This window comes from Tachysurus vachellii, chromosome 1 (assembly GCF_030014155.1).
Source record: "Tachysurus vachellii isolate PV-2020 chromosome 1, HZAU_Pvac_v1, whole genome shotgun sequence".
Taxonomy (NCBI): Eukaryota; Metazoa; Chordata; class Actinopteri; order Siluriformes; family Bagridae; genus Tachysurus; species Tachysurus vachellii.
The window spans coordinates 36,319,533-36,446,310 of NC_083460.1; the positions used below are offsets into that span (position 1 = coordinate 36,319,533).

General features: G+C 38.2%; 9 protein-coding genes and 1 non-coding gene across 23 annotated transcripts in view; 4 read left to right on the top strand and 6 right to left on the bottom strand.

The window, feature by feature from the left end:
• Positions 1–1,584, top strand: part of shroom2b (shroom family member 2b) — a 21,468-nt gene extending 19,884 nt beyond the window's left edge. For all 4 annotated transcript variants that reach the window (XM_060885484.1, XM_060885493.1, XM_060885501.1 and 1 more), the window contains one exon: positions 1–1,584. This exon is cut by the window's left edge and continues 495 nt beyond it. The gene's annotated coding sequence lies outside the window, so the exon portion shown is untranslated.
• Positions 1,585–1,842: 258 nt separating this feature from the next.
• On the top strand, positions 1,843–5,548 carry LOC132856100 (claudin-34-like). 2 transcript variants are annotated; one of them, XM_060885532.1, is made up of 2 exons: positions 1,843–1,926; positions 3,113–5,548. In XM_060885532.1, exon 2 carries the CDS (start codon positions 3,254–3,256, stop codon positions 4,034–4,036), a length of 783 nt encoding a protein of 260 aa, XP_060741515.1. In that variant the 5' UTR covers positions 1,843–1,926; positions 3,113–3,253; the 3' UTR covers positions 4,037–5,548. The 2 variants fall into 2 exon arrangements, with proteins under 2 accessions (XP_060741515.1, XP_060741506.1); XM_060885523.1 differs by having other exon boundaries at positions 1,850–1,926; positions 3,088–5,548.
• A 4,297-nt stretch (positions 5,549–9,845) lies between these two features.
• Positions 9,846–10,514, bottom strand: LOC132842488 (putative claudin-24). The gene has a single exon (XM_060865219.1). The coding sequence runs from the start codon at positions 10,512–10,514 to the stop codon at positions 9,846–9,848; it is 669 nt and encodes a 222-aa protein (XP_060721202.1).
• Positions 10,515–13,015: 2,501 nt separating this feature from the next.
• clcn4 (chloride channel, voltage-sensitive 4) lies at positions 13,016–23,269 on the top strand. Its single transcript, XM_060885545.1, has 12 exons — positions 13,016–13,228; positions 14,128–14,282; positions 14,989–15,088; positions 15,170–15,357; positions 16,757–16,879; positions 17,750–17,956; positions 18,627–18,707; positions 18,952–19,497; positions 19,617–19,803; positions 20,411–20,806; positions 21,825–22,041; positions 22,196–23,269. Exons 1-12 carry the CDS (start codon positions 13,213–13,215, stop codon positions 22,284–22,286), a joined length of 2,307 nt encoding a protein of 768 aa, XP_060741528.1. The 5' UTR covers positions 13,016–13,212; the 3' UTR covers positions 22,287–23,269.
• On the bottom strand, positions 23,225–29,589 carry traf3ip2b (TRAF3 interacting protein 2b). The gene is made up of 9 exons (XM_060885559.1): positions 29,502–29,589; positions 27,353–28,011; positions 27,181–27,223; positions 26,865–26,929; positions 25,492–25,589; positions 25,336–25,404; positions 24,341–24,457; positions 24,178–24,252; positions 23,225–23,659 (listed from the first exon to the last, which is right to left on the bottom strand). Exons 2-9 carry the CDS (start codon positions 27,996–27,998, stop codon positions 23,513–23,515), a joined length of 1,260 nt encoding a protein of 419 aa, XP_060741542.1. The 5' UTR covers positions 27,999–28,011; positions 29,502–29,589; the 3' UTR covers positions 23,225–23,512.
• A 1,645-nt stretch (positions 29,590–31,234) lies between these two features.
• On the bottom strand, positions 31,235–32,179 carry LOC132842498 (hydroxycarboxylic acid receptor 2-like). Its single transcript, XM_060865230.1, has one exon. The coding sequence runs from the start codon at positions 32,177–32,179 to the stop codon at positions 31,235–31,237; it is 945 nt and encodes a 314-aa protein (XP_060721213.1).
• Positions 32,180–37,133: 4,954 nt separating this feature from the next.
• On the bottom strand, positions 37,134–38,105 carry LOC132854856 (hydroxycarboxylic acid receptor 2-like). Its single transcript, XM_060883538.1, has one exon. The coding sequence runs from the start codon at positions 38,103–38,105 to the stop codon at positions 37,134–37,136; it is 972 nt and encodes a 323-aa protein (XP_060739521.1).
• Positions 38,106–44,180: 6,075 nt separating this feature from the next.
• On the bottom strand, positions 44,181–45,175 carry LOC132842508 (hydroxycarboxylic acid receptor 2-like). The gene has a single exon (XM_060865238.1). The coding sequence runs from the start codon at positions 45,173–45,175 to the stop codon at positions 44,204–44,206; it is 972 nt and encodes a 323-aa protein (XP_060721221.1). The 3' UTR covers positions 44,181–44,203.
• A 3,059-nt stretch (positions 45,176–48,234) lies between these two features.
• LOC132856155 (CLIP-associating protein 1-B-like) lies at positions 48,235–120,285 on the top strand. 10 transcript variants are annotated; one of them, XM_060885681.1, is made up of 41 exons: positions 48,235–48,424; positions 50,609–51,097; positions 67,608–67,686; positions 67,872–67,975; positions 68,227–68,318; positions 68,421–68,496; positions 71,915–72,012; positions 72,228–72,292; positions 88,301–88,429; positions 88,531–88,607; positions 89,071–89,163; positions 89,764–89,909; positions 90,255–90,390; positions 91,652–91,722; positions 91,805–91,864; positions 92,152–92,229; positions 92,317–92,484; positions 92,624–92,670; positions 92,763–92,933; positions 95,509–95,616; positions 96,712–96,855; positions 98,684–98,791; positions 99,731–99,790; positions 101,117–101,220; positions 101,387–101,410; positions 102,208–102,452; positions 103,810–103,873; positions 104,138–104,301; positions 104,460–104,538; positions 105,556–105,699; positions 109,962–110,108; positions 110,786–110,892; positions 111,532–111,648; positions 112,923–113,070; positions 113,410–113,644; positions 113,737–113,793; positions 113,890–114,080; positions 114,726–114,854; positions 115,413–115,619; positions 115,884–116,000; positions 116,826–120,285. In XM_060885681.1, exons 2-41 carry the CDS (start codon positions 50,903–50,905, stop codon positions 116,910–116,912), a joined length of 4,671 nt encoding a protein of 1,556 aa, XP_060741664.1. In that variant the 5' UTR covers positions 48,235–48,424; positions 50,609–50,902; the 3' UTR covers positions 116,913–120,285. The 10 variants fall into 10 exon arrangements, with proteins under 10 accessions (XP_060741664.1, XP_060741596.1, XP_060741605.1 ...); XM_060885613.1 differs by lacking the exon at positions 111,532–111,648 and adding an exon at positions 108,888–108,983 and having other exon boundaries at positions 48,236–48,424; XM_060885622.1 differs by lacking the exons at positions 101,387–101,410; positions 111,532–111,648 and adding an exon at positions 108,888–108,983 and having other exon boundaries at positions 48,236–48,424.
• LOC132857243 (U4atac minor spliceosomal RNA) lies at positions 67,044–67,175 on the bottom strand. The gene has a single exon (XR_009649515.1). It is a non-coding gene; the product is annotated as a U4atac minor spliceosomal RNA (small nuclear RNA).
• Positions 120,286–126,778: the final 6,493 nt, after the last annotated feature.

Genomic DNA, 126,778 nt, shown 5'->3' on the forward strand with positions numbered 1-126,778 from the left:
AAATTATAGAGATTTTTTTACTGCATTTATTGAATTTATTTACTGCATTTATTGAATTTATTTACTGCATTTATTGAATTTCCCTGTTAGAAAAGAAAGGACAAGAAGTCAAGAGGTTAATGCTGAGGTCTGAGCTAAGAAGCTGAATTCTGTCAAATATTATGAATTCAAAACTACAGCTGTAACACTCTCATAATTCAATTCTTAGGATTGGAGGGGTTTGAGAGAAAGAAAGCTTGAGTTTTATCCAACATTAGAGCAGTGAAATGCTTTAGGTTTTCGCATATCCCAGGTTATTATGAGCCTGGGGTCAGAGCGCAGGGTCAGCCATAGTGCGGCACCCCTGGAGCAGGTGAGGTTAAGGGCCTTGCTCAAAACCATCACGTCCTCAAACAGCACGTCCTCAACATACCTCAGAAATGTTTTTGCGCCTGTAACTACAATAACTTTATGTAAATGTCCACTGTAAGTTAGTTTAAAAGGGTTTTTTCTTGCTTTCTTACCACAGAGAAATTTGGTGAAACTGTCCATAGAAATTGACACATACTGTACAATACAGATGTAGTAGATAGAAACAAAAATGAAACCTCATGACTGAGGGTGTGCATGATTTGTTATTTAGCCTCTTCCTTCTTGATATATCCTTGACATACTTTAGCTGGTACATTTATAAGCTCTGAGATTTTTATTTTTTATTTAATTTAATTTAATTTTTTTTTTTTTTTTTTTTTTTTTTTGAGAATGACCTGAATGAAGTGGATAAACTTCATTTTAACAATATTGCTATATATTGTGAATTAATAAAATAATAACAATGTTTATAAATTAGTAAGTATTATATTACAGAATCTAAACCATTGAAGGTGTATAACTGCATATTTATGTAGCTATATTAATTTTTGCACTGGACTGCTGCCAGATAATTGGCTTATTGCAAGCTGTAAATTCTATGAATGAGCAGAGGTGCTGGCCACTATTAAATTGGCCAGTAGAATATGTAGAATATTTTAAGTATGAAGTAGGTCATGGCCTATTTTAAGTATGATGCAACCTTGTTTCTTCCTTACAGTTGACTCCAAAATTTTCTAAAAACTTCCCGGAGCTCTGCATATGACAGAGTCTTAAAGGGACAAGCTTCAGTCAAGTTACTGTGCAACCACAACAGACATAGCACTTTATTTAAGATCCTAACGCACAGATGATGTACTCCACCATCAACATAAAACTCTGAACACGCCAAGCATGAACTCGTGTATTTCAAATTTCAGCATTAAATGGGTGATTAAGTATTTTGGTATTTTTTAATTAGCACTTACAAAAAAGGTCTTGTCTGTTTGCTGTTCTTACTAAATTACCACCGCGAAAGAGTTTTCGGATTGACAGTATTACAGTATTCTTAGTCTGTGATCTAGTAAACTAGTAGCAGAAGGTATTTATTGACAGAGACTTTGAAGTACTTTTGTAAGTCACTCAAACTATAAATGAATTTTGTGTACATTTACGTTATGTAGACTTCCTAAAAATGCCACACCTTTGAAACAAATAAACTTTGTGTGACTTATCTCATATGATTTGTCAGAATTACTGGCCTCTTGCCCCATTTCATGTTTGTTACACCACAATGTTTTATTGCCTTGATGGTAGAAGTTTGATAATGTTTGCATCATCTGCCAAGATTTTATTATAGCATTTCACAAAGCTTTACGATGTTTGACCTTTACAATATCTGTGGCGTAGGTGTTGTGATGGTTTTATTGAGGACATCATGCCCCAGCATCTGGGAGGACTGTGTATGTTAAGTTAATAATTCACAAATGCAGTTATTTCTGTTTACTGAATGGAGGAGGAAGTGAGGCATTCACTTTGTTTTAGGTGTGCCATCATGCTTTTCATCACGATTTAAACACTGACATTAGTCTGTTTAAGGTGAGGAGTATGTTTCCCATCATCTATAATTTCTGAATGTTTTTTTTTTTTTGGTTAGATGTTTTGTTGTTGTTTTATATTTAAGGCATAAAGGCAGATGTCTGATTTTACCATTATGTTGGATGACCGCAGATTTGTAGATTAGCTTGTTAAATTAGCTAGCTAGCTAAGTTATAATTTCTGTGCTAATGTGATCTAGCATTCTAATTCTAGCTAACTCTAATATTTTCCTTATGACTGATTGCTAGCTGGCTAGTCTTGTGGTCAACTATTTTCATCAATTAAAAATTTAAATCTTGAATACTTGAATTTCAATTTTTTAAAATGTTTTAATATTATTTATTTATTTAATTTATTTTTGCTGTGACACATGTCGATTTTAGATGCAGATGTAGATTTTCTTATTCTTATGATTTACTTAGTGAAACATGTCCATCTGACAGACTTTCTTTTATATCTCAACATTTAACCCTTAAATAAAATGTAGGCATATTCTAAATTTAAAAGCATTTTAAGGTTTACATGCCTACAAAGCTTCTTGGTTTTTGTCATGACAGTAGTGATGATTTGTTTTTCCTAGTATAAGAAATTGATAATAAAATCTGTTGTTGTGATGTTTAATCAGCAGTTTGACTTGCTATAAGGTTGATTTTACTAAAAGGAACAGTTCTGTTTTTTACTGGCTTGTCTGGAGATGGCTGATATGATGTGCTGTAAATTTAGAATTTAGAAAAAGCAGGTTTAACTTAAAGAAATAGATTTTGAGTGAATGTCTTTGTCATCAATTATTGCTTTATAGCATCACTAAAGTGAGGTATAAATATACTACAGATCCCTATTGCTTGGCACAATATTCAATTCAATTTAAATTTATTTGTATAGCAAATTTAACAATGGACATTGTCTCAAAGCAGCTTTACAGAACATATGAAATATTGCAAAAAGTACAAAAAGATTAACATTATACAAAGATTTATACAAAGATTCTAAATTAATATTAGTCTTATATTTAAATGTGTGGAAAATATTTTTGTTGATGTATTTCTTTTTACCTGTGTTTGCTTCCCTAAACAACCCAGTTTGTTCCTGCTAATTTAACCGCCTACATACCCCTCCCTTCTCTCTATCTCTAGCTCATTCTCTTCCTCTGTCTCTCCTAAGGGACGCTTCTGGTGTGTTTTGTCAGGTATCTTGGAGACAGGATGAGAGGGATCTGCAAAAAAGATGACTATTAGATAGTTGCCAGACAGCTAGGACGATTAAACACTTGACCTGACAATGAAGGAAAATAAAAAGGCATACACTGGACAGTAGAAGCTAGTGTATCATGCCATACCTGGTACACACTGCCCATGCCCAGTTTGTGGGGTTATGGGTTGGTGCGGTTGGTTGGATCCTCACCATCGTAGCCGTCGGCCTGGTGGAATGGAGGGTGTGGGAGGTATCCGACCTGTCTGTCATCACCTCTGGTATGGCTTGGGTGGGTATCTGGAAGGTGTGCTTTTACACCAGTGTGATTGTCACACCTGAATACAAGGTCATGTACTGCCAGCGGATGCATCTGACAGACCCTTACATGCCTAATGAGATTGCTGCTGCCCAGGCGCTCATGCTGCTTGCCTTTATCTTGGGATTTTTTGGTAATTCAATCATCATTTATGGACTCAGGAACATCTACTTTGGACTGAACGAGGCTAGATCTATCACACTGCCTTTTTCCTTTGGTGGAGGACTTATGTTACTTGCTGGTGTGAGCTCATTAATTCCTCTTTACTGGAACATAAACTCTGTGGTGACTAACCAGACCATCAACTTTCCACCTAACTTCAACATGCCCCCAGCTCCTGATAAGCAGTATGTTGGTTCGGGTATCGCTGTTGGAATTTTTGCATCCATATTGGTGGTATTAAGTGGAATAGTGTTCCTGTGCTACAAGCTGCCAGAAGGACTGAACTCCAAAATCAAACCTTCAAGGAAAAAGGAGAACAACGATGGACTGTGTGAAACTGAAATGGCAGTGCATGTAAAATCCAGACAAAAGCCTGAGCAAGACAGAATAAACAGCCTCGGTATTGATAACCTGGCTTTCCAGTCCCCAAAAGACGGGTAAATGTGAATGTGGGTTTTCAATCATAAACTCTTTCTGTGAAGGCTTCGTAATATGAGTGTGCATTGAAATGTAAGTGTTTTTGAAGGGAGGTTGGGTCAGATTGTTTACAAGGCAAACAATTTTTGCACAATTAAAGTGTGTCCTTTGGGGTAGGATAGTAACTGGGAAGTTATTCATAAACATCCTTAACTCTAGGGATTTGACACCATTGCAACATGCTCACAATGATGCACAACCAAAGCTAATAAATGTTTAATGTGAACTATATTCTTAATGTATTCTTGCACATTGCACCTGTTAAATGTGCCATGGGAATTATATATTTTTAAGTTTTGTAGGTTTATATGGATATAAATTGTTTTTGACTCATTTAAAAATTTACACAAGTGTCAAAGGAGCAAATGTAAACAATGAAAGAAACCTTGACTTAAATGCATGTTGATGCATTTACCATAACAGCATGCATCTTTGGAAGGGGCCTCATTTGACAGAACTCTACAAAAATCATTTGTAAACCTGTACCTTTAGGCTTTCTGATTAGAGAAAGGTTTCAGGATAGAGGACTTTGTTCTTTGTGGAATCTTTGTAACATGACAACTATAATAAACTGGTGTGGTAACGACTGCTTATAGCTGCTACAGTGTACATGATAACTTGTTTCATGAATGTTCTACAATGTTAAGTCCAACAATTAATGAATAAGTATGACATCTTTAATTCATAAAAAAAGATAAAAGTCATATAAAAGGAATGAACACTCAAGGGTTCCTTAGTCTTCATACTATTTGTAGATCATTTTACAATGTTGCTTTGGGACCAGAGTAAAATATATTCTTTTTAGAATACCATTTAAATAGTCCTAAAATAGTCTTTTCTGAACCACTTTCAGAGACAATGCCCTGGAGTTGATGTAACTGATATAACAGCGGTAATGAGACCTTGGATTGGGATTCACAAAAGTATTTTCAGATTAAAAAAGATCCAAAAAAGTTGCCAGAGATATGATTTGTGCCATTAGATTCTTATGAATCATGTTTCAAGCCTGATGGTTGATTATTTTCTTGATCTTCTTTTAATGATCTCTCACTTTGTTTCATTGTAGTTACTACAAAATCAATAAACTTTTGGAAATCTTTCTGGATGATGAAAAATATTGCAGTTTCACCAGTAGTAAGATGAATGAAGAATCAGAAGCCAGGGTACGGTCAAAGAGATTTTATTGAGTGCACAAAGTTGGACTTTTATGCTGATGTGTGCATGCAAATGAAAGACTAGATAATATAGATAATCCCCAAGGCTAAGATATGGAAAAAAGCATAAAAAGCAAAAGCAAGGGTAAGGGTAAAAAACATTGTGACCCAGTATAACTGATATGAATGAACAAAGTACAGCCATGTATACACTTCCAGATCATGAATAAGCAAAATTCACTCTGAAAAAAGCATGAAAAAAATAAATGATCCCACAGATTTACTAAATATTATGCTTTTTGAATAAAATGGCAAAATATTATATGGGTTCAAAGTTATTGAATAATTGTCTCTTTCTTTTTTACATGTTATCTGCTTAGTGGGATTTTTGACAAATGGTCAATTTATTTATTTATGGTTCTTTGATGTGCATCTAAGTGGCATCACTAAAGAACCTGGCTTTCAGTATGGCACCAGCAAATAAAAGTGGAGAGAAAGTGTCATATTGACAGGTTAATGAGAAAATAAGTAGGGAATTAAACACAACAGTGCTTACTGTTTTAGGAAATTAATAAATGATGGCGAAGAGTGATTTACACTGAAGTGATTTATTTATTTATTTTTTCATAGATTTTTGAGTACTAATAAATTATTTACTAAAAATGACCAATCAAGTTAATTCCTGTTATCATTTATATTATAGCAGCTAGAAAAATCTTTTCTTCACCAGCCTTTTTTTTTAATTAAAGTTAGGATAGATAAGAATAGGGACAAAAATGTAGATTGTCATGTTACAGCAATCCCTCTATCCTTAAGACTTTCCCATCTTGAAAACACATAAAGTTGACACTTTACCGGCTTTACCTCTGACTGTTAAAGCACTGATGCTGGAAACTCCTTCCAAAAATAATAAATAAATGTCATTTCGCAAATATATTTGCAGTGTCCACTATACTCGTCCATGGGTAATGTGTGATTATAGAAATATTAACATATTAGAATAAGTGCATGAGCTCAGAAATGTGAGGTTTGTAGCCTCACACAGAAAATAGATCAACATCTTGTGGCCAATCAGAATTCAGCAGGATTTGGAACACACAAACATCCATTGCTGGGTTGGATGAGGGATACAGAGAACTATTTTTTTTTAAGGCTGGTCTATATTTTGGAGATCCTTATCCATGTAATAAAGTTTCCAGCCCCTGACTCACATGTTGTGGGCTCTGGAGTCCATGACCCCTCTGGTTTCCCTGCTCATGTAAACCAGAGCGGGACACGTGAGAACATCTTCAGCCTTCTCATAGCAGCATTAATTGTTAGTCTGGAAGTGCAGCATGTGCCAACCCGGCTGTGTGTGTGCTCAGCACAGCGAATGGGCTGATGCTGGCAGAACAAAAGGACTTTCTCAGCAGCCTGACTGGCTCCAATGCAGGGGCAGGAGTCAGAACCTGTGATTTCTGCACAGCACAGGGCAACTCATGATGAGAATAATGACAAGTGTAATGGTACGTGCTCGGATTATACACTATAAAAACACCACTCTGATACATAAAAGTTACAGGTTACAGGAGGATAAATATTACCTTTATAGGACTGAAAAAGTGTCTGCTGGAAAATGCTTCCCAGTGAAATTTGAGATTTTTTTTTTATGTGTGTGTACTTTTAGTATGAACCATGAACACACCGGGTTAGCTTAACATGAATAAGTACCTCTGGTAACTGAGGCATTTGTCTGAGCAGTCAATAATTTACATTAACATTTGCAGTTATTTGCAGATGTGCTTTGTAGTCTCTATCAAAAACACATCCTCATGCTAGTTCACTAGGTCAGGAACAAAAACTACCATTCATTAATCTAAAAACCCCACCAGGGAGAACAATACAGTATTAAAAAAGGCCCAAAGGAATTAAAGTGGTAATGTAAGTGTTTGATCATGTGGTATCAGGCAGCAGCAGTGTAATGCAATAAATGAATCAGACAGGTTGTGTTTAACCATGTTGTGTGACATGGTTACTCACATCACACAGTAAAATGAACAGGCTACAAACAGCAGACAACGACAACAGAATCCACTCCTGACAACCGAAAACAAAGAATCTAAAGCTGAGAGTTAAAAAAAACACCAGGCTACATTTATTTAATCTTCAGCTGTACGGTTTTGCTGAGTCTGTGCCCACTGCAGCCTCAAATTCCAGTTCTTGGCCCACAGACTACACTTGGAACCCAGTGTAGTCCTCCTCTGTTGTAAAGTAGTCTTCTGTAGTCTGTAGTCTGCTGTTCTGTGTAAACTCTAGAGACTGTTGCTTGTAAAAATCCCAGATCAGTGTTTTTTTTCTGAAATCAACACTGTGCCACGGTCAAAGTAACTCAGATCAGATTTTTTCCCATACTGATTACTGAAAATGACACGAAACTCTTGAACTTAATGCATGATTTTATTCATTGCACTGCTTCCACATGATTGGCTGAATGGGTAACTACACATGAGCGAGTGTACAGGTGTACGAGACACAAACCCTAATAAAAATAAAACATTACGATTTCCACAGTGCAAGTGACATAGAGAGATATCTTCTCATTATCCATTTGGAGAACAGAACCTGAAACAGAATTTTAAAATCCATGTGGTTCATTTGCACAAAGGAAGTGGGAAGGAAATGGGCAGCTAGTGAGAGGACCATGTGCTTGTTGTGGTAAAGAAGAAACCTTTGTATGTCTAAAGATGGTGAGATTAGCATACAAAGATAAATAAGTCCATTGTGGAAGGCCAACAAAGAGAGCTTTACACACACACACACACACACACACACACACACACACACACACACACACACACACACACACACACACACACATCAAAGGAAGATGGTAAAAAATGGAACAGTTCTGAAAACTGCTGAGAAAATTTTAAATAATGTCTTGAGCCAGCTTGTGTAACTGTATCATCATTAAAGCAGTCATTAAATGTAGCTTAGTGTAGCAGTGCAGACAGAAGGATCAGGGAAGATTACACTCCTCTGCTGCTTCCAAAAATCCTGCTTTGTCAGGTTTCTTTGTCACAAAGCTTGGTGTACAGAAAATGAACACATTAAACATCCAATAATTTGTGTGCAAAAGAGGCAGTTTTTAACATTTCTTTTTGTCTTTATTCCTTAATATTTATATTATTGGTTCAATTTAGTCTTCAGCACAGATATCATCCACAAGTACCATCTGTAGTAGAACAAAGCTAATTAATAGAACCTGTCCTGCTTTTATTTTTACTTAATAAACAAAATTAAAAGCCATAGAAATAATAGGTAAATATCACCTCACACGATATATACACCTAGTTTTTTTTAAAGATATATAAATCTGAATAAACAGAAAAAACTTCCAAATAATGTTTGCACCTCAAAAGAATCACAACAAAAATCAGACCCATGTGATATGTACAGTTACAAGGTGAAAGCGATAACTGTTAAAACAGATAACATTATTTTCTCTGATGAATAGATTTAAGCCATTACCCATTTCCTTTACACTAAATGATATATTGCTATATATTTGTTCTTGTAAAAATGCTACATTTTTTTGGCATATTAGCATTCTGTCTTTTATTCCACACTTTTCATTACCAGGTTTTGACATGACTATATGATAATATAATACGATAGATACATCATCTGATGGTAGAAAGCAGGAAAACAACACAACGCCATTGCATTTAAAATGTCATCGCATCCAAAAGTATCTGGATCACATACTGTATATATAACAGTAATTATTAATTACTGACATGCACATGTTACAGTAGCGGTGTAACAACTTTCTCAGAAAGTTTATGCTTCAAAATACAATATTTGATTATATACTTGGGGATTAATGCTGAATTCCAAACATTCAAATAAAAAAAGTAACAGTACTCAACTGTACACTGACTACTCTGTATTAGAATCAGGAACGTACAGATGTGACACTGTTGAGAACAATCTAACTAAAGTTTGATGCAAAGCAGTCATATAACTCACCCGCAAGCACAACCACACAGTTCCGATATGATTACACATACAGACAAACAATACCGATGCTCGAATAATATGTTTTATGTTAAATGCAAGGACAGAACACCAAAGCTCATAGCTGAAACACTGACTTTGTGTTGATTGTGTAAACACATTGTGCTACTTTAATTTAAGTCTCTAATAAGACTATTAACTAGAAAACTAGCTATATTATCATATACTATACTTTAATGTCTTTAGGTTACTAATCCATGGCACTAAGCACTGAGCTTTCTCTTGTGTTCTAGGAAAGCTAATCATTTTTTTGATGTGTCTAACCCTGCATACTGTATATACCAACACTGTCTTGCCATAACCTATATTTTCCAAGCATGTAACAGTCTTTGTAACAGATTTGTAACAGTCTTCTGTGTGCAGTATGAAATTTAAACACTGAAATATATAAATGAAATTACCTTTGTTAAAAAGAAAATGGTGAAAGAGCAGCATCCTGTAATTTTGCACATCATGCCCAGCACGGTTCCATTACACCAAAACACTATCTCTGTGGTGTAGTGGTTTGTGGCTAATGGAAGCAGAACATTTAAAAGACCCATCTCCTAACACATACAGTATCACACATATTCTGTCCTCCTTCCTGGAGAAATTTCAGGACTGGCTTGTCTTCCTCGCAGTGGTACAGACTCTGGCAGTGGACATGGTATATCTTGCAGGCAGACACAGGAGGTAATAAGCAATGATCCAGCGACAATGTGCAGAAATGCTGCAGTCCAGCCCCAGAACAGTGCCTGACCAAACTCCCAGCGTGGAACCACATCAGGAATGGACTCATCGAAGAATCTCAGAACGGTCAGATGGGCTATGTATGACACAGGAATCAGGGCCATAATTCCTGCAGCGAAACACAGCACTCCCCCCATCATCTTCAGAGTCCTCTTCTCTCTGAGGGTCTCAGCACCTTTACAACTGTTGACCAGGTAGATGCCTGGGATTGCAAAAGATATTCCCAATAAACCAGTTGCCAAGGCGGCACACATAAGGATCCGAGCCAAACGGATATCCGGAGGGAGTCCAAGGAGGCTGTCATATTGTCGGCACTCCAGAATCCCCAGCTCCTGCACCACACACGTGCCCCACAGTCCCAGTTCGTAGCTCTCAGCAGGAAGAAGATCGGTGGACAGAGTGAGCCACTGCGACATCAGAGTGGTGGTCAATGAGAAGAGCCAGGCGCTCAGAGAGAGGAATACACCAAGAAGCTCCAGAACACATACTTCCGAATCCATAATGGTACTCCAGAGAAATACTCGTGGAGAAGTCTTTATGGCAGCGACGCCACTCTAATGTCTGCTTACTAAAGCATTAACAGGATTCCTCCTCCTCTAGTGAGTTTCCTTTGAAGGAGAGCATTTAACATATACAGCCAGGAGGATGGCATCGTTCTGACATGTTGCCCTCCTCTTGCTGATGGCACGTCTGAGCTGCACTGATCAGCACCAGGGGAAATGTCCAGGAAAACAACAGCATTATTCACACATGCATTTCCAAACAGTCCCACAGTCCCTTCCAAACAGTGTGGGAAGAATACAGAAAGGCCGGCTCAGAAATGTAGATTCTGCTAGTAGATTGGTGTGAATGTTCACATGCTTCACAAAGGTACTACTGCTTCCTGTTCTTTTCTTCATAGCAGAAAGAAATACAGTAAGAAAATAAGACAATCTTTATGTTCTGGTCTAAACCATAATGTCAAATCTACTTTGCCTTTAGTTACTTTCACTCGTGTGAAATCAGTGTCCATTTCATGCACATTTTTGGATCTCACAAATGTTTCAAATGTACAGAGACTTGATTTTTTAAAGTAAACAACTGTTTCAGGCGTTATCTTTTTTAGCAAATTATAATTTTACATCCTTCTTAATGGCAATTAATTAATTGAGAAACTACATAAAAAAAACCTAGTAGAAGGATTCTCGGAAAATCCAAAACAAGAAGCAGGAAAAAACTTTTATTGCTTTGCTTTTATAGCTATTGTTCTGCTGTATGCCTCATCAAAGTAGAGGTAAAGGATACGCCTCACTGAAAAATACATTTTGGTTAAAATTGTCTAAATAAGAATCATGTTTAATATACTCTGATAAATATTGGAAAAGTGAGATTATATCTATCAGTGATTGAGAGCACCATGTGTATTTCCCTTGTCCTTAAAATACCTATTCAAATAAAAATAAAAAAAAAAGCTGAGAGCAAACAGAATCAAACAAAAGGCTTTTCTTGCAGGCCATGTCAGGGGACAAAGTGTTATGCAGACGGTGACGTCCGCTGGTAGGAGTCTGAACATGGAAGGCACAGAGTGACAAAGAGAAGACACACGAAACACACACACACACACGTACATACTGTACACACACACACACACACATACATACACACTTACTGTACATACTGTACACACACACACACACACACACACACACACACACACTAAACTCAACTTAGACACATCCCTAAGACAGAATATGTAAAATAAAGGCACAAAAGTTAGTGTTTTAGCTTTTATTCAGAGAATTCTTAAAAGTATTATGTCTGTTTACAATAAAACGTATTATAATGTTAATAAGTATGATCTACAAGTGCATTGCGAGATGTTAACACAGAGGGGAGCCAGTACACAATATTCAACATTCTTTTTCACTATTCCCATCATACTGGCAGAAAGACGAATAAAAAGCAAATGTTGATGTGTCTCTCAGAGAATCTCTGGATATTTTTTGTACATATTTCCTAGATAATCTAGTGTCAGTTTTATTATATCTGTAGCCTAGTCTAGGACAAATGTTTTAACTCAACATGGCTTTATGAATATATTATTTATGTATTTATAGATGTATGTATCTTATATGTATGCCCACCTATTTTTGTCAATATTGTAAGAGAAAAAGGGTTTAATCTGAAGTCGCTCATATACAGTATAGATCCAGTTATAAATGTTTTTCCACCAGCAATTTACAGCAGCATATGCTTACATATGACCTGTAGTTACATAAACAATATAGTGCATGCTCAATTGATCTTATTGCAAAAGCATTTAAATCTTATTATTACAAACCCATTTGCTGAATTTTTTCAATGTTAAAACTTATGCTTGATCACACTGCATCACAAAAAAAAAAAGTGTGTGTTCTAAAGTTTGGGGTGTATCAAAATTAGTGACATTTTTAATAGGTTTAACATTATGCCCTAAGGAATCTGTAATAAAATGCTCATACTTGGAAACATGGGTCTAAAACTGAAGATGCTGTTCCAGCATGAGCAAGAATGCCAAGATTGGAAAAAGTGGAAAAATTGGAGTGACCAATTACAGAGCCCTGGGCTCAACCTTACTGAACATCTTTGACTCATCACCTGACCATATTAATACTCTCTTGTGACTGAATAGACAAATCCCCTCAACAATGCTAATCCCACAGCATGGGAAAGTTTTTTTTAAAGAAAAAAAGCTCGAACATTTATTGATTTTTTTAGTCAAGCAGTAAGAAAAATGCTGTTTTGGCTGCTGGTAGCTTAGCACCCCAAGCTGGATTTTGTCGATTTGTGACGCACCCAGATCCCTGCTGGGCAAGCGACGGATATTTTATTTACAGCATTTTTTTTTTATACAAATGAGCGTCAAGGGGCCTTGCTCAGGGGCCCAACAATGGCAGCCTCGCAGTGGACCTGGGATCGAACTCACAACCTTCCGATTGGTAGCCCGACACCTTAACCACTAGGCTACCAAGCTGTATTTTTTGTCGATTTGAGACGCACCCAGATGCATGCTGGGAAAGTGACGGCTGTTTTATTTACCAGCTTCTAGCTAGCTTATATTATTATATGGCAGTCATAAAGTGACGTTTAAAAGAATTATTGCTTTTTTAAAAAATAATGTTTACACTACAAAAACGGATCTAAGTAAACGGATAAACAAGGATTGTTTAATGATAAAGAATGGCGGAGGCAGAAGGTACTGTAAGAATGACGCTAATATACATGCAGGAGATTGTACATTTCCGCTGCGGGGAATTAAATTGCACCTGTTTCATGTCATAATTCATATATAAACGCTATAAATGACAGTAATCCTGTTATTCTGAATGTAACCGTGTTTTATATTGTTACTGATGGTGTCTAATTCTGTCTCGCGCACGCGTGGGGCTTTTGTTGACGTTTCTCTGTCTTTGGTGAAATGTTATTTTAAGCTTGCAGATCATTTTTATTTTAAGATATATGTATTTAAAAGACACGTGAATCATGATGACACTGGATATCTGCTGTAATATATCGATTTTTTGAGACGTATGTTTTAGCTTTTTTTCTTAGCACTTTGTCAGGGACACAGATTTAATGCAAACAAATGGTAGTTAATAGTTTATAACACATAGTTAGTTTATTAATCGTCTATATATATATACCTTATACCCTGAGTCAATATTTAACTGAGTGTAGTATTCATGATGATGGAATATAATGTAAGAAATAATAACCTTTCTGCTGCATTCTTGCTAATTCTTCATAGATTACATGTCCTAAGGATATGATGGTCTCTGATGTGCTCATAAGTGTAAAATATTACATAGAATAATAATAATAAAAAAAGTACATCTCTTCTTCTTCTTCTTCTTCTTCTTCTTCTTCTTCTTCTCTTTCTTTTTTCTTTTTTTTTTCAAACATTTTTTCAATAATTTGTATTTATTTATTTATTTATTTATTGTTTGTTTGTTTGTTTGTTTGTTTGTAGGATATTTATGCTGCAGTCCATTCTTGATTTACTTTTACATGTAACCATTACTAGTCTTGTCAGTCTTGACCTGTGGACCATGTTGTTAGGTTTGTTTTTTGCTGACAGTTTGATCTTTTCCTAAGTGATCAGCAATGCCACCAGCACGGAGGAGATGAACGGGGCTGGGAACCTGATGGACTTCCTTGATGAACCTATTCCTGATGTTGGCACATATGAAGATTTCCACACCATCGACTGGCTCAGGGAGAAATCCAGAGACACTGACCGCCACAGGAAGGTACTGTATGAGATCCACACATGTTTAACAGTTATATCATAATCAGCATTGCAGAAATGTGCAGTAAGAGCTGATGAATTCCTTTGAATGAGTGGACAATATATCTTGAATAATATATGAATTCCTGTTATGGCTTAGGGCCTCCCTTTGCCTCCAGATCAGGTTTTACTGTCTCTGAAGTGTTTTAGTGTCCACAAGTGTTTGTGGGCACCTGATCATCACACCTGTATGTTCTTGTTAATCATCACATTCCAGATTTAGTCCCAGATTTGAACCCTTTTGCTGTTATAATAAACTTTACTCTTTTGGTAAGGACATCCACTAGACTTTGGAGTATATCTGTTGGGTTTCGTGATCATTCAGCAATAAGTGCGATCAGTGAGATCGGGCACTGATGTTAAGTGAGGAGGTCTGGTGTGCAGTCAGTGTTCCAGTTCATCCCAAATGTGTTGAAGGGGTTGAGCCCAGGTCTGTGTGCAGGACACTCAAGTTCTTGGCAAATTATGTCTTCATAGTGCTCGATTTGTGCACAGGGTCATTGTCATGCTGGGACAGGTTTGGTCCTCTTAGTTCCAGTGAAAGGAAAACTTGCTACGGTATACGGCATCAGTTTGGGGAAGAAAGAACATATGGGTTTGATGATCAGGAGTCCACATACTTTTGGTCATGTAGCGTGACTCTGACTGAATGATAATATTATGCTTAGATTCGAAACAAGCGGAAGGAATCTATCTGGGAGCTTGTAAAGAGCCTGCTGGATGCCTGGTCAGGATGGGTGGTCATGCTGCTTATCGGACTACTATCAGGTATAAAACTCAGTGGCTCTATGTGAGATTGATCAACACTGACTGATGGTCATAGAGATGATTCCATTTTCTCTGCTTCAGGCACTTTGGCTGGAGTCATAGACCTTGCTGTGGACTGGATGACAGACCTTAAGGAGGGAGTTTGTCTGTCTGCATTCTGGTACAGCCATGAGCAGTGCTGCTGGACATCCAATGAGACTACATTTGCCGACAGGGACAAATGTCCTCAGTGGCAGAAATGGGCTGAGTTGATGACAGGACACACTGAGGTACAGAAGGACTCGAGTTGACGCTTGTTCTTTTTTTAATAAATATTATATAAAATTATATATTATATTAACATTTATTCTTGCTCCTGTTATTCATCACATGTTGCACTAAACATTTTTTTTTAAAAGATAATTTTTTTGTTGTGTAACACAAAAATCTTTAGGAAAATCTTTTAGGCTCGAATGACTATCAGTATGGTGAAATTGAAAGGACCACAAATTGGGTTTCTTTGGGTATCTGTTTTTATTTAATGACAAGTTCATGAGCAGTTTCGTTTGCAAAGTAAGTAATTATACATTATAGCTTTTTTTTTTAATTATTTAAGTATTTAAAGAGACATTACTTTTACTTGATGCAATTTTATCTCATATAGTCTTAAATTACATACTCTAAACACTGTAAAACCAGTTTCTACTTGTACTGTATCTCACCTTCTTGTTTAGTGGATAGTCTCACCTGGATAATTTCGACCTTCTATATCATCCTATACATTTAGTATTGTTTGTCTTTTTCTCTGTATGACTGCATTATCTGGTGTCACCCAGAGGAAGATGGCTTCAATTTTGAGTTTAATTCTTCAAAAAAATTACGTTTTTATCGGAATCAGAATCAGAATCAGGTTTATTGGCCAAGTGTGTTGACACACACAAGGAATTTTGTTCCAGCTGCTTGTGACTCTCGAAAGTACAGACATAAATAACACTATAATATACAAGACAAGATAATACAGACTATACAAGACAATGCAGATGTGATACAATAGACAGTATGAGAATTAAATATGAATACAGCAGGGGTGGCCAACCAGTCAGAGACCAAGAGCCACATTTTTTACTGTGTTACCGCAAAGAGCCACATTATACACATGGGCACACATGAACACCCTTTTTTCCTGACATTTTGAGAGCGAACTTGACACAAATTGTTTACTCGAATGATCTTGCTCTTACTGGGAAACATGAGGTATTTTCATCCCACACACATGCATGTTTGACGAAAATACCGTATTGAACACAAGCGAAGCGAACACGCACATTAAAAAGACACGACACGGGAGCCGCGGGTTGGCCAGGCCTGGAATACAAAATATATGACTGATCAGTTATGTACATAAAGTGTGAGCAGTGCATGGTGGTGCAAATAACAATATTGTGCAATATTTATGTAATCTCGCAGAGATATTTTTTGCTTTTGGTTTGGACGTTAACCGTTCTAAATCTGCACCCTTATTAAAAATTTGAATTAAATTGATTTCCAGAAATAAAAATCATCTCATAGAACCTTAATGTTAGCTGATTTTATATTGGTCTAGTTGTGTGTAATTCAACTACAGTACACTGAAAAGACAGAAATGCAATGGATGTCTGAAATGTGTTCTCTCCTGTGTATTGTGCTTAGGGTGCTGGAGTATATGTGTTAAATTACTTCCTGTATGTGCTATGGGCACTGTTCTTCTCCTTTCTGGCTGTGTCTTTGGTACGAGTTTTTGCTCCCTATGCCTGTGGATCAGGAATTCCAGAGGTAAGCGGTTCTATAAAGGAACCGTAAGGTCTTAGAAATGCTTTAATAGGGAATTGAATATCTCATTATGATGGTCTTTCTAGAAGCAGTACACCAGGCTAATGTAAACATTGAAATGATGCAAGAGAAGTTTATTTATTTTAATGTATTAGGGATGTAGTTGCTAATTGTGTATTAGTAGCTTAGTGTTTAGACCTGGTAACTTTTTTTAGACCTGGTAAGTCTTTAAGGTAGGGGGCACGGTGGCTTAGTGGTTAGCACGTTCGCCTCACACCTCCAGGGTCGGGGTTCGATTCCCGCCTCCACCTTGTGTGTGTGGAGTTTGCATGTTCTCCCCGTGCCTTGGGGGTTTCCTCCGGGTACTCCGGTTTCCTCCCCCGGTCCAAAGACATGCATGGTAGGTTGATTGGCATCTCTGGAAAATTGTCCCTAGTGTGTGATTGCGTGAGTGAATGAGAGTGTGTGTGTGCCCTGCGATGGGTTGGCACTCCGTCCAGGGTGTATCCTGCCTTGATGCCCGATGACGCCTGTCCCCGTGACCCGAGGTAGTTCGGATAAGCGGTAGAAAATGAATGAATGAATGAAGTCTTTAAGGTGTTGGGCTAATGATCAGAAGGTTGTGAGTTTGAATCTCAGGTCCACTAACCTGCCACTGTTGTGCCCCTAAACAGGGCTTTTAACCCTAAGATGTATAAGATGAGGTAAAATGTAAGTTGCTTTGGGTAAGGGCATCTGCCAAATGTTATAAATGTAAAGGTATTCAGTAAAATAAACCACAGGCTATGTTAGTGGAAGGTATTTTTTCTCATAAAAATTGGTTATAAATTATACATCATTCAGACTGAACTGAAAGTCTTTTTTTTTTGCCAGATTAAGACAATCCTAAGTGGGTTCATAATCCGGGGTTACCTGGGGAAGTGGACCCTGCTGATTAAGACAGTCACTCTGGTGTTGGCCGTGTCGTCTGGTCTGAGTCTGGGAAAGGAAGGACCGCTGGTGCACGTGGCCTGCTGCTGTGGGAACCTCTTCTGCAGCCTTTTCTCCAAATACAGCAAGAACGAAGGCAAACGTAGAGAGGTGAAATTGAACTGCTATGTTCATTTAATACAGTGGTCTTCACTATTTTTTCATGTGAGCCACACTGATAGGACAAAGTCAATAGGAGAGCCACTTTCACCGCAAAGTATGCCAAGTTATTCAGTCTTCGAGTTGCGGATGACGCATGCTCCCCATCAGTTACCTCTTTTGTCACTGTCACATTGCTTTGTTGCTGTTCATTTTGTGCGCGGGATTGTTTGATAAGAAATCGATCAATTTTTTAGTCGGTGTGTACAGTAAACACAAGTTGTTAACTAGCATGAAACACAAACTAGCTTCTGGCAGGCCGCCAAAAAACTGGCTATTGCGGAACGCAGTGAGTCAGTGACGAGTCAAATAATATATATAAATATATATTATTATTTGTAATAGAGCACATTCGTTTTTCTGTGCTTCCCTGATTGTTTTTAATGTTATTTAAATGAAAAATAAATTTTAACCACATGATCATATCACCGTATTATTTACTGCCATGTGAGCCGCATATTAAAGCTTGGCGAGCCGCAGGAGGCTCGTGAGCCGCGCAATGAGTAACACTGATTTAATAGATGGCAAAGCCATTCTCTTTTTATAAATTTTAGTTCTCCTTTATTTCTGTCATGACCGGTAGTAACACCACCACTGCATGCTGTGTTTGTGGGATCTGTAGGTTTTATCGGCTGCTGCGGCTGCTGGAGTATCTGTGGCGTTTGGTGCTCCAATAGGTGGCGTGCTTTTCAGCTTAGAAGAGGTACTCACATCACAGTAAACAGTGTCTTCTTAAATTTCAGCTAAACATTCATCATAGCCTTTTTATTGTGCTTGTTGTTCAGCACCACAGACTGAATTTATATTTAAGTCACCCTGAATTTGTGAAACATATTTTTCTTTTCTATAAATGCTGAAAGTCTTCTAAAGTAATTCCTGAGTACTCAGAACATATTGAAAACAGCTTTCTTTTATGAGCCTTCTCCAATTTGAGCCTCCTCTTTCAGGTTAGTTATTACTTCCCACTTAAGACACTGTGGCGCTCGTTCTTTGCTGCACTGGTTGCTGCCTTCACGCTGCGCTCCATCAACCCATTCGGCAACAACCGTCTGGTGCTATTCTACGTGGAATATCACACACCGTGGTACATGGCGGAACTAGTTCCCTTCATCTTGCTTGGAGTATTTGGGGGCCTCTGGGGCACCCTGTTTATCCGGGGTAACATTGCCTGGTGTCGCCGCAGGAAGACCACTCGTCTCGGCAAGTACCCTGTCTTGGAGGTAATTGTGGTGACGGGCATTACAGCCATCTTGGCTTTCCCCAACCCGTACACACGTCGCAGCACCAGTGAGCTAATCTCAGAGTTGTTTAATGACTGTGGTGCTCTCGAGTCCTCCCAACTATGTGATTACATCAATAACCCCAATATGAGTCGTCCCGAGGATGACATACCAGACAGACCGGCCGGGCCAGGGGTGTACACCGCTCTCTGGCAGTTGGCGTTAGCATTAATCTTTAAGATAGTCATCACCATCTTTACTTTTGGCATGAAGGTAGGTCATTGCTTTTATACACGTGCATAAGTCATTACACATTAATCACTTGTATTATGTGTACAAGTGTTTTTTTCCAACAAAATATTTACTGTTTTCTGTGTTGCTGCTTTGCTCAGATCCCGTCAGGGTTGTTCATCCCCAGTATGGCGGTTGGAGCTATTGCTGGACGGATAGTGGGCATTGCAGTGGAGCAGATGGCCTACCACCACCACGAATGGATCATCTTCAAGAACTGGTGTCGCCCTGGTGCAGACTGTGTCACCCCTGGGCTGTATGCCATGGTGGGCGCCGCAGCCTGTCTTGGTAAGATAGTGCAGCATAATCTAGGCCAGGGGTGTCCAACCAGTCAGAAACCAAGAGCCACATTTTTTACTGTGTTACCGCAAAGAGCCACGTCATGTATGGTTCCTACAGGTTGTGGTTAACAGTATAATACAGCTTAGACCACAGCCTGTATGAACTGAACAGATTGGTTGGTATAATTTTAATTTAAAACAAAAGCAGGCAAAGTTATTCCTTTAATATATGGAATGAAATAGACATCAAAAACTAATATTATTTGTATACACAATAATAGTAAAGAAGCTTTGACAGAAAAGTTTTACATGAACCATTAATCTGTCTTGAGGAAAACAGTGAAACAAATAATACAAGAATTAAACTGAAACGATACAAGGATTTACTTATTGCCTTAATGTTTGAAAAACTATGCACAGCAGAACTGATATAACATTTTACAATACAGGGAATTTATCTGCGTGAAAAGAGACCTGTGAATCATTGCTCAAACAAGCCCTGAGTTGTGCAACATGCAATTATTACATTGCAATCTAATGAACCAGTTTTATTTAGTCCTCTTCTTCTTTCCTGACTCCTTCTTACTTCTTCACCCTCTTTCTCCTCCTTTCAGGTGGAGTCACTCGGATGACAGTGTCTCTGGTGGTCATCATGTTCGAGCTGACCGGCGGGTTAGAGTACATTGTCCCTCTAATGGCCGCCGCTGTTACAAGTAAGTGGGTGGCGGATGCGTTCAGTAAAGAGGGGATTTATGAGGCACACATCCGTCTGAATGGTTACCCGTACCTGGATCAGGACGAGTTCACCCACCGCACACTGGCCACCGATGTGATGCGACCGCGCAGGAACGAGCCGCCACTCTCCGTCCTCACGCAGGACTCCACCACAGTGGAGGACGTCGAGATGCTCATCAAAGAGACGGACTATAACGGTTTCCCTGTGGTCGTCTCGCGTGAGTCCGAGAGACTCATTGGTTTTGTCCAGCGCAGGGATCTGACCCTGGCTATCAGTAAGCACTTACACTCACTGCAGAATATATATTTACTCACATTTCTCAATGTTAGTCTTAGTTACTCAAGCGTTAGCTGCCACTGTAAAGCAAAATCTGGGCAATTCTTTATGAATTTTATTTTGTCAATAAATTCAAGAAATGAATCAAGAAATGATTGATGAGACTTCATAGCACTTTTGTATGGGGTTTTTTACACCTGGTCACTTAGCTATCCGATCGTAAAAAGACCAGGTCTAAATGCCCTCCGAAACGTTTTCGAGACAGATATAAATCCGATCGCTCAAACCACTTCAGGAGGTGGTCTGGGACGCATTTCAGATGAAACTGGACAGGTGTAAATGAATGTGGTTGTTCAAGCCACATACGTGAGCGCTTTACTCCTCCCAAACGGAAGTACGTCACTCGCAGGTGACTCACTCACGAGTCTTGCATCGCGCCAGAAACAAATATGTTTTCCCACCAGTGCTGATCTTTCACCCAGGTGTCTCGTTGGGTCTTAAAATGCACTGCTGCCGCCAGCGAAAATGCAGCAAACAATAAATGCTGTTTTTTGTAGCAACCGCATACCCCAAAGCGTGTTCTATTTCAATTACCCTGGAAATGAGGTAAAATATATATGCATTTTGGGCGGGAGTAGAAAGATCGGATTGATATCCTATTCGCCAAGAGGCATTTATGTGGCCTAATGTAAATGGAACAGTTTTAACCAATCAGATAGCTATCGGATCAGAGAAAACACATGAAGTGACCCGGTGTAAAAAGGCCCTATGTCACTCTGATTAAGGGCATTTGCCAAATGCCTTAAATGTAAATTCTTCTAGACAATTTATTACATTCTTCTAGACAAGAGTACAGAATACTCTTTCTTTATTTAACCTAGTTTATTTGGTCTTATTTCAGTATCTCTTTATCTATTAGTACTCTATCTATTCATTGCAAAAAATTAATAGTTTTTGAGTGTTTCTTCTGCCTCATTATCTATCTCATGTCATCCGCTCTGTCTCTGTAAATTTAGAGACTGCACGTCAGAAGCAGGATGGCGTGGTGAGTAACTCAGTGGTGTACTTCACCGAGGACGCACCACAGCTGCCAGCCTCAAACCCTCAGCCCCTGAAGCTGAGGCGCATCCTGAACCTGAGTCCTTTTACTGTCACTGACCACACACCTATGGAGACTGTGGTTGACATCTTCCGCAAGCTCGGCCTTCGCCAGTGCCTTGTCACTCGCAGCGGGTAAGAGTTTCACATATATGAAAACATATCAGTGGGAAAGCATAAAATATTATTTATCACACTTTTCCTTCATGCTGATGTTGGATGTGAACGTTAAATTACATGATCTTTTTTTTGATCAGTTTTTCTGACATCATATTTCTCTGCTCCTTAGGCGGTTACTCGGCATCATCACTAAGAAAGATGTGCTACGACACATGGCCCAAATGATGAACCAGGACCCTGAGTCGATCATGTTCAACTAAAAAAGCCTATCTCCGTCTTTGACCTTTCACCTAGTTAGGCCAGTGACCTCATGAACCTTACAGTCTGTAAATAGTGCAACACTACTGTAACTGCAAGTATTTAATCGTGTAGAAATGTAATATCAAACCTTTGTGTTTTGGGCCAAAAAAGTTCAGAATCTGAAATGAAGACCTTGGATGATGTGCATGGCAACATTTAGAGGTGATTTCATCAATAATCAGGTACCATTATGTTCACATAAGTATTCAAAACCCAGCCTGTTGTGAGTGACAGTCGGACTTCTGTAAAACAGTCAGATAAAATATGATCTGACAGTAGAAGGCATTAATATGCTTCCAGCTCCCCTGATTAGCATTTTCTGTTATTATCGGCTCAGTAACAAAAATCTCCATTGCCTCACTAAGCTGTTGTGCATCGAGTGCAAAAAAGGTCAAGTGTTTTAAGTCACTGTAACTTGTGTTGATCTAACTGCTGCTGCCATACTCCTTTTTTTAACTTAAATCATTAGGCATTGTTGTTGTAATTTATAAAATTTTCCTTATTATAAAGGACTAGACGAACTAAAATAACACGTACATAAACGGGAACTTTAATCAGTTCGCTCTGGAGGTACTTTATTTCATGCAGGCTATAATTACAGGATTAAAGGTAAGATACTGATTATATTATACGATTAGCTCTTACATTCTAGGGATTCGAAATATTTATTATTATTATTTTAATGTGAATATTTATTTAGACCTGATACAAAATGTCAGATGTGCTACATTTTTTGCGATTGTTGTACATTTTTATGATTTATTTTTATGTGCACTTTCTGCGGTTGCTCAATACTAAAACAAAATGGCAGAGCAGTATTAAATGGCACGAGCCTTTTTGTTTTAATTGGCAGCTACATGCACTTATGAATTATCTGGAAAAACCTGGAAAAGGGAATCTGCAATTTTAATTTCAGCTTATGATTATTAAATGATTTAATCAACATCTGGACATTTTTCTTAAACACTTTATAAATTCCTATTTGAATAATTTTCTTAGCTTTAATGGACATTTACATACCGTACGTACATCTAATCTGTAATCTTTATTTCTTCTTTTTCATGATGACAAGCATTTTATTACACCTGTTTATATTGACTGTGAATGTCCCATCATACAGCTGGCTAAATGTTAGTTTTAAGACGCTGTTGCACTGTTGTTGTTATTCCAAAAGCCTCTTGATTAGTTAGATGGGCTTGGAGAAGATGGTGGGTAGCGGGCCGATAGGTGGGGGGTTGTACTTCTCCACCCGCATCAGCCGCCGTAGAATATCGTCCCGGTCCCTGGGCCAGCTGTACAGGTGTGTGTTCTGCAGCCAAAGGGGAACGTAACTCTGAGGACCAGAAGCAAAATAAGAGATGGAAACATACAGTGTTTATTATTGTTTAATTCCATTATGTAATATCTCACACTTTTTGAAACTACACTGACATGTTGGTAAGTAAAAATATCTTGAATATAGATTTTTCACTTGCTAAGATGTTATTTTATTGCTAGTTAGTAGTTTTCAGAACTGTTTAAAGTAGGAAATTACAGAATTTCCACTTTAGAGTAACTAAAGTACTTTAAAATTCAATATTTTGCATATCAAAGGTTGTTGAAAAGCTGAGGTTAAAGATGATATGAAACGGACACAGGCATAAATAATGAAATATCAGTTTCAGAACTTTCAAGTTAAGTAGAGTTTGATACACTTGATTATTCATTTACTAAATTCTTATATCTATCCATTCAGTCTGCATTTTTGAGCATGTTTGTGTCTCATTTGTTCCTCTTTATCAGACCATGGATTTGAACTCACAATCTTCTAGTCACTAGCAGTAAAACTGAACTACTAAACTAAACGTTTACCTTTTTAGCTCCAGGAAAAATCACAGGAACGACCCTAAAGTTCCTACAGCCATTCTGAATGAATTCACTCTGAAGCTGAGTAGGAAACAAAACACAAGCGGTAAATGTACAGCAATTAATCTGTGTGAAGCTGTAAAGACCAAAATCATGAGTCACTGCACACCTGCTTGTGGATGTACACAGTGTTTGAGGTCCTCTCATCACAGTCCACACTCACACCGGCACCGGTTACTGTCTCAAAATACTTCAGACTTATAACCATGATAATCAGGTAATCTTTCTGCAGAAAGACAAACAGGGCAATGAAGTAATCAAGCTCAAGTCAAGAATGCAGAAAAGTAAGAAAGTTCCTCAAGGACCTTGGTGCTACTTTAAAACAACATAGAGCTAAGGACTAAAAAGTCAGTTAGCCTGCCAAATAAAGTACATAGTGTTCAACCTTGTGCAAAGACAAAGACAGTGCAGACAGACAATACAATATGCTACAGTACAGATAGATAAAACAGAATGGTGCCGACCAGTACACAGTCTGTAGTTTGGACCATAGTGCAAAAAAAAGGGATTTGTAAAACTATCTACACATACGATAGCAGCATAAAAGTGTGACGTGTAAAAAAACAACAACACAGCATATAAAGTGTTTATATTAGTAGTTTTGTAAACATAGATGTATATTTAATGTGTGTGAGATTTCAGTTCAGATCAATTCTGGGTGTTGAGGAGTCTGACGAGGAACACAAGTGTTACACATTACAGTTGTGAGAGACCGGATGCTTCGGTACTGTTTTGCAGACACAGCATATTTTGAGACATACTAACTTGATCTACTGGCTTATGTTGAAACCCTGCTCTGAATTTGAATCAGTTGGAGTGAAGAGGAAATGTGGAAATGAGGTTTTATTTTTACACTTATGGTCAGAAATGTCAGTTCAGGACAAACTGGATTGCACAGTTCCTATTATGAAAATTTTGTGGAAGCTTGATATCAGCGAAAAATAGGTCAACTACACAACACAACAGCTTAGAAATACCACAAAGGATTTACGTGGTGATGTTTTTTCTCACAAGTTGTGACTTAAACCTGTCTCATGCTGATTAAGATATTGATAAGATATTAAATGATGGCCACTCTAAAAAATGGGCATCTACAGGCATTACCTCATTGAGATATTTTTCCATGCAGTCGATCTTACTGATGCTGTAGAGCTGCTGTTCAAAAACATCAATCTGGATACATACAGATGGAAACAATTCATCACTTCAGGATGTTGTCACATAAAAGAACATGAAAAAAGCTGATGCACATCCTCTTACATGCGTGTCAAAGCCGTTGTTTCTTAACAAGGCCACGAACTTGATGACCTCTTTAAGATGATCTTCGCTGTCCACCTCATATGTGACAAACACTTTTCCTTTGCATGCAAGAGAGAAGAGAGAGACAAATAGTCTAGCACATCCATAACATGTTTCCATTTGCATTTAGTCACATGAAAGAGACTCTTATCTCATGTCTAACAAATTATCTGAGGATGTATTAGAATTAGAGTCTAATGCTGCTTCATATAATGGATACAGTAGAGATGTCTAGTCAATAAGAAAGTGATTTGTTTCTAAACAGTAATTCAAAGAGCAGAGAAAAAAGGGATAGAAATTGTCTGAAAGGCAAAGTTTGAAGATGCTGGTCTTAGATCCAAGCTGGAAGCTGATTCCACCACTGAAGAGACATTAAGAAAATGGCAGGCATTCTGAAGATTAGAATTGATTAGAAATGGGTTGAAAATGTAGTTTAGAGAAAGACAAGTTTTGAAAACGAATTCCTGTCACGGTGCCAGTGGAGTGACTTCAGTAGTGGTTAGAAATGAGAAAACAGCCTTGATCTGAAACCTGTAGTGTGATGTTATTTTTGGCTCAATTGTTATTTGGCTTGATTGTTGAGCATCACTCTACATAATTATCCAACTTCTATTGGGACTGAGTCTTGTAAGAACCCCATGTAATAAAACCGTTACCTGTGACTGTTAAAAAAAAGATTCCTTCCAAAGGAAAAAAATGTCTCATCAAAGAAAAGTATTCTACATGTATTACCTTTTAAAATGAAAATTTAATTTCTATAAACCTGCGATTTTTATTATAGTCGGAGCTGCTGTTATAGAAAACCTTCTGAATAATCAGATTTTAGAACTCAGATGTGCTGTGATACAAAGTGCTATGCAGGATGTGGGGCAGTTCCTTTATTTAGTTGAACAAGAAATGTAAGAAAGGCATTTCAGTATTTAATGTATAGATTGACTTCTTCTCATCGTCTGTCATCAGCATAGCAGTGATATGAGAAGTTCTGTGATTTGATTGTTAAGCATAGTGAGATAGTGTATAAGGAGAACAAAAATGGCTGATCCCATGTAGTGAAGGTGAAGTGAGGTTATATGGAAGGATTGATGCTGTAGATCTGATGAAAACCAGCTCAGAATATAACCATTGAAGACCAAAACACATATCATGTTCATTCAGTCCCTGTGCTGGGCATGGTTCACCCAAAGCCTTATGGGGGAAACAGCACAGAGGGCATCTGTGCAAAATCATATAACACTAAGCCTTCTGTTGTAGTGCATTATGCACACTAGCCATGAATAAATGTCTCAGACATTTCTGCTAGATTATTAAGACAATGGATTATTAAGAGGACTCACTCTGTTCCTGGGAAAGCTGTGTGCTGCAGGGACTGTTTTGCCCAGGTCTGTAAGAAACAGCACCACTGTGGAGAGGAAACCCCATTTAGCCACAACAACATGCCTTGTTTTTGCTGTATAATTACATGTTGTTCATAAAGTTCTATGGATAATGTAATCTCATCTCATTGAAAATCAGAGGTTTTTAAATGTTGGGCTTTGGATGCATTCCTCTGAACCAACAGGTTCAAGCAAAATTCAGACCAACTGATTTGGATGATCTCTTTATTACTGCAAGATTGTTGCAATAGATCAATAAGGTGACTCATTTACTCACCTATTTGTGCTACCTGGATGTGTATATCCTAATAGCTCAGGATCTGTGTGATATCAGAAGAGTCAAGACACAATTCTTAACTTGCACAATATAATACTAATATTTGTTTAACAATATTCACATAAACACTTGATGGAAGTCAGCGGATTTTTAAAAGACTTGATCCAGTTACCTTTTTGTCTGTTGGACAGCCGATATCCAGGGCTGGAGATGAGATGTTCCTGAGGGTCTACGTGGAGTGGAACTTGCCCATTGTACCCACAGTGGAGGCCAGGGAAAGTTATCACCTGGTTGGTATGTACAGAAGATCCAGATGCGATAAAAGAGTGCAAAGAACCAGGCTGTTCCAGGCTGTTAAGGCTGAAGCTGTATGTACCTGGATAGGAGTGATGCCAACTGGGTAATTCATAGCCAGATCTCAAGTAAGTGTGGTAATCAGTAGAGGGCAAATATGGTGGTAGACTGCTCGTTTGACATTCTCCAGGTCTTCGGCTATGGTAGCTTGGGTAGTGCCAGCCATGATGAATCTCCAGACCGTTTCTATTAGTATTAAACTGGTTTGGGTACAGTGCCTGCTGACAGGGTCTGGTTAATTGATCAGGCTGGGTGATTTTTACACAGGACTGGGTAAGACTGGGTCTTATAGGGTTGTGTTGGTGGCTAAATGTCTGTCCTTCCACTACCCTGCTTAGGGCAATGGAGTGATTGAGAGAGGTTTTTGGAGTCGGTAGAAGCCCAGACTGGACTTCCTCATTCCATGTCTCATCGTTTTCCTCAGGACAGTTTAATGAATTTTGATGGTGAGCTTGATGAGCCATGTGGCTGTAGGAGCTGCAAAGAAACACAATATATTACATAAAATATCCTTTTGTGTTGTAGCATGTAAACTGCTAAACTAGTCTAAGAATACTTTGGATATCCTTGTACTCTTGGGCAGACCCAACACAAGCATAAAGTTTCTGGCTTTAAAATGTTTTTGCCTACATAATGTCGACAGAAATATAATTTTGAATGCTTTAACCAAATTATAAATGGATGTAAGTGAGAACCAGTGTGCCGGGCAACAAAGACGTATTCCATCATCAAAATCTGGGTTATCACTAAATAAATGAATTAAAAAATAAGTATATATATATATATATGTATATATATATATGTATATATATACATACATATATATATATATATATATATATATATATATATATATATATATATATATATATATATATATATATATATATATATATATATATATGTATGTATGTATATATATATGTATATATATATATATATATATATATATATATATATATATATATATATATATATATATATATATATATATTTAGTTAGTTAGTTATATTTATATGTATTTTTTTTTTCCAGTTTTTACTAGATTTTTTACTAGAATATGTTGGTCAGGATCGAAAATAAGCCTTCACAAACACCTTTTATAAGGTGAATATTACAAGATGCTGATACTGTAACAAATCACGAGAGTGTTTGTTTCAATGCGACAGAGCCATAAATAACTAAAGAATCAGATAGGAAGATACAAATACTTTAATTCTTACTCATCACAAGCATAATAATGCTTCAGCCTGTAATAATGCCTGTAATATTTCCTATGAATGCAGTAAAAAAAGGTTCTGACATTGACATTTGTTGCGTTTTTGTTCTTACGCCTGCACATATGGGAACTATACTATAGTGCGGAAAAACTAACACTAGAAATCTGTCAAAGACATGTATGTGTGCCATATGAGAAAAACTAGGCCTTCGCATACACCCAGACACACAGCCTTACATGCTAGAATTTTTTTAGACCTGCAAAAAACCCCTCTCCTACAGTGTATTAATTTTTTGCAGACATTGCTGCAAGTATAAAAAACCACAAGCCTTATCTGTGCAATCTTGTATGTACCTCCATCATCACTCACATCTGTGTAAACCTTCTTAAAAAGCTGCGTTACATGTACAGAAATTTAATGCTGTAGGTTTTCCTCTATACAACCCTAAACCTGATCACTCTATATATGATGACTCAGTAGACTGGCTTAATTCTATAGAATAAAAATCACATTTTTTCACATAAAAGACTACAGTTTTTTCATAATAATCTTAATAATTTTGACATTGCAGATTGTGGTCTGAAAGCTTTCAGGTTTTGATTGAAAAACTGATACAAATAACTGCAAACACTCTATATTTATAAATGACACTTGTTATTGGTGATAAATGTCTGAACTTTATAGATTGTTACGGATGACCCTTGTTGAATAAAGATAAAAAACATGAATAAATAATCACAAACTCACTTGAGGATGGGAGAACGGTCAGAGCACCAGACAGAGCACTTGTTTTGTGTGTGTCTGTTTTTTATAGATTGGATGTTGAGTGATGTTAATGCATCACCAGTGAAAGTAAGTGAAAACAGATCATTCGGCCTTTATAAAGGCTGACATATAGACCCACTGTGGGTGGGGCTTTACACTGGAGTAACTGTAGTGAGTAGCTTAACTTAAAACTGTAGTGAGTAGCGTGTGAAACAAGTAACTGTGGTAGCTGTGGTCTCTTATGATAGAGCAATACGGTTAACCCCAGAAATCCTGGCACTCTTGAAACCTTGCACATAATGATTAAGGATTTATGTCAACAAATTGGAGGCATATCTTTTTTAAAAATAATATAACAACCTTTCTTCTTCTTCTTCTTCTTCTTCTTCTTCTTCTTCTTCTTCTTCTTCTTTTACTACTACTACTACTACTACTACTACTAATAATAATAATAATAATGATGCATAGGCAACATGCCACCCAGTGATCCACAGTGTGAAATTTTTATTTTTATTTATTTATTTTGCTTATTTTACGAAAAGGTATATATATATATATATATATATATATATATATATATATATATATATATATATATATATATATATATATATATAACACTTTATTATTGTTCCTTTACATATATTACATTACCTGAGAAATACTCTAAATGTGTTTTACATGTTAACATTTATTTGTCTTTGAGTTCTATCGTTTTTCATTTAGTTTAAAGGTTCTTATTAGTCACCTGGTCAGTAACTATGGTAATGAAAGACAAACGGTGTGACATAGTAAAATCATCAGTATTATTGTCCATCCAGTGCTAAAATTACAAGCAGAGAACCATTACGAACCATTACTGAGTACAGCACAAATAAACCCACATTTTATTGAACTAATAATAGATTGAAAGGAAACATATTCATGAGTAAATACAGAAATTCAGAATCAGAATTAAATACCTACACTTACATAAAAACTGAAAAACAGAAAAGATGAAAATGAAACTCCAATTACTGTAACATCAGAGCATTTTAACCAACCACACAGTTTGAATTGTGGTAGAAATTTTTACTTAATGTCATCACAGGTGTGTGGGTTGAGGGAATTCTTGCTTTTGCTTATTCTTCTTTTTGCTCCACCTTTAAAATGTAAATGAATGTTTTTCAGTTTTTGAATATTGGTCTACATTCCCATGGAAAGATTGCATGAAAAATATGCAAACTGCATCATTGATGTCAAACTTAGCATGCGATGAGACACTTTGCAAGTCAATATGAGTCCAGATGTCACAAAATGGTGGAATTACCCTGTATTACCTTATCATAAAAATGTACTGTTTTACAGAGTTAAGGTTTCAACCACCAAAACCACTGTTCATTGCTAAAACAAAGAGCTAAATTTAATCCAATCATTATTTGTATAGCACTTTGTAACAATGGACATTGTCTCAATGCAGCTTTACAGGAATATAACATCTGATTTTTCTGAACTAAGATCATAAAGTTTACATTTTTCATCTACATCTATCCCTAATGAGCTAACCAGAGGCAATGGTCTCAGGAAAAAGTAACTGAGATGATATGAGGAAGAAACCTAAATAAGTGTACAATATTAAAACCTTTCTTGTAAGGCTTTTAGCTTTTAGTATGTAATAATAGCATTTTCATTTTTATATAAATATTTTACTTAATTTGTTTGTTACTGATGGCTGTTCATGAGGGCACCTCTTTCTTTTGTCCTGTTTTGTTCAGTCTTCTGAAAAGTTTCTGTATGATGCCACTGAATGCAGGAGTGGAAAAGTAGTAAACCAGAGGATTTAGTGTACTATTCAAATAGGTGAAGCAGACTGAAGTATAAAAAGCCAGATTTGCCTCACTGAAGTGTGAACACTCACTGTACTGGACCTTCAGGACCCAAACCGCAACTCGTGAAGCAGTGCTTGGAAAGAAGCTGATAAGGAAGACCATGGCAACAACTGAAATGAATTGGACTGCTTTCTTGACCTTGCCTGTGGTGTCCATGGTCTTGGTTTTCAGCTGCCATGTAATGCAGGCTGTGCAGAAGATGATGATGCTGCCTGGCACGCAGAACTGGATCACATAGAAGGCATTGTTCCAGATTGATAGTGGATTGTTACCAAAGCATATGTTAAAGCTCTCACATTGAGTGCGATTGCCGACGCTAAACAAGTGTGGCGAGCCCAGCAACTGAGTTGTAATAAGTAAAACCACAGTCCAAAGGCCTGCAGAGACCCACATGCTGTAGCTCAGATTCATCCGATTTATGCGGTGTAGTGGGTGCACAATCTTTAGGTAACGGTCAACAGCCACAGCAGTGAGGAAGAAGATGCTAGCTGTCCTGTTGGCTGCCAGGAGGAAGAGCAGGATGCGGCAGAAGGCATCTCCGAAGATCCAGTCCTGGCCTCTGATGTAGTAGTCGGCTCTGAACGGCATGAAGAAGAGCATCACTGAATCAGCTACGGCCAGATTTGCCAGGTAGATGGAGTTTGGTTTCCAGCGCTCCACATGGAAGGCGAACATGCAGAGGGCAAAAATGTTACCTGTGAGGCCAAAAATGAACTCCATGATAAGTATAGGGGGCAGGAAATAGTCCAAAATAGGGGACTCAAACACACAACAAACTGAGGAGTTCAACATATTGGCAGTACTGATGGAAATGGACTTTTTACTCTACACTGATGTTTTATTCTACATAACAGGCAAATAGGTAGTTGCCATAGGCAAATACATAGGTGAAGAAAATGTCCAACAATAGGCCACCCACCCCATTATGATTTAAAAATGACAAATAGCCTGTGTACTGTGGCAGGCAACATGCATGAGACTGCCATTAGTGCAAGGATAAACAGTGAATGTGGTTTGCATTTATCCTAAACTAAGAATAAAGTACTTTTTTTTAATAATTTACAACCATTATTGATAAACCCCAGCAGTGGATTTGAATCATAAGTAATGTTTAGTAACAAAGGCAAAATTATATTCAGTTATATGAAAAATATGTATGTGTCCTATTCACGTGTTAAATTCCAACAGAAAAATAAAATTAAAATACATCTGTAATCTAGATATTGTAAATTAAAATACATTTATATTAAAATCATATGCTGCAAAAAGGCATATGGTCCAGATTAGAATGCAGGGTATGCAAACTTTTCTTACTTCTTTTGCAGCCACATTCTTGGCACTTCTCACCAACGACCACAGCACACTTTCAAATACAAATTTTAAGCTTGCTTAATAGTTTCTAGAAATTTTTATCAGTGATTACTCTTGGCTTGAAGATATGACCCAGGATACTGACTGAAACAAAGCAAGCATGTCCCAAAGGTGACGCAGGAAACACATGAACGCTCAGGTGTGTGAAGCAGGCTAAGAGCAGGAGCAGGATTCCTCTTTTAACTTCAGCTGTAGAGGAGCCAATATTTCTTAGAAAAGTTCTTCTAATCTACATATCAGAGGTTGATGAGCAGAATATAGCCTTCATAAGCATATCAGAACACTATAAATATCTTGCTATGTCTTAAGACTTGATAAATGCCCCCCACTGTCTTCCAGGTTTGAAATCCCATAACAGTTCCTCAGTCACTTTGTAATGTTTGTACTGATGACACCTTGATTTTCTCATTCACAAGAATAACATATAAATTATGTCCATCAGGTCCTCCAGAAGCTTATGACTGTCAAATTAGAGAGAGTTTCACAAATGGTCTGTAAAGTTCCTGAGAGAACATGGTTTGGAGATGGCCCAAAGCCCAAACCAAGGTTAAAGCATCACAACCACAACCCTGAGATATAAAAACTGCAGAGGCTCTAGGAATTTGGTCATTTTTACTGTCAGTTCACTGGGGGTTTCGGTTATGTGACAGCACCCCGGCACATCGGTTCTCACAGGTTAACTAAAGACACTCCAGTGGACAGAGGAAGCACCTCAGCCCTTTCAGACGCTAAAGAACAGAAATATCCTTTATTATCCAGTCACTTCAAATCCTTTATTGATAAATATCAGTGGTTTAGAGAATGGCATAAGAATGGATCTCTCGCAATATGATAATTTTTTTACTCCAACAAGAGCTAATGTTGTAGTGATGATGTAGTAAATTAAGAACTGCTAAAAATTTAAGCAACAGTAGAAGAGTGTCATGATGGCTTGGACAATTCCCTGTTGGAACACTCGGTATCGTTTCATCAGAGGTTTGTTTCTTTGTTTCTTGTGTCATGCATCTTTGTGTGTTTTGTGCTCAGAGCCTTTCCCTGCCTCTGCATACCTGTCCCTTATTAATGGTGCTTGCAAAGCAACATTCTTACTATTGTGTATACTCTTTTGGACAAGACTTCGGCGCGTAACTTGTCGCGCAGCTTTTGTCCTAGACCCATGAATGAGGTGTCAAATTGACCAGCTCATTGAGGAGAGGTGTGCTGTGACTTTACTAAGCGATCCGAGTACCGGTACTACCGGTACCGGGTCTCAAAGTGGCCTTTTTTCCCATAGACTCCCATTATAAACTTTGGAGGTTTATAACTCGGTAAGCTTTCGAACTATCTACACCAAACTTGGCCAGCTCCTTTAGGGTGATACTCTGAACAAACTTTTAAATTGGTGTATTGTAAATTGTGCCGCAGCCCCGCCCCCAAAATCCATAAAAAATTTTTTTACAACATGGACATGTGACATATCAAAACACTCAGAACAATGAGGGGAACTTCCTCACATGTAATATGATGAAGTCACGTGACGTCACGTGATTTCACGTGAAAATAAAAAGTTAGCACAACATGGACATATCAAAACACTCAGCACGATGAGGGGAACTTGCCACGTGCAAGCACCATTCACATTTTCTTCAGGAAATGTACTTTCTAGTTGTTTTATAATTACCTTTCCAATTTATACTGGTTGTCTTGCATGTGTTGCTTGCTGAGTCCTTGTTGTTGCTTGATACTTGGTGGGCTCTGTTTTATGTCTTTGGTTTTTGTGTTTTAGTCGCTTAGTTTTTCACTAGTGGTGTCATGTGTGTGCAGATTTTATTATTTTCTCAATAAACCCCTGTCTGTCTGTCTGTCTGTCTGTCTGTCTGTCTGTTATGACTGCATTTGGGTCTGGATTTTGTTCCTGCTGGAGGCACCTATTTCTGAAAGGAGGAGCTGATTAGAAGGAGCAGAAAATCAATTCCTGATCTTCACTGTGATCTTGAACCCGTGAAATCAGAGTTTGAGTTTTTCACTTGTACTTTACTTCTTGACTTGCACTATCACTCTGGCTAGAAGAGTGCATTATCTGAATTCCTTGATAAGATTTCATGATGGTATGAACAAAATTGTGATGTCACTATCCTTCCACAATTCTGTATATAGTATGTTCAACGTCAAGTATAAAATAATAGAAGATATTATAAAGGCCCAAGAGGAAGAACCTGTGAATAAGACAAGAGCAACTAGTGAGAAACATTTTTGCAGGTGGAAATGCCTTCTTGATCAGAGGGCCAGATTATTTTGTGCTGAAGGAAGGCTACAGTAACTTAAATCAATATCTACTTCTGTAAGTCAATAAGAGGAAATCTATATAATTTATATATATAGTTTTACATTGATACCTATCAAAAGTCACATTAATCTTGTATTTAAAAATGTTGTTGTCATAGTTTTTGATGATCAGTTCAGCTTTGGATTTGGACACTGATTACCTGTATTACAATAAACAGTTGTATACATACACCAGTCAGACATAACATTATGACAGGACTGTAGTTTGACTTTAAGACCCCAGATGTGAGCTTATTTGCAATTTACCTTATTGAATAGCTCAAACCAAAACAGCTCCACATATATTATGTCATTTATTCATAACCTTTCTAACTGGGACCTTCAGAACTGGAAATTATATGGAAGGAACTGATGTTTCATGAGCTGAGATATCTATATCTTTATACTGTATCTTATAAAGGAGATGAAGTTTAGCTGTGATGCAAGCTATTGTTAAGAGAGTTTTCTGGCTAGGAAAAGGTAAATCTTACGTTTAATCTTCAAAATCAACTCCTTAAACTTAACATATTATTATTTAATCAACTTTAGTACCGGAAAAAGGAGGAGGAACATAACATTCACAGGACACCATGTACCCACACATTCACACCTTCATTCTCAATAACAGTAGGTGACACCAATTTTTTAGTGTCACTGTTTTTAGAGGTGGGAGGAAATCTGAGACTGTGAAGAAAAACCCCACCCATGTTCTAACTTCAAATGCCTTCATAGATCTGAAATAATAATGTACGCAGCTCCTTACATTTATAACTCTTGACTTTATTATCTGAAGTGTCCTGTAGCTACACAGAATGCAATATTATGCCAAGTGAACAAGATAAACTGTAACGTTTTCTATTTAAAGTTTTCAGATCTTACAAAATAATAAATCATGATTTCATTTTAAATAAGAGAAAAACATAAAAAAAAAAAATAAAAAAAAATTAAAAAAAAGTCGTTCTCACAGGTTATTAAAGGTCAAATGGGACACTGTCAGACAGAAAAAGAAGATAATGAATATCAAATCATTAAGTTTAAATGAAAACAAAATATATCTACTTATAGAATAGAATAGAATAGAATAGAATAGAATAGAATAGAATAGAATAATAGTTCATTAATGTGGTTGTGGGATGTGTGTTTAATATGACCCACATATTATAAAACTACACAGTTTGAGGAGATTTTTTTTGTATTGGCTGCATCATGTATATTTTAGTGCTGCTGCGCTTTCGTCAAGCAATACCCATGATCCTCTATTTGTCCATCAGAAATCAGTTTTCAAATTAATTTAAAACTCATATTACATTGAGTTATTGTCCAGCATTTCCTGAATAATCCCATGTTAGACAGACTGATTTTTACACTTTGCATTATTTAAGTACATAAATGTATGACAATAGACAGTTTGTCTCCATATTTCAGTTAAATGCGATATGTCTTATTGTTACTAACATTTCTAAGGATATACAAACTGTAAGCAAAATCAATTATACAACTTTGGTCAACAATATATACAGCGGATCAGACCTACTGTATGTGCCATGTTGTGTGTACTAAAAAAAATAGATGAGCAGATGGAGGACTAAATGTGGTGGCTTTTGCACACTCAACCAAATCAGCTTAGTTTGTAATCCTGCATGCATCACAGTTTGTTTTATACTTACATGCCCATAAAATGTTACCTACTGTATAAAATGACACTCTGCAACACGTTACCAAAAAGGGAAAAATGTATGGTTCTATAATAATATTTATTGCATTGCATTCATGAAAAATGTAAACTGTAACTGTAACTGTTTCAGTAATGCTATGCTTGGCGACTTAGCAATCAGTATGTGTTCAAATGTCAAATAATGCCTGAATAGATTATTATTGCTTTATAGTACGTAGAGTTTTATAGAGTTGTTTTTTCTATCATTTGTTTGCTCTAGGTGTTTCTAACAAAAATGATAAAAAATATATAGTATATCTTAAGCCAACTGAACTATCATGACAGTTTGAATTATCACTATAACAGAGTGCATCTCTGAATGAACTGCATTTTTCACAAATTTTTCTTGAGTAGATTTTAACCACTTGTTACTGAAGCCACACTCCTGTTCCCTGACACCACTTCTTCTTTTTGCCCTGTAAGTCTCCTGATAATTTTTTGTATGGTGCCACTGAATGCAGGAGTGGAAAAGTAGTAAACCAGAGGGTTAAGAACACTATTTAAATAGGTGAAGCAGAGTGAAAAATAAAAAACCACATTTGCATCATTGTAGTGTGAACACTCGCTGTACCAGATCTTCAGGACCCAAACAGCAACCCGTGAAGCAGTGCTTGGCAAGAAGCAGATGATGAAGACCATGGCAACAACTGAAATGAACTGGACTGCCCTCTTGACCTTGCCTGTGGTGTCCATGGTCTTGGTTTTCAGCTGCCATGTAATGCAGGCTGTGCAGAAGATGATGATGCTGCCTGGCACGCAGAACTGGATCACATAGAAGGCATTGCTCCAGATTGATAGTGGATTGTTATCCAAGCATATGTTGAAGCTCTCACACTGGGTGTGATTGCCGAACTTAAAAAAGTGCGGTCTGCCCAATAACTGACCTGTCAAAAGTATAACCATAACCCAGAGGCCTACAGAGACCCACATGGCGTAGCTCAGATTCATCCTATTTATGCGGTGTAATGGGTGCACAATCTTCAGGTAGCGGTCCACAGCTACGGCAGTGAGGAAGAAGATGCTAGCTGCCCTGTTGGCTGCCACACCGAAGAGCAGGATGCGGCAGAAGGCATCTCCGAAGATCCAGTCCTGGCTTCTGATGTAGTAGTCGGCTCTAAATGGCATGAAGAAGAGAAGCACAGAGTCAGCCACAGCCAGGTTTGCCAGGTAGATGGAGTTTGGCTTTGAGCGCTCCGCATCAAGAGCAAACATAATGAGGGCCAAAATGTTCCCTGTGAGGCCAAAAATGAACTCCATGATAAGTATAGTGGGTAGGACATTAATTAAAATAAGTGGCTCAAACACACAACAAACTGAGGAGTTTGACATGTTGGCAGTACAGATGCAGGTGAGAAAGTGAGAAACTCTTTCCCATGCACTAATGTTTTATTCTGCAGTCGTAGGCAAATATCCAGGTGAACAAAACGTCAAACTAATTGCCACCCAACACACATATTATAATATAAAAATTATTATTAAAAAGGCACAGTGTATTGTGGCATGGAAACACACTTCCTTATATGAAAGTTCATTGTTGAGACACATTATGTATGAATAAACAATGAATGTGATTTACATTTGTCCTAAACTCAAAGTCCAACCCAACTTAAATTTACCACCATTCTTAATTATATTCAACTGTGGTTTTAAATGAAAAACAATGTTGAAAATAGAAGGCAGCCATACACAAATTACAACTCCCAAAGAAGCTGCGACAGAGATATGGCATCAGCAGAGCAGGAGATTTAAACCATCTCCCTCCAATCATTATTGGGAGTGTAAGATTCCTGGCAAATAAAATGGTTTTAGATCAACACCCAAAGGGTCATGGCTACACTCGGACATATCAGATGCTAATGTTAGTTTAAATGGGTTTACTACTTTGACGGTGGAACAAAAACATCAAATGAAAACAATGAAAAAGATGATGAAAGAAATGTTGTAATCCTTGTCATATCACAATAAAAGAAGTGAACATTTGCCCCTTTTCCACCAAGGCAGTTTGAGTGCTGGTTCGGAGCCAGAGCCTAATTTAGAACCAGTTCTTTCTTTCTCGACACCCAAAGTCATTGTCCTTTTGCAAAACCCAGGTTTGCTTCAGCTTGAGGTCACGAACAGATGGTATGATGTTCTTTTTCTGAAATGCGGTGTTACTTTTATGCCAGATGTAATGGGACACACACCTTCCAAAAAGTTCAACTTTTGTCTCGTCAGTCCACAGAGTATTTTCCCAAAGGTCTTGGGGATCATCAAGATGTTTTCTGGCAAATGAGAGACAAGCCTTTATGTTCTTTTTGCTCAGCAGCGATTTTCGTCTCGGAACTCTGCCATGCAGGCCATTGTCTCTTTCTTATGGTGGAGTCGTGAACACTGACCTTACCTGAGACAAGTGAGGCCTGCAGTTCTTTGAATGTTGTTGTGGGGTCTTTTGTAACATCTTGGATGAGTCGTCGCTGCCCACTTGGGGTAATTTTGTTCCATGTTTTCGCCATTTGTGGATTTTCCAAATTGATAGATCTCAATTACTTTCTTTTTCATTTGTTCCTGAATTTATTTGGATCTCGGCATGATGTGTAGATTTTTGTGAATCTTTTGGTCTACTTCACTTTGTCAGTCAGGTCATATTTAAGTGATTTCTTGATTGCGAACCGGTATGAATATAATCAGGCCTGGGTGTCGCTATAGAAATTGAACTCAGGTTATGTTTTAACAGGGGCTGGATTTTGTTTTCCCTTATTAATTAAAACCTTCATTTAAAAACTGTTTTGTTTACTTGTGTTATCTTTGACTAATATTTACATCTGTTTGATGATCTGAAACATTAAAGTCTGACAAACATGCAAAAAATACAAATTCAGGAAGGGGGCAATCACTTATTCACACCACTGTACATTACAGCACAGTAAAATTCTTTCTTCACATATCCTAAATTTTGGAGGAAGGGTCAGAGCACAGAGAGGGTTAAGGGCCAACAGTGACAGTTTGACAGTGCTTGGGTATGAGCCCCGATCCATCGATCAACAATCCAGCTTGAACATTAACAGCTTGAGCCACCACCGCTTTTGTGTAGATACTGTCATACATTCTAAATCTGTATGTTGCATCCCCAATAAAAAACAAGGATAAGGAGTAAACTCTCCTTGAGCAAAAGAAGACAGGATTCACAGATTCATTCAATTTGTAGAAGCTCTCTCAATGACACGGCCATTTTGAGGTGCATCAGAACGTGGCAAAAGGATGAATACAAGGCCTTGGTGGAGAACTTTGCAGACTGAGGCAAATGTAATCTTCAGCTAAGACAGTAGTTGACTTCAGGAGGTCCATGACCCACCGTTTACATGGTACCACTGATGAAGATGACATGGAGGCATCTTGTCTAGTTTCCTCAACTTTCTTAGGAAATTGTGGTACTTGTGATATGTGCACATCCCTTTTGTGTGTGTTCTACCAGATAGTTCACATTTCTATGTTGTTTTGTGCTAGGGAAAATGGCATCAGTGCAAAAGCTGCAAAGAAATTTAACAGGTTAATTCAGCAGCTCTGTTCTAGGAATACAGCTAGATCAATTAGTCAGTTTGTAAAGAAAGGACACTCAATAAAGCACATCTTTTACATCTTGCATCCCTTAAATACACACCGAATAAAGAGAGAAGCATCTTAAATAACAGACATGTACACCTGCACTGTGCAAAGGAATGTCATGCAAGATCTTTCATCCCACAAAAATTAGACTGTATAATGAGACGGCTTAATGTAGCAATGGTGCTGACCTCCCACTGTCTACAATAGCATGACTAGCAGAACTTCTTCTTCTTCTTCTTTTGGAGACATTGTGGCTTAGTAGTAAGCATGCTTGTCTTCCTCCTCTGGGGTTGGGGGTTTGATTTCTGGCTCTGGTCCTGTGTGTGTGTGCAGAGATTGCATGTCCTTTCTGTGCCTTGGTGGCATCTTGGGTGTCCCTTGGGATTGATACCCTGTGAAGACTTTTTTATATATTATAAATGTATGTTTCCTACTGTCTCATTTTTATTCTGGCCTGTTTTCAGTCCCTCCCTTGATTAGTTTGGATATGCAAGCCCTTGTGTTTAAATTTTTTTGTGTTGTATATTATATTGCAGTTTACACACTTTTGTTCCTTTGCCTGTTATCTAGTTCTGTGATTTCTGGTTTACATTTACAGCATTTGGCAGACACTCTCTTTCAGAGCAACTTAAATTTATGTCTTTTATATAACTGAACAATTGAGGGTTAAGGGCATTGTGCCAGCTGCCTCTTGACAGCAGTGACAGCATGGTGGTCCTGGGATTCAAACTCACATCTTCCCAAATGTTGTTTAGATTCTTACCCATGTTTACTTTTTGATTATCACTTATCCTTGTTTGCTTCTGCTTGTCTGTGCATTGACCATTGCTATGGGCTAAGATGATGATTTTATGAATTTGCTTACTAAACAACACATTGATCTTAGATGCTGCTGCTCACCATGTGTTATAGCCTCATTGTGGGGATGGTATTCTCAGTGTAATAAATAGTTTTGTGTTTCTGACGAATGGGTGAATAAGTTACAAACTTCAAATGGAATTTCATTAAAGAGAATGGCATTTCCTATCTGAGCTGTTGACCACTCCAGATTCTTTGGAGATACCCAGGAATGAACTTGGTCAGTCATCATTTTAAATTAAAGGCATTTAGCTTCAATAAGATATAAAAGGTTAGAGATTCATTCATTCATTCATTTTCTACCACTTATCCGAAGGTTAGAGATCAACCATCTTATTTTATGTCATGGGCATGTGTATGGCTGCCATTGCATTGGTTCCCTATGTTGTTACTGATGATGTGAGTGCTGAGAAAAGCAGCAGCATGAATTCTAAAGTGTATAGGACTAAATGATCTGCTCATATTCAACCACAAAACATCATAAAACAAAGGCTAACTAACTGTTCCTGTTCACTATATAAGCAATAAACAATTGTACATGTGACTAATCATTTTATTGGTGATGAATGAGGTAGGGTGCTAAACTCTGCAGTGTGACACTCCTCTTATTCAGTTCCATAAGATCTTGCCATTTTTGCATATTCATAATTGAATAGCACCACTGCTTATAAATGACATCTCAAGGTGAAATATTACCACATTTTCATTTGAATTATTCATAGTATCGTGTGGTGAGTATCTTCCTTACTGCTATGGTCTGCTTACCTAATCAGCAAAGGAAATTATTTGGTTGGAACTGATGTTTAATGTCTTGTGAAGAGCTGACCTATCAGAGGTGAAGGTTCACTGCAAGCTGTCATTAAATGTCATATCTGGGTTAGAAAATGCAAATCATAATTCTAGCTTCAGAAAAAGTCAGTCTACCCCACATATACATACCTAGAGATAATTTAGAGTCACCAGTCTACATATTGTTTTTTTATGAGGTGGGAGGAAGCTAGAGAACCTGGAAAAAACCCACTTCTTTGTGCCACCCTTGATATTTTTTTTTTCATTTCAATGACATTCTAATAGCTTTATCAATTCCCTAAAGAGATATAAAATAATGGTTTCTACAGGGCCAGATGTTCAGTACATACAGTGGGGTCTAAAAGTTATAAGACTTCACAAGATTGCAAAAAAACTATATATCCCATTTTAGATAAAATCCATCTCATTGTTGTCTGAACATGTGTTTTAATAGATGAGATTAGGCAGATAACGTGGTCAGTATCATTAATTTGCTTGCATTTAAATAGGGACTTAATAATAAAGATGTTGAATATTTAATTTTTAAACATTTGATGTTTAAAAATATAAAAAAAAATAAAAAAATGATAAAAACTTTATTTTTTTTATTTTTTTTTTTATTTTTTATTTTCCTATTATCCAAGATTTTGAATGTGGCCCACTATATTTATTATTTGTCATATAAGCAATTATTTTTCATTAAAAATCACAGAGAATGATATAAACTGTTCTCCAGCTTCTAAGAATGCTCTGTTACATTGAGTATACAAGTGTAATACAAGTAATATTCAGTTTTTTATTTCTAAAATTTCAATAGCTTTCTAAAAATTACAAAAGAACAAATGCTTATTTAATTCCGTGTTAGATCAATAATTTAAATATTGGGTATAAAAGGGTCTAAGCAATAAATATAAGGCAAAATTACTCTAACTGTTTCATTTTTAAAAAGAACCATGAGTGATCATCTTTTTCCAGAATACACACACACACACACATCATGTTGTTTACCCACCAGAGATGCTCTTCACAGATTGAGGTAATAAACGGTTTAATGGGGCTTTTCATGAGACAAGAATGAGACAGCAAATTGTCAATTTTAAATGAAAGCTTATAACTGTTTACATTCTAATATATAATGTATGGCATGACACATGCATAAACTTAGTGAAGTCTTAAACAAGATTATTTTTTTCTGCTGGAACTGATTTCAATTTATTACACAAGAATAGAGAAGCAAAGAATATTGTCCTGCACAAGTAGATTGTAGTGTTGCTGCACATAGAGTGGACAGATTATTACTTTAGCACTCACACTACACAAGTTGTACTCGGGCGCCCTGGTGCTCCAGGTTCGATTCCTGGCCAGGGAGCTATCTCGGCCACTGAGGGGTTAACTCTCAGTGCCGGCCCCATGCCTGGATAAAAAGGGAGGGTTGTATCAGGAAGGGCATCCGGCGTAAAACCTGTGCCAAAATCAAATATGCGGAGCAGATGATTTGCTGTGGTGACCTCGAACACAGAGCAGGAGAAAGAACAACTACAAATTGGACTTAATGTGAAATAAGCACAAATTTATGTGTAATATTACAGCTATTTTTTTTTCAACAAAGTTGGTGGATTACAATTTTTGTTTACATGCTTCTACAGAGACAGTTTGACATGTTGGCAGTATTGATGCAAATGGACTTTGGAACTATAAAAATAAGCACACTATAAAATGACCAGACTTTCACAAGTGGTGCTCACTTACATCATGGCTTCTTACCCTGTAACAGACATTTTTTTGATAAAAGAAAAAACTGTTTTAAAATTCATAGTTCAATAAATAAATAAATAAATAATAATCATAATAATCATAATAATATTTACATAAATGACAAGATATGCAAACTGCCTCATTGATGCTTAGCTTGCCATGCAATCAGACACTTTGCAAGTCAATATGAATTCAGATGCCACATGATGCTCAACTCAACCAGAATTTGTTTTTAATTTAAATGTAATGCTTTATAGAGTTATTATTTCTACCATTTATAATCTCCCACAAAATTATTACTATTATTATTAATATGTTGTCTTTATGCAAATTGAACAATGAACTGTTGACATTTATACACCATATTTGAATTTTAATTATCACTATAACAAAATGCACCTATCAGGTCTTGGCATTTTTCACACAATTTGCTTAAATCTACTTTATTCGCTTGTTACTGTAGACACAGTGTTTTTCCCTGAAGGTAGCTCTTCCTTTTGTCCTGTGAGTCTTCTGAAAAGTTTCTGTATGATGCCACTGAATGCAGGAGTGGAAAAGTAGTAAACCAGAGGATTTAGCATGCTATTCAAATAGGTGAAGCAGACTGAAGTATAAAATGCCAGATTTGCCTCACTGTAGTGTGAACACTCGTTGTACCAGATCTTCAGGACCCAAACAGCAACCCGTGAGGCAGTGCTTGGAAAAAAGCAGATAAGGAAGACCATGGCGACAACAAAAATGAACTGGACTGCCCTCTTGATCTTGCCTGTGGTGTCCATGGTCTTGGTTTTCAGCTGCCATGTAATGCAGGCTGTGCAGAAGATGATGATGCTGCCTGGCACGCAGAACTGGATCACATAGAAGGCATTGCTCCAGATTGTTAGTGGATTGTTATTCAAGCATATGTTGAAGCTCTCACACTGGGTGTGATTGCCGAACTTAAAAAAGTGCGGTGAGCCCAATAACTGACCTGTCAAAAGTATAACCATAACCCAGAGGCCTACAGAGACCCACATGGCGTAGCTCAGATTCATCCTATTTATGCGGTGTAATGGGTGCACAATCTTCAGGTAGCGGTCCACAGCCACTGCGGTGAGGAAGAAGATGCCAGCGGCCCTGTTGGCTGCCAGGAGGAAGAGCAGGATGCGGCAGAAGGCATCTCCGAAGATCCAGTTTTGTCTCCTGCTGTAGTAGTCTGCTCTGAATAGCAGACAGCCCAGCACCACTGAGTCAGCCACAGCCAGATGTGCCAGGTAGATGGAATTTGGCTTCCAGCTTTCCATGTGGAAAGCAAACATGGCGATGACCAGGACATTCCCCGTGAGGCCAAAAATGAATTCTATAATAAGAACAGAGGGTAGATATTGGTGTAAGACAGTGGGCTCAAAAGCACAACAAACAGAGGAGTTTGACATGTTGGCAGTATTGATGCAAATGGACTTTGGAACTCTACCCTAGAGTGCTTTTTTATTCTACAGCCATATGCAAATTACTGGGTAAACAGAACGTCAGACGACTTGCCACTCTTCACCCACATTATAATTTAAAATGATAATGAGGAAGACACCATGCACTGTGGTATGCAGCACTCTTCCTTGGTGGAACATGGCATTAGTAAAACATATATATACATATTAACTATAAATGTGGCTAGCATTTTCCTAATTTCAGTATCCTGTGGTTTTGTATTAAGAGTAATATGGAGAATAGAAGGCAGTCATACACATATTACGACTACAGTATGTACATCTAAAATATGTGCATGTGTCCTGGTCACTAATTTAATTCTTAACTGAAATCAAAAACACAATACACAATGTTTAAAATAAAATCTAGAGGAGGAGAAGAAGGAGGCATGGGCAGGCATTTCCACGCTTCTGGAAGGATTTTCCAATTGTTTATTCCAATAGATTTTGCAACGTGGCTGTAATGATTTTGTGTTTATTCAGCCACAGGAGGCACGCAGTCTGCAGTCTGCATTTCTGTTCATCCCAAAGGTGTACAGCATGGCTGAGGGCAGGGATCTATGCATGCCACACAAGGTTATCACACCATCCTTGGCAAACCATGTCTTTATAATCTTTGGTTTGGGCATTGTCATGCTGGAACAGGTTTGGGCAACTTGGTTACAGAGAAAGGAAATCTTAATGCTACAGCTTCTTCTACTGCTTCTACTTTTGGCTTTATCCCGTTATGGGTGGCCACAGGGAATCATCTGTTTCCAGCTAACTCTATCTTTGGCATGCTCTACTCTCACACCAATTACTTTCATGTCCTCATTTAACACATCCATATATCTTCTCTTTGGTCTTCCTCTTGACCTCTTACCTGGCAGGTCCATCTCCAACATCCTTCTACCAATATAACCAGCTCCCTCCTTTGTACATGTCCAAACCATCTCAATCTATCCTTTCTGACCTTGTCCCCAAAACAGCCAACCTGAGCTGTCCCCCTGATGTGCTCGTTCCTAATACTGTCCATCCTCGTCACTCCTAAAGAGAACCTCAACATCCTCATCTTTGCTACCTCCATCTCTGCCTCATGTCTTTTCCTCACTGCTACAGTCTCTAACTCATACATCATAAAATCTTAATGCTACAGCATACAAACATACCGCATACAGACAGCTGTGTGCTTACATCTTTATGGTGCAGTTTGGAGAAGGACCACATATGGATGTGATGGTCAGATGTCCACATGTTTGTCCATATGTTGGTACAACGTCTTAGAGGCAGAAATAAAATTTAAAAGACTGTGTGAGCAATTGATTGGAAAATGGGGATAATAAATATTTACATGGTGGTATTTTAAAGTATGACTGCCAGTGAAACTGCCATCATATCTTTAGTTTTTAAGTCATACTTACATGTACTGAAGGCATTTTAATGTTTCAACTACATTCTTGAAAACTCTGAAGATTACACATCACTATCTGATAGACATTGAAGACAATAAATTTATAGTTTTTTTTTTAACTAAATAGATAATGAAGACCTTAATATTTAGCTGACATTTAGTTAAATTAGATATGTGTTAGAAATCAGATATCTCCGCAATGATGTTACTGCAATTTGAAACTCATGTCTTATCCAGTTGAAAACCACAAATTTGGTCATATTTGCGTATTCATAATATAATTGCTCCAGTGCCTACTAGCAACAACTCAAGCCAAAATATTTCCACATTTTTATTTAAATTCATAACATGGTATGGTTGGCACCTTCCTAACTGCTACGGTCTACTTACTAATCAGCAAAGGAAATGATGTGGTTGAAACTAAAGTCTGATATCTTATAAGGAGCTGTCTTAAACTTGTAAAGGAGCTACATTTTTGCTAGGACACACTATCAATAAAATGCTGATCCAACCTGAAAAAGGCAAACTTTTTGTCCAATGTTCAAAACAAACTCCTTCTACTTGATATCTTATGTCTTTATTTATTTAATCATCTCAAAGGTTGTGGTGGAATCTGAAATCACTCTGGATGTTATACCAGTACATACCATAGTATCAGACACACACACACACACACACACACACACACACACACACACACACACACACACACACACACACACACACACACACACACACACACACACACACGCGTCTTTCTAACCTTGAACCAAACCTTAATATCTGTAACTAAAGGCAGAAATAAGGAAACCTCTCTCTCTCTCTCTCTCTCTCTCTCTCTCTCTCTCTCTCTCTCTCTCTCTCTCTCTCTCTCTCTATCTATCTATCTCTCTCTTTTGGAGTTGAGAAAAATTCCCCACAAATTCAGGAAGCTCTAGTCGTTACAGTCATTTAACATCTAGTTAAATGTTAATGTTAAATGTCATTATCTAATTTATAATGCCCTAATTATATTTATTCCCTGTTTATTGTGAGGGTAGGAATGTATAGATTTTGTACATTAGTCTATGTCAGTATGTTATACAGTATATGGACTACAGTTTTTGTTCCTTTCTACTCCTCAACCTGGGTAGTTCGGTCAAACACACCTATGTCAGATTTCACCCAACTGTTCTTTGGTAAACAGGTCTGAAAAGCTTGCAGTCAAGATCTTTCTCAGGAGACACCACTATGATTATATTATATATATTATATTATATACCATATTATATTATATACTGTTATATAGTAACTTGCTTTCACTTACACAGCCTTCATACTTTTATTGACTGGGTGACTGACTTTTACACTCATATATATATATATATATATATATATATATATATATATATATATATATATATATATATATATATATAATTCATATATCAATTCATATAGATGCCTAAACATTTTCTGGCGGTAGAGGGCATTGTTTTATAAGCTAGTATACAGTATTTAAAGGTTCCGAAGTGTTTGCTATGATTGGCTCATTCATATTCACAAAGCGATGAACTGTCCAATCAGCAGCAAGCCTGTCTGTACGTTAAAAAAAATCTGCCTTGCAGCTAATAGTAAAAAAGGAGGCGGGGTTTGCGCCAGTTCTGTTGGAAAAAATAACGCGTGCAAACGCGCTACTACTGGCGCATGCGCAATTTAGTCTTTATGCCAAACGGGCGCTTTGGGGCGGAGATGAAACCCGCTGCTTGCTGCAGAAATATCTGATAATCAACAAACCCAGTGATGCTCAGTGCAGACTGACATGGCAGGTATGTATGTTTACAGCATGTATCATCTGTTCTCTTTTTTCTACAGTAGAAGAAGCTGATTCGCTCCGTTAACACTGTAAGAAATGCTTTTTCAAGTTAGCCGAAACAAAGCTAACCAATGAAAATAGTTATTTTCTGCAGCTAGCTAGCAAGTTAGCTAGCCATCCTCTCTCTGCAGCTACCTGCATGAATTCTTACTATTGCAAATGTTTAACAACAACCAGACAGTTTGTTTCTGAGTGTTGCATTTAACTGTAAAACGGTCACAACTGGTATTGGGCTTTATAATAAACCTCAATAAATACAACATATCATGGGTTCATCAGCTGTATTTATTAAGAATGTTAACAAGAAACAAACCTGAATTGCATTTCAAATCAAATGCCTTGTGATTATTTTTATTAAAGGAATCAACTTTGCTAAGCCTGGATGTGCATTTTTCAGGTGCAGATTGTAGGAAATGTATTCCATGTAAGTGTAATTATAACCTGCTGAAATGCAAATAATCTGCTTTCACGAGTGAAACTACTGAGGTTTTATGAGTCCAGTGTGTTTGTTTACATCACAGCATGCTTGTGTTTTGAGACACACACCTTTTTATTCTGCTTTTACACTTATTTAATCAAACTCCTAAATTAAGACCTGAGCAGTTTCTTTCTCCTGTAGGCAGCTGTGTCCAGATTTATATTAAAATTCACTGAGATTTAAAGGTCCTTTTTTATTTCATTCAGTCATTCCAAAAGTTTTGTTTCTGAGCTCAGTAATAAATGACTAATTTTGTTGTTGATCTGGTAAACTGGGATACTTTAAAGATGTTTTTGATAATATTAAAGAAATATGGTTAACTTTCCCCTACTTTTAGGTAAGGAATAAAACACAACAGTTTTTGTTGTTACATGGAAATAATGACGTTATTCCCGAAGGTGATTATTTCCCAATAACCGCATGTTTTGGGGTGTTTTTTTTAATACCCCAGAGATTAAAATGTTTTGTTTCTTTAAAATGGTTTACAAATTCTTTTAACTGAGCAGGCTGTAGAATTTGACCTGAGCTAACTTCTCCTATAAACCTAAACCTAACCTACACGGATCACCAGACATATTTATTCAGCCTTAAAAAACTAAATTTACTTTAAAGTTGTCTCTAATTTCTGGACTTGGTTTGGCTTTGCCCAGGTAGGTGAAGCTGGATCAGGTCAGACCCCACCTTCTGGATTTTTGGTCCTGCACTGCGTGGTACTTGTACAGTTTATCTTCTTATAGTCACATTTTAATGTTGTGGAACATCCATAGGACGAGGTAGATTCTGTTGTGTTTTAACAGCACCGTATTTCCCTCACTAGCCTCTTTCTCTCTCGCTCTCTTTCTCAGGGTTAATTGTATAATAATAATAATAATAATAAAAAAAGCCATTTGTCATGTTAGTAAAAACTGAGAGTGACAAGTTATCTGTCATGAACACTTTCCATCGGTGGAAAACCTGTCTGCTGCAAAGTGCTGACATCGGAGGCTCGTTCTTAAACAAATGACTTCTTATAGAAATCAACATCTAAATGATTAATTAGTCTGTTCATTATCAGCGTGAGGCTATGTTGTTGTTCAACTGTATGATCTCCTGTGAATAAACTGTTACTGTAGTTGTATTACTCATTTATAGCCACCACTGCAAGTTATTTATTCCAAATGTGTTTTTTTTATATCTGATGCTTATTAATAAATACAACATCCAATGTATGTGTGTTGGTTGTATTACTTTTTAACCGTACATACTGTTGGTGTCCATAACATAACACTTTACTGTACATTTATAGATTTGTACATCATGTGTTTTATACACAACAAATCCTCAGGTTTTTTTTTTTACATAAAATATATTGCACTAAAATTGCCCACTTTTGCACTTTATTCATGTCATATTGTATTTATATTCAAATAATCTTTTAAATATGTTGTTTATATATTTTTCCACTCTCTACCTGTGCAGTTGTATTTTTGTTGCAATTCTATTCCAAGTCTATTTTTAATCTGTTTGATTCTATTTTTATGACCTGCATGGCCTACAGTATGTGATTGTGTATGTGACTAGGAAAATTTGGATTTGAAGATATGCTGAAAACTGCATTCAAAAAAGCTTTTTGTATACTTCGTCTGTCTAAACTCTGATCCATTCCACACTCTGTTTCAGTTTTCCTCGCAGGACTGTGAGTGGATCTGCAAGAGAATGCGGGAACCGAACGTCACCTTCGTTTTCCAATCGCAGACGAATCCCCGAAGTCTTTCCGTAACCAGCGTTTGAACTATTTTCTGTAATAGCTCACACATGCTTCCCACATGCCGGCTTGTAAATAAAGGGAGAACCTTTTTGAAATAAAGTGCTGTTTTTGCCCTCGTCACACGTCATCACTTTTACTGATCACTGCATCTGGTTGCCATTTTTTATGAGCTTTCTGGTCTGTAACTGGTTTGATCTTAATGAAACATGGAGGCCAATATGGAATATATTGTGGAACAGGTGATGCAGAAAGACCTGGGACGGCGACTCCAGGTCGGACAAGAGATCATAGACTACGTTCTGGACAGGCAGAGGTCACATGACCTGGAGCATGATCAGACCATGCTTGACAAGATGGTGGACGGCTTGGCTACTTCGTGGGTCAACTCGAGCAACTTCAAGGTGAATAAAAATAATTATGCTTTATTAAAAATTGTCATTTGAGCTTGATGATGAGGCTCACGTGCTTCTTGTACACCAGACGACTGCATATGTTGGCAGACATGTCTAAGTGATCCGCTGTATTTGGATATCACACCTCAGCAGAAATGCAGCAGATGTTTAAGATGTAAATGGGTATTGATTTAGGCGATAAGAGCATCTACTTTTATTCCTGGAAAGGGAACATGGAGTTCACTTACATACTTAGAGACTGGGGCTTTGCAGTCTAGCCAATCTTCTTGTCTCATCGACAGTTTTAGGGCTCTTAATGCTGTTTATAAAGAGTTCTTGCTTCAGGAGTTGATTAAATTATTTATTTATAAATAAAACACAAAATGGGGTTAATAAAAATAACAAAAACGGTTGGCAAATTGCTTTAGAGTTAAAGGAATCAAAAGCTTCAGGTGGTGGTGTTATTGGAAAAGACTCACATCAGGGGTGAGAACAGTGCTGAACACTGAAGATTTATTGATGATTTGTCATTATATTTAATTCCGTAATTGTGGCACAATATCATGTTGTCCTCAGCAGATCCTTGCTCTTGGTCGATCCACATGTTGTATTTTTTGGCACAGGCTTTAAGCCGGATAGCCTTTCTGACACAACCCTCCCATTTTATACATTTACATCATTTGGCAGACGCTCTTTTCCACGTTTTAATCTCATTTTATACAGCTGAGCAATTGATGATTAAGAGTTGTGAGTGTGTCTGTAATGGGTTGTGTAGGATAAGTGATACAATAGATGGCTGGATGGATGTACATCATGGTTTTGTGTTATAGAATGTGTTTTGAAAATCCCTGGGAAAAATGTTAAAAAATAAAATAAATAAAAAAAATGTTTTTATGTACTGTTGATAAAATCAGCCATATATCAATATATGGTGTGGATTGCAGACATGTTTCTATCAAAATCCTGATCAAAATCTTACGTAATATTAGTAAAGAATAAAACAGTTTTAATCGTTAATGTCTAGGCTGCTGTCCCATCCATGCATCAATAGTTAGATTGTACATAAGTAGGCAACGGATGTGTTTTTGTGTGTGCACCAGAGACCTGTGCTACTTCATTTCCAAGTACTGTACATTTGTTCATTATTGCTCTTAAGAAAAAGTTAAACAGTGCAGAGTAAACAGTGTACAAAAACTAATTCAGCTGGGAGTGGGGAACTGACGAAACATCGGACCACACAAGCTACAGTATGGCTTCGGTTCCCTGGGATAATTTGGGCCAATGTTGGCTTTGTTGCATCACATCTTTCATTTCATTGCTTCCTTGTGTGAACACGTGGTGAGTGAGGGATTTGAGACATTGAGGTCACATTCGTGGGCCAGTGGTGACTCAAGCGGTTGAGGCTCTGGGTTATTGATCAGAGGATTGGAGTTCAGTCCCCAGCACTGCCAATCTGCAGCTGATGGGCCCTTGAGCAAGGCCCTTAACCCTCAGTTCTCCAGGGGTGCTGTATCATGGCTGACCCTGCTCTCTGATCCCATCCACCAAAATTGGGATATGTGAAGAAAGAATTTCAATGTGCTGAAATGTATATGTGACAAAATAAATGCTGTCTCTTCTGCTTTGTTTTCCTCTGACAAATACCACTATTTAGCTAAGTGCCTATCTATTTGGGACGGTGCACTGAATAATCACTGACAACAATATTGTTCCTCTGCCATATTGATTAGTTATTGTGCCTTAAATATTATTCATATATATTGTATGTATCTTTTTGGCAAAACACTGCAAAAATGCCCCTTTTTCTGATATGTGTCTGTCATGTTTGAACAACAACATGTTCAGATTTCCTTTGAATGTTATACACACAACTTTTTACAGTCCTCCCTGGTATAAAACCTGGTATACAACTGGAATACACACAACGTTCAAGTAAACAAAATAGGTCTATTAATTTATAACTTAAACCTGCGGTCAATGTGGATGGAACCACTTAGAGACCATGAAGATGACTTAGGACTGTAAATAACCATGAACAATCTCCATCCATGACCAGATAACGTAAAGACTCGAAGCTAGGATGAATTTCCTGGTTACATAATTGTGCAAAAGTGCAGTTAATAGCTCTCGAAGGGAAGATGTTTCTAATCACGCTATCCGATGTCACTCAGATGAGGATGGATTGCCTTTTGAGTCTTGTTTCTTTCTCGTATCATCTCTGGGAGTTTTTCTGTTATCAACACCATCATCTCTGCATTTCTCATTAGGGATACATTTAAAATAAATACAAAATTTGGATATTTTTGTAAAGCTTAGTGATGTCCATTGTTTAAAGTGCTGTAGAAATAAAATTGATTTCTATTTCTATTTTTTTGATTTACAAAAAATCATGGTGTCATGAAAAGAGGCTGCATTGAATATAATAATTCCAGTGGAAAGTATTCTAGGAGTGAGAAACCTTGCCTTACATTTAGACTTCTGTGCTTTTTTTCTGTTTAAAAGCAGATACTCTTTAACATTGCATTGTATTTCTATAAATCTTTACAAATTGTAGCTCAGATCAGATAGAAATATTTACTCAAACTACCTATTGTTCACTTTTTGTTCGGGTTTTGTGCTTAGCATTGTGCTGCTTTTGTGATGAGGTTTTAAACAATTTGTTCGCTGTGCTTTAATGTCATTTTTGTTAAGATGAGTTAGAACATATAGTGGATTACCAACCGGAACAGCTTCAAGCTTAAGAAAACTTGCACAGGCCAAAACCTGTCTGACGTCTTACAAAGCCTTCAGGCTTACTGTAGGCTATTCAGTGATGTACGTACTCTGTGTGTTTATATAGTGATGTGTGTGTGTGTGTAAGTGTGTGAGAGAAAGAGACAGAGATGTGTCATATTTCTCACTTCACGTTACTCAAATCGCTCTACGCTCACTGCACTTAGGAATTTCTATGTTTAGTTTTTTGCCAGTTTCCATGGTTTCACCGGTATAATTATTCAGGATAAAGCAATAGCTACATTTACCACATTTGGTAGATGCCCTTATCCACGGCAACTTACATTTTATTTTACTTTTATACGACTGGGTAATGGAGGGTTTGGTGCCTTGCTCAGGGGCCCCAGTGGTAGCAGCTTTGTGAACCTGGGATTCAAACTCACAACTTTCCAACTGGTAGTTTTACACCATAACCACTAGGCTACCATATCTACATAGCTAAGCAGCTAGAACACCACCTTTGTGGGCACCTGATCACCCATATTTTGCCCTTGCACAAACTACAAATGCACAATTGTACGTTAAATAATTACGTTTTGGCCTTTTTTAGCATTACACGATCACTTCATTTACATTTATGGTATTTGGCAGAAGCCCTTATCCCTTAGACATACATTTATCTCATTTATGAGCAATTGGAGGTTAAGAGTCTTGCGCAGGGGCCAGGTGTGGAAGCTTGGGGTACCTGGGATTTAAACTCATGAACTCATGGTGTTGGACTACTTTCAAGCAGTAGTCCAACATCTACCACTTTCCCCTCCTTTACCGGAACTACCAAAACCCACTCCAGCATGACAATGCCCCTGTGGACAAAGCACAAAGTCTATGAAAACATTGCTTTTCTTGAGTGTCTTGCAAAGAGCCCTGACTCTGACTCAATCCCACTGAACACCTTTGGGATGAACTGGAACACCGACTGCACTCCAGACCTCCTCACCTGACATCAGGGACTGACCTCACTAATGCTCTTGTGGTTGAAGGATCACACATCCCTGCAGCCATACTCCAAAATCAGGTGGAAAGTCTTCTAAATGGGAAATGGGATCTTCAAAAAGCATACATGTCCACAAACGTCTGGCCTTGTAGTATATAGAACGGATATAAAAAAGACAAATTGTATGATAAATCAGATGCTTTCCCAGTGCAGAAAAACTCTTATTCGTGTCACAATGACCTTAAAAGGGCAGAGGTGGTTCAAGCAGTTAAGACTTTGGGTTGCTGCCACTGTTGGGCCCTTGGGCAAGGCCCTTAACCCACCATGGGTGCTGTATCATGGCTGACTCTGTGCTCTGACCCTAACTTCCAAAGTTGGGATATGTGAAGAAAGAATTTCACGGTGCTGTAATGTATCATACCTGCAAACTAGTAGCATTTTCGGCGAAATTCGCCGTTTTTAATCAAAATATGTCATTAGTTTTTTTTTTTGGGGGGCTTCTTTCAGCTGCGTCCGAAACCGCTTACCTCCATCCAGTAATTAGGCGAAGTAGTGCTTAGGCGGCGGTTTTGGATGCAGCGTAGTAAACCATCTATCAAGCTGATGCCTCGCGTCTCTACTTATAATGACTTTTTATGGCGGATGGCAAACCAACTTTTGGTGCATTCACCGCCACCAACTGGACTGGAGTGTGAAGCACTAGTAAGCAGATGACGCCTCGCGTCTCAATCATCCTCGCGTCTTTTGACCAATCAGCATTCAGAAGCAAGATAAGGCAATCACCTATTTCGTCCATCACTTCAAGCCGCAGAGGACGAACAAAAAGCAATAAAGAGACACATTGATAAACAACAAAAACGGGCACTTGAAAGGCTTGTGGCGGCCAACAAACAAAAGAAATTGCAATATTTGTGTTCATCAAATTATTAAGGTTCCAAGGCACTCAAATTGTACAGGGAAAAATTATTTCCAAGAAATTTTGGTAAAAATAGGATTAATAAAAGTGCTTTCGAACCTTGTCACCTTTTTCACCTCTTGTGAGTTTGCAGGTATGTGTATATGTGGCAAATAAAGGCTTCTATAAAACTATATTTGCAGTATATAAACCAGTTCCTTCAGGATTTCCCAGAGTGATATTTTGTGATTGTTGCGGCCAAAAGTGCTTGATTTTGCTGCATTTTGATTTGGTGAAATTGCACACATGGGATCCTTCTTATAAACTCCTACCACTGAATATGCAAAGTGAAGAAGATCTGTATGTGTGAATATAGATATGTGTGTGACATGACGTGTCTGCGTAAAGTCTGCACTACTTTTGATAAACGTAAGCTCCTCCAAATCCAAAACTGTGAAATCCTGAAGTGAATTATAAACAGTATACAATTTTGTGACTAGGTTTTAGTCTGGAAGGGCTTGCTCTACCAGAACACTACATGAAAAAACTGGTGCCATTCTGTTTTGGATTATGTAGGAATAAACGTAACAATAAAACTCAGATAATATTTCACAGCTGGGGGACAAAAAGAAATCGAACCCTGTCCCTAACTCTCATTCGTGGCCTACTGAGAATGAAAGACTTTCAGCTGCTTTGTTGTATCACGTCACCGTGTAGGGTTTGTCTTACAGCTGTGTCATCTGAGCAACACTGACCTCATGATGACTCTGCAGATACACTACAGCAGCGTGTGTGTGTGTGTGTGTCTTTATACTCCTATGCAGTCACATCCTGCATGAATTTTAGATATATACGCTTCTTTGTTATGTGTGAAACAGAACTTGTTGGCTGTGAGATATGAGATTGTCAGTGGTCTTTTCCACAGCAATTATTATTATTATTGTCACTCAAGGTCACTATATAAATTAAACAAGTTGCAAATAATAAAATAATGTGGTGAGAATGTGGTGACTACTGTATGTTACAGATGTTTTCTGTGAGAGAATTACAGAGACGAGGAGAGGTGCAACTAAGGAGTGCCGGTTGTTTTTAAAAAGGCACGGGATGTAAGGATGAGGATGATGAGGAAGAGTGACGAATACAGGAGGGAGTGTAGGAGTATATGATCTGGGAGGTATTTTGTAGCAAGTTTCTGAAGGGCTTTAAAAGTAAGGAGAAATAACGTTTAGTGGAGATCCATGTAGTACATCATGTAGTGGCACATAATTATCAGTCATGTAAGGAATAAAACACATGGAGCTGCTCTGTAACAGGAAACTAATCAACGATTAGCAGTGTGTCTCATCCCGAAGTGACGAGATGTGATCGTAACAACCTTAAAGTGGATTATTGCTCAGTTTAATCAAAAGTAGCGATGATTTAATGATGTTTTGCACATTCATGATGAGGAATGTCCACAAGACCAGTAAGTCCCTGTTATTACGTACATTATAGCACCTATATTCCCATACATTCCCAAACCAGCCTCTCTGTTTCGTCTCTTTAAGTTGTATAATACAAAAATGCGGATTGTCATGTTTCCTGAAGGCTGCGACTTTTGGAAAATTTCAATTTTTTTGAACAGCTCTTCTTCTGACTGTTACAAAGCACTAACCCCGGAGACTCCTGACAAAAAGGCAAGAAAACCACCTCACAGTGTTTAGAAAGAGGAAATTAACCAACAGTTAGGATAGAATTGACTATTTGAGTCAATATAAGTCAATATTTTGAGTTACAAAACTTGCTTTATTAAACTATTACTGACTGTTAAAATTAGTAGAAAAAAATTTGTTTTATTATAAAATGAGCTGGTAACTTTTACTGATCATCCTGGAGAATCTTGCAATAGTTTCTTTGCACTTGCTTCATGTTGAATGCAAAATAAAAACAGGCTTCAATAAAGTTTTTGTCTGAAAAGTGGTTACATGATATTCTGTGTTATTTGTTGTTTGAATTCTGTAACAGACTCAAAAATGCAGAAATCATAAAATAAACATCTACAAAATATGTACTAAAAAACGTATGTGACCGTTTAGTATTCATTATTTTTTCCGTTTGTTCCCAGATGGATGACTTCTTCACAACTGCAGAACAAAATTCAACTGAAATAAATCTCTGTAAATGTATCATAAACTATTTGTTTTGAGACAACAAAAGCACCAGGGTCCGGTTCTACTCTCACTGCTGTCATATAATTATAACCAGGGCTGGACGAGACAAACACAATCTTAGACTGCCGGATTGTGTGCAAACACTGGTGTAAAATCTTTCATGTGTGTCTTGTACATTTGTCTTTAGTGATGAAGAGTCTCTGCAATCTATTAGGAAATTCTTTCTTTATACCTAATACCGAGTAATAAAATATTCATAGATTGTTTTATGAGTCATTTGGAGTTCGATCATGTTGCGTTAGCATTTTTAAGTGATTGCAGTGCAGCCTTTTGCGGATTCGGTGTTCCAGATGGACACGATGACCTTGACACGAGAAAGCCGGCGGTGTATCGCTGTCAGCCGTACACACAGCTCAGCGCTGAATTTGTCACTGACACTCCGATATGTGCGTATGGAAAAGCCTAGTTATCTCTGTGCTGCAAATAAACAGGGCCGTGTGGCTTTTTACACAAACAGGTGAAATCACGATGATATGTATAATCAGTATCATGTCAGCATGTTGCTCAATCCTTTTATATTACAATCAGGCGAAAATTCCTCAGCATGTTTGAGCTAGTTGTGGATGAGCAGATTTATTTAGTTTTTTTAAAGTGGCGATGCAGTGAGCTGGTATTGGACACTGTAAACACCACCTGTTATTGAATGAGGCTTTCTGAGATGGTCTTTCATTCATTTATTCATTCTTTCATTCATTTGCATTCAGTAACCGCTTTATATCCTCGTCAATTGTGCGTTGTGGTGGATTCAGATTTAAGCCCATAATCACTGTAATGAAGGCAGAATAAACTCTTTGGGCTGAATGCTAGATCATCTCAGAGCACCACACACATGTACACACTCTCATTCACACCCAGTCCACTGCCTGGCATGCTTTTGGGAGATGGAAACAAACCGTAGAACCTGGAGCAAACCCATGCAGATACAGGAAGAACGTAAGGAAGTCCATCTTAATAGTTAATAAGTGGTATTCACAGCATCAGGATCGGCCATGCAGGTCTGTGGAGCAGAACACTGATATTCCAGGAGAATAACTGACATCAACACGTTCAACTAGTCGATTACACACCTGCTGTTTTTTATTATTTTTTTCAGGTGTACGTTTCATGGTTGAGCCCTCATTTAAAAGTTTGTTGTTATCCATCATTAGCTATCTAACATCTGTAATTTTTAGAGTTCCCAGCACAGGTACAGGTAAAAATTATAATATGGTAAAAATTTTAATTATAATATAATATATAATATAATTATTATTATTATAATTATCTCAAGATCCATAAACGATAAGTTTCTTCTCTCACGCCATCAGGTGCCTAAATACCAGAACTGAACTCTTACCGAATGAATACACACACACACATTTTGCACATTTATTATAATTGTTCTTTAGCACACCACATTTCAATACCTCACCCAGCTGCTGCTGTAACAGAAGTGTATATGTTTGCAAGAACCCTGTGGTTACAACCCTCTTTTGCACAATGTTTTGTACAACATACAGAATGCACACTGGTCAGCGCTGTCTTGTGTTTTTGTCCTGAAGTGTTTTGTATTGTCTGTCTGCACTGTCTCTCATCTTGCACTGTTTGCAATATGTTGCACATGTTGCACTTTATGTGGCTAGGAAAACTTACTTTTAGTCCTTAGCTCGATGTTGTTTCATGTAGCTCTGTGTTTCATGTAGCTCTGTGTTGTTTCATGTAGCTCTGTGTTGTTTCATGTAGCTCTGTGTTGTTTCATGTAGCTCTGTTTCATGTAGCTCTGTGTTGTTTCATGTAGCTCTGTGTTGTTTCATGTAGCTCTGTGTTGTTTCATGTAGCTCTGTGTTTCATGTAGCTCTGTGTTGTTTCATGTAGCTCTGTATTGTTTCATGTAGCTTTGTGTTGTTTCATGTAGCTCTGTGTTGTTTCATGTAGCTCTGTGTTATTTCATGTAGCTCTGTGTTGTTCTTTGTAGCTCTGTGTTGTTTCATGTAGCTCTGTGTTCCATGTAGCTCTGTGTTGTTTTATGTAGCTCTGTGTTGTTCTTTGTAGCTCTGTGTGGTTTCATGTAGCTCTGTTTCATGTAGCTCTGTGTTGTTTCATGTAGCTCTGTGTTGTTTCATGTAGCTCTGTGTTGTTTCATGTAGCTCTGTGTTGTTTCATGTAGCTCTGTTTCATGTAGCTCTGTGTTGTTTCATGTAGCTCTGTGTTGTTTCATGTAGCTCTGTGTTGTTTCATGTAGCTCTGTGTTGTTTCATGTAGCTCTGTATTGTTTCATGTAGCTTTGTGTTGTTTCATGTAGCTCTGTGTTGTTTCATGTAGCTCTGTGTTATTTCATGTAGCTCTGTGTTGTTCTTTGTAGCTCTGTGTTGTTTCATGTAGCTCTGTGTTCCATGTAGCTCTGTGTTGTTTTATGTAGCTCTGTGTTGTTCTTTGTAGCTCTGTGTGGTTTCATGTAGCTCTGTTTCATGTAGCTCTGTGTTGTTTCATGTAGCTCGGTGTTGTTTTATGTAACTCGGTGTTGTTCTTTGTAGCTCGGTGTTGTTTCATGTAGCTCTGTTTCATGTAGCTCGGTGTTGTTTTATGTAGCTTGGTGTTGTTCTTTGTGGCCTGGTGTTGTTTCATGTAGCTCTGTGTTGTTCTTTGTAGCTCTGTGTTGTTTCATGTAGCTATGTGTTATTTCATGTAGCTCTGTGTTGTTTTATGTAGCTCTGTGTTGTTCTTTGTAGCTCTGTGTTGTTTCATGTAGCTCTGTTTCATGTAGCTCTGTGTTGTTTCATGTAGCTCTGTTTCATGTAGCTCTGTGTTTCATGTAGCTCTGTGTTGTTTTTGTAGCTGTTTCATGTAGCTCTGTGTTGTTTCATGTAGCTCTGTGTTGTTCTTTGTAGCTCGGTGTTGTTTCATGTAGCTCTGTGTTATTTCATGTAGCTCTGTGTTGTTTTATGTAGCTCTGTGTTGTTCTTTGTAGCTCTGTGTTGTTTCATGTAGCTCTGTTTCATGTAGCTCTGTGTTGTTTCATGTAGCTCTGTTTCATGTAGCTCTGTGTTTCATGTAGCTCTGTGTTGTTTTTGTAGCTGTTTCATGTAGCTCTGTGTTGTTTCATGTAGCTCTGTGTTGTTCTTTGTAGCTCTGTGTTGTTTCATGTAGCTCTGTTTCATGTAGCTCTGTGTTGTTTCATGTAGCTCTGTGTTGTTTCATGTAGCTCTGTGTTGTTTTATGTAGCTTGGTGTTGTTCTTTGTAGCCTGGTGTTGTTTCATGTAGCTCTGTGTTGTTCTTTGTAGCTCTGTGTTGTTTCATGTAGCTCTGTGTTGTTCTTTGTAGCTCTGTGTTGTTCTTTGTAGCTCGGTGTTGTTTCATGTAGCTCTGTGTTATTTCATGTAGCTCTGTGTTGTTTCATGTAGCCCTGTGTTGTTCTTTGTAGCTTTGTGTTGTTTCATGTAGCTCTGTGTTATTTCATGTAGCTCTGTGTTGTTCTTTGTAGCTCTGTGTTGTTCTTTGTAGCTCTGTGTTCTTTTATGTAGCTTGGTGTTGTTTCATGTAGCTCGGTATTGTTTCATGTAGCTCTGTTTTGTTTTATGTAGATCGGTGTTGTTTTTTGTAGCTCTGTGTTTCATGTAGCTCTGTGTTGTTCTATGTAGCTCTGTGTTGTTTCATGTAGCTCTGTGTTGTTTCATGTAGCTCTGTGTTGTTTCATGTAGCTCAGTGTTGTTTTACGTAGCTCTGTGTTGTTTCATGTAGCTCGGTATTGTTTCATGTAGCTCTGTGTTTCATGTAGCTCTGTGTTGTTTCATGTAGCTCTGTGTTTCATGTAGCTCTGTGTTGTTCTATGTAGCTCTGTGTTGTTTCATGTAGCTCTGTGTTGTTTCATGTAGCTCGGTGTTGTTTTATGTAGCTCTATGTTGTTTCATGTAGCCCTGTGTTGTTCTTTGTAGCTTGGTGTTGTTTTATGTAGATCTGTGTTGTTTTATATAGCTCGGTGTTGTTTTATGTAGCTCTGTGTTGTTTTATGTAGCTCGGTGTTGTTTTATGTAGCTAGGTATTGTTTTATGTAGCACCATGGTCCTGGATGAATGTTGTTTCATTTCACTATGTACTGCATCAGATATATGGTTGAAATGACAATAAAAACTTCTTGACTTGAGTTGAGACACATCTTGCAGCACATTTACATCTCTGGTATTTGTCACCTTTATTCAGAACAACTTGGCTGCTATCATTGGGACCTCAGTGCTTAGTTTTGTTCCCTTTCATGTACATGTTCTGGAATGAACAATAAATATTCCTTCATTCTTTCTTCTTCATCCTCTTTAATACAGGTGAGGGTTAAGGGCCTTGCTCAAGGCCCTTTTGTTTGTTGGCCTTGGGATTTGAACTCACAATATTCTGATCAGAAGTTTAACAGCTTCACCACAGTGACTGAGTTATCTGGAGCCATTGTTATTTCTGCACAGAAACTTGCTCTATATGTGTCAGTATAAGAATACAGCAGGAAATATCAGACTACGACTGTGACAAGCGCCTTCAAAAGACCACATGATGTAAAAAACAGACAAAAACAATAACAAACAAAACATGATCCTTTCCTCCAGTTTTTTCCTGTTATTTGTCTGGTTTCTTTCCTGTCATGGTCATAAGCTCTTTCGGTACTTTCTTTTCCAGTTTCTGGCTTATTGATTCAGGATAAATTTGTAATCTATTATTGCTTCAGGGTTATTGCACACAGTCAGGTATTTCACACGTGATTCTTTGTAAGTGAAACAAACTTCGTCGGTCAGCTTGACTCTGACATGAGTTTGATGAGTAAAAAATAAACGTGCCTTGAATGAAGCTCGTGATATGTAATGGACAAAACCCAGTCGCATTCGTACCCTGCAGATATAGCAATGTAAATGAATTAGGACTGAGCAGGATGAGCATTAATATACATTTATTTTTGTAGTCTGTTATGATGGAGCCAGGTCCTTCTAGATCTTTCTTGCACGTTAATGGTGTTATTACAACCTTGTTAAAGTGATGCATGTCCACAGTTTGCTAACTCGATAAACTCTCAATGGAAAATTACGACAGCTGGGTCTGAACTTGGCAGTTACAGCCCAATTACTGCTTTAACATCAAACCTTCAATTATAAAAGAATAAGCTCCTGAACTTGCTTAATTTATGGAATTCAGTTCAGACACAGATTGAAGTGAAACCTTCAGTTAGGTTATGGGACCTTATGAGATGGTCTTGCATTCTCTCTCACTCTCACTCACTCATTTTCTACCGCTTATCCGAACTACCTCGGGTCACGGGGAGCCTGTGCCTATCTCAGGCGCCATCGGGCATCAAGGCAGGATACACCCTGGACGGAGTGCCAACCCATCACCGGGCACACACACACTCTCATTCACTCACGCAATCACGCACTAGGGACAATTTTCCAGAGATGCCAATCAACCTACCATGCATGTCTTTGGACCGAGGGAGGAAACCGGAGTACCTGGAGGAAACCCCCGAGGCACGGGGAGAACATGCAAACTCCACACACACACAAGGTGGAGGCGGGAATCGAACCCCGACCCTGGAGGTGTGAGGCGAACGTGCTAACCACTAAGCCACCGTGCCCCCCGTCTTGCATTCTCACTTGTTTAAAATATTGCTTCCTATATCAGGATGAGATAAGATCCAAGGGCCGTATTCATAAAGATTTAAAGATAGAGAGCTAATTTAGCCAAAAAATCTTATCTCAAGAGTTATAATACAACAGCTATTATATTAGAGAGGAGGCGGGGTTAAACACATTACTAGGTATGACTCATTCTTTAGAAGACTGTGATTGGTTGTCCAATAAATAAAAAAGCGCTTTTAAAATCTGGTCTATTATAAGCCTTCATTTTGTCTCTATGTTAAGATATTTGAGGCTATTTAGTGTAGGGATTACATTTGTGTCCGATCATATTAGACAACATTAGCTAACATCTGTATGTTACAAATTTAATAAATGTAATTTAATGTAAATGAAAACATCTCCGACACAGCGCAGAAATGTCATAGGGACGAATTATATCATTTCTGCTGCCATGGCATTTCGACTGTGTTTCAGAGTTATATGTTAGAGTATCTATAAATGACATGGCAGCAGAATATATATACAGTATATGGCATTTCTTTACTGTGTCGTAGATCTTACCTGCAATATGATTGGTCACAAAAAGAATTCCTATCCGATCTAATCTATCATCTTTTGAACTCCCTATCATTATTAAATATTGTATGCGATACATTCCTTCTCCCTCTTTCCTCTTCTGGACACTATCCTGGAAACACTAGCTATGAAGCAGAAATATACACTACATCACAAAGCTCTTTCACATCAGATGCTCCACCCTTTTCTTGTCCCAAGCTTAAAAATCTTAAGACTGATCAAACATGGATCAAAACCGGTGAAATAGCAATGTTACCCATTGCATAACTGTCCTGCTAACTGGCATTGATCTAAAAAGAAGCTGCTTGAAAATCATTCGAAGTAACGAAGTTATCTTGCTCTGCAATATTTTAGCGCTGCTCTGTAGGTAATTGATACTCTGAGACGCTTTGTGTTCAGTCTGTACTGTAAGCCCTGATGTTCTCAGAGATGGTGTTGTTTCCATGCACATGGCTCAACCTTAGAGGTCTCTGTCTCTGTCTGTCTGTCTGTCTGTCTGTCTGTCTCTGTCTCTGTCTCTCTCTCTCTCTCTCTCTCTCACAGTGCCACTAGCCAATTGTAGGCATCTATGAGCTCATGTATGTGGAAGAGGGCAGATAGTGCTTTCACACGAACATAGTCATCATACAGGAAGCACTTGTTAGCTTTCACCCTCTGGCCGTATGATAACAGACATGGCTGGTATGTGGGAAATGGCAGGTGACACAACATGGAGAAACAGATGTAAATTGAGATGCATTCTGACACCATGGGAATGAAATAAACCTCAATCTTCTTACCATCACCATGAGTCACTCAGCTGTAAGGTTTCAATGATCTTGTGTAAAGTGAGCTTGTAGCAGAACGTGTTTTTCCTCATGTTCTGAAATGAAATGATTTTAGAGTTTCGGACATTTTTTTTCAGATTGATTGGAGCTCTTTATTGCGACTATAATGCATATATGACTATAAAGATTCAATTACAGCTGATTTAAACTTAGTTTTCCTACAAGTGATGTATGAATGCTATCTAAGAATTTAAGGATGTGACACCAAAATGCTTCAAGATCCTACACTTACACTGTAATAATAATGTAAGGCTTGGATGATATTTTATATGTGTGGGTGTGTGTGTGTCTGTGCACCCAGTACTCTTGCTGCAGTGTGTGTATGTGCGTGTGTGTGTGAGCATGCGCCCGCTCAGTTCTCTTGCTGCAGCTTGTGTGTGTATGTGTGTGTGTGTGTGTGTAAGCTCAATTCTCCTGCTGCATCTCGTGTGTGTGTGAGTGTGTATTGTCTGAGTGGACTAGCTCAGTACTGTTGCTGAAGCTCATGTGTCTGTGCGTGTGCGTGTGTGTGTGTACCGCAGTAGGGTTTTTTAGGGGGGGAAGCCTGCATTATGAATGCAGTTCAGCCAGACTGAAGGCCTGAAAGACCTGAAGGTCTGCAGCACTATCAATGTGTTCTTTATACTCATGCATGAATCATTTCACAATCACATGTTTATTTTGTTGGCTCTTTTTGACAAACCTGAAGTTTGCAGCTTAGACAATAATCCTAACAAATACAAAGAAAGACACAAACTGAGCTTTTCTACCGTACAGTGTGGTATAACTTGGCTCTGCAGATTATCCAGAATCCTCTACGTTGCTAAAATTACAAACCTTAGACTCATGTTGTGTTGTAAAAAGTGAGAGTGCCGGTTGTCACCTCACTGTTTGACCTATTTAGTCCAAATTTACTAGAACGTTCTTACGCCACCTGAGCCGAGCCGACCCGACCAATCAGAACTCCTCTTCCACAGCTGGCCTGGAAACCCAGTCATCTCCAGCAAGTGTAAGTGCACCACATGCAGAAATGAGGCCAGGAGTCCCTCTGCAGCACTGCTACAGCTTATTTCCACACACACACACTTAGATCAAACTCTAACCACAACCTCAGCAACCAGGAGAAACCTTTTGTATCATTAAGTCTTTTTTCTGTGGAAAGAAATCAAATGAAATCCAGTTAAACATCCCCATAAAGAGCAACCGGTCAGATATTCCTCTCCTCGTGGGGATATTTGGTCAACATTAAGATGTACGGACATGCCTACACACACCGGTGCAGGAGGAGTGTGTAGTGTGTGGATTAACAAGAAAGACATTGGGGCTGAATTAACTTTGGTGTTTGTGTGTGTGTGTGTACTATGTTGGCATGTTGAATTCTCGAATCTGATTGGTCAGAAGGCGTTGCTTCCTCTACTGTATCATCAATGACATCAATTCCAGCTATAGTTCAAATAAATTTTATAAAACAAATTAACTTTAGGGGGGCACGGTGGCTTAGTGGTTAGCACGTTCGCCTCACACCTCCAGGGTTGGGGGTTCGATTCCCGCCTCCGCCTTGTGAGTGTGGAGTTTGCATGTTCTCCCCGTGCCTCGGGGGTTTCCTCCGGGTACTCCGGTTTCCTCCTTCGGTCCAAAGACAAGCATGGTAGGTTGATTGGCATCTCTGGTAAATTGTCCGTAGTGTGTGATTGCATGAGTGAATGAGAGTGTGTGTGTGTGTGCCCTGCGATGGGTTGGCACTCCGTCCAGGGTGAATCCTGTCTTGATGCCCGATGACGCCTGAGATAGGCACAGGCTCCCGAGGTAGTTCGGATAAGCGGTAGAAAAAGGAATGAATGAATGAATAAAATTAACTTTATATTAACTAATTAATGTGTTTTTTTTAAGTGTTGTCATTCCTGTAGCATGAACCTACACAGGATTAAAATGTGTTCTTGTTTAACAATCTGTGTGAATTCTGTCCTCTATAGTAAAGTGCTTTCCTGCCAGGTTTTTCTTACCAACATGACAAGATGATGATTATTTATTTTCTCCTGAGGGATCATCGGTTTAAAACTTACACAAGAGAAACTAGATTTCATGCCACTTCCAATAGCGACCGCTAGAGAGCGCTGTTTCCACGTGCATGTATTTTTTTTGTTTATTCTTTTTTTAAACCGTGATATAAAAGGGTTCCAAAAATTGCACCAAACCCTGAACAAAAGCTGCTCAGGAGATGCTGGTTGTGTTGGTCAGGTGTTAGCAGGGATGTTCTCACTAGACGTTCATTGAACAGCCCAAACCACCCCGAGACAAGGAAGGTTAAAGCGCGTTGTGCTGAGTCTCGGTCTTGTATTTTCCCCTCCGCATTCACAGGACGGTAGATATAACGATAGCGTTCTTATTTAATAATATTTAATAGATATGCGATTATAGTACATAATATACTTATTCCGTAGATTATTTTTAACCTCCTGCGTATATTTGTAGAAATAAACAGTCTGTAAAGTAGTATTTTTGCTCTACCCATGAGCCTTTGCTGTGCTCATTTGCATACCAGCAGTGCGACGTCAAATGGGCGGGGTTATAAAAATCACATCGTTTACTGCAGGCTTGTTGAGAAACTGTTTATTATGATTTTTTTTTTTATTTTTTATTTTTATTTTTTTTTGTATTTTGTGTATTTATACATTTTTGTAATTTTTGTGTATTTGTACGTTATACATTTTTATATTTATTTGCCTTTGTTTTTCAGGTGGCTCTTCTGGGAATGGACATTGTCTCTGCTTTAGTCACCAGATTACAAAATAATTTTAAACCCCAAATTGGTACAGGTAAAAAAAAAAATAATTATTGTTTTAAACAATAAGAACTACCTTTCCTCCTTTTTTGGTAAATTTAAAGTAAAGTATATAGTTTAGAGTCTAGATGACCCATTCAGACATGAATCTGTAATACAAGTTGGCACTGTCATAAAAAACAAGGTGTAAGTTTTCCTTCTTTGTCCTTTTGTCTTCAGTCCTGCCCAGTTTAACAGACCGTTTAGGTGATGCCAAAGACCAAGTAAGAGACCAAGCCCATTCTCTGCTGTTAAAAATAATGGATCAAGCTGCCAATCCACAGGTACATGTTCTCTTACTAGTGTTTTTTTTTTTTTTTTTTTTTTTTTTTAGGAAGAAGACCATTGTTACACAGTGTTCTCTGATATGTTCTCTTAACACATAAATACATGCTATCATGTTTGGTGTAGGCCAACCTTAATTATAGTTATAGGTATATTTCAGAAACCACAAAGCATGACATGTATTGATAAGTTATCAGCATTGTTATCGGCATTGCTTTATGCTTTAAACCATGTAACCTGGTCTATGCAGTACGTATGGGACCGAATGTTGGCAGGATTCAAACACAAGAACAACAGGACCAGAGAGGCTGTCTGTTTTTGCCTTATTTCAACATTAAATATGTGCGTATCACTCCACGTTTTGTCTGCATGTTTATTTACATTTACATTGTTAAAAGTGCATATAGTCAAATTAATAATTTTTTCTATTGTTGTTTTCTTTAGATATGGAGCCAGGGGTTTAACTCTGAGCAAGATTGTGCCTCACATATGTGGCCTGTTAGGAGACCCTACAAGTCAGGTATGCACGACTTTCGTGTTTAAAGTAAATTTCACGAGGTTAATTGTGATACCTTGATCTTGGGCACCACCTAGTGGACAAATAATATAACGCATAAAATGCAGTATACTGTATTTTGGCGCATATGCTTTCAGAATCAGAATCAGATTTATTGGCCAAGTGTGTTGACACATACAAGGAATTTGGTTCCAGCAGTTTGTGACTCTCAAAGGTACAGACATAAATAACACTACACTATACAAGAAAACAATGCAGACGATGAGATACAATATAGACAGAATGAGTATAAAATATAATATAAATATAATATAATATATAGTATAAAATATAAAATATGAATATAGGATAGGGCTGGGCGATATGGCCGAAAACTGTATCACGATATCAGTGTTTCATATCGGTCAGTATCGATAATTATTGAACTTTTTTATGGCCCATTTAAAATAAGGACCAGGAGAAAAATATATTACGATTAAACATTTTTATTTTAAACTTAACCTTCCTCTGATGATAATCCCTCAGTTATTAAGACAGAAATGTCAACAACCAGGAAAACTCAAATAATTATAATGTAAACATAAGTCTAAAGTCACAATGAACACTTAACAATTATCTCTTAACATTTAAGGTGCAAAATGAAAGAAAATGTAAGAAATGCTTAATAAAGTGTAATAAAATAGTGCAAAGTGTTAAATATAAACACAGAGAAACCTGAGAATTTAGTGCAAGTTTAGTGCTAGGAAGTTCACTAGCTGTTCACTGTCTGGTGAATAAAGTGTTTTAAAATATGTACAGTGTTTTGTAAACATAAATAAAAGTGAGGTAGACAGCTGTAATATAAAAAACAAACCCGATACAGTACAGTAACATTGTTTGAAATATAAAACCTGCAGAAATATGAAAAAGTAACTCGTTATTCTTACTCTAATCATACTTGAAGTTGAACTATTCAAGTATATTTTCGTAGACTTATAATTAGGGCTGTAGCTATCGAATATTTTAGTAATCGAGTATTCTACCAAAAATTTCATTGATTAATCGAGTAATCTGATAAAATGTATTTTTGCTTAATTAAAGAGCAATATTAAATATACAAGAGAAAATAAGACGGGTCTCTTAAAATGAATAACTAATTGGTTTCCTTTTTTAGAAAAATGAACTTTTATTTTTTAAATGCATAGTATGCAATGCATACAACAATATTTTCTATCAAAAATAAACATTTAGATATTACCCATTGTTTCTCTGTCTGTACGTGTACTGTGAACAATGACAAAGTTGACTGAGAAGAATTAAGTACATTTAAGTGTCAAACATTCTGGGTTTTAAATGAACCCTTTTCTGAGATGCAAAAACAAAAAAATAAATTATTTTCAAATTACTTTTTTAAAGTATCAAAACTAAGGCATACATTAAAATAAATAGTAATAATAATACAAAAATACTGCCTTTAAGTCATGCAACTTAACTTTCAGAACTAACAGATTCTAAATCTACAGTTCAGGCATAACATAAGCCTTTACTGTCTAATTTGGAATGCTTTGTGGTATTTAAGAGGCAAAAAACATGGACAGGACCTGGACCTAGAGGCCATGCATGGTTTCACACCTAGTGCTTTAAGCATATATGTATTAATCAGAATGTAAAAGCCTCTCTCTCTCTCAACGTGTGTGTGCTTTAAAAGTCTTTAGATCATGTGATGGCAATGAAGAAAGGTAAACATATCAACATAATCAGAATTGATGCTTGCCCTGCGCTTTGAAGCGATGTTTCCTGCTGCTGAAAACAGATGCTCTGATGGTGTCCCAAACCTTGGACATTTTCTGATGTTTTCTCCTGTTTGTTTCTTCTCTTTGCTCATTGACATTGTTATCGCGCCCTTACATTTTGCAGCCCGCACGCGCCCGCGCGCTCAAATCAAAAGACCGCTAACTCCTCGCGTATCCTTCCGCTTTTACCTAAGCGCGTTGTCACACACACACACGCACGCACACACACACACGCACACAAAATAATTGCACAAGAACGTGACGTGAGCTTTAAAATGAATTAAATGAGGCTTCGAGGCAGAGGAATTTGCCTCGAATATTTTTTGTAATCGAGTTACTCGAGGAGGGGGCACGGTGGCTTAGTGGTTAGCACGTTCGCCTCACACCTCCAGGGTCTGGGTTCGATTCCTGCCTCCGCCTTGTGTGTGTGGAGTTTGCATGTTCTCCCCATATCTCGGGGGTTTCCTCCGGGTACTCCGGTTTCCTCCCCCGGTCCAAAGACATGCATGGTAGGTTGATTGGCATCTCTGGAAAATTGTCCTGAGTGCGTGAGTGAATGAGAGTGTGTGTGTGTGTGTGCCCCCTGCGATGGGTTGGCACTCCGTCCAGGGTGTATCCTGCCTTGATGCCTGATGACGCCTGAGATAGGCACAGGTTCCCCGTGACCCGAGGTAGTTCGGATAAGCGGTAGAAGATGAATGAATGGATGAGTTACTCGAGGAATCGCTTCAGCCCTAGTTATAATATCCAAAAAAACTGCCGTACTGGCGAGCTGACTTTTCCTCTTTTATTTACAATTTCCAACACACACACACACACACACACACACACACACACACATTATACCAATATCAGCCGTTACCAAATTAAGATAACAGATTAGGAGAGTTAATTGTAAATAAATACTTTATCATTAATTATTGATATCTTTGACAACATTCAAAGTATTAATCAAACATTTAAAGCATACTTTAATCAAATTCAAAGTTTATTTGTATGTGACAAATAAAATATTGAAAATATTAATTAAATCTTGAACGATTTGTAAGTAAATCTAATTCAGTGGCAGACTTTATTTAGTTAGGGATGACATTTTTAATGTTTTATTTATTTATTTATTTTTAAATAAAATCTTTTATTGATCACTGATCTATTTTCAATTTGCTTAACGGTTTCTTAAACTCACAAACAGGTGAATGCCAAAAGCCACCACCAAAAGTGCAGGATTGTCATCTTGTAGATGGTTGACTAACCAAGACAGTTCTCTCTTGTGTAACTCATCACAACTGCTTCATTGCAGTCTGTAATTCTGAGCCCCACATTTGTTGTCTCTTCTAAACATAATGTTGACTGAGAAAATAAGCTCTTGGTCTTTTGCATTTAGTATCCAATAATAGAACCAGAGCGTTGGTTATTTTTGTCTCCTAATAATATCCATTGTAACTACACTAGCAATCTGACATTAGACTGTGATGTTAAAACTGACACACAGCCACAAACATCTGACAGAAATAACAGAAAAAAACGATACAACAATACAACAGAAATACTAGCTTATTGCTTATAAGCTTATTTTCAATACCTTCCCAATTCACTATTTATTTAAATTAAGTGCATGTTTGTGTCTCAATCTTTCTTCTCTTCTCTAGGTTCGAGATGGAGCTATGAACTGTCTTGTGGAGATTTACAGACATGTCGGAGAGAGAGTGCGAATGGATCTTGGGAAAAAAGGCTTGCCACAATCAAGGTATAACCTTTTAAAAATATATATATATATTATGTGAGGTATACTTTTAAAAATTTGTGACCTCAACAAAGTAGACTCACTGAGCACTTCGGAAATCTTCATTTTAAAGATCCCTTTAAAAGAAATGCAGTTCCCTTTTTGATGTTCCTGCATGTGACTGAAGTTCTCATTTACAAGCATAACACTTTTTTAAAACAACTCTCTTTTTTGTTTAGGTTGAACGTCATTTTTAGTAAATTTGACGAAGTACAGCGATCCGGAAATATGGTCCTGTCTGTAGGTGAGTGATTACACATCAGCTAATGTCTGTATTCTTTGTTTTGGGGTTTGCAGGATTTAATTGTGTAACACTTTTAATCTGACCAGTTTGTTGCATAAGGTACAAACTACACTGCTACACTGTTTTTCCCTCATTACACTGTCAGACGTGTCTTAGTTTAATCTCATCATATTATTTGTTCTTTGTTTTCTAGTAATTTTCTAGTGTTTTCTAAAAAAATAGCACAATGTGATATGATCTGTTGTGTTGATTGAGGCGGCCTAATGCTGCATTCACACTACAGTGACTTGAATTTCCTCCAGTATTAATAAAATATCTATCTATCTATCTATCTATCTATCTATCTATCTATCTATCTATCTATCTATCTATCTATCTATCGCAACACGACATTGCATAGCAATTTCTGCGACCGTTGCAACAGTGATAGTTGTGGGCGTGTTCAGTGACAAGAAAAAGTGCTTAGACATGATTAGATTTATGCAAATATAAAACAACTTGGTTCAGCAACTACTAATGAGAGTGAAGACAGAAGAGTGCACATGAACTGTGGCAAAGATCACACACTGAAGAAGAAGAAGCAGCCTCTTTTTTGTCACATCTACATTACAGCACAGTGAAATTATTTTTTCACATATCCCAAGTTTGGAGGTTGGGGTAAGAGGTCAGCAAGGTCACAAGGTCAGCCATGATATAGCTCCCCTGGAGCAGTGAGGCTTAAGGGCCTTGCTCAAGGGCCTAATAGTGGCAGCATGGCAGTGTTGGGGCTTGAACCATAATCCTCTGATCAACAACCCAGAGCCTTAACCGCTCGAGCCACCACTGCCCCCTTCTTCTCATATGATATGATGCATATAAACTTAAATATAAAATATAAAATCTCCCACCAGAATGATTTATTTCAGCAGCAATAAAATTTATGTAGTCAAATGTGGATTGCTAGTTGCTCCACCCACTGATAAACGTTGTTACCATGGCAACCAGTAGTAGGAACACCTACTGACGACTTCAACAGAGTACAGCGGCTGCTGACTTACAGCAATATAATCACTTATGTGTGAACGCAGCTGAACAGTGACGGTCGTGTCAGGTGCTTAGATTTGTTCTTTTTTTTCAGTGTAATTTGTTATCTGTAGACAAGTCATCAGCAGGGACTGAATAAAATAAAGTAATGAAAATTTTCCAGTACATTTTTAAACACAGATGAAATCTGTGGGAAATCATGATGGTACAGTGGGCTTTATTTCAGGATGGTTGCAAAAAGCTTGTGTTGGTGTGAATAAGATTGACAGCTTGCGCTTATGGATGCTCAGCTCTGTTTTTATGTATTTAGCAGTACAGAGGACTGATTCCTTTATTGGCAGTGTTACTGTGGACAGCAGTAGTGAGCTGTGTGTGATTAATAATCTTCTTTTAATAATTTTTACTTTCCTCCACTCAATAACTTTCACACTGAAAAGGTTGATGCATTCTACATTGTGGGTGATGATTGAGTAGTTGAATAAGCAAACATTTAATTTGCATTGTTATTTAGCAAATGGTTCTGGTACTTGGTGTCATTTTCAGATTGATGTGAAGGATTAGAAATTTGTTTAGCTGTGGAGCATTTAAAGTATTTGCAGTATTTGGTGTCTCTCATTCCAGAATGATGTATAGCTTGATACATTATTGACACCTTTAAGAAGACTGACAGCCACAGAGACCACACCCTTCAGTTAGAGTGACTAAACAAAGGCCACACCTCCTTCACTATGACTGACAGGTAATGAGGCCACACCGTCACTGCTGAAACTGACAGGCACATTGGCCGCATCTCTCTTACTATGACCGTTAGGTACAGAGACCACACTGTTATTGTTGAAACTGACAGTCACTTTAGCCACCCCTTCTAAATGGGTTCTGTGGTCACACCACTTTTGTTGAAACTGACATACAAAAAAGACCATGCCTCCTTAAATTAGAATGGCAAGCACAGAAGCCAACATTTCTTCACAATGACTTAAAGAGTTTACACTTTCTTCACTGGCTGATACAGATACAGAGGTACAAAGGCACAGAGTTCATGCCTGCTTCAGTGGGTCTGATAGATACAGAGGTCATGCCTCCTTTGCTGACAGACACTCTGGCCACACCTCCTTCAATGGTACTGGCAGTCACTCTGGCCACACCCCCTTCAATGGGACTGACAGACACACAGGCCACACCTCCTTCACTGGGACTGACAGGCAAACTGGCCACACCTCCTTCAATGGGACTGGCAGACACTCTGGTTACACCTCCTTTAATGGGACTGGCATGCAAACTGGCCACACCTCCTTCAATGGGACTGGCAGACACACTGGCCAAACCTACTTTGCTGACAGGCAGACTGACCACACCTCCTTCACTGGGACTGACAGACAAACTGGCCACACCTTTAATTGGACTTACAGTCACACTGGCCACACCTCCTTCAGTGGGACTGACAGACACACAGGCCACACCTCCTTTGCTGACAGGCAGACTGGCCACACCTCCTTTGCTGACAGGCAGACTGGCCACACCTCCTTTGCTGACAGGCAGACTGGCCACACCTCCTTCACTGGGACTGACAGGGAAACTGGCCACACCTCCTTCAATAGGACTGACACTGGTCACCCCTCCTTTGCCGACAGGCACACTGGCCACACCTCCTTCAATGGGACTGACAGGCACACAGGCCACACTTCCTTCTGTGGATTGACAGATACAGAGTCTTTACTGTAAACATTATGAACACTTCCCCCATCTATAAATATTTACACCCCCAGGCCTTGTTGTTAAGTAGCACAGTGAATAAAAGCTCTAAAGAGTCTTTCTTTCTGTTGAGTATCTGAAGAAGGAGGTGGAAGCTACTCAGTGTTTCTTTGTGCTGTATAAAGGTTAGCACACGTCAAAGCACCCATCCTCCTGCCCATAAGTTCACTAGAATGGACAAGTCCCCTTGGTGAAGAAGATGGATGAAATAAAGAAAGAGAATAGATTGGATTAGAGGGACTGAGGTAATGTAGACGAGGAGGCTCGGACAAGCAGCTGCAGCCTCTTTTTTTGGAGAACGGTGGCACTTTGTATCTGCAGTCACAAGATCACACAGAGAGGGGAGGAGAAGCAGAGGGAGAGAGTGAGAGGGAGAGAGGGAGGGAGCAGGAAAGACAAGAGAGTGAAGCTATGCAGAGCACAGGAGAGCAAACACTCGCACTTATGTACACACACTAACTGCACTGCATTGAACATCAGCACACCGGGCATGACGTCTGGGGAAGGTAAGAGCTCTGCTAGAAGTCAGCAGTCATTTCTAGCACATTTTCTTCTCAGAATATTTATAGACTCTGGCAGGTGATTGAGATTACACACACACACACACACACACTAACACGCACACACACAAGCTGTTTCTAGATACTTGCAGCGAGTTTAACATGCTGTTTACATAAGCTTGACTCTGACGGTTAATAGCTGTCGTCATTTTTATTAGAATTGAAGCAGGTGCACTTTTATAGACCTTCGTTATCATTTCTCTGTTCTGTGGCTTTAGGATAATGAGGCTTTTGTGTGCTAGGAGCAGAAAGTTGCTGCCTGACTTAGTTTAGTTTATTGAGATGAATTCATCTTGAGTGACATCTTGCTTCGTTCCAGTTCTCATATTTCTTCCACAGGATTAACTATTGATGTTGAAGTCCTTAATTTTTTAAAGTGTGCAACGTGATTAACACAAGCTAGTTTTTTTATTTTATTTTATACAGTATAATCTTTTCAGACTGCATATGAGTACATGGTTTGTGGTGTTATTTTATGAAAGTTTTTCTTAAGCTGAAGCAATCAGGGACATGATAGAACATTCTATTTAGCTCAGTAACAATTTCTATTATTTCCTTTTAGGATTTCATTTTTCTTTGTAATTTTTCTATACACATTTAATGAGGTTGTATATGACGATAAAATCAAATAGCATATATAGGGTTTTTTTTTTAAATCATTGTTTAGCATCAAGCACTTAATAGTAGCTAATTTAGCTCTGAGTATTTTTTTTTATTATCCCTGTCAAGCAGGGTTCAGTTCAAAGAGAAACATTAATAGTTATATACAGCTAATGTAATACGAAATACACTAATCTCTGTGAAATTAGTTGTTTTTTTTACATGTTACATGCTAGTCTCCATTGAGGAGTTAGCAAAACAAGCTAACTGTAGCAATGTATGCTCACTATTTATACAAACAATTTCTGTTATTTCCTTTTCAAGTTTGAACTTTTCTGTAGACAATTTTAATTAAAGGTTCTACATGACAGGATTAAAGGAACCAGCACTTATATCAAGCAGGAAATAGGAACAAATTTATTAAGTTCCAATGAGAAGCATTAACCTTTTCTAAAGCAATCTGAAATCCCCTATTCAGTGTGAAAATGAAAAAAGTTACATGCCAGTCAATAGTAGATTTGTTAGTAGATTAGCAAAACAAGCTAACTGTACTAGCAGAATGTACTTTCTAATTACTATATTAAATACTACAAATTAAATACACATTTAATAAAAGGCTGTGTGTGACAGGAATGAGTGGTTTTTGTCTCATTTATCAATAGGAGCTTTATTACTTTCTTCACAGTGTCTTTATACATACTGAATGAGAAGTTGTATGTGACTGGATATGATGAATGCATGTTTATAGGTTTTCCAGTTTTGCATGTGGATCAGTAAAAGGAAACTAAGAGCAGATAGGAACTAGGGCTGTGTTTGTGGAACTGATGAAATGGTGGCCCACACAGATAGGAATTAGACATGTGGGTGTGGAACTGATGAAATGGTGGCCCACATAGCATAGGATTGCTCTGAGGAATCATTGGAGGCAATCGTTTGGATTTGCTGCTTTACTGTGTCACAGATTTTATTGCACACAGCTGAGAAATCTCAATTTAAATGTTGCTTGTTGTGCTGTCACTGAAATTGTGGTTCTTTGTCACTTATATTTATTAAAATGAAGTCTCACCTGCTGTAATGTTGCTTGCTAGTGTGAATGTAGGGATAGGTTTGGCCCTGAATCAAATCTGTGTGTGTTGGAGTGTGTATATGTGTGCAATTATGTGTGTGTGTTTGTGGCTCCCTGGCAAAGGAAGTCTGAAGGGTATCACTTGTTTGACTGATGCTTGTGTGTATGTGTGTGTGTGTGTGTCTGTGTGGCTGCCTGGCAAAGGAAATCTGAAGGGTATGACTTGTTTGACTGTTGCTTGTGTGTGTGTCTGTGTGTGCATGCACGCGTGTGTGTGTGTATGAAAGGCTGCCTGGCAAAGGAAGTCTGAAGGGTATCACTAGGTTGACTTTTGTGTTCCCAGCAGCCTGTGTATGTGTGTGTGTGTGTGTGTATGTGTGTGTGTGTGTGTGTGCATTTGAGAATGTGTGTAAGACCTGCTGGGTTTGTGTCTTTTACTGAGCTGAGCCCACACACAGTGACACTATTCTCCAAAACAAGAGCTTCTTTTTATTTAGGACGTGTTTCTTCACCAGCTTTAGCACTGGGTTTTTAAAGCTTATGAGAGAAAATCATGTGTCTTTGAGAGCAGATGATGTGCGATTTACATTTAGAGTAATTTAATTTAATATGTAGCCTGTTCCATGGTCACTTGTCAGCTGTGATAAAGCTCAGGAGAGCACTGTTACCATTGCTACCATTCTGAATAGTGGATCGGTTTGCGCAGAACAGAAGCGTCCTGTGTTTCCTGTTCTCTTTTTGTCTGAGCCAGAGCTGGAGTTAACCACACTGCAGTTCTCCTGGGTGACTACGACTGGGCTTTTTGAGGTTTCTGTGCCTCAGCAGCTGCAGTTATACATACACAATGTCCATGTGCAAAAAACAGGATGCATTAGAAATTTAAACAAACTAGGAACGAAATACTCAACTAATCTATTTGAAAACAAGACCATATTTTTTTATAAGTAAAATATGTTGAGTTAAAATATAGAAACAACAACAATAAAAACACGGTTACTTTAGTTGTTAGCACATTTTCTTCGCACTTTCAGGGTTAGGGGTCTGATTCATGTCTCTGTCCTGTGTCTGAGGAATTTGCAAGTTCTTGCGGTACTTTGAGGTTTTCCACTGGGTTCTCTGGTTTCCTTCAGCAGTCTAAACAGTGAACTGGCATCTCTTAATTGTCCATAGTGTTTGAGTGTGTTTGTGATCGGTTGGCACTAAAGTAAAATGAGACTTCTATTATTTCATTACATTTTATAATTTTTTCGACTATTTTCGACTATTTTTATTTTGACTCTTTTAATAACAGAGACAGTAGCAAAAAAGCATTTCATTCCATGTCGTACTGTGTATGATGTGATAAATGAAATTGTGCTACAGAATAAAAAATTAAAAGATAATAGAAAATATATGTATAATGATAATAACAATATTATTGATATTATTGTTGTTATTATTATTTTTAATAATAACAACAACAACAACAACAACAATAATAATAATAATAATGAACGGCTTGGCTACTTGGTTTTCCTAGCACTCTTTACTTGCTTCTTAATTGTTAAAAAACTTAAAGATATGAACGACCTCTTCCTGAAACACTAGGGTGAGATAATAGTAAAGTCAAATATAAACTGGAACATTTTATACTTTACTAATATTTTGTTCTTAAGACTTAAGAATATTTGAGAGAGAATATTTTAAGAATAATGATACATAATAAATTGACTTCAAATAAAAAAATAATATTTTGTTATCTTTACCAATAATGTCAATAAACTTGTCGACTGTTTAGATCCAGAGTGGCTTTATATACAGTCTCTTTCAGTAGGTTTTACTCCAAGTTCTCTTAGTGGACCCAAGTGGAAGAACTCAAAAGTTATTTTTTGGTAAAAACAACTGATTTACTTGACCAGCTATGCACTTTACGCACATTTCCTCCTCTCCATACTTATTAGTACACTGTGGTCTTTATGAATGACTACAGCTCTGTGGTTAGGAATGTTATTTACAGTAGAAAGCCATTGTCAGTGTCTGAGCTTTAACACAGTGATCTGAGAGGCCTAATATGGAGCTACCTGAAACCAGACTGATTAGACATGCGGATAACAAAAATTAGGCCACATTTTAAGGGATATGTAAAGGACACTTTCGGACCTAGTTACAACCTACTTTTTGAATGTTGACCTTACTCAAAAAAAGTTAAAGTAGGACATTATTGTTGTCTTCATTTCTCCGTGAACCCTTCACAGGCTATTGTTTGTTATTAATTAAATTGAATTGAACATTGTGCAGCTTTGAGCTTTTGTTTGCAGGAACAATCTCAAACCCAAACCTCTTTAACTCCAGCTCTTTCTTTTTTGACCTCTCAATGCATCGAGCTGAGGCATTATTCTGTAGCATTTCAGTTTATTCTGTGCATCTCTGCAATTTTTATTGCAAGTGTATAATTTCCATCTCAAGCTGAAAAAGTCCAAACTCAGCAAGTCGAGTCTGTGTGGAATGTGTTGATTGTCGGGTTCAGTCTTTGCTATGTGTCTTGGCTGATTTGTACTCATTTTCCGAATTATGGTACGAGCAGTCAGCTGTCACGAAGAGTTAGTGTGTGGCGTTGCCGTCTAGTGTTTAAGCCAGAAAAGACACTGAACTTTCTCTTTAAATAAAAATAGCATGCATGTGCATACTATGTGCATGTTTTACATACTACTTTACTAATAACGTTAAACATCCAGTGACAGCAAGAAGTCACAACAATAAAAACTAAGTCACTTCACATATCTGGAATATTTCAGATACTCACATCTCTAGCTTTAGGATGATACTTTAGAGATAACGACTGCCACCTTGTGGAGAAAGAATATAAGTAGTTGAAATGAAATGTTCTCTCAGATGAGTTTCTAATCTTTAGTTTTAAACTATTTTTGGAACTTGGGTTTTATACATTGATCTGAAATTGGCTTTCATGACTGAAATGCAGTGAATTCTCTCTCCCAAACACTGACCATGTCACTTAGGACGTCTGTTATATTTATTTTTCCACGTTTATATCCCATATACCCTCTTTTTCTAAGGGCATCTCAAATCAGTTTCTTACACTGACCATCTTTTAAAGTTAAGTAGTTGCTAGCATTTTTTATTTTAATACCAAAATTAAGTATCTATTCCTCCTTTACTGTGTCGTTACATGAGTTATTTCGCTAGAAATTTTAATGTTGTACTGTTCTTGTTTTGGTGGCACATTTTGGCAAAACGACATCACAGTACTTTTTACAGTATTTAATTTCTTTGATACTTTCCGGTATAAATCATGTATACAGGAAACATGTGGTACTGATCATGTTTGTCCTGTGCTGTTTTGTGTTTGCGTCGTCGATCATACTTATTATACACAAGATAAGATAAGATAAACCTTTTTGTTCCCACAAGCCGCCTTCACACTGCACACGACAAACGGACACGACTGTCGGATTTCGCCCCCAGTGACAGTCGCACGGAATATGCAATATGATCGTGTAGACGTCAACATGGGAGATAAGTTCATTCTCGCAGTCTCGGAAAACCCATTACTAGATGATCGTGACAAAAATGTTCTCCATTAAGGCGCAACTCGTGCACTAAACGCTGATACTCGCCGAGACTTTTTCTCCGAGTCAGGTGGTGTTTTATACACACTGATTTGCAATGTTTTCTTTGGCGTCTCCAGTAAAGGAGAGTAAAAGCAAGAGCCTGTATTCTCCCTCCATTTATCATGGTGAATGAAGGAATTAATTAATGAAGGAGTAAATACAAACAATCAATGCAACAATAAATCCAGAAAGACCGTGAATAATTTTTGAGGAAACATAGACGCAACATTAAAAATAATACAATATAAATATTAATAATTTATTACTTTTTTTTATCAATAACAATGTATTTAAAACAAAAAGATTGTTTTTGGTAAAGTTTAAAAATGACTAAAGTTCATATTAATACTTTTCAATAATTCTTATCATCTCGCGCACACGAACCTGATAGGACAACATTGGAATACATCACATCCGGTCGGCATATCGGATGAGGTGTAGTCGCACAAGTTCAATTTTTTTAACGGATCCAATTCTCAAAACGGATCCGAAAATTACAGATCCGCAGGTGATCGTCACCTCACGCAGCGACCTTGCGACTCTCCATAGGAAATGAATGACTTCCGGTTTATCGGCGGTCGTTTGTCGTGTGCAGTGTGAAGGCGGCTTAAGAAATTCATTTATAACAGAATGAATCAGTAGAATGTTTCTTGATTTTTTCTTTGTATTTTTCTGATCATGAACTTTTGGCTACGAATAATGAATTTTGAATAACAGTTGTGAATTCCCCCCACCCCTGTGTCCTCGATCACATGGCATCTACCAATTGGGGAGGGTGAAGGCTGACATGCGCTTCCCCTGTGACACAAAAAGCTGCATATTCATGGTCTTCTACTCATGCAGCATAACACGTTTGAAGTAAAGTGCCATGTACTGTATGTCCTCGCTTCTACATACATGAGCTGACAGTGGAGAGGCAGTATGCTGTTCCTTTTCATCTGTTGGACTTGTAGCTGTGGATGGCTATGGCACAGATTGTGGCACTGATGTGTCTCACAATCTCCAGATGATAGAGTGAACTCTTATGTCTTGTGCTACATGAGAATGAAATGGTTCCTTTCTTTTTGTCATAAAGAGATGTTCCTTAATTTTCATGTTCAGGAGCTCAAGCTCCTTCTTCTAGCTGTCTGTGATCCGTCTGTCCATCTGTCTGTCCTTCCGTCTGTCCAAGACTCTTGCACAGTATTTCAAGAAAGAGTGGTTGAATTTTTGAATTATGAGCAGCAAATGAAACGATTCGGTTTTGGGATTAATCCAAATGGAAGGCTCAAACGTCTGAGGTGTTAAGTTCAGTACCTTCCTTTCATTTTGAAGTATAATTTTAAGGATGTTTCTGCTATAATACCTGATTGGTGTCAAGTCCTATACTTGTTTTCATCATCATCATCATCATTATCTAGCAATTTATTAGCTACTAATATAAAAAGTCATAAAAACTAATTTAGTTGATTTTCAATTTAAATTAGGTGTATAATATTAGGGGGTACGGTGGCTTAGTGGTTAGCACGTTCGCCTCACACCTCCAGGGTTGGGGGTTCGATTCCCGCCTCCGCCTTGTGTGTGTGGAGTTTGCATGTTCTCCCCGTGCCTCGGGGGTTTCCTCCGGGTACTTCGGTTTCCTCCCCCGGTCCAAAGACATGCATGGTAGGTTGATTGGCATCTCTGGAAAATTGTCTGTAGTGTGTGATTGTGTGAGCGAATGAGAGTGTGTGTGCCCTGCGATGGCTGCCTTGATGCCCGATGACGCCTGAGATAGGCACAGGCTCCCGTGACCCGAGGTAGTTCGGATAAGCGGTAGAAAAGGAATGAATGAATGAATGTATAATATTATTTGTCATGTACCTTTTGAGTATTGTGGAGCTTGTTAGCCACTCCCCTCAGCTGTAATATAAAGATCAGGCCAGGTTTCTACTTTCTGTTCCAATAACAGCCTCTCTCTGCTAACCCAGTTTACTCCATCAGCACACTGTGTTCCGATAACAGGGTCCGTTAACTGACTCATTTTCTCTGGTGACGCATCAAAATGTGTCTGCTGTTAGTGTCAGGATGCTTTGGGTGCAGATTCATCAGGCGTGTATTATTACAGTGACGGAGCACTTTAGAGGGGCAGATGGTTTGATCTCTAATCAGCCTGTGACATTTTGGGAAGACAGTGGGTGATATGAAACAGAGTGTAATGCTTGAACATGCTATAACTGTCTGCTTACTGTTTAGCAACACATACACTTTTGTTTTAATATCAGTCTAGAGGTACAGTTTATGTTGACAAATACTTATAATCTTTACCTCAGTTCTCTTCAAGCTAAATAATATTTATAGAAATTGAGATATAATCAATTCTTCTGATGGCAGGGGTGTGTGTGTGTGTGTGTGTGTGTACAGGTAGAAAATCAAATGTGGCCTTGTTTCCATAGTTACGTTTAACAAATTTAAGAGAACTAAAATACCACAAATTACGCAAAAGGGAATCATAGCACGCTTTTCAGGTAGCTTAAACGAGCTACAGTACCTCAGGTAATTGTTTTGTCAAGCTAATGCTAAAACACAGCTGTTAGCAGCGACGGTCACTCTGCTAGTAATGTATTAGTAGTTGTAGCTGTGTCAACATTAAAACACAATGAATAATTGATTAATATTTTTTCTTAAAAAGCTCTTTAGTTTCTGTGGCAGCTTATACAGTATAATTCAAAAATGCTTGTCACGCTGTGTGCTGTTGCTTTATTTACATTATCCTCCTGGTCCAAACTGAAGACGTTTTCGACTGACTGCAGAACATTTTCTGCCACTTCCTGTTATAGTTTTTATAGTTAACAACCAAGAGATGAACATTTTGGAGTTGTGATAACTGAAATCAGAGGTAAATCTGAGGGATCTGTGTCATTATAACAGCAGCTCTGACTCTAGCAGTAGCTCCTGCTATAATACAGTCCAAAGGTTTCATTCATTCATTCATTCATCTTCTACCGCTTATCCGAACTACCTCGGGTCACGGGGAGCCTGTGCCTATCTCAGGCGTCATCGGGCATCAAGGCAGGATTCACCCTGTACAGAGTGCCAACCCATCGCAGACAGGCACACACACACTCATTCACTCACGCAATCACACACTAGGGACAATTTTCCAGAGATGCCAATCAACCTACCATGCATGTCTTTGGACCGGGGGAGGAAACCGGAGTACCCGGAGGAAACCCCCGAGGCACGGGGAGAACATGCAAACTCCACACACACAAGGTGGAGGCGGGAATCGAACCCCGACCCTGAAGGTGTGAGGCGAACGTGCTAACCACTAAGCCACCGTGCCCCCCCCAAAGGTTTCAATTCAATTCAATTTAAAATTATTTGTATAGCACTTTTAACAATGGACATTGTCTCAAAGCAGCTTTAAAGAACATACAAAATATAGCACAAAGGTTTTATATTATACAATGAATATACAATATTATACAAAAGTTTAAGATTAATAGTAGACATATTTGAATGTGTTTGCATTTATCCCCTATGGGCAAGTCTGAGGTGACTGTGGCGAGAAAAAAATCCTTAGATGGAAGAGGAAGAAACCTTGAGAGGATACAGACTCAAAAGAGAACCTCATCCTCATTTGGGTGACACTGGAGGGTGTGATTATAAGGCCTAAGGACACATCGACATCCTTCAGACACATGTGGTGCTTTTCACTGGGTATATTATAATGTGGATTTTGATTGTTCCACTGCAGTATTGGTCTGGTTTTAAACTGAAATCCAGTGAATTTATGTTCATCAGGCTTCATCCCAAACAAACATAGCTCATGCTACACGTGTTCACCGGAATCAAGGCACAGTTCAGGTACAACAGGTGGTCTCAGGTTTAGCACAGCTGTCATATTACCAGTTTTTGTGATTTGTGTTATAATAAACTGCCAGTGTGAAAATGAGATTGATCCTTGGTATCACTTCGAAACCATGAAGACTACTTTGTGCTGCAATTGCATGAACCATTTTGAACTCAAGGAACAAATGATAATGTCAACAAAATAGACTTCATCTTACAACTAGAATGAAATATTTGACTATTTAGTACACCGTTTTAAGAGAGAAATTATCTATAATCACACTGGTGTCACTAGAATGGTTCCTCTCAAAGTCTCTTCCTCATATCATCTCAGGAAGTTTTTCCTCACTACCATAATTTCTGGCTTGATCATTAGGGGTCAATTAAAAATGTTTTCATTTATATCCTGAATTTCTAGATTTCTGTAAAGCTGCTTTGTGACAGTGTCCAATATTAAAAGCACTATACAGAAAAAATTGGACTGAATTCGATTGAGTTTATATTAATTGTTGTTTTAATTCATTAGCATTTCTATAGTAACCCATTCATATCTTGTATGGCGACTGCTCCACATAATCCTTAATAAACCTTCTGATAGATAAGGAGTAAATAGTACAGTATACACAGGTGCAGTATACATTATACGATGTACTGTATATCATTTCAGGCTTAGTCTGTGTGTGTGTGTGTGTGTGTGTGTGTGTGTGTGTATGTGCGTTTATTAGCCCCTCCCCAAACAAGTTGCCCCTTCCCCCGTCTAGTAAAATTGGGAGGCGTATTTACAGAGTGACACATCACCTAAACGGTGTGTTTCTGGTGTTCTTGTCTCTCTCCTTTACTCACACACATACACACACACATGCAGGGGGAGGGAGTGTGCTTGTATGAATCATGCAGAGATGCCCATGTTCAGTGGCTGCCTGTCCACAGATTCGACCACACACTCGGGAAGAGCATCCTTAGTCACACACACACATACAGACACACACACACACACACACACACACACACAGTGAGCGGAGAAGGAGGGGCAGGCTATGGAGACACAGGCAGCATGAGGCTGAGCCACAGAGTGTGACGGCATGTTGAGGAAACTGGTATGCCGGAGGATCTGCGCCTGTAAGCATCTTTCTTTCTTTCCATCAAGGGAGGGAGGGAAAGAGGGAGGGAATGAGATAGAGATCGGCAGAAGAACGACAGATGAAGCCGGTAACAGACAGCAGCTTTGGGTGTGAATGCCGAACGGGTGTGAACATTAGCTAATCTTTATCGAAGAGTGAGTGAGAGCATCTTGAAGTGGTGACAGAGGAAAGGACTGGGAACAGATGTGGTTTATTTTTCTTGGACTTCAACATCACTGTTTTCTTTGAACACATGGTGGTGATAATTAGTACTGGATATTTATTTTTTCTTCGAATCTGTCAATGTCTTAGAATCTATTTGTCCTACTGTGTGCGAAATGCGATATTTATGATACTAAAGCTGTAGAAATCACTGAGGAAGAGTGTTTATTACTGGAAGCATGTGTTAGAAAGATGATGAACGATCTAGTGAGCTGCTCTGGTGTGTGTGTGTGTGTGTGTGTGTATGTGTGTATGTGTGTATGGGGGGTGGGGTGGGGGGTGTTTTAATAATTCATTGGAATTGATTGCTGGTCTGACACATTTCAGTAGAGCTCTCACGTGTATGACTCAAGGGGAAATATATAGGCACTTCCAATATAAGGTTGTGCTGAATAAGACAGTGCCCTTCAAAGAGGAATCCCATAAGCATGACTAGCCTAGCATTGCCATCACGTTGCCTTTAGCCTAGCAGTGACCTCACATCAGGGATGGACAGGAATTCACATAACTTCAGCCTAGCCTGGTACATTTCTTCCTTTTATTGTAAAAGTGTAACCAAGAGAGGTAGGAGCTGGTTAGATAAGTTGTACCAAAAGTTGTATTTAGAAAAATAAAGCATTATATTTTATTATTATTATTATTATTATTATCCACCACTGACACTGTCCTTCCTCAGACCTTTGATATCAGAAATGATCTGAAAGAATGTTCATGTGATTTTAGGTTAGGAAATCACAAACATCACAACAAGGCCAGCCTAATACTAACCTCACAGCTAGCCAAGCATCCACATCACATTGTCACATCACATCTAGCCTGACATGTATCACATCACATCTAGCCTGACATGTATCACATCATCACAAGTAGCCTAGCTCTTATACCATCATCATATCTCATCATCTCAACTAACATAGATCTCACATCAACATATCACATCACATTTCATCATCACAGCACAACTACCCTAGCTTTCACATCATCATATCACATCATCACGACTAGCCTATCTATTACATCACATCATCACATAATATATTATTATGACTAGCTTAATTTCTAGCCTAGAACTGGCATTACAGTATGACTAGCATAGCTCTTGTTTCAGCGGTACAGGTATTTAAGCACATTGCTCTCCTGGTCATATTACATTATGGCTAGCATAGCAGTGACATCTTATGACTAAGTTTATTATCACACAACATCTAGCTAGCAATTATGGCTATTAGATATTTACAGAAAGCTCTCATGACTAGCATTCACCCCACACAACAGCTAGCTATCAGTTATGGCTATTAAATATTTTTTTTCAGAAAGCTCTCCTTAGCATTCACATCACACAACAGCTAGCTAACAATGATGAGTATTAGATATTTACAAATAGCTTTCTATATTAGCATTCGCCTCTTACCAAAGCTAGCTAGCAGTGCTGGCTATTAGATATTTACAGAAAACTCTCATGACTAGCATTCACATCACACAACAGCTAGCTAAAAATTATGACTATAAGGTAATTACAAAAAGCTCTCAATATTAGCATTCACCTCTTACCTCAGCTAGCTAGCAATTATGGCTATTAGATATTTTTTCAGAAAGCCCTCATGACTAGCATTCACCTCACATAACAGCTAGCTTGTAATTGTTACTATTACATATTAAATATTAGCATTCACCTCTTACCACAGCTAGTTAACAATTATAGCTATTAGACATCAGGTATATGCTTGGTTACCTTTATATACCTTGACATATTCTCATTAAAACTTTAGTGCAGGAAACTGTTTATTTCAAACATTTACATTTTTACATTCTTATTTATTCAATGGACATTTTTGCAAGCTTAAAGATTAACCTTTTAAATCTTTAATGATCAAAAAGAAGTACACAGAAATTGTGTTCTGAATTCTAGATTTATATATAAATATATATATATATATATATATATATATATATATATATATATATATATATATATATAATTTATTTATTTCTCCTTACACTGAAAAAAAAATGAAAGTACTTCAGCAGCATAAATGTGTCAAATTGTGACTAGGTTACAAGCAATACAAGATTATAAAGAGAAATAGAGTACAATATCATGTCTAATCACTGGGTTGCTAATATAATCCAGAACAGAAAATAATATATTTAAATCATTTGTTTTTCTTTGACACTAGAAGATGTATGTGCAGAAAAAGTAAATTTTTTATTTATTTTTTATTTATTTATTTTATTTTTTATAGATAAGAATATAGATGATGACGACTCTGTGGATGGAGGACGTTCCTCTGCCTCCTCTAAAGGAGCAGCTTCTGTCCGCCGAACAGGATCCATGCGCAGGCCTAGCTCTGGCTCGAGCTCCAAGAGCGCAGGTTAGTCTTGCTCTCCTTAAAAGATGTAACGTACTGTAATATTAATTATAGTGATATAATTTGCGTATAAGTAATAATAAGTGTATTTGTGTGTTCCATAGGCAAAGAGGTGTCAGGTGCTGGTGCTGTGGATGAGGAAGACTTCATCTGTGCCTTTGAAGATGTGCCCACGGTACAGGTGAGACCCACTTTAACCCCAGCATCATATTCATTTTTCCTTCCTTTTGATTTTTTCTGGGTTTAAAGACATTAAACATGGTAGAATGTTCTGTTTATCATGCATGCTGTTTATCATTTGTGCTGTTGCCATGGAACCATCTTTTCCCCTCACATAGACAAGGGTTTTTTGTAGTAAAGCTCTGTTTTCTTCTCTCTGTCTGTTCCAATCTTATTAGCAACAGTGACATCTCTTGATATTGCATATATAAACTAAAAGGTGAAAATGTGAAAGAAATCAGAGGTACAAATTCATTTACCCTGAAAGTACATGCACTGCTTTTATACATACTGTATTGAAATTTCATGTACTGCTGGCTTGTCATTTTTTACTCGCTCAACTCTAAAGGTCACAGAGGAGCTCAGGTTGGAGATCAGCCATTTCTGGCTCTGCTCACGAGGACTGTGCTTTGTGCCCATTTCAGATTTACTCCAACAGAGAGCTTGAGGAGTCCATGAATAAAATCAGAGACGTCCTCTCAGATGAAAAGCAAGACTGGGAGAACAGAGTGTTGGCGGTGAGCGATTTCCTGCCATTTCCTGCTTTTGTTGATAAAATCAAAGTTAAGCCCAGAATTATGGATTATTTATTAGATTAAAGCTACAGTAGATTTGGAAATGGATCTGGCAGCATCCAGTTGTGCCTAAGGCACCTGTATCTGAATACTGTTCTGCTTGTCTGGTTGACTGAAATAATGTCTCTCTTGTGGGAGAGTCAATGAGTCAGTGAGGGAACAGTAAGTTACAAAATGTATAAAAATAAGACAATTAGTGATAGGTAAATTAACAGTGTGCGTGATTAAGTCAGAAAGAAAGTAAAGAAAGTAAGTCTGTTAGTAAGTGAAGAAAATTAGAAAGAAAGTGAATGTCAGTTCTTATTAAAGAATTCATTCAGAATGTAAAGTAGCAAAGTAAATAAATGACTTATGCTACCTTGACATGTGCATAGACTCGAATAGACAAAGCGACCAGAAATCATACATTTTCAGAGAGCTGGTAGTATTCATGTTTAATTACTATGTTTATGCCTGCAAAACTCTTTCCCAAAACATCTGAATTAAAGCTGTTCCTTGTGGATTATTTGCATGTATTAAAATGACCTTCTGTATTTGTTGTAGCTGAAGAAGGTACGTTCGCTGCTGCTTGCCGGAGCCACCGATCACGAAGTGTTCCTTCAACAATTGCGGCAGCTGGAAGTAGCGTTAAAGCTCTCAGCTAAAGACCTGCGCTCTCAAGTTGTCCGTGAGGCCTGCATTACACTGGGGTATGTTCAGCTTATCGCTCAATGATCCAAGTGGCTGTTAGTTAAAAAGATGTCGCTTCTAAAAGGGTTATAAAGGAAAAGATCAATTAGTTGAAATGCGTTTCGGGTTTGCGTTGAACTGGTTCCAGAATCGCTTTTAAGCCTCATGCATTATGTTACATTACATTGCCATGGAGGGGGGAGGAATGAAGGATGCAGCGGAAGTGCATCTATACACTAAAACACACACACACACGTATATTACATACACATGCACAACTTCTCTTTCTTTCTTTCTTTCTTTCTTTCTTTCTTTCTTTCTTTCTTTCTTTCTTTCTTTCTTTCTTTCTCTCTGTCTCTTTCCAGGTATTTGTCATCTGTTCTGGGTAACAAGTTTGACCATGGAGCAGAGTCCATCATGCCCACACTGCTCAATCTCGTCCCCAACAGCACTAAAGTGATGGCCACATCCGGCGTAGCAGCCATCCGCCTTATCATAAGAGTGAGTACAGGTTTATGCTGTTGTTTGCTGTCATGTTTCCTCATCCCACACCGTTAAAGGCCAGATTTACTGCATGTCTAGTGCAGCCGGTTGTTAAATTGGAGGAAACAACAGGAAATCAATGCCATTGATCAGTGCGTTATGTCTGTACCAGCTGCCCGGGCTCATGTTTAAGCATAAGTGAAGCTTCTGCTTGACTGCTGTGTTTGTCAGTCTGAGAGATTTAATAGCAGAGAAATAATGGAAAGGGGTAACTGTTATATCAGGGCTAGTGACCGGAAGATTGCGATATTACAAGAAAGATATTGCAAATAATCCATGAAAGGTTGGTGTGGTGTGGCCCAGAGTGAAGCAGAAGGTGAAAATTGGACCACAGCAATGACTGTATTTGTTTTAATTAAAGAAGGAGGCATAGCACTCACTTTATATTTGTTTATAGTTGTTTAACGATGCAGCACCTCTACAAACTCGTTAATTCCTGCTTTCACTTACATTATATTAGCTATAAACAGCCATTCCCTCACTAGCTTTTATTTAAAAAATTTTTTAAGGTCCATTGTTTTGACAGGAATCTTACTCTTTTCTTCAGGCGATTATAAAACACTGACACTGGAGACTCCTAGGCCCGTATTCAAAATTCTTGGTTTAAAACGCTCCTATTTTTTATTTTTTATTAATCTTCAAAAGAACATGCCATACCTAGTAACAGGGTATGGTATCAGCCCCACCTTCACTGTGAGATAAAAGTTGTTGTGTTTTCCTTGCTCAGAGTTGCTCTGAGATTGGTCCTCAGTCTGAGATCTTTAGATAAGATTCCTAGTTAGACATTTTTAAGCTAAATTAGGAGCTCTCTGACATAATCCTTTCAATTTTTATGAATAGGTGCCCAAGGTCCTTACTAGAGCCTGAATGAGCTACGAAGCTGATTGAGATGCAGCCTTATAGAAAATTAATCATCGGCTTTAATAGAACAGCTATCAATCGATCAGAGTCGTTTCTTCACCTCAGCCTTTACTCTTAAGATGAGTAAAAGAGTAAATGGAATGTGTGCCATACTTTTAATTGCATTTGTAACTTGCCTTTCAAGCATCAGAATGATACAAATGACAAACTGCTTCTTTAAATCTTACCAACTGCCACTTTAAAGTTTGCAATATTTAAGAAAAGAATAGAATATTGTACTCTTGCATGTCTTGTGCATTTTGTGTTTTATTTGTATGTCTTTACTTCTCAGTGTGTTTTATTTATGTTTTTTCCCCAGCACACACACTATCCTCGGCTTATCCCCATCATTACCAGTAACTGCACATCTAAATCCGTGGCTGTCCGTCGGTAAGGCCGTCTCTGTTTTCTCACGAACAATAGATAACGTGTTGACAGAATAGCCTAAGTCTTTTTATTTTTACCTTCCCAGGCGCTGTTATGAGTTTTTAGACCTTTTACTCCAGGAATGGCAGACGAGCTGTCTGGAGAGGTAAGACTATGGTAATTTTTTGACATAAATTTGTGACAAAGCTGCGTTCTGTGATCACACATCCACACACAGAGGTCATGTCCTTGAACACTACTGTTATCCCTCGTGGTCTTCGGTTGCCACAAAGGCTTCTATCAGGACTTCCTGTGACCACAGGATTGTATTAGGATTGAAAAAAACAGTGTCTGCGCGGCTTCCACAGAAGAGCAGAAAAAACCCATATATTGATTTTGGATCTGCTTTCGCCAGAGCTTCCTTTAAACCCAGTTGACTTTGTGTCATTTCAGACATGTCCCTGTTCTGATGGAAACTGTTAAGAAAGGAGTCCATGATGCAGACTCAGAAGCCAGAATGGTTGCTAGAAAGTAGGTGCTATTGTGTTTTTTACTGTTAAGAAGTCAGTGTGTGAAAATGATCTGAATTATCTGGAATATCCTGCTTGAATTTTGTAGGTGTTATTGGGGCTTCCACGGCCACTTCAGTAAGGAGGCGGAGCAGCTGTTTCAAGCCCTCGAACTGACCTATCAGAAGGCTCTGCAGTCGCATCTGAAGAGCTCGGACAGTGTTATGTCGCTCCCTCAGTCCGATCGCTCCTCCTCCAGCTCTCAAGAAAGCCTCAAGTAAGACACGAGTCGAGTTCAACTGTGTGAAACTGTGTGAAAAGGAGCTTTTTTTTATTAAATCTTCTCTCTCTCTCTCCCTTTTGTTCTCTCTCTCTCTCTCTCTCTCTCTCTCTCTCTCTCTCTCTCTTTCTCTCAGTCGTCCCCAGGCTGGGAAAACACCTGTAGCAAGCAGTGTAACCAGAAGTAAGACTACGCCATTTGTTTTAATTGATGTGCCTAAATTGTCCTAGTTTTGTTTTAACTATCCATTATTTGACTGTGTCCCTGTCTCTCAGATAAAGTGGTTAGCTCTCGAGTGTCCTCCTCGCCTGGCTCGTTGCAGCGATCACGCAGCGATGTTGACGTCAACGCTGCCGCCACAGCGAAGTCTCGAATGCCCAAAGTACCCGCTGCTGCTCCCTTCACCTCAGCTGGAGCGCTGCCACCCGGCTCCTATGCCTCGCTAGGTAACATATTACACCTGCACTCTGGAGTGGAGCTTGAAGTGAGTTCTCTGGGAAAAAAATCTGCATTGCAGTGCTTCTTAGTCTTAGGAGACTCTTTGTTCTGTTCTCTTGCACAGTTATATTTGTTTATAGTACAATCCTAAATGTAGACACTTTTTTACCCTCAATATAGTCAACAATATAGTCATTCATTATGATTAGGCATGATTCGTTGATGTCAATTTCAATGTCACAGTTGTTTATATAGCACCATTAAAAACAGCTCAGGTTGAACAAAGTGCTTTAAAACAATAAATACAGACCCAAAACTAATCATAGTAATAATAACAACAATGATAATCACAGTCATTATACAAAACATCTCGATGGCTGGTCAAATGCCAAAGAAACTAAAGTTTGGTGAGGATAGGAGTAGCTATTCCAAAGCTTTTGTCCATCTACAGCTAAAGAGCAATCACCTCTAGATCCTGGAACTGTTAGTCACAGCTTTAGAGGGATTATGAGGACAGAGAAAAATCTTAAGCGCTTGTTTCTCTAGTTTTCTACTGAAGCGGTGCGTCATACCATAAAACACATGAGCGAGTGTGTATGAGATGACATGGTGTGAGACCGGCAGGATTGAGGTATGCCAGTTTCTCCAGGATTTCCCATACTCTTTCTGGCCAAAAATTTTTGGTGCAACTTGCAAGAAACTGTCTTGCGTTTTTTGTACTTTTTTGAGGAAAAATGACTTAAATTGTTGAAATTGCAAGCACAGTTTCTTTTAAACTTTTACCAGTGAATATGCAGCATAACAGCATATGCACTTCCAAGTTACTTCCTATGATAGCTGTACTCATGTTCACAGTGAATTGAAGAGCACTTTGGCTGAATGCACACTGTGATGATGCCACATGACACATTGTGGCCCAAATCTGCAGTCATTTTTAAAAATTGCAAGCTCATCCAAATATTGTGAAATTTACTTGAGTTTCCTAAAATAACTGGTGTGCTAAATTGTTAGCTATTAGCATTTATTACTCGTTAGCCATATTAACCTCAAAGCTCTTATGCAAACTAAAGGAAACAAACTTTGGACATTCAATATGTCGGCAGTATTTTGGTGATATAGATGTGTAAAATGAGGGTTATTTATTCAGATAAACTCTCCCTTAAAGCCTTTTATGGGTTGAGTGTAATGTAGAATATAAGAATACATGCAACATTTCCTCCTTTTATAGTGAAACATATTGCTTTCAATATATTTCTAATAATATATTGAAAATATCTATAATAATCTTTTTATATACTTGTATGTAATGGCATCCAGCAAGTTTTGTTTTATATTATATTATAGCACTGACCATTAATAGCACTAATAATAATAATAATAATAATAATAATAATTATTATTATTGTTGTTGTTGTTATAATAATAATAATAATAATAATAATAATAATAATAATAATAATGATAATAATAATAATAATAACAAAATACTGTGCCTTTCATTTGCCTTTTATTTGCCAAAGATGCAACTCCTGGTAATGTGGAGGGTAAGGTTTCTGTCATACAGTGTGTGTGTGTGTGTGTGTGTGTGTGTGTGGAGTTGGGTTCTATGTGGGGTTCTACAGTATGTGCTGTCCTCTCTGTCTCTCATCTTGTGCTAGTCCCCATGTACTAATGATTCAGGGAAGCCCAGTTCACATGATTCATTTCTGATTCATTTGATTCACATCTGATTTACTTGCTTCAAAGCTGATTTAATCGATTCACCTAATTCACGCTTCAAGCTAAAAAAAATGAGATGAATCAAGTTTGTTAGAGCTGGGCATCTCTGTGATTGATGAGATGTTATTGAAAGTGATTGATAAAAACTATACATAATATGTGATGAATGTGATGTGATTGACCTGCTGTGATTGATAAGCTGTGATTAAAACGTCTGCATGGATCACCTGCATGGAGTCTGATAGTGAACTCCAAACTGAGTGTACTATCTGTTAGACATTTCATTTCTATAGGAGTGCTGATTCAGTTAAAAGTGTGTGTGTGTGTGTGTGTGTGTGTGTGTGTTTATTCAGTAGTACAGGGCATGAAGTGTTTGTTTGAAATCTTATCTTAACAATTTTAATTATATCGATCCAGGTGCTATCAAAACTGGCACAGTCCTTGTAACATTTGGTAATAAACATAATCCCAATATTTATTCTTCCTACAGAGCACCAGTAATCTGTTGTTATAATATATAAATTGTAATCTGTATTAAATTACTTACTGCATATCTGTTGCTATGGAAAAAAGGATCAGTAGAAGGTGTAAAGATATGAGAATTATAAAGGCCATAATGCATCAGTTTTTAGCATTTGCATTAAGTTGACTGATCTACAGAAAGTTCCATATTAGTTACATTTACAGTTGCTGTATGTGTCCTGTAAACGTGTTTTCTTAAGCGCTAGTGCATTTTTGTACAGAAGGTGATTCCAGTGCTTTTTCCATCTTAAAATCCCAATTTACATTTATTGAAACTTTTAAAAAAATGTTAAAAAGAAACTTTGTGCATGTCATCCACTGTGTCTGTCATTATATCTCTAGGTCGTGTACGCACACGGAGACAGAGTTCAGGCAGCAGCGCTGGAGGCGGAGCCTCTGTTACAGACAGTCGGGGGCGGAGCAGAGCGAAAGTGGTGTCACAGTCACAACGTGAGTTCACAGTCAGACACACTAGATGTTCTGTTTATTCTTTGGAAATAATGCTCTGTCATCATAGTTATGAGAAAAAGTCCTGACAAGGTCATGCAAGAGTTCAATTATGAAATGAAGTCTAAACCATTTCACATTATTTTCACTAACGAGGTATCATTTAAGAACTGCTGGTTCGTAAGAAATCTGATGCGCTTACTATGTGCCATCATGAACACCGGCATGCTTGGTATTGTTGCCCATGGCAACAATCAGAGATGTTTTATGTAAGGAATAAAACATGACGCGCAGTGTTGTTATGGGAAAATAAAGTGGAGTTACTGCTACCACCGTGAAATGGATTATTTTCCTATAACAGTATGTCACAAGGTATTTTATTCTCCTTATACCACAGCAAAACATGTCCTTTTTATCTGTTAATAGTTACATTTATAGATCTGGAACATCCTCAAAACAAATTAATTCATCTTATCATTTACATTTTAGCTTTTTTGTAAGGATGTGTACCGAAAATGACACTGAAGACTCCTTCTAAAACTTGTTGCTATAGAAACAATAATGTATTCAAAAGAAGATCATAAACATCATTAATATAAGTTTTGTCACAGATTCTCTTATATAACGTTCTCTTATAGAAAATTTAACTGTGCTGTGGTACAAGCAAATATAATGACATGCCCAATGCATGTTGGGTAATGTAGTTTCATGGTCATTATGTAACCGGATGCCCTTCAATGCCCCATGTGCTGCTTGTACAAAAGGATCCAGATCAGCAAACCAAGCGGGTGGTAAGACTCACGGTACAGCAGACTTTCTGATCACTTAGAGCATGATTTATAACACCCCATCACCTAAATGTACAGTTCCTCCCTTTTCTCTTTTAAGTTTATTTAATGCCACGTTGATGTCCGTCACTGTTCGATTTCTGTTTATGATTTATGACTTCCTGTGTAAACATGATCCTGCATGTTCTACTGTACTAAATGTATGTGTGTTATATTATTACACTATACTGCTGTGAGATGTTATAGATACATTTACTAAAGTTTCACTCCTTCACTCTCTCGGCATCACTTTGTGTGTATGTGTGTGTAGCTGGGAGTCGTTCCAGTTCTCCAGGGAAGCTTATTGGTCAGTCCTATGGCAAGATGTCCTCTGTGACCCAGGCAGAGAAGCGCAGTAGGATCCCACGCAGTCAAGGCTGCAGCCGAGAGAGCAGCCCGGGTCGCTCCGGCCAGGGTGAGAGAAACACACACACACACACACACACACACACACAAAGATTGTTTGTTGTCTCAGAATGTGAGTTAGCATGCACACAGGACCCACAGGATTATTGTTATGTTGTATGAATTTGAAAATGTTTTCCAGTCCTGGATATAGTTTTGACACCAGGTTCCTGCACACATGTTTGCAGAATCAGAGCCAAACTGATTCTTTTACTTTGTTTACTATTTGGTTTGGTTGGATTTCACACTGCATGTTCTTAAACTCAAAAGAAGAACAAGTGGCTAAAGGTGTGTACAGCTCCACACATACGTTTATCTTTATTTCACTGATCAGAAATATTGTGATGGAAACGAAAACAAGCCTTTGGCAAGGGCAAAAAAAAAAGATTGATATGTATAGATGTATACAAAAACATTTTGTGATTATATCCTGTGTCCTCTTATATCCACCTCTCAAATTATATCCTCGCACTTCCGGGGTTGGAGGTTCAATTCCCACCTCCACCCTGTCTACTTTGAGTTTACATGTTCTCCATGTGTTCCGGGTTTCCTCAAGATATTCTGGTTTCAGATGCTGTGTGTATTTTCTTTGTTGTTGTTGGCTTAAATAACCAGAACATGTCACATTTCCGCAGTACTACAGCTCTGTCCTTTGGCTCAACTTGCTTGTGGAAGGAGCAAATGGACTGAACACTGTGTACGTAAAAGCCCCCTAAGTGCAAACATTATGAAAATGAACTTTGTAAGAGAACGGAACACGGTAGTTGAATTAATGCGGAAAATTAATTCTGCAGTCATGAATCAATGTTCCAAGGAAGAAATTATTTATAGGAAATCGCATTAAACTGAGTGATGACTTTTGCATTATTCACACAGGTTTCATACTCCTTCAATAATTCTTTGACCTTTGGTGACCTAATTTTTTGATTGCTTAATGGTTCCGCTCTTAAACCAGTGGAAACATTTCCATAATCCGTTTTTTTTTTTTGTTTAATGGGCAAATCATAGGATCGTTATAAAACACACCATCATTTTAACAACAGCACTTTATTTGTGAAGTATTTTAGAATTTGTTACTGAATGTTTCCTCTGTTAGTTGAGTTACAGATTCCTTGACAATGTGAAGCCTTTGCTTCCTCACGCTCACTTGTTACTATTTTAAATGATTTATTATTCATAGGTTTCTTTTGGCTTGCCTGAAATGACTTTTTGTGAACAGAGTTATGGAGTATTTATCTGGACAGACGTTTTATTTCAGGACAAACTGAGACTCACTGCAGTTCACCATCATGAGATGATTATGAACATAGAGATTTTTCATTTTTCAGCCTTAGAATTCTTTGAGACTGAGTTCCTGTCAGTTTTATTTTTATTTTTATTTCATTTGTGTATTGTTTTTAACAATAGACACAGAGCAGCTGTCCAGAAATCCAGATCTAGATTTAGATCCCTATTTGCGCAAGCCAGAGATGACAGAGACGAGGAAAACCTCCAGAGGTGACAGAGGAAAATGAGGAAGAAACCTTGAGAGGAAGCGTCATCTATAGTGGGATTCTAAGTCATCAATGTAGAGGTGTAGAAGAGTAAACTCAAGCACTATTGAGTGTGTTGAGTCTGAGAATCCTGGGATGAGTACAGGGTTGTCTTTATGATATTAGCAGCAGGTACAGGGACAAATCCACAGCATCCCCTTTACTTCATACCTTCTCTCTTTTCATCTGGAAATCACTTAACCTTCTTTCTCTTTTCTCCTTTGTCCTGTCTTAACTGTTTCACCTTTTCTCTCCTGCTGCTCGGACATGCCTGTGTGCGTTTGTATGTGTGTATGGGGCTGTTAGTGCGGGGTAGTCGTATCCCACGGCCCAGTATGAGTCAGGGTTGCAGTCGTGACACGAGCAGGGAGAGCAGCAGAGACACAAGTCCTGCACGGGGTTTTACTCCCCTTGGTGAGTCACACACACCACACACACACACACACACACACACACACAAATGCTCTCAAACATACACTCTCTCACACACACACACACGCACGCACACTCACACACAAACACACTAAATCTCTCAAACATAAACTCACACGCACGCACACGTACACACACACACACACACACTAATTCTCTCAAACATACACTCTCTCTTTCACAAACACATACACACACACTTCACACTTTCAAATTTACAAATTTCTACACATAACTCAGAGCAGAACTTTGTACAATGTACAGATTAAAGGAAGCGTCCGATCAGAATGCAGGTTTACGCACATTTCCCTGCAAATTCTGACAGACCTGTAGCAGCGATATCAACATCCATCTCATTTGAATGTTATAGCTTTTATAAGTACCAAATTCACACATACAGTGATTTTCTCACTGCGAGGCTCCAGACTCTGTATTATGACGTCATCAGTAGTTAACAGAGTAATAATGTTTCTCAGTGGGTGCCACATGCGCTCTACTTTCTTCACTCTCATTGGTAGTTGCTGTACCACATCGCTCCATATTTGCATAAAATCAAACTTTTCTCATCTTCTTCATGTTTCTGGACACGCCCACATCTAGTGGCCATCGGTTACTGTCGCTTGTGTCACAGGAAAAACGAATGCTTGCTTTATCACTGCGAGTCGCTGTACTGTATGTGTAAACACCTCTTTTTTCTAGCAACTCTTCCTCTCCCTTCCTCTCTCCTTCACCTCTTCTTCTTCTTCTGCATGCTGTAATTCAAAACACTCTGAATGTCTAACTAAACTCCAGAGAAATGTTCCAGTCTTTTTTTCTGTCTTGTCTTCCCAGAATGTATCTTTGTATATTTATGAACAATCGAACAATTGCTTCAGTGTAAGAGTTGAATTCTCAGCTGTATTTGGTTCTCCTGTTGATCAGTGTCTCGGCGTCACTCGCGCTCCACCAGTGCCCTGACCAGCGGCGACGCTTTGCAAACAGGTGAACGGCATGAGAGGCTCCGAACCCCTGACAGGGGGAGCCACAGAGCATCAATTCACACATTTCACACCTCAGTTTTGTTGGAATAAATAACATAACTATTGCCTTTATAGTCTAATTAGACATTCATGATAATGAACGAAAAATTTTGCAAGGTGTGAAGTGTGCAATTGTTTTTTTTTTGTTTTTTTTTGCAATATTTAATTTTGCTTCTTTTGTGCTGTATATGTATGTATATTTTTTTTTACTGTCATTATGGAATTTAGTTGACTTTAGTTTTTTTTTTTTTTGGAAATGTGTCACTGGATCTATCTATTTATTGTTTATGATTTATTTGTTAATTTTTGGAGCTTTAAAGAAGAGGTTTTCTCAATCCCTATACCTATCACTTTGGTGGTTATTTCTACAATATTTTGTTAAACATACTGGTCCAGTTTACCCAAAATAGAAATAATTAAGCAAATAAAACCAAGCTTTTACTAACAGCATTGGGCTTGCATCAAACTATCATCATGATACTGTGGTCTTTATTTGTTTTTAAATTATTATTTAAATGAAAACTATTTTCTAATACTGTTTACTGAGAGTTTACAGTTTAGTGTTATTGTAAATCTCTCCTAAATCTTACCTGCCTACAAACCTCTACTTTAAAACTGCAGTAATTTCATCAGTAGAAATAGATACATTGAGTGTAGAACAAACATTACATTTGTTTGAAATTATTTAATATTTTTGTGCTTTGGACTGGTTTTTATTCGGATCATTGTACAATTTTTGTTACATGTATACAGCCCTTCATTTTTTTTATTATTATTTTATTTTTTATATTTTGTGATGATATTTGAGATTTTTGTTCACTACATTTTTGGTGTAGTTTGTCCATTTTGAAAGTTCCTTATTTTAGAATAACGATCCTAAAATTGTAAAGATAATCTAAGAAATATAGTAATATAGAAATTTTAAATAGTCAAACTGAATGAGATGAGGGGAGGGGCTTGTTATGGGGAGGGGTTTGTTTTGGTCAGGGTTTGATGGGAGCTTGTTGTGGGGAGGGACTTGTTATGAGGTGGGGTTTAATGGGAGCTATTTGTGGGGAGGGGCTTGTTATGGGGTGGGGCTTGATGGGGCATGTTATTGGGGAGGGGCTTGTCATGGGGAGGGGCTTGTCATGGGGAATTTTCACTTCAGCTGCAGTTTGAATCACAGTTAGAATAGAGCTCTGAAATGACATCTTGCCTAACAGGAATAAATTACAATAATTCTCTCTCTCTCTCTCTCTCTCTCTCTCGCTCTCTCTCTCCCCCTCTCTCTCTCTCTTTCTCACAGACCGTTTTGGGCTGATCCATCAGGCACGGATCTCTGCTTCGGTCAACGCCATGCGCATCCTGAATACAGGCATGGAGGTGGAGGCAGCAGTGGCTGATGCTCTGGTGAGACTGCGTTCAGTACTCGGCCTTGTTCAGAATCCACACACATAATATATAGTCGAGTTTTTTAGCTGCTAACACCAGAAGTAGGCAGAAAACATGGACACAAAAAATCCTGACATGTCACTGTCTTTGCTTTTCCCTTCTCGGCTCTCTTAACTCTCATCAGCTGTTAGGAGACTCCAGGAATAAGGTTTGGGTTTTTTTTCTTGATGTATAACCTGTATATTCTCCTCATCTTCATCTTCATCTTCATCATCTCTAGAGTCACAGAACATACTAACAAAAAGTCACTCACAGTAGATTCTTATGGAGCAGTTAAGTAAAGAATAAAATATCTCTGCATGCTGATAATGAAATTAATTATTCTTATATCACAAAACCTGCTCAGGATTTGTTTTATTTCCTTTATTTTCACACAAATGTTTCTATGTTCATAGTAAATGATATCAAACCCATTTCTGCTCTCTGAGACACCCCGAGTGCTTGTTCATAAACAGCTCAAATTTGAAAGTGTTATCTTTAACCACTTAAATTTGGTGTAAGTTTATAAACAGATGTAAAAACACATCTCACACTGAAAGCTAACAGAACCCTGACTTATTTTATATCAGACTTGTAGTGATAAAATAATTTGTTTACACTGATTGAAAACGTCCAATTAGATGATTTTAGGGGTTTAAAAGGGGTTTAAAACAATCATATAAATATGAACCCATGATTTAAATTACATTCACTGCTGTAACAGAAAATGAATCAACCAATCAGAGTCGAGACATCGACAGCGCTGTGGTATAAAAGGTCTTTCTAGTGCGGTAACAGCTTTTAAAGCTTAATGACTGCATTCACTTTTCCACTGCATGCTTTTCTCCTCATACAACATCGACAGATCCTCAAAAAAGCAGTTGCATGCATAGTGCTACGTTATTACCAAGCAGTACAGCGTTATTATATATATCTTGTGTCATGTTGCACTTTGTGTTTCATTAGCGGAGGCCCATACGGCGTTGGCACGAGTCCCCAGGCATGTACTCAGATGATGATGCTAACAGCGATGCCTCCAGCGCCTGTTCAGAGCTTTCCTACAGTTCCCGGAACGGAGGAGTGCCGCACTACATGCGTCAGACGGAGGACGTAGCCGAGATCCTGAACCACTGTGCCAGTTCCAACTGGTCCGAGAGGAAAGAAGGCCTGCTGGGCCTCCAGAACCTTCTGAAGAGCCAAAGAACCCTCAGGTTAGTTCAGGGTTTGTTTAGAGATATCAAGCAGAAAATGCAGATCCTACATTAGATGTGTATCAGTGAACTAATGCCCTTGTTAAGGCCTTCATTATATCCTGAAAGGGAATATCCACAGTATTACAGTACGGAAATAAATGCACCCATGAGGAATTTAAAACAGATTCAAATTTGATGAGGTGGTATTTTTCTACAATCTCCAGTACCGACATATTCTACACATGCAAATAATTAAAAGATAATTAACTTTTTCAATTTTCTGCTTACTTATATTTTCCTCTCACAAGTAAACCTGCAGTAGAAGTGACAATATTTATGGTTTAGCTGGAGACACATGAAAAACTATGCTTTTCTGCTTCTTTGGCTAAAGAAGTGGTCAGACTAAACACTACTAAAATAAAATTCACTCAATCAGAAAGCTACTTTTTTCAGGGAAATTGGAGAATAATTTGTGGCCATGTTCACTGAGAGCTAATTTGATCTAGTTAAACAATATCACAGGAATTTGTAAATCTCAGATTATGAAAAGTCAGGATTAGTTGTTAATCCCAGGTTAAGTATGAGCAGTGTGAAGCCTGAAACAAGATTGTAGAGAGTTCAGAAGTTTTGGCAGAGAATCGTTGTGAAATTCAGCACAGGTGCTGAGGTGTGATCCTTACCGCTCCCTTCTCTCTGCTCCGCCTTCCAAACACAAACTGGTGCTTGACCACAGAGACATATCCAAAGACATATCCCAGAATTCTGGGGTTTACAGTTGACCCAGGTGTAACGGACCGGTCAATTAGACAGCTTGAGAATACATTTGCAGGAAGGTTATTAGGTAGAGCAATCATACACATCCAAATCATAAGGCTGATAGTCCGATCAGCCGAACAAAGCAAAACCATAATCACCCAAAGAAACAGGGAGCGTAGAACAAACCTTGGAGAGTGCTCGGGAAGACAGGGTAAGCTAGCAAGACAGGAAGGGAACAGTGGCTTTGCATGGTTAGAAATATATAGACAGACAGGAAATGAGCAGGGTTTAGTATTCAGCAGAGCGTTCTTTTTACGTGGTTGGTAGGATGGATGTCTACCACAGATGTTACACCAGGATGATCTATTTCCAGTGTGGAAAGCTCTAATGTACGTAAAATTGTGTAAATTTCATTTCCAAATCACCAATTGATTCTTTTTATTAAATAGATTAAATAAATACAATGTTACTGTATTTCGCCTTCCGGTCAGCCTTGTTTGTAAATCTGTCAAAATAATACAGATGAACAAAGTGTATAATTCCTGAGTACCACAAAAACTGGAGTGAAATGCGATTCTCCCTGATTCTTTAATATTTTGGGTCTTTTTTTGTCTTTCAGTCGTGTGGAACTCAAGAGGCTGTGTGAGATTTTCACTAGGATGTTCGCTGACCCTCACAGCAAGGTGATTCACCTAAATAAAGACATCCTTTTAAAAATCTGACATAAGAAAGAAAACTTATTCATCTGCTGTAATATGATGTGCATGTTGTTTGAGGCTAACAGATTTATTTTTGTTGTTGTTGTTGCATGGCCTTGTGTTGGTGTGAATCACTGCTTCAGAGAGTGAGTAGTTTCATTCTGGGTTTGTTCAGTGAATCAGTCATTTATTGGTGTAATATTGGGTTTTGTATGTCATGAATGATCAAGCTTGTCCTTCTACCTTCAGGTGTTCAGCATGTTCCTAGAAACTCTGGTGGACTTCATTGTGCTGCACAGGGAGGATCTGCAGGACTGGCTCTTTGTGCTCCTCACACAGCTATTGAAGAAGATGGGCGCTGATCTTCTGGGATCAGTGCAGGCCAAAGTGCAGAAAGCTCTCGATGTCACCAGGTCTGAATTCTACTGGAAAAAACTGGCACATTTTTAGTCTAGTTAAATTTTTTTCATGTCTTATTTTTTGTTTCATTCACTGCCTTGTGTCCTCTCTCTCTCTCTCTCTCTCTCTCTCTCTCTCCCTCTCTCTCTCTCTCCCTCTCTTTATTTCACAGGGATTCATTTCCCTACGATCAGCAATTCAACATTTTAATGCGCTTCATTGTCGATCAGACGCAAACTCCAAACCTCAAGGTTGGTGGACTCTTTTAAACTAACATTACTGCACTATTTCTCCTTACAGTACACAGTTACAGAAGGGTAAAAATTTATAATCACTCAGATGAGAATGGATTCCCTGTTGAGTCTGGTTCCTCCCATTGTTTTTTCCTGATATCTGGTTCCTCTCATTGTTTTTTCATTTTTTCCACTGCCTCTGGTTTTGCTCATTAGGGCTAAATAAAAATGACAATTTTGTAGTTTGTATAAAAATTATGAATTTATATAACGGGATAATAAACCCTTTCCTTTCATGATGAATGAATTAAAAATGAAGCTGTATTCCTCCAGAAAAGGAGAGATTTTTCTGTGAAAACTTATCAGAAATCAGAATCAGAAAGGTCTTTATTGCCAAGTATGTTTCCACATACAAGGAATTTTTTCTAGTACAGGAGCTCCACAGTGTAAACATGTAGCAATGGTAAGACATGAACATATAAATAATAGACAGTTGTATGTGCAAATTGTAATATAAGTGTGCAAATTAAAGTAAAGATGTGCAAATTCAAATATAGATGTGCAAAATAAAATATAAATGCGTACTTGCAGACAATGTAAGAATAGGTATTGTTCTGTGTATTATAGCTAACTTGTTAGCTGATTTGTCAAAGGGTGCATTTGTCAAAGCAGGTTAAAAATGGAAGATTTTTTTTTCATTGTGAACATTATTACTAACAACTGAAATTGCTTATTGAACACTTTATCGTAATTGTTTTATCGTAATGTGTTTGAGGCCATTTTCTATAAGCTCCACATTGAAACGTTTTGTGGAGACGCTGCGAATGAGGGAGTCTGCATTATAATATATATGTAAATTACATTTAAAACAAAATAATTAACTGTTAATTCATTCACACAGTAAAAATGACTTTACATTACAAGCTTGTGCTCTGTTTAAATAGTATAGCATATTATTCAGTAATTGAGGAATAGAAGAATCCTTCTTAAATATTGAACTCCTAGTTTCTTAGCTCTGTTGTCTCTGTCGTGTAGGTGAAGGTGGCCATTCTGAAGTATATCGAGTCTCTGGCCCGGCAAATGGATCCCAGTGATTTTGTGAACTCCAGTGAGACTCGCCTGGCTGTCTCCCGTATCATCACCTGGACCACAGAACCCAAGAGCTCAGATGTCAGAAAGGTGAGGGCTTTTCCTTCATCTCTCAGAAAACACACAGCTTCCCACAAAAGCTTTTGTGCTCCACCACAGCTGCTCAGCTGTAACTGCACACAATAATCATCAGTTGTACTCCGAGACGAACTGTATGTTGTCTCCAATGTGGCTTCACCGAGACATCGATTAATTCAATTCAATTCAATTCAATTTATTTGTATAGTGCTTTTAACAATCTCCCATTGTCTTAAAGCAGCTTTACAGAAGTATGGAAACAGAAGAGAGAGAAAAGGAAATACATATATATAGTAATAATGAGAAGAAGAAAAAATAAGAATAAAAATAAATAATTGAATATATACAATTGAAGTTTAAATTAATTTAAAAAAAGATTAACTTAAAATTTAAAATACTATATATCTATCCCTATCCCTAATGAGCAAGCCAGAGGCGACGGCGGTAAGGAAAAACTCCCTAAGATGATATGAGGAAGAAACCTGGAGAGGAACCAGGCTCAAAAGGGAACCAATCCTCATTTGGGTGACTTTCTATAGTAGATAGTGTAAATGTAAATAATGTGCTTCCTACAACAGTTTAAATCATGCAACCGAGAGCTCCTGAGGAACTAATGGGTCATCGCAAACTCTGAGCTTAGCACAGACCTGATTGCTGATAATGACCAAACCATATAGCTGCCTGACACAACATTGGTTCAAAAGAAGGCATGACAGTCTCCGGCGGCTTCATCCACAACAATCCCATGAGACACTGGCTAACCATGCAGATCAATCCCTGGCAAGGTGACAAGTAGGCGATGAGACTCTAGCCAGCGGTAGAACATCGGGATTGAGGAAGTCACTCCGTAAGAAGAGATGATCGGGGAAAAGAACTCGGAACACTAGGAGCTCCGGAGTGGCATATATAGCTCGACAGAGAGAGAGAAAAATTGTTAGGCATGACTGTGATCAGGTTATGGACAATGTAAATTATGTGCAGAGAGCAGACAGGGACTCCGGCAAGACTCACTATGACAGCATAATTAAAAGGCTAGAGCCAGAAGCCGTGACAGACATGAGGGCTTCCTGGGATTTAAAGCGTCCCACCACTCCTCAGTCTGCAAACCTGAGCGACTTGTGAGGGTGGTTAGCCGATAGCATCCAGACATCCCAGTTCACCAAACACTATGCTTATGAACCCTCCAGATCTACTCCTTTACCTGGAAAAAGCTATTCATAAAAAGCTAGACTGAACAAATGTGTTTTTAGCCTGGACCTGAATACCCAAACACTAAAAAAAGTCCCAAACACTAATTGGAAGTCTGTTCCATAATTGTAACTGAAGTGGGCGTGACAGATCATAAAAAAAAACAAAAGATCTCTCAGGTACTGTGGCACGAGACCATTAAGTGCTTTATAGGTTGATAATGGTATTTTATAATCAATGCGAAACTTGACTGGAAGGCAATGCAATGAGGATAAGATAGGGTTCTGGACTAACTGGAGCTTGTTTATGCTCCTTCTGGAACATCCAGACAGTAAAGCATTACAATAATCCAACCTAGAGGTAATAAATGCATGAACTAGTGTTTCTGCATCATGTAATGACATCATATTTCTTATCTTAGCAATATTTCTGAGATGAAAGAAGGCTACCCTTGTATTATTTATGTGAGCTTCAAATGAGAGACCGGTATCAATAATCACACTGAGGTCTTTTACTGCTGCACATGATGTAATAAAATGACCATCCAGAGTTACTCTGTAATCAGAAAGCTTACTTTTGGCTGCCTGTGGACCTAGTAAAAGCACTTCTGTCTTATCCGAGTTAAGCAGGAGGAAGTTAGTAAGCATCCATTGTCTAAAGTCCTTCACACAATCTTCAGTCTTATTAAGCTGGTGTCTCACATCTGACTTAGCTGAAACATATAGCTGCGTGTCATCAGCGTAACAAATGTGGAAGCCAATACCATGATTACGAATAATTGCACGAAGGGGTAGCATATATAGGGAGAAAAGCAATGGGCCTAAAACAGAACCTTGCGGAACACCGTACATTACCTTAGTTTGTATAGACTGATCAACATTTAGGTCTACGAACTGATATCGATCTGACAAATAAGATCCGATCCAGGAGAGAGCTGTCCCTTTAACACCAGCAACATGTTCTAGCCTATAAAGTAGTATAGAATGGTCAATGGTATCAAAAGCAGCACTAAGGTCAAGTAAAACTAGCAAAGAGACACAACCCTGATCAAAAGCCAGTAGCAGGTCATTAGAGATTAGAGACTGAGTTGCTCAGTCAGCTTTTAATAAAACACAGCTTAAAAAACACAGCCTTAAACCTTCTGACACACCTAACTCCAGGGCTGGTGTTGTTCTTTCAATTCCCTTTATTAGTCCCCAAAAAGAAGAAATTTCCTTATATAGAGTGCTGCAGGGATGACAGATTTTTTTAGGCCAACCTAAAAGCTAGCATCACTTTGGTTCTCTCGACAAAAAGCCAGTAGAATTAAAAAAAAAAGTTTACACATTCTGTTCAACTTTCACAAATGAACACAACTGTTCTACAACTGTTATACAAATGTTATACATGAAGGTTATAAATGAACTACACCACGGTCACATGACTTGTAATCGTGGTGAACACATCAACACCACTAAGCTTCAAAACTTTTGATCTTTATTTAAATCCTGATAAGAACCATTTTTGTTGCTGAATGAATGAATGCATGAATGAATGAAATGTTGGATTTAGTTTGGAAAAGTGTAATTATAAACACAGCTAGGCTGTAGTAGCCTTTTTCCCAACAGGTAAAAGCTTAAAAAAATCACATATGTACAATTAAATACAAGGAAGTACTGTGAGAGAAAACCTGGAGGAAAAGCCTGACACATGGGGAGAACATGCATTGAGCTTCATGCCCACAGGGTGGCGATGGGAAACGAAACCCGGATCTTTGAGGTGTGAGGCAAACAGCCTGGTTATGAGTCACAGGCTCGACTATAGAAACATGGCCATATTCGTACATATCAGGTCTATCAGGTGGTCCACTGTTGGTCCAGAGTGGAGCTGATTAATTTAAATTAGTTCATGTCTAGTCAGTAATTCTACCTCCAAAGTGACCTTCATGCCAGGTTAAACAGCCAGTGAGTATTAGTGCAAGATAAATGTAAGCAACCTTTCTGACTGTGTGTGTGTACCTGTGTGTGTGTCAGACCCTGCACAGCTGGGTAAGTGAGGAGCTGGCAGGCAGGCTCAGCTCACTCACCCCCCTCCCTGTGGAGGGCAACCTGGAGGAGAGATGTAAGCAGGTAGTCTAAGTTTTGCTTTAAACCTGCATGACCGGTGCGTGAACCACACCCGGCTCAATCTCTCTCTCCCTCTCTCTCTCTCTCTCTCTTTCTCTCTCTGTCTCTGAAGCTGCTCCTATGGATAACTCTTCTTATTGAGGACTCTTTATCTGTTGAATGTGGGAAGAAGGTGTACAGGTGTCCTTAATGTATATCCACAGATGTATAATTCTTACTCTGCCCTGCTGGGAACCTGTCACTATCTAATGTTTCTGTCGCTTTGGACTCGTACAATGCGCCATGCATGCCCGGAAATGTCTCTAACCATTTCTTCAGATCTTTCTATGGTTTTAACATCTGTCTCCTTCCGTGGCTGCAGTTCTACATTCGTTTATTATTTATTTATTTATTTATTTACAGATGCATAATTTTATTATCTAAGACAATCATTTTAAGACTATGTTTAATTTAAGGAAATTGTATACATAAGAAATCAAATGTGATAACATTGAATATAATCAATGATATGTTGATGTGTGATCTGTTTATTACTTAAGTATTAAATGATGTCAGTAAATTGTTACTATAGAAACGATAATGATACCAGCATTAATATAAACCTGAGATTTGAAGTAATCAACTATTTTAAGAGAATTTCCTGTTATAGAAATTGACCAACATTTTCTGACCAATCAGAATCAAAAATTGTACAGCATTGTTGTAGAAGTTTCGATATTTCAGGAGCACCGATCAGCTGTCTTTCTACTGACGGAAGCAAGTGACAGCTAATTTTGAGCCAGTTCTTTTCTAGGACAATTTATGTTGCTTTTTTCTCTAATTTCTCTCATATTTGTATATTACTGCTTCAAGTATCACCCTAGGATACTTGTACAAGTTTAGCTATGGTATAAAGCATCTGTAAAAAACTTCCTCCAACTCCTCGACCAGTTTACGTCCCTTGTAGTCCTGGTCTCACTGGACGCTGTGCTTGTATCGCAGGCTGCTCAGATGGTCCTGATCTCCCTCTTCGAGCTGAACACACCAGAGTTCACCATGCTCCTGGGTGCGCTGCCTAAAACTTTCCAGGATGGAGCCACCAAACTTCTGCATAATCACCTGAAGAATTCAAGCAATGCTGCTGCCACGGTACGCCAAATTTATGCCTTCTGAAATATTTATATCAAACAGATCCTGAAGATTATTATACAGTAAGGCTTTTTGCACTAGACTTAACTCTGGGAATGATTCACACTTGTAATTTAGAAGTTGGGTTATCACTACAATTGCAGAGTTAACTAAACATTGTGATGCCAAATGTGTACAGTGTGAAAAAGATGCAGTGTTAGAAGGTTATGCATAGATGCTTAGCAATATACCAATCATATAACGTCAAAACCAGGACGTAGCAACACAACAAAAACGGCTCGGTAGTGTTAGAAGTCAAAACAGTAAACATCATGGAAGTGACACTGAAAACAGAAGCTGGAACTCAATGAATTCCAGGTCAACTATGTGACAAAACTAACAAAGGCCAAATTAAAGGTTCTGAGAACAAGAACAAGAGACATTGTTTTTTCTCACTGAAGTGAAAGCAAGAGACAAAATGCTATTAGAAGCTGTCACATGTATTTATCCAAGCATGGATATTGACACTGCAAATATGCAAATTCATTGAAAAAAAAGTGTGAAAAACCCTAATGAAGTGCAGAATCTTAGAATTTATAAGCATTTGCAGAATTATGATCCTCTAGAGCAAAAATGATCTTTCATGGATTTGTTCACACCGTAACAAACTCTCATTTGTTTCTCTCTTCATGTTTTAGAGTTCGCCGAGCAACACAGTAGGCCGTATGCCTCCAAGACTCTCTGGTTCCCGCACCAGTCCCCTGACGTCCCCCACAAACTGCTCTCATGGAGGCCTCTCACCCAGGTACTTCAACACTGCTGTAAAAGCCCAAGAACATTCTGGAAGTACAAAGTCAGAATGCCTTTAAACTAATTATTTCCAACCGTTTGCATGCATTTCTGCTTGTGAAACAGAATCCATAAACAATTACCAAAGCCATAGTCTGTAAACCAAGTGTTAACATACGCTGTGGGAATGTATTCATTCCCTTGACATGTTCCACATTTTGTATTGTTCCAGCCTGATAAGAAATAGACTTAATTTGGTCGAAAATCATTAAATTTATGATTATAAAATCAAAAGAATACAGCATAACCACATATCAGAGTGTGTCCCCAAATGTCAATTACCAGGAGGGCAATAGTCAAAGAAGCAACCATATTTAATTCTACATAAATCCATTTCTGTTTCAGGTTCAAAGATTACAAACTGTGCAAAGGTTCGGGGGTGTGAATACTTAAGTCACTGTACACGATTGAGCAGATGCCATGTTTGGTTATGGACCTCTGTTGCTGTAACAATACTAATCCTGTTACAATAACTGTTATGTTGACCTTTTAACACGCAAGCCTGTTTTCCTCTGCTTTTCCTTTCCTTCCTTCTCTTTCTCCTTTTTCTCTTTGTTTTTCTTTCTCCCTGCATCACCCCTTGTTCCTGACTTAGTCGTATATGGGGCTGGAGTTCGAACGGTCTATCAAAGGCCCCGTGTCCCTTCACTCCCCCTCCCTCTGGCCCTGGCACCCCCCCTCACCGACTTGGGCGCCGGGCCCCCTCGCCCAGGTAATGGCCTTCCGCTTGGGGGTCACAGCGTGGAGTCAAAGGTCATGGGGAGTCACTTTCCCATTTAGACACAGGCTGTTGTTCATTACTCATTTACTTGTATTGCATTTATTACACAGGACGAATGTCTCAAAATGTCCAGAAACTTTCTCAGTTTTCTTTACATCTCATCCTTCACATTATACTTCTGGGGTTCATCAGATATAAGATCAGTCTCTGTCATTCCACATAAATTGCTTGACTATTCCAAATCTATCCCTTTCTCATCCTTTATTTTATTTCAGTGTCTGTTCTGTCCTTCTGTTTTGTTCTCTGTCTGGATGAATATTAAACTAAACCCTCGATCAGCAGCCGCTGACAAGACAACAAAAGCACATAAAACGAAATGTTCAGCATGTTGTCTAATGCTCACAGAGCCGGTCCTCAAGGGGATTCCACAAAGTGAGCTAAATGTATTCAGAGCGTCTTAAACGCAGATGGTTTCAATACACTGCACATTTCTAGTCACACTTAATTACTGTCTAATAGAGATGACAGATAAAGCTAAAGCTGTGTACAGCACTGGGATATCTTTTTCAAAAATTGAATTGTATAGTGGATTAAATACAAATGGCTAGAAATGGCTACTGAGTTATAAAGTTATTGTGAGCTTTGTTTGTCTTAGGTGTTTATCAAAACAAGTTAAACTAAAATATTACATGCATAGATTATCACATAATGTTAGCTTTTTTTGTGTGAACTGTAATAAATCTCATGCATACTCCAACCTGATAATAGAGTTCATTTAAAAACACACTAGAGAGCAAAAAGACACAAATCAATGTAAAATGTGTTTAATGTTTTTAAAATCCTGTTTATAAAAGTCTAGCTAAATCCCTCCATATTAGTTCTTGCTGGTCGTCATTTGTAGTCGTGTAGATTTGAGGGATTTAACAGATTCACTGTGACTTGGATTTATGGCTAAACATGATGCTATATTTACGCTTCAGGGATTTACACTGATATGACGATGAACTTGTTCAAAATGGTATAACCGCATTACTTATGTGGTAAAATATTTGTCTACTTTTTGGCTTAAAATGTTGTCATTCAGTATGTCGAAGACTTAAACCAGCATTAAAGCGAGGGAGAATAATTCCGTGGAGTTGAATGAACCGGATGATTCTCAAATGATTCCTAATGACTGAAAATGCACTGTGCTGAAAAATAAAATCTGACTAGACTTTTATACGGTGTGTGTGTGTGCTTGTGTGTGTGTGTTTGTGTGTGTGCAGCATGCTGGAATATGACACAGAGAACATGAACTCAGATGAGATCTACAGCTCTCTGCGAGGAGTCACTGAAGCCATTCAGAGCTTCAGCTTCCGCAGCCAGGAGGACAGCTACGAGCCAATCAAACGTGACACCAAGAAAGATGACGCAGTGAGTTTGATTTCACTTTGTAGTGAATAAAACGGGCTGATCATTACTTTATCTCTCCAGCTGTGCTTTGATCAGAAATGCATTATGAACATAATGCCAAGTCAAGTTTACTTACATGGTACATGTTAATAATTAAAACAATTAATAAAAGGGACCAAAGAAACTGCATTTTGTACTGCCCTGAATCTTTCATTCAGATCTATAGTCCAGAAGCCCATCGAAGTATGCGCTTCTTTTCTATTTAATGACATGTATGGAACTTCCATATCATGTCAAATATAGATTTTCTTTCAATCCAGTTGTTTGTATTTTAAGTGTCATTGTTTGTGTCTCACACAGAGTGCAGTAGCGTCCTCCATTGCAGACCCGCGGCTAGGTACAGACATGATGGAGGGAGGCCGAACTGCTCTGGACAACAAGACTTCGTTACTGAATACACCGTCCCCTCGCCCTTTCCTGGGGCCCAAGACACGCGAGTACAATCCCTACAACTACACTGACTCCATCAGCACTTACGATAAAACTGCTCTGAAGGAGGCAGTGTTCGATGATGATGTCGAACAGATTCGTGATGGTAATGTTTTTATTTATTTGCTTATTGACTGATTGATTAATTGAGTATTTTCAATTCTATAACACGATGAAGAATTCTTGGTTCTTCTTTAGGTCGTCGTCAAGAGTTTGGTGAAAACAAAATCATGGCTCCCAAAAGTTATTCTACAGGTAATAGTCTTTTTACTGATCAGTTTCTTGAGCTGTTCAACAAGTACAAGTTATCCGAGTATTGCCTTATTTTGTTTCCTTTCTGCCATTGGCCAGGCCCTGCACAGCACTTGGAGCTGGTCGGTGATCTCCTGAAGGAACTGTCCAGTCACAGCGAGCGTGTGGAGGAGAGGCGGGCCGCCCTGTTGGAGCTGTTGAAGGTGACCCGTGACGACAGCATAGCCGTATGGGAGGAGCATTTTAAAACCATGCTGCTGCTGCTTCTGGAGACGCTGGGGGACAAAGATGTGAGTGATCCGCTTTACAGCTCCAAGTGCATGTCAGTATACAGGACTCGCAGAAAAATGAGTAAAGTATTAACAGCAGTGTGACCTGGCAGCCTTCACACACACCTCAAATACACCTCTCATACACCTTAGGAAGCCCCGCCCCTTCCCTTATCTTGTATAAGTGATGTTTAACTTTTCCTGTTTTACTGATGCATTAATGTAGCATTGAACGGTTAATAAAATCTAGCTCATTTGAACAGATATGTTATAGAAATAAATTTAAATGAAGTGACAACTCTATAACTACTGGGGATGTGGTAGCTTAGTGGTTAAGGTGTTGGGCTACCAATCAGAAGGTTGTGAGTTCGATTCCTATGTCCACCAAGCTTAACCCTTAACCCTCAATTGCTCAGTTGTATAAAAATGTACGTCACTCTGGATAAGGGGTGTCTGCTAAATGCTGTAAATGTAACCACAATTCATTTATATGGTAATGATAATTAGAAATTACACAGAACCGGCTCATGATCCTGGTTTTATTTCATGATCTAAAATCAGTAGCGTTACTCAAGTTTTTAAAGTTTCAAGGCTTTTGGATCAGGAGTTGGATTAGGAGTGTGTGGATCCATGGCTAACAGGTGATCTTGTTGTTTTCCTGCTCAGCACACCATCCGGGCGCTGGCTCTGCGTGTGCTGAAAGAGATGTTACGCAGTCAACCTACACGCTTCAGGAACTACGCAGAACTGACCATTATGAAAACACTGGAGGCGCACAAAGACTCCCACAAAGAGGTCAGGCACAAGTGGTGTGTTTTTGGTTTTTTTTACTGTTTACTGGATGAACTGGAAAAGTCCAGAAAAAATAAACTGATGAGAACGATGACGGCATGTGGGCATTTTAGTCTCTCTACTGGAAACAAGGAACGCATCACTTATTTTCTGGCATTTTCTTCTTTTATTTTACTCTTCTCACAATCCAACACAATAAAATTAGACAAATTTAGAATACAAATTTAGATGCAGAGTATATGAGATGTTATTCACGTTAATATTTACTCAGTTAAAAATGATGACTAGTTCAGAGGTTACATTATTTATAAATATATACATTTCTCAAATATAACGAATATATATACAAATATATTTCTCAAAAGATGCTTTGGGACAATGTCCATTGTTAATATATGCTATATAAATAAAAATTTAAACTGAATTGAATTAAGTGCCTTAAGTGCCTTACTTAGCATCTCAAGAGCAGTCCAAGTGTCAGCACCAAACATTTGGCCACAGCCCCGGAGAGAAGTACACTTCCTTTAGCATCTCATTGCTGTTTGTTTGCGTTTCTTTAAGGTGGTGCGCGCTGCAGAGGAAGCCGCTTCCACCTTGGCTTCCTCCATCCACCCGGAGCAGTGCATAAAGGTTCTGTGTCCCATTGTACAGACTGCAGACTACCCCATCGACCTAGCCGCCATTAAAATGCAGACCAAAGTCATCGAGCGCATTCCGGAAGATTCTCTATATCAGCTGCTGCCTGACATCATCCCCGGCCTACTACAGGTGTGCACTCACATGTACATGTATACACACACACACACACACACACACACACACACACGTACACACACAGTCATTACATACCTAGTACAGTTACTGTAGATGTTCAATCCTGTTCTAGGAAGACTCTGGAACACTACAGTAATAAGGTTTTTTAAACAGTGCTACAGGTTCACAAAGCCATGAGCACATACGTACCTAATAGCAAAACTATTGTGTCCTGTTTTTTGTATGTGTCACGTTCAACTGTGTGGGTCTGTGTTTCAGGGTTATGATAACACTGAGAGCAGCGTGAGGAAAGCCAGTGTCTTCTGCCTTGTGGCAATTTATTCTGTGATTGGAGAAGGACTGAAGCCTCATCTTGCCCAACTGACAGGCAGCAAAGTAAATCTGCAGACATGTGCATGTTTTTGTGTGTGTGTGCATGTGTATGTACGTGTGTACGTGTGTCTATGTATGTACTTGTATGTGTGTGTATGTACAGTATGTACGTGTGTGTTTGTGTGTGTGTATGTACAGTATGTACGTGTGTGTGTATGTACATATGTGTATGTACGTATGTACAGTACATGTGTATGTATATACTGTACGTGTGTGTATGTATGTATGTATGTATGTACGTGTGTGTTTGTGTGTATATGTATGTACGTGTGTGTGTGTGTATGTACGTGTATGTGTGAATGTATGTACATGTGTGAGTGTGTGTGTGTGTGTATGTATGTGTGCGTATGTATGTACGTGTATGTGTGTATGTATGTACGTGTGTGTTTATATGTCTGTGTATGCATGTACGTGTGTGTTTGTCTGTATATATGTACATGTGTGTTTATGTGTATGTATGTATGTATGCGTGTATGTATGTACATGTGTGTATGTATGTACATGTGTGTATGTACGTTTGTGTATGTACGCGTGTGTATGTATGTACGTGGGTGTGTGTGTGTATAGGTATGTGAGTGTGTGTGAGATTTCATTTAAAAATTGTCATTTCATTTATGCTCCAACATGTAGTTTACAGATAAGGAACGTTTTCTTCAGTCTGAATTTATTATTCCTGATGTTTTTAATAAAAAAAAATCATGAACAACTATCCGACCAGAAAGGCCAGAACGAGAGGGTTAAGAACATTTGTCCCTTGTAAGTCTACAGTAAGTATGTGTTATAATCATGGTAATCCTTCAGTCTGGTTTTCCTCTTGTCCTCCGGCAGATGAAACTACTAAACCTTTACATCAAGCGAGCCCAAACTACCAACAGCAACAGCAGCAGCTCCTCTGACATCTCGTCTCACAGCTAAACCGACCAATCACATCGGAAGCCAAACCTAACCGCACACCCCGTCCAGTTCTACTGAAACAACCCGGTTTCAGAACATCCCAGGGTCGGACGTCTTCTGCTAATTAAAGGACAGTATGTGGTACTGAACTGGGTTGCTTGTATTGCTCTACTCTTGAATCTTGACTCGTGTAATGTATCAGACATCTGTGCCTCAGTCCAGTGGACCTGTTTGTCTGTATTCTCAGTCTGTTTCTACACTAAAGGATAACTCTTGCTTTTTTGTTGTTGTATTTAAATCTCTCATTACCACATCTACAGAATATGTGTAATGACATCAATTTAGAAAACATTTTTAGAAAATTGCCCATTACTGAGAAAACCTCTTCATATTCTGGTAGCTTAAAATGAAAGTCTCGAGGCAGTTGTCTAGTGGACAAATATTTCGAACACTTTTAGAAATTTATAAGTTCATTCTGTAGAAATCTTTCAGAATCAGAACGAATATGATGGCATATGATATAGACACTGTATCTATGTGTATGTGACACAAAATCGTATCGGATGAACCCTATCATGCCAAAACATAAAAACATTTTGGTTGAAGTGGTTCGATCAGTTAGAGTTTTGAATTCTTGTTATACAGACTTAAACATTAATTCTGCATCTGGCTTTAGACATGTGCACCGAAGTTTAAATCTTTTTCAATACATGCAAATGTTCATGAACACGTTGGTGCTTGGACCCCTTCAGAGAAACAGTTCTCTCAGTACTGTGAAGCATCCAGGGAAACTCCATACAGAAGAAGGCTGCTGTGATTACACATATTCTACAGTTCTGGTGTATTATTCTGTAGTACTCCTTTAAGCCCTTTTTAACAACATCATTCTTTCAGCAGCTTGGCAAAACTATTTACTGTTGCTGGATGCATTTACAAAACAATCAGACATCAAATTCATGTAAAAAAAAGTTCTTGGTTGAAAAAACAACAATCCGCTGCTGTATGATTCTTAGCTTTTGTCTATTCAACAAGTTTTAGTAAATGTATGAACTAGTTGAACATTCATTCCTATGTAGGAGTTTAGACACCTTTATCACACTTCTTTTGCCTCAAATGTCTGGAAAATTCAGAAATTTCATGCACACCTATAGACATTTCACTTTTTGGGGGACTTTTAATTCTAAATATGCAAGAATTGATTGTATTTGTGTTGTAATTGTCCTTTTCTCCATAAAGAAAGGAATGAAGGATAAATTTATCTCTGGTTCAATTAAAAAAAAAAAGATTTTCCCGTTACACCTAAATTTGCTTGACGATCATTCGGCTAGTTCAGACCAAGAATAGAGATATAGAAGGACGTTGCTTAATCTGCTCCATAGACAACCCTCTTTCTTACTGAACCTTTATCTTAATGACGCTCACAGACCCAAATAAATCTTTCAGCTAAAATATTCACCTGACAAAATCTTCAAAATTCGTTCGGCTCGTTTTGGATTAAAATACTGATGAAATGACACATCACTCCGATACGACTTATATATATTTAGTGCAAATGTAAATTTTTTAGAGCAATAATTCTAAACTGATCCAAATTGGATTTACTTTTAGCCAAACCACTTATCCAATTTTCTGGTTGTGTGGAAACGTCTGTGGCTGTATGGCCTTTTTCTTCAAGTTCTTCCTCTCACACAGCTGTTGTTGATTGAACCCTGGCTCTTTTAGTTACAACACTGTGTGCTCTTCAATGCTGAATGTTGAGTGTGTTGTGTTAGTGTTAAGATGAGATCAAACATTTCTGGTATGTTTTTTTTGTGTCTCTGTTGTACATCTAGACACTGAAGAGCAGTAGGGAACTCGGTGAATCGGAAAAAAGCCGACAACACTTTGCCCTGGATGTGTAATCTGTCATTGTGTCTGAATGAACACGGTGTTCAGTCATCCAGGTTACGTCTAATGTCTTGTAGTAGTGAGTTTAACAACTAGGGCATGATTTCTAGATCATTATCTAAAGCATAGGTTCTCAAACTGGGGTTCAGCTCCATCCACTCCAGGTGTCTGTGATTTATTCATGTATTTATGGCGGTAAACATTACAGCCCACTTTTAATATTATTACTGAATTGTTCCTAATCCCCCGGAGTTGTTGTTGTGAGGCTGTCTGCCTCTCATTAATAAACACACTTTACACATTCAAATAATGAGGCTAATATCTGAACGAGTTTTGTTTACGCTCGAGAATCAGTGTTGAGAGAATTTCTGTAGAATTTATTTTCTATAGTCCAAAAGAGTCTCTGACTGCAAAAAAGTTTAAGAACCCCTGATTTAGACTTAATACTACAGGACAGATACTAATAAACAATGTATTAAAGTCAGAAAACAGTACAAAGAGCTTCACTGGGAAAAAAAAATCTATGCAAGTTAAAAAAGGAAAAGCAAATTCATGTAATGTGTATAATTAGCAGAGAGATTAGTATATAAGAGATAAACTTATCCAACTCATTGAAACGTATTTCTAGAGTGCTTTACTAATGAACTACTTATTTCAAGCTTGAAATGGTCTCGTTTTTGATCATATTTTCTGGAAAAATATAAACCAAAAGCGAAATGATCCACTCATTATCCGTTTTGAGCCTAAAATTACGGCCGTGTCTAAAAAAAGACATATTAACCATCTAAATGGTGGAATCTGCCTCCATTGGAGAGATTTCTACTTGCTTAGATATGATGTGTGGCAGTGCTCCAGTGTTTGAGCATTTTAGCGATGTTTTAATCGACCATCCCTTCTGCATGCATGTTTGACGCATGCGTGTTTTAGCAGTCGCTTGCTAAATCTGATCTCTTCTGGTGTAAACCCAGTACTGTAACGGTGTACTGCAGGAAGCAGCATCGTACTGTAGTTGACTGAGTAATAACCCTGGTTGTGTGTATACTGTAGATATGTTTACATGGATACTTGCTAGGAGCCCAGGCTTTGGTTACAAAAGTCTAGAGAGGCTCAGTGCTTTGTACGTTCCCTTTCCTCACTATTCCAGCTAGCTGACTCAGTTCACTTAAGCTGCAAATGCTTTTTTTAGGTGGTGTGTGTGTGTGTGTGTGTGTGTGTGTGTGTGTGTGTGTGTGTGGTTGAGGGGAATCCAGTGTTTTAAAGGACTGTTACTACGGCAGCCAGTACAATGCTTCTGCTGACGTATTAAACTATTATAACTCTGCCTCTCGCTTTACTGTGCATGCCTTTTCGTTTAGCTGCTCTTATTTAATATCCATATCTGTATTTATGTCTTTTATTTTGCAGCAGTAACTGTACATAAAGACCCTTTTTTTGTTGAACTTCCACCTGTGATAGAATCTGTAAACACCATTTGCTCTAGATAAAGCAAAACCTCTGAGTTTCACAGTCACAGTCTCAGTCTCTGTCTTTCTTAAAGTTTTGATATGTTTGTAAAATAGTTTTTATTATAAAGGTTTGTTTCAGTTCTAAATTCTAATTGAAGTCACATTGTAAACTCGTCGGTACATGCATCAGCATTGAAAAACTTTACGAAGCACTTATTATTCTGTACATATCATACCATGCTCAACCAAGGCTTACTGTTAACACTACATTACGTGGTAGAAAAATATTTTAACAAACATGATTAACCATATATTATATTTATTGAGCACAAAATTTTTATCCTATTGTTGTATATGTTCAGGGCCGTGAGGTCATAACATGGCAGTCCACTAACTCCACTACCCAGCATGCACCTCTCCCTTTAAACATGACTGCCATGGACTACACTCTCCAGAACACACTCCAGTCACTTCCCTGTTCAGTCACCCAGCTACTAATTAAACATACCTGTGTTTAATCAGCCACACAAGTCTCAGACACTTTTACTCACACTTCACCATGTAGTTCATTAGTAAATATAGATCAACATTTATATTTACAGCATTTAGCAGATGCCCTTATCCAGAACAACTCACATTTTACCTCATTTTATACAGCTGAGCAATTAAGTGTTAAGGGCCTTGCTCAGGGGCCCAGCGGTGGTAGCTTGGTGGACCTGGGATTTGAGCTCACAACCTTCGGATTGGTAACCACCTTAACCACTAAGCTACCCCATCCCCATTCTTATCCCTATCCCTTTCCTCATACCCACCCCTTTCCCCATCCCCTTCCTCATCCTCAACCTCATACCATCCCCTTCCTCATCCTCATCCCCTTCCTCATCCTCATCCCCGTCCCCAACCCCATTTCCATCTCCATTCTCATGAACAATCCCAACGATGGAGGAAAGTTGTAAGTGGGGCAGAGCTTGGCTGTGTGTAAAAAAAAGTAAACATTTTAGAGTTGGTCTTGGAAACCTGATGGACGAAGATGTTTTGGCTCAGACGTGCCCTGGCATATAGCGATAGTTGTACTGTTTGTGCATGTGCATGCAAAGTCAAGTTTAAACCAAGCTCTCCTGCTCCATGTTGAGGCAAATTACACCAACCAATGTGGAATATTATTCTATTACAACACATTTCCCCTTAAACTGGTAAGTAATTTATTTATTTAAAGTCCTTGATGTGCTTAATGTGCATGGTGTGGTTTGGGACACAGCCTTTAATTCTGTGTACATGTATGGGAATTGGGCCAAATTCCATAATAATCCTTGCAGCTACAGGAACTAACCGCAGTGAGATGTACACAGGAGATTCACAATCTTCTAAAAACAACAGGAGACAAACTTGGAGAAGTCAAAATAATTGCAAATTGAATCCTTATTTCAGATCATTTTCTGCTTTAGTCCGAACTCGTCTAAATATCGCTGTGCACTTCATGCTACTTTGTTCCATTCTTTATACCTTTCTCTTATTTGATCTGTCAGTCACAGTGGTGAGTGGACTCGTGTGCTGGCTTGCAGGTGATTTCATCAGGGAAGGTTATGTGGAGGAGGAAATGTTTTAGACCTTCTGAGCTTCATATTGACATCACAGCCTGAGGCAGGAGAGAGAGCTCATCACATCACCCTGCTCCACAGGCACACTCCATTCTCTCCAACTCCTACTAATAAGATCCTTCAAGCTGGGCTTTAACTTTTTTCTTATTTAAAAAAAATGTGTTTAATAATGATTATTTAATTTTTCCGAAAGACTAAAGCTGAAGTCTGCTTCAACTGCATGTGATAAACATAGAGACTTCCATTTACTGTTATTGACATGATGGGGAATAAATCAAGCCCAAACCCTCCAAACAGTGCTTTATTCCATAACCGTTTGATTCTCGTTATAATATTAATGAACAGAGCACATTTTATCCATTTGTAGGTGATGTGAACGTTGGGTAACCTTAAAGGAATAAGTTGTTTCCTGTTATCACTTACATTATAGCAGCTATTTCCACACATTCCCTCAATAGCCTTTCTCTTTATACTCTGTCTTTAAGTAAACATAAAACAAAAATTCATCTTGTCCAGAAGTTCAGAAAGGTCCAGAAACGTCTTCTAAAGGCTACAAAAGACTTTCCTGTAGTGTAAGTGTTAGTTATTGACCCTTACAGCACACATTTTTAGTGATACCTTCCTTAAATTTTCAACATATTTCTAAAGAAATCCTAACCAAGTCAATGCCTGTTTATTTGTTTACTTTTAATTAATATTATTTTTAATATGTTTTTTATGCCGTTATAGAAAAATGAATCAACACCTTGTGGCCGATCAGATTTGAGAATAAATAACAAACACTTCTATAATTAAGATTACAATTTGGCATTGCCATGTGGAAAGAATTTCATGGTACAGAGAACTAATAAAAACAGTATCTAACATCCCTGGAAAAGTGCAGTGTTTTTTATAATATGATCTTGAAGGGCAAAAGGATCTTCAGTCTCTAAAGCAGACTTCAGCATCACCTGATCCAACAGAACTGCAGTCTGATGAGAGTTAATGAAATGTCCTTTTACGTCCAAAAGCTAAAGCAGCTTGTCAATCAAACCACTTTTATGATTCAAGGTGAGATGAAAATAGTCAGAGACAAGACGCTTTGCCCTGATAGCGTTCGTGCAGTTCCTCAAACTAACAGCAGGTGGAGTGAGAGAGCTGAACATGAAACCAACGTCAGCCGTTTAAATCCCACTCGACACATGGTACAAAATGTAACAAACATTCAGATTTATCAAATATTTACTGCGTAATATTTATTAATTCTGTGAATGTAATTGTAATATAACGCACAGGATCTGAAATTAATGCAAGATTTTAGTGTCATTTGGCGGTTGAGAAACTGCAGTGGAGGAAATGTGTACAAATAATAATAATAATAATAATAATAATAATAATAATAATAATAATAATAATAATACAATTAATAAATAGCTTATAACAGTTTAATTATATTCTTTTACAAAAAATTGATTAGACTAAGATATGTGTATGTGTGTGTGTGTGTGTGTGTGTGTGTGTGTGTGTGTGTGTGTGTGTGTGTGTGTGTGTGTCATTGTGTGTGTGTTTATTTATTTAAAAAAATGATTTGGAATCTATCTGTTAATCTCAGTCACACAATAATGCTGATCAGCTCAGTTTTTGAACACTGCTATAGATTGCTATAGGTCACATTTCTTTACAAAGTCATTAAAGTGTAATGTGAGTAGGCTTTAGAGCAGACGAAACTTGCCTAAACAAGCCCAGTGCAGGAAAGAATTAGTCCAAGCTCAGGCCTGGTGATATCAAACTATCCTGACTGGGCCTTTCAGAATCAGGTAAAGAGATGGAGATTGTATATACTGTATACTACATTTAGATCACAAATGTGATTACTTTGCTGAAAGGTTGCATGAGCAACATATAATGACTCCCTGCAAAACGTACGCACAACAGACAGATAGATGAGGTTTATATTTCTGCTGAATGAGATGGCGGTACTGTGGGTGGCGTTGCTTCCTCACAGCTCCGGGGTCTGCAGTAGGTCAGGTTACTCTGTGTGGAGTTTATCATGTTCTCTCTCTGTCTGTGTTGGTGTCTTCCATGTTTTCCAGTTTTCTTCTGTTTCCCAAATACATGCCTCTAGGTGAATTAGTTGCACTAGAATAACCCCCGGGTTTGAATGAGTGTGTGGGCAAGTAACCAGTCTACATACTTACATGCATTTAGAAGAACACCAGAGAGCCCAGAGGAAACCCAGACATTATGTTTACGTGAGATAATTTTAGACATTGAGTGAATTTAACATGCTTTTTTAAGATTCTGAAAACACTGTTTACACAGTATATTTACCATAAATATTGCAATCCGAATCCAATATTTGTTTCCATGTGCAATATTCTAAGCAAATGCAGAGCGATTGGCATTGTCTTAACACTTAAACACCTAACACTGCACTGCACATGACATTTCTTAAATCCAATTGAGAAAAATTTTGCAGATCCAAGTGTTTACATGGCTTTGTTTTTCATTTTTTTCAACATTATTGGTTATTTCAGATCTACATAACCCTATTCAGTCCATTCAAACTGTCATTCAGATCCGATTGAGCTATCCCTCCGATTACTAACCGATTATATGCTTGGATATAAACAAACTATATCAAGGCCCTCAAGCTCAACCTGGGACCATGGTTGTGGGATGTGGTGGCTTTGTGCTTAAGGCGTTGGACTACTGATCGGAAGGTCATGAGTTTAAATCCCAGGTCCACCAAGCTGCCACTGCTGGGCCCCTGAGCAAGGCCCTTAACCCTCAGTTGTTTAGTTGTATAAATTGAAATTGTATTGTAAGTCACTCTGGATAAGGGTGTCTGCTAAATGACAGAAATGTAAATGTAATGTTTCGCACCAATCATTTAATATTTTTTTCTTTTATTTATTACATATTAAATCCAATGAAGTCAGTAAACAGCAGTTGCCTGTAGACATCCGGTGTGATTTATGTCTTTCGGTTCAATCAGAATGAAATCACTTTTTAAATGACTTTGATGATAACCAGAAGATTAAATCTAGAATGTTTCTTGTTGCTATGAAAATAACAATAAAAAAAAACATATCTAGTAAGAGCTAATCTGTAGATAGCTCTTATATCTGGGTCACTGCAGGCCACCAAGATATCTACCAGGTATATGTATGGTAGGCCATGTGTGCTGCATGTGTTAACACCAGGATCTGATGATCACTACAGGGCATTTACTAATCAGTTTATTGAGCAGAGAGATCATTACTGCATTAATGTTACAATGAATAGAAAACTGACTATAAGTGATTGATATTAACCTCTTATGCTCCCCTGTTGCACTCCAATTCTTTTCGACGCCCTTGGATTTCAGAAGACAATAGAAAGTTTTTCATCTCTGCAGCATCTCATGAATAAAATTATGGCACGGTAATTGAGCGATAAAGCCTGATTTGACTGCTGATTGGATAACTGACTGTATTTCTACATATGTCCTGACAAGTCATCAGGAGTGAGAGTGTCATCTTCTTCACTCAGGGTGTCATTGGGATCGAAAAGCCTGAGCACTGAAGCTGAAAATGGCTCTGCTGCCGTGACGCAGAGCGCTATGAGGTTCAGCGCTGAGTGTTTTCCTCTGGCTGTCTCCACTGACAGATACATTTACATCACCTCCATTCATTTACTGTAGCATTCCTTCTGGCTCATCGATCATTCCTTTCAATCAGTTCAAAGGCTTCGATTGAACATGGGGTGTGTAGGTCAGTGTATTGACTGACATGTTTGTGTTATACAGTTTTACATATACACAGTTTTGATATCATAGCTTGCAGAAGTATTTGATCTTTGCCACATTTAGGAATCTACACACACACACACACACACACACACACACACACACACACACACACACAGAGTACTGGTGTAACCAATCTTCACATAAGTTGTTGAGTTTAATTACTTTTACTACTGTAGAATCCAAAAACTCAAGGTCAGCATTGAACATCTTTATCATGTCACACTCATCAAATCATATCTTTATCATCAAAGTAGGCACTGAAGACATCAAGAATTTGTAGTATTTCAAGCCTACTAGAGGGAATATATTCATATGAAAGTAAAGAAAAAAGGTTAGTTCAATGTAAATGGTGATACCAAATCCCTTTCTGTGCTCCGAGATGCGCCAAGTTCTCATCTTAAGCATCTAAATTTAACTTTCTTTCTTTCTTTCTTTCTTTCTTTCTTTCTTTCTTTCTTGCAAAAAAGAAAGAAAGCAAGAAAGAAAGAAAGAATTCTTTCTTTCTTGCTTGCTTTCTTTCTTTTTTGCCTTCATGAATAATTAAGGCAGCTTGGTTCTTTCATGTTGCATTATTACAGAACTTTATTAATCATAACCCTAGAGGTACTTTTTTAGTTTGTGGCTCATTGAAAGTTCATCCGAAGCTGTGAGCTCTATAAACTTTCTTGGCCTAAATCTGTAAGTATCTCTCCCCAGGCACCAGTATTTATTTGTTTAATTTTTAAGGCTGAAGCACAGTGTTAACATCTGAGGTATTATTGGGTGTCCAGTGCAGGTGTGTCGTTATACTCGCCTCTCATTACAGCCCAGTCTCTCTCTCAGGTGGCCATGTCTCATCTTCGGCACCGTATTCTCATCAATATTCACCCAGTTGCTGAAAATTAATTTTATTAAAGTCTCTTGGTTCCCTTGGCCAGGTCTGACTGTTTAAGCATCTTTTTAGCGTATGATTAGCGTGCATTTCCCAAACCTGGCCAGGAGTGGCGGCTGGGTCGGGGAGGTCGAGCCAGTGAAAGAGAACGACTTCATTGTGAGATGACTGCACCATAAATCATCGGGCCTTTTCTATAAATCACAGCAGATGGCGGGGAACGGGCGCGGGCCCGTGGGAGTCCCGCAGGCCCAGGGCATGCTGGGTACGCTGGACTGCGGCAGACGCTGGCTGTGTAGGAGGTCAGAATGTGC

Coding starts and splice junctions, on each gene's coding strand:
- LOC132856155 (XM_060885681.1), top strand. CDS start 50,903: ATGGAGGCCAATATGGAATATATTGTGGAACAGGTGATGCAGAAAGAC. Junction 67,976..68,226: donor ATCAAGCTGCCAATCCACAG/GTACATGTTCTC, acceptor TGGTCTATGCAG/TACGTATGGGACCGAATGTT. Junction 99,791..101,116: donor CGGCGACGCTTTGCAAACAG/GTGAACGGCATG, acceptor TCTTTCTCACAG/ACCGTTTTGGGCTGATCCAT.
- LOC132842498 (XM_060865230.1), bottom strand. CDS start 32,179: ATGTTGAACTCCTCAGTTTGTTGTGTGTTTGAGTCCCCTATTTTGGAC.
- LOC132842488 (XM_060865219.1), bottom strand. CDS start 10,514: ATGGATTCGGAAGTATGTGTTCTGGAGCTTCTTGGTGTATTCCTCTCT.
- LOC132856100 (XM_060885532.1), top strand. CDS start 3,254: ATGCCATACCTGGTACACACTGCCCATGCCCAGTTTGTGGGGTTATGG.
- traf3ip2b (XM_060885559.1), bottom strand. CDS start 27,998: ATGGCTCATCAAGCTCACCATCAAAATTCATTAAACTGTCCTGAGGAA. Junction 24,458..25,335: donor TGGAAAAATATCTCAATGAG/GTAATGCCTGTA, acceptor GTCTTTCTGCAG/AAAGATTACCTGATTATCAT. Junction 24,253..24,340: donor CTGTGTACATCCACAAGCAG/GTGTGCAGTGAC, acceptor TTTCCTACTCAG/CTTCAGAGTGAATTCATTCA.
- clcn4 (XM_060885545.1), top strand. Junction 19,498..19,616: donor TCTTTACTTTTGGCATGAAG/GTAGGTCATTGC, acceptor TGCTTTGCTCAG/ATCCCGTCAGGGTTGTTCAT. Junction 22,042..22,195: donor TGCCTTGTCACTCGCAGCGG/GTAAGAGTTTCA, acceptor TCTGCTCCTTAG/GCGGTTACTCGGCATCATCA.
- LOC132854856 (XM_060883538.1), bottom strand. CDS start 38,105: ATGTCAAACTCCTCAGTTTGTTGTGTGTTTGAGCCACTTATTTTAATT.
- LOC132842508 (XM_060865238.1), bottom strand. CDS start 45,175: ATGTCAAACTCCTCTGTTTGTTGTGCTTTTGAGCCCACTGTCTTACAC.